Genomic DNA, 144,179 nt, shown 5'->3' on the forward strand with positions numbered 1-144,179 from the left:
ACTCTCAAGAGGCTGAAAGATAAGCAGATATTGTTGCGATATTTCATGCAGCCATTATGGGTCAGATGAGTGTCGCCCGCAGCGCTTCTGTCTAATGGAGAACGTCAAATCACTGCTATTGTGTTCTCTTCAGCACTCAAGCCTTTATATTGCTGTGTGTGTGTGTGTGTGTCTGTGAGTGTGTGTGTTTTTGTATATGGTTTATGTGGACACAAGAGTGTATGATGACATGGGTATTACAATGTAAACATGGTTATAAGGATGTCTCTTGTGACCTCATAAACCAAACGGCTTAAAAAACATACTATGGTGTAAAATGCAGAAAGTTGTGTGTGATGGGTAGGTTTAGGGGTGGGGTTAGTGTGTGTGTGTGTGAGGAGCAGAGTTAGTGTAAGGGGACAGAATATACAGTGCCTATAAACCTCATATACAAGTGTGTGTGTGTGTGTGTGTGTGCGTGTGTGTGTGTGTGTCCTGCCGGGAGGCTGCTATTAAGTGCAGTGAGTGCTGGTCTCCTCCCTTCATTCTCAATCACTCGCTCTTCTGTCTGTCTCTCCCTCAGAATCAGTTCCCCGTCTCTCCTCTGTGTGTGTGTGTGTGTGTGTGTGTGTGTGTCTCTCCACTCACATCGAGCAGATCAAACATCAGGAATATATAGATCTGTAATGTCACCATTTGCTTCATGGAGAAACATGAGAGGAATTATTCATCTGTCATCGGCCTTTAATGTAACGCCAGAATCCTGAAACACACTTTCCTCCGGCGGGAATCACCACGGCTAATTAAAACAGATTCTGTGATTATTTACCTTCTCAAAGCCTGAATCACTTTATTTCTTCTGTGAACCGAGACGTTTGGGGTCAGTTATTTAAATAAATGATTTATTTAATTCATTAAGGACGCATGAAATTGACTAAAAGTGACAGTAAAGACATTTATAATGTTACAAATATACTATTTAGATTGTTCTGAACTTCCTATTCATCAATGATCCTGAAAAACAAAATGTATCGCGGTTTCCACAAACATATGAACGGTTTTCAACATTGATAATAATCGTAAATTTTTCTTGAGCATCAGATCCTCATATTAGAGTGATTTCTGATGGATCATGTGACACTGAAGACTGGAGTAATGATGCTGGAAATTCAGCTTTCATCACTGCATATAAATTATATTTTATGATATATTCACATAGAAATTGGTTCTGTAAAATTATAATAATATTTCAGAATTTTTACAGTATTCCAGTGGAGGGGGGAATAAAGACACTTTAAACCTCTGCTCTTCGTTTCGGAGTCACACTTGTTATCTTCCCGGTCAAAAGTGACCGGACACCTAAAAATCCATCCCAGTATAACCAATGCAATTTATTTTTGTTCTATAATATTTATTCTTTGTAATTTAGTATTTTGAGACAATTTGATTGAGTTTATTAATATTTATGGTCTATTTTTGCCATGTTGAAAAATATATATTTTTATATATATATATAATAATTTTTTCAATATAAAAAATTATTGATGCAGTATTTTAGTTTAATATAGAGTCTAGGCCTTCGGAAAAAAATATTTTTTGAAGAAAATTAGCACCATCTGGTTACGGTATAGAGAAAAAGCGTTGAATCATGCTGTAACCACTAGATGGCATGTATAGCTCTCTATGGAGAGGCATGTGTATTCCCCAGATGTTTATGAACACATTTTTTTTTTTTTTTTGGTGGATTTGAATATATTGTTGAAACAATCTCAAAAACGATTTTTTATTAAAAAAAAATGTAAAAAATAAATAAATAAATAATAATAATAATAAAAAAATAGATAAAAATGTGTGAATTTTTGTGTTTTTGTCAATTTCCCATTCATTTCCTATGGGGGTCATTTTTGACCAAAGACCACAAGTGTGACTATTTTTTTTAGACCACTTAGCCTGCTCAGCAGATCATGACCTCAAATTTTTGTGTGTTCACGTACATAATGCCATAAAAGTCACCAAGTTTCATAACATTGCAATGAAGCTGTAATTTTTACAAATTCAAAACATACTTTTTGTAATCAAAATTTATTGGTGTGTATGTGTATAAAAGTGTGTTTGTATGTGTGTGTGTGTGTGTCGATGGGTGTGTCTGTTTTGCACTCTAGATGTTGTAGAGTGTCACCCCTTTCCTGCGGTGTAGTTTTTTTTTTAGAATTGTGGCCGATTTGTAGATTTTTTTTTTGTCAATTTCCCATTCATTTCCTATGGGTGGGTCATTTTTGACCGAAGACCACAAGTGTGACTATTTTTTTTACGACCACTTAGCCTGCTCGGATCATGACCTCAATTTTTTTTTGTATTCACATACCAAATGCCATAAAAGTCACCAAGTTTCATAACATTCCGATGAAGCCGTGATTTTTATAAATTGAAAACAGAAAATTTTTCGGTCAGAAATGACCGAAGAGCACCTGAGGGTTAACCAAACATATTAAGAGATGTTGATGTTTTACTGTAGTATTTGAAAAGTTCAGATGCAAAAGCCTCTAAATGCCATTTGAAATTTTCTTCTTTAATGATGATTTTTTATCAAACTTGTATATTTAAGTTCAGTGATTTCACTTAAATGGCAATGATAATTACCTATTAATTGTTATTTAAGTGAAATTACTGAACTTGAATATACAAGTTTGATAAAAAATCATCATTAAAGAAGAAAATTTCAAATGGCATTTAGAGGCTTTTGCATCTGAACTCTTCATTTCTACCCGTGATGAATGCTGAGAGACAGTGTGTGTGTTTTATTGAGGTGTGTGTGTTGTGACTGATATTTCAATAGTGGCATTAGAGTGGTGGGTGTGAAAACGAAAGTGGTTATTCCTGAAACACACACACACACAAGCGCTGACTGATTGTGCTCATGTAAATCCGTCGTGTTTCACTGGCAGGTCTCAGATGTGGCGTCTGGTAATTTCCTGGCGTTCGCTGTTTCTGTTTCCAAACGCCGACGAGAGTGTGTTTGAGCGCTTGGAAAGGCCTTTAGCTTGATTTATGACGCTTCAGGGAGAAGAGACCAGCAGTAGCTCATGGGGTTATTGATTAGCTGTGTGTGTGTGTGTGTGTGTGTGTGTAAGAGTGATTTTAAAATAGATTTTTCAGTGTGTACGACTAAAAACAACCCTATGTTATGAAGACAAAATGTCCCCACAAAGATGGCAATATCTGAAATCCAAGTCCTTGTTGGACCATTTTTAGTGAGTGAGAGTGTGTGTGTGTGTGTGTGTGGTTCAGAGCTGGGCTAATGGTCTCTCTCAGTGTCCCGATGGGCTGATGAGATATTACAATTAAAGAGATGAGAGGATCGTTGGTCTTATTTAATCCTGTATCTGATTCTTCTGTATCAACTGATCGGGACTGACTCTTAGGGCTGTAAAAATTAGGCCTTAACAATCAGCTTTAAAAAAGATGTGTGTGTATGTATGTGTGTATATATATATATATATATATATGTATACTATATGGGGCTATCCATAAATAAATTTAAATCCGGTGTGTGTGATCTGGTGTGTGTGCAGGCGGCATCGCAGGTGGCATTGAAATCTGCATCACGTTTCCGACAGAGTATGTGAAGACACAACTACAGTTAGATGAGAGAGCCAATCCACCCCGATACAGAGGCATCAGTGAGTACACACACACACATACACACACACACAGACGTAATGTTTTTTTTTTACCGTACAAACTGTATATTTTATCCCCTTACACTAGGGATGGGCAACGATTAATCGTGATTAATCGCATCCAAAATAAAAGTTTGTGTTTACATAATATATGTGTGTGTAGTGTGTATAATTAATTTGTATATATAAATACCCACATATGCATGTATTGTATATATTTAAGAAATATGTGCATGTATATATTGTATATATATTTATTCACAATTAATATTATATATAAATATAAATATTTGATATATTAATAACACATTTTTCTTAAATATATACATGCATGTGTGGGTATTTATATATATACAAATCAATTATACACACTACACACACATATATTATGTAAACACAAACTTTTATTTTGGATGCGATTAATCGCAATTAATCGTTGCCCATCCCTAACCCTAACCCTGCTCATCACACACACACACACAAACCCTAACCCTAACCCTGCCCATCACACACACACTAACCCTACCCCTAAACCGGCCCATCATAGGAAATATTCTGCATTTTTAACATAAAAAAAAAAAATTCTGTATGATTTATAAGTGTGTTACCCATGAGGACCTCGATTTAGGTCCCCACAGTGATCCCCACCGGGATCATGTACACACTCTCACACTCACACACACACACAGACATGTATGACGTGCTTATCCTCATTGGAGTTAATTAGTGAAACTCTCCGGGCCAGAACTGATTTCAACCTGATGCTGCGTTCAGGAAGCAAACAAACTTATCTTCTCTCTCTCTCTCTCTCTCTCTCTCTCTCTCTCTCTCTCTCTCTCTCTCTCTCTCTCTCTCTCTCTCACTCTCTCTCTCTCTCTCTCTGTCTGGCTGAAGCTCAGAGAGCATTTTAACGATCCTTCTGTTGATTTAGCAGAAACACTGACAGCTGTTCTTCTTTACACATCTCGAACTCTCAGAGATGATTGATCTGTGTCCAATAACAGTGTAGTTTTTTTTAAATGTGTAATTAAAATCAATAGCAATGATTAAAAATGCTGTCATTAAAGTGTGATGTTGTGTTTTCAGCGGACTGTGTGTCCCAGACGGTCCGCCATCATGGAGCGAAGGGTTTATATCGAGGCCTGAGCTCCTTACTGTACGGATCCATCCCAAAATCTGCAGTCAGGTACACACACACACACACACACACACACACACACACACACACTCACCGAAGCTGCTGCGTTTAATTCAGACTGCTGACATTTATTATGCGGATTGTTTTTGTTCTGGCGGGACCCGTCTCTCTCTCTCTTTCTCCCCTGAGTGTGTGTGTGTGTTTAACTGACGGAGGCGACGGTGTGTGTCCAGCGCTGTCTGTCAGACTGATGCTCTCGCAGCTCTTCTGGTCACTTCATCACACAAATAAAAGCATGTCACGTATATAAATATATATATATATATATATCTCAGCTCTGCGCATGTGAACTTCTGTCACTGTTTACTCTCCCGCTGTCACACACACACACACACACACACACACACACACACACACACACACACACACACACACACGACTTTACGGATCATGAACCCTTCACAATAACACTTCATAGTGGCCATAACCTGACATAACCTGACTTGTGCACTCCAAGCTTTTTAAGGATCATTAATACACTATTATATTCTATTACGGCTTTTTATTAACATTTTAAATTCATCTTTATTATTATTTATTTTAGTTTTTTTTTAAATTAATTTTAATATTAATTTATTTTAGTTATTTTATTGCCATTTTTAAAATTTTTTAAATTAATTTTTGTTTTAGCTCATTTATATATTGTTACAGTTTTTGCTCATATTTACATTTTTTTTATTTTCAGTTTTTTTTAATTTACAGTTGACTTTTTTAAAATATCTATATAGTTTTCATTTATAGTTAGCTTATTAATCCACTGTTATAATTTTCAAAAATATTTTCAATTAGTTTTTATTTTTGTATTTTTTCATTGGAATTTGGTTATGTGCTTTTCTATATATTTTTTTAAATATATATTTATTTGTTTTAGTTCATTAATAGGCTGCTATAGTTTGATTCATATCGTTTTCATTTTTCATTTTAGTTTTAATATGTGCAATTATTACTAATATTTTCTATTTTTATTTTAGTCATTTTAGATTGTCAACTTAAACTAAAAGCAATGAGAAATGTTGCCTTTGCATCTAACTGGAATTTTATTTTATTGTTAAATATTTTAATTCAGTTATTTAAATTGAACAGTTTTATTTAACTATAATAACGCTTATTCTGAGTCTCTGGAATCATATGATAGATTTGAACTGTAATTCAGTCGATCATCATTGGTCATAATACTTTATTGACATCAAACCTGCTGCAACTGAATTGAATATTGAATTGGATGAAATGAGCCTCATGGGAACAGATATTAAACAGACTGATGTCGTCTGATCACTATAAGCGTTCAGTGTTTGAAATAGGCATATTTATAAAGCCCATCTGCTTATTAAAAGTGCTTTGTATAAAAAAGATAATCATAACAGATGCATAAGAAATAAAAATAGATTTGAAATGTATTAAAAACAAGAGGTTTCTTATTCCCACTGAACCGTCTGTCATCCTCCATTGATCACACTCCAGTTATTCTGAGTGTACGAGTGAGACGGATCCGGCCCCGACCGGTTCTGGATCCGCAGGTTTGTTTCTTTAAGTGTGTGTCGCTGTCCCTCATCCAGCGCTGCATCACTCTGATTGATTCTCCGCGTCTCGTCCTCCTCTTTCTTCCCCCTCTCTTCATTAGCTGATTGGACTGGTTTTGTGTGTGTGACCTTGCGTTCGCTCCACTAATGGAGTGTGTGTCGCACACTGACTGCTGGATCCAGCCCAGAATGCATTCGTGACCTCAGTCTTATTTTAATGCAGCGGTGAACACACACCCAAACCACTGAAACCCGTCCATCTCACCAGCTCAACACACAATCTCCAAATCAACTAGTTAACCAATCGGCTTCAAGCAAGCCCTGAATATTTATCTAAGTGTGTGTGAGAGAGAGAGAGAGTGTGCCAGTGTTATCCAGACAGAAGAGTGTGGCGTTATAGAGTATCAGACAGTTTGTTTTTAGCTCTTCTGTTCATTAATTCAGTGCTATAAATATCTGCAGTCTTGAGCTAGGTAATAAACGTGTGTAAGACGTGGAGTGGGGGACAGAAGCGCTGCTAATACACACCGGGACACGCCGGGATGCTGTACTGCTGACTCCAGAGGAAGTGCACTTTAAATACGCCTCCGGTCCGAGGGTTGAGTTAGTTCACTAGCGTCGCTGTATCGAAAGGCCTTTTCTGTTGAGTTCTCCCAATGACAAGAGGTCTTCACTTTTCTGCTCAAGATTGGATTTATTTATTCTATTATTTTATTTTATATTTTTATTTTTCATAAATTTTCCAAACTACTTGGTCCGTGTTGGGTCATATGGATGCATTTTATTTTATTCCATTTTACTTTTATTTTGTCTTATTTTATATTTTATTCTATACCATTTTATTTTTATATTTTATTTAATTCCATTTTTTTTTTATTCCATTTTATTTTATATTTTATTTTATACCATTTTATTTATTTAATTCAATTTTATTTTTATTTTATATTTTATTTTATACCATGTTATTTTTATTTATTTAATTATATTTTATTTTATACCATTTTATTTTTATTTATTTAATTCCATTTTATATTTTATTTTATACCATTTTATTTTTATTTATTTAATTCCATTTTATATTTTATTTTACACCATTTTATTTTTATATTTTATTTATTTAATTCCATTTTATTTTTTATTTTATTCCATTTTATTTTATTTTTAACTATTTATTCTTTCAAAAAAAAATCTTGAATTATTTTAGTTATGTTTTGGCTTTAGCTTTAGTTATAGCTATAATAACACTGCTGTTCAGTGTGTGTGTGTGTTTGTGTGTGTGTGTGTGTGTGTGTGTGTGTGTGTGTGTGTTAACAGGCTTTCTGAGGTTCAGCATCTGATTAATTTCCTTGCCTCCAGCTCAGCTTTATTCTCTAATGATTGCTTGTATCACGTTTGAACCAGAGCTGTGTATGATGATGATGATGATGATGATTTCTCCGTCTTCACAGGTTCGGTGTGTTTGAAATCCTGAGTAACCAGATGAAGGATGAGTTTGGGAAGCTGGACAGCACTCGTAGTTTAGTGTGTGGTTTGGGTGCGGGAGTGATGGAGGCCGTCCTGATCGTCTGTCCCATGGAGACCATAAAGGTGAGGTCAAAGGTTATTTAGTTTAAAGCTGAATATTACATTCTGCTGCAGCTCCATCTCTCACATTTCCAGGTGAAATTCATCCACGATCAAGCCTCCGCTAATCCCAAATACCACGGGTTTTTCCACGGCGTGCGAGAGATCGTCAGAACTCAAGGTGAACAGCACAAGCTTTGTTTTGTCTATTTCCGAACTCGTAAGGCCTTCTCATTCTTCCTCGACTCGTTCTGTTGAAGTTCCCCATGACAAGAGTTTTAAAAAGAAGCCATTCATCCTCATCGGCCCCTTCACACTAGCAGTTTATTTGATAGATTGAAACCATTACAGTATAGAGGCTCATATAGGAATGATGGAGCTTTCATTTTACTTTACTTTACTTTCATGTATGTTCCATACCTTTTTTAAACCAGTTTATTTTATTTTATTATTTTATTTATTTATTTTATTATTATTATTATTATTATTATTATTATTATTATCCCAAACCACTTTTCCTATATAGGATCATGGGGACGCTGGAGCTTTAATTTAATTTAATTTAATTTAATTTAATTTAATTTAATTTAATTTAATTTAATTTAATTTAATTTTATTTAATTTAATTTTATTTATTTATTTATTTATTTATTTATTTATTTATTTATTTATTTTATTTTTCCAAACCACATGTACTATGTAAGGCTATTGGGATGCTGAAGCTTTAATTTAATTTAATTTAATTTAATTTAATTTAATTTAATTTAATTTAATTTAATTTAATTTAATTTAATTTAATTTAATTTAATTTAATTTAATTATTTAATTTTATTTTATTATTTATTATTTTATTTTTCCAAACCACATGTTCTATATAAGGTTATGGGGATGCTGATACTTTATTATTTAATCTAATTTTATTATTTATTATTTTATTTTTTCCAAACCACATGTTCTATATAAAGGCTGGAGCTTTTATTTTATTTTGTTTATTATTTTATTTTTTAAATGTATTTATTATTTTTTGTTTTGTTTTATTTTATTATTTATTTTATTTTATTTTGCCATACCACTTGTCCGCTTTTTATTATTATTCTTATAAGTAATTTTTTTTAAACAATCACATTTTTTCATCTCAGATCTGCCACTTACAGTGAAGTGATTTCATATAGATATTCACATATTTGCAAATAAGTGACAAACATCACCATACTAGCATAATACACATGATCGGGTGTTCATAGCGTGTGTTTCCCACAATGCTCTCCGTCTCTCAGGAATCAGAGGGACGTATCAAGGCCTCACAGCGACTGTCCTCAAACAAGGATCCAATCAGGCGATCCGATTCTTCGTCATGACCTCTCTCAGGAACTGGTACAAGGGTGAGTGCGTGAGTGTGTGTGTCCTGAGCAACACTGCCCTCTGCTGGCTGAAGTCTTCAGTGAAGTTTCCTCCTCGGGTTCGTCACCAGTTGTGTTGTGTGTTCTAGGTGATGACCCCAGTAAGCCCATCAACCCCTTCATCACGGGTGCGTTCGGTGCGCTGGCTGGAGCGGCGAGTGTGTTTGGAAACACTCCGCTGGACGTCATCAAGACCAGGATGCAGGTACATTCAACATGAGTAAAGTAAACCAGTCCCGTTACACTCAACGAACCTGCCTGTGTTATTATTATTATTATTATTATTATTATTATTATTATTACCTTATGCTCTTCTATTATGGACCCAATGCATTTCTAATCAGGGCATTTTATTTTCCTGATCCATGTGCAGTAAATTCATTAATTTCAATCATCGTCTGTTTCAAATTAATTTTTTCTTTGCATTTTTTAAAATAAAGTTTGTAAAGATAATGATGTACCCCGTATATTTCTCTTGGAGATAAATTATTGTTAGTTTTGGAGGTTTAAATTTAATGGTGTTTTTTTTTAGGGTTTGGAAGCTCATAAGTATAAAAATACTATGGACTGTGCCATGAAGATCATGCGGCATGAAGGACTAGCAGCGTAAGTGTGTGTGTGTGAGAGAGGTGTGGATATTTGATTTGCATGTCATGTGACCAGTAACCGACGTCAGACAACATGTGAAAGGTCTCCAGGCAGTAATGTGTGTGTGTGTGTGTGTGTGTGTGTGTGTGTGTGTGTGTGTGTGTGTGTGTGTGTGTGTGTACGCTGGCACAGGTTCTATAAAGGCACCGTCCCTCGCCTGGGCAGAGTGTGTCTGGACGTGGCCATCGTCTTCATCATCTACGAGGAGGTCGTGAAGCTCCTGAACAGAGTCTGGAAGACCGACTGAGGGATGAAGAGGATGAAGAGGAGGATCACTGTGAGGAACCTCGGCTGTTTCAGTTCTTTCCATTCGTTCTGCCTTGAAACATGTACATGATATTTAAAAAATAATATTTTTATTTCACACAGACGCGTCTGAAATACTCTCACACTGTAGACGCGTTAACTTGTGACAGTAAATGATCTAGAGAAAAGTGTAACAGTAAATGTATTTAATGTTAGTGTGAATGTTTTAACCACAGAAACCTTTACATATCAGGAGGGTATATTCATATTAATAAATATATTTAAATTTAAAGATAATTTTAACTACAGATCATTCCATAATACTGTATGATTTTTTTTAACTTGTCACACATTTAACAGATTTTGTTTATTAGTAGATGCTTTAACTCTTAGATTATAACAACTATAAAGAAAAAACCAACACACACACTATATCTCTCTCACTCACACACAATCACACACAACTCTCTCTCTCTCACACACACACACACACTTACGTTTACAGACAGTAAATGATCTAGAGAAAAGTGTAACAGTAAATGAATTTAATGTTAGTGTGAATGTTTTAACCACAGAAACCTTTACGTATCGGGAGGGTATATATACATATTAATAAATATATTTCAATTTAAAGTTAAATTTAACTACAGATCATTCCATAATACTGTATGATTTTTTTTTACAAAAATATGATTAATATTTTATTCTTCTGACATTTCTACTTAAAATATTTTTACATATGTAAAACCATTTTTTATTCATTGTTTTTAGAGTATTTTATATTTATTTCCATGTTGTTTTGCACATGTGCCTTTATTAACCATTAAACTCTAGTTTATTTTTTTCTGAAAAACAGACATTTTTAATAATTCTTTTGTCGGTTTTGAAGCATATGTGCGCTGATCTCAGACCTGCTGTATCTGTCCATGTGCAATATCAGATGTATTAGATATATAACTGGAAGAATATGGATTCAGTGAATGTACAGTGAATCGTGATTTACACACATGTACAGTAAATACAGAGCAGTTTCTCCACTGAGCGGATCTGAATATGCATTATTTCCACTGTGATGTTTATTCTGTGTAAACCCTTCAGTTTTTGCAGCATGAGTCTCCAGCTCTGTGAAATCGTGTCAAACATTGTTATTATTGATGATTAAGTGTTGCTGCTGGCCACTAGAGGGCAGAATCCCGCACGGAGAGATGCTAAATGTGGACGGATGTTGATCGTCTGTATGTTTGTGTGTTATTGGGCCCTTTAGAAATGTTCAGTGGGTTTGTTTGTGCCATGTAAGTTCTTGCCTTTGTTTCTTAGTAGATATGGAGCGAAGGCTTCTTAATACTGAATGCTAATGTGCTAATAAAACGATTTTATTTTCACAGTTAAATTAGTTGTCTGTGACATTATTGTATTTGATGGTCTTTTTCACTAATATGTGTAGAGATTCCACTGTCGACCGCTCACATCGGCTCGTCCGCCATCTTGGAACGGTCAGCGTGTCGTCATTCACGGTAACAATCATTTGAACCTGTTATAACATCGCGGATTGCGCAGCTTCTGTGTGTGTGAAACCAAACTACTGAGATTTAAATTCCCTTAACCTTATGTTGGTTTGTGTGTTAATATGTATTAACTCAATATAACAAGTTTTTACTATGGTACATTTGATGTTAGTTAAGTTTTTACTTTTACTATGGTAAATTTGTAATGTTAGCTGACGCCTTCGCCTTGTTGTATTGCGTTAGTTTAGCAAAACTGTCTGCTGGGGTCTATTGCAGATTCGTACATGAGTCTAACTATGGTTGCAGACTTGCAGGCTCTCGTGTTGCCTGACTGGCTTTGACCGTTCCAATATGGCGGACGGCTGAGTGGCAGCACTAAAAATGATGCATAGGAAAATTATGAAATTTGCACACTTTTGGTAGGCTAGTGGTTCTGACTCGTAATCTGACTGACTTTAGGGTCTCTACTTGTGTGTGATTTTCTTATTTTTTAAATAAACAACTTGATGTTACTGGAGAACTTTGTTCTTGATAAGAAAGTTTTGGATTATTTTCTTTCATGTGATATGTTGTATGTGATATATTTAAATATATTTAACTACACATTAGGTGAATTGGTTATAAATTTGTATGATCTGCTTAAGCATCAGTGACGGTTAAGTTTAGCTGTAGAGCTGCATGCTACTTTTTTCTAATATTTGTACATTTTTGTTGTCATTAATATTTAAGAATCCTTATATTTTATTCATATCATATTTTCTGCAAGTACACTTTTGAAAAAATAAGTGAACATAACATTTTTGAAAATAAGTGCATATTCAATGTGCTTTTGGCCCTGCAATATGAATCTTCTTTTTCACAAGGGTGTGTTTACAAAATAATATATTATTATAATTATTTTAATATGAATGTTTTTGAACTACAGTTTACATATTCTGTGGAACATGTGAGTGAATTGTTGCCTGCCTTGAACTGATCGCCATGACAATAGAGTGTTGTGTGGTTGCTATGCATGTTTTAAATTGTTCTCATGTTGGTATGCAGTTGCTAGGGTGTTGCTAAGCGAGTGTCTTCAATCTTCCGGTGACCTGTGCGTTTGACGGCCTCATACGTCATTAAGGCTTTCAGTGAATTGAGTCATTAAGTCATTAAGAAATCACAACAACACTTCTAGGCATAACGGCCAATTTTATAATGGTTTCTGTCCTGAAATAAAACATTCTTTATGATGTAGGCAGGGCTGCCAACTCACACACATAAAAGCTTGAAAATTAGTGTGTGTGTGTGTGTGTGTGTGTGTGTGTGTGTGTGTGTGTGTGTGTGTGTGTGTGTTAGTGTGTGTGCCACAGACAAGACGGAGCAAGAACTTTAATATGAAATAGTCTCAGCTGAAATTTATTACAAAATTCAAACAATAAGATGTTTTGATGTGGCGTGACAGATCGCTATAGTGGCACGTCAACCAATGTGTGTTTCTCTTATTACTTAATGAATAAACATCAGAAGGAATGTTGAAAGATAAAGTACAGCTTACGGAAATAATCCTCATGAAATCATAATGAATGTTTCAACCGCTAACAAAACAAAGATCTGATAAAGCCATTCAGTGGTGTTCGTAATCTAGAAAACTGAAGCATATTGCTAAATAAATGCACTATATAACATATGCTAATTAGATTTTAACTTTTATATATAATTAAACATATTATAACATTATTATAGAAACTCCATTTAACTGTATAAGAATGAGTTGATCATTTTACCCTTTAATAATAATAATAATAATAATAATAGCAGCTGAGGTTTTCCCTGAACTGAATGTTACGTTAGTTGAGAGAGATTAATTTCAGGCCAAAATATTAGCCAAAGGAATGGATATTGCAAAATTATGAATCCCATCAATAATTCTCACTCTATTAGACTCAGAAGTTGTGCTGGTGTGTGTCGGACAAACGTGACCTCTGGAGGACGAGCCTACGGATAACAATACACATGTCTCTGTGACAGAGTAAAGGATTGTTTCCCTAGTGTCTCTGTCTCACACACACACACACACACACACACACACACACTGTTGAGAGATTCCTCGTCTCTTTATGTCCTGCTACAATAGCTCTTTGTTAGATACATGGAAAGGAATCCCTTTCTCTCTCCCTCGTTTTCTCCCAAAGTCTCCAGATCTCAAAGATGAGCGACTGATGAGACGTTTGACCACACGTGATGTGACACACACACATTTATCTGCATTTTCTTCTTCTTCTTCTTCTTTTTTTTTATATTTATTTTAGCGTTTTTGCTTTCACACAACAAATAGAATGATAACGTTGATGAAAAAAGGTAATTATAATTAAAAACTTTTTAAAAATAAATTTTAAATGACAAAACAACAGAACATTTGAGGGACAAATGCATTCACAGGTAATTGTAAATGATGCTCGACTGGACAGAAAGGATATAATTCGTAAATGTTAATGACTTAAATGAATATGTAGCTTATTAAAATAAAATATGACTGTACAACACAAAAAGAGAGATAAAGTCTAATAAAACTTTAGGCAAAACATTAAATACATCATCAATTAATACACTGTAAAAAACATTTTCAAGATTTGTTATCACAACATATTTTCTTTTGTCAAATCAACTTAAATAATTTATTTAGTTCAGATAACATATAATTTTGAGTTTCTGATGGTTAAATTAATCTCCTTCATTGTATTAACTCACTTTTTCCAGTTCAATCAACTTAAAATTTTAAGGCAACCAGGTTACTTACTGTATAAATTACCTAGTCTGTCCCCATATTATATATTTATGCATTTGGCAGATAAGTTTATCCAAAGCGACACAGGTGCAACTCAAAAAAATTAGAATATGGTGAAAAAGTTAATTTATTTCAGTAATTCAACTTAAAATGTGAAACTAGTATATTATATAGACTCATTACATGCAAAGTGAGATATTTCAAGCCTTTATTTGTTATATTTGTGATGATTATATCTTATGAAAACCTTTTCACAATATTCTAATTTTGAATTTGGGGTTTAGCCATAAATAATCATCAAAATTATAACAAATAAAGGCTTGAAATATCTCACTTTGCATGTAATGAGTCTATATAATATATTAGTTTCACCTTTTAAGTTGAATTACTAAAATAAATGAACTTTTGCACCATATTCTTATTTTGCACACTTCAACGCACACTTTTACATTGTTATCAGGTCTTGCTTTCCCAGGGAATCGAACCCATGACCTTGGTGTTGCAAGCGCCAACGCTCCACTGTTAGGTTTTATCAAATATCTCAGATTTGTTGTTATTATTGTCTCCAGTGCAAGCATGTCTACAAGATCTCTACCACAGTTTTCTGATTAATATCATACAAAATAATAAAGCTTGTCTTTCATGTACATCTAACAGATGAGAGTGGACACATATCTGTCTTTTGTTGGTCACGGGAGAACTCCCACAGCAGATGTTTTACGGTGCCGTCCTGAAGACGAGTGAACACACCCACGAGCTCTGATGCGCGAGTAATGGCATTCAGGCCTGAGCCAGCGAGTGACCCGTCTCACCGCAGTGCGGCTCGCGTTCAGGAAATATTCAGAATAACTGAAGATATTAAAGGGATAGATCACTTTGAAATGAATTTTTGATATGTTTTATCTTACCTCAAGGACATCCAAGATGTAGGTGTCTTTGTTTCCACAGTATTTTCAATTTTGATATTTTTAGGTCAAACCGGTCTTCAAACCGTCAGTCATATAATGCAGGTCTATGGTCACCACCTCAAAGAGCATGCACAGAGAAGTCCAGATTAAACATGATTTAATGACTCGTAAATGTAAGTACACATTGATGGCCTAAGACACGAAACGAGCGGTTTGCGTGAGAAAACGAACATTATTTATATCCTATATTACGTCCAAGCGCGCTTTGTGGCTGTGGCTGTAAAAACGATATAAATACTGTTACTAAAAGCTAAAACATGCAAAAAAATAAATAAATAAATAATTCAAAGTGAACTGTCCCTTTAAGTCTGAAAAATGAAGAGAGTTTGTGCTTAAAATGAGAAAAAAATCTGCCAGTGGGGGTCAGAAAAATAACTTAATTCAAAGGGAACACATTGTTTTCAGCAGACGTTTTTTTGATTTCCCAGAAAGCAAGACTTATGAAATTTTCCATCTTAAGTAAATGTATAGGAAATGAAGACTAAAATGATTTTTCTTGTATGATTTTTCAGATATTTTTATTTTTTTTTGAAGTATTGTAATCTTACTCTTTGCTGTTCCAGTTACTCGTATCACACTATCTGAACTCAGATTAGCATCAAATGCCTTGGCAATACAAATGCACCGTTCCATCTGTTTTCTATTATGTGTTCTATCAGATATTTGTGTGTGTTTTTCATCTTCATCAGACAAACTGACTCCGTCACATGAATAATCTGCTGGTATCAGCTCATTCTCGCTCTCGGTGGGGGGTATTTCATAATCCACCATAATCATATAATTATCACGTCTATCACCCATAACCGAGATGAGGAAACAAACAGATGTTGTGTAATAATATCAGCTCAGAGCGCTGATCTCAGATCAGACCAGGCATTTGAAATGTCAGTAGCCTAACACTTTACAATAAGGTTCACTAGATATAACATGATGTTTTACTAACATTAACAACAATGAGCAATACATTTGTTACAGTATTTATTCATCTTTGTTAATGTTAGTTAATAAAAATGCAGCTGTTCATTGTTTGTTCATGTTCACAGTGTATTAACTAATGTTAACAAATACAAACGTTGAAATGAATAACTAAGAATAATAAATGCTGTATTGTTAATTCTTAGTTCAGATAGTTAACTAATGAACCTTATTGTAAAGTGTTACTGAAATTTCTGAGGCTCAGTTCAGCTCATGCAGACTTTAGTGATGAAATGAATTAGAAGTGTTAGTTTTGCAGGATCTCCAACTAGATGCAAATCAATCAGGATGGCATTTTACACACAACCCAAATACGCCCCAGATATTTAAGATATATGGGTGCAAAAAATACCCAGAAGTGAATTAATCTTTCTAATCCAACATTTGAGATTTTTTTGTGATCTATTCTAGCCCTCTTTATGGGTTTTTAGACCATGTTGATGTGTGTAATTGCGTGCGCGTCCTGCGGGGGGCGCTGCGCGAGACGCGCGTCAGTGACTCAGCGCGCGCACACCTTCAGCACAGATGAACTTCTGCTGACTGGACTCGCGACGCTCACTCCGTTTCTTCTGAAAGTGCGCAGGTTCTCGAGAAAGTTATTTTAAGCGGCATCTTTTGTGTCAGAGCGAAACCCGAATACGTTTTCTGAGGCGTCGTGATGATGATAATGATGGGAGCTCGTGTTTGTGCCGTGTTTGTGCTGGTAATGTGTGTGTCCGGAGTGTGTGAGGCGGGATGCGCGGACAGAGCGACACCGAGATGCTGTCCGGGACGGAATAACGAGTGTGTGGAGAAGAGTGCGAGGAGAACCGTGTGTTACTGCGACACGTACTGCAGGAGGAGCGGGGACTGCTGTGATGATTATCAAACCGTGTGCCACATCTCAGGTGAGTGAGTCTGTCTCACACACACACACACACACACACCGGCAACATGAGCCGTTAAACACCGTGAACATGCGCCGTTAACCAGCTTCACGTGACGTCACGCCGCGGCGATCGACGTGCGCGAATTATAACTTTAAGTTAGTTCGTTTATCTCAAGAAATATCTTGCAAAATTTCTCAATGAAACCCGAAACTGTTATTTTTGGATTAAAAACAATAAAAGCTGATTCAAATGTCTGCTTTATAATACATTTAATTAAATTTCCTATGTAGATTTTTAGTTTTCAAATTTCTTACACGAAATAAAACTTTTTTTTTTACACGAGATAAAACATTACTTGATTACAATTTCAATTTCATCTCCTCTTAACCCCAAAACACCCAGAACATCTACAGTTTGCACCACACACCTTGTACCTTAATCAATGTTTAAATGTCTTTGTGAATTTATGAATTTAGGTAATTAATGCCCTCTTTCTTTCTTTCTTTCTTTCTTTCTTTCTTTCTTTCTTTCTTTCTTTCTTTCTTTCTTTCTTTCTTGTTCTGATTTTGTTTTGTGCTATGGTGTTGGTAAAGTTTTTTTTTTTCTATTCTTCTTATATGCATGTTATTCTTTATATATATATATATATATAAATTCCAAACTCTTGACATATTTACATGGAACACCCCCTGAGATTTTATTTTATTTCAATAATGTCACATTCGCGTCTGTTAATCGTCACGTGACATGCTATTTATTTAGTTTATTAGGTGTTTTTGTTTACAAAAGTTTATTTGTTTCAATTTAATATTTATATGATTTAATTATTAGCTTTTCATCAAATTTAGGGAAACCCAGATGTAGAACACAAAACAACGCTGAAGCCAAAGAATATAAAAGAATCATAAAAAAACATGTCAGGTTTTTGATTCGGACAAATCTGAAAAGTCCGAAATCCGGACCAAACAAGGTAGGTGTGAAAGGTCCCTTTTAGAGAGAGACAAGGGATTGTGGTTGATGGAGTATTGACTGAAATCAGCGGCTCAGAAACAGCTGGTTTCTCAGAGTAAATGGTGTGACGTGACGAGTGAAGTATGTGTGTTGGTGAACCGTCATTATCTGTCTGTCTCTCATCTGCTCAACTGCAGCAACAGAACTCAGAAACCGCTTCACACACCGTGTGTGTATGTATATAAACAGTACATCCCATCAGCCCAGCATTCTGCTCTATATAAGGCAAAGCAATGTAAAGATGAGCGGCTTTTATCTCTCTGTTTTGACTTTGTAGGAGGTCTTGAGCTTCTCAGGAGTTCAGAGTTGCTCAATCGTCTGTGTTTATGCTGTAAAACTGAGTCACCGAGATTTTAAAACATCTGAAAGCGGAGCACAACGTCCAACAGGGCTTGACCCAAAACACTTATAAATGTCTGAATGTTATTGCGTTATATAACAACACATCAAAGCCCGTGTGAATTTATTGGAAAGAATGATGCTCAAACTATTGCAAAATCGCAAAATATTTCACAAAAAGAAGTTTGTTTTGAAATAAGTTTAACCCCTTAGTTAGAATACATGGATGTAATACGTGAATGCTTTGGAATAAAGACCTAAGGTTGGTCTCTTCTTAAAGATTATTGATTTAGTGAAATCACTTAAAAAAAAACATTTAAAAAAGTTAATTAAAGTTTAATTTTCCTAAAGCAAATGTACTGTACTGATCATTTTTGAATTTTATACAAAATATGTATTTTACAAAATATTTTTACTCTAAAATTGCTATAAATCAAAGCCACATGTCGGACCAAATTTGAAATTGATATCGCAAAAATTAAAGTTTCCTATGAGATTCCAAAAATAGCCAAAAATCTATTATTTTCATCATGTGTTCAAATTAATACATTTCTGTCATCATATCATTTCAACCACAAAACAGTTGCCAAACAAGAAACTTTGAGTCTCAGAATAATGTGGGTTTGTCAAAATTAGAAGCAATTTTTATAATAAAATAAAAAAATTTATATTTTCATATGAAATAATATGAAACATGACAACGTCCACTAGGGGGAGGAGCCAGCTAAACGGCTTTAACCCTCCGGTTGCGAAACTTGAAACGGTTCTGAAACTCGGTTTTGGTACTTGCGGTTTGAACACACACACACACACACACATTCATGGACATAATTTGAAAAGGCTATGACCGCTGTTTTTTGGTCAAAAATGAGCCCATTGGAAACGAATGGGAAGCAAATTAGTAATAAAAATACAAATTTAAATATTAATATATAAATAAATGTATATTAATATATAAATAAATAAATATTAATATATAAATACATTTATAAATACTAATATAACTTTTTTAAGTAGTATTTTTATGCATTTTTCATAATAATAACCTTAAACTTCTATAACTATACTGTCAGTGTGTTTTTTCTCTTCAGCAATAACCTAACCCTAACAGGTAGTAAATAGTTCATAACTATTCCATAAATATAATTTAGTACCATAAAATCCCCTTAAAACACAAATTATTACACCAGAGTCTTAAGTACCGTTTCCATGCTAATGCAATGTCCGATTTCAAAACGGATTTCACAATATGATTTTTGAGTTTTTAATCTTTCAATGATACCTAATTTATGATGATTAGATTACTAAAATATGGGCAACAGTTAAACTTATACTTCTGAAAATGTACACACACACTTCATCCCTTGTTTCGTTTCAGAGAGCTCAAATAAATTCACTCATTATTCTTCTGATTCTCGGTCCAAGCCGGATGTTATTGGCAGGTGTGCTGTTGTCTTTGTGATCGGTCATCCGCGTCATGGGTTGTTTTTATTATGAGTAATATTGGACTGGACGGCAGGGATTCGGTTGGTTTTGGTTTGTACATGTCTCCAAATAACAGCTTGATCTGATTCATTCAGACATACACTCCCTTACTCATGATTACTGCCATATGTGTGTGTGTTTCAGCAGCAGACTTGATATATATAGCTGAGGAAAACAAGATTTTCTAAAAGAAAAACAGCTCTCTGAACCCTTAAGCAGATTTATATGTTTGTTTGGGTGTGTACAGGCTGGGTGATCTTGCTAAACAATCAGCTTAGTATTTTTCAGATTTAATTTCCATATTTGATGTATCTCGATATTCATGCATTAGCTCAGAAATGGCTTAAATGGTGATATTTTATTTTCTATAAATAAGTTATATCGATCAATCATCCTCACAGCCGTTGATGCCAAGATGATTAAAAATCTTTAATGTAAGTATTAAAACCGTAAAGTGTAATTAAAAATAATCAAAGAATGTTTCTCGCACTGATTTCGGACCAATATAACAATAGAAAAACGAAAAATAATATCATGCATTACAAATTGTGTGTGTTTGAAAATACAGCAGTGTGTTTTTCATGAAGAAGGACGACATGGAGCGAACAAACACACAGTTTTGAGGCAGAAATAGGTCTGAAAAGCAGGAATGGAGGTATAAAGAAACCCATTTCTTCCCCTTTCTCTCTCTTGAGCCTGGAGCAGGTTTCATCTAATAAGCTGCTCTTGATGTTCCCAGTAATTGTTCCCAGTCTTGGCTGTTATCTGACTTCTGTTGTTCAAGGTATGGGTCATTTACCGCACAATGACTGTGTTCGGGAGGGTTTGGTTTTAAACCCCGTTCACACCGCCAGCGATTTTGTCGCTGGCTAAAAGGAAACCATATGCTGTTGGGAGAGTGTTTTTATATCTCCACAGCTTTACTAGATCAACGATCGATCGAATGAACAAATTAAACTCACTCATACTGTCACAAATTATAAAAACGTCATTCGAATTTGACAAATAATCCATTTTCTTGTCCCTAATGAATGAATGAAATGAATGAATGAAAACCTTTATTGCCCCAGGGGGGAATTTGTTTTACACTCATGGGAACCACAATAAACATAACGACAAAAAAAAAAAACATAGAAAAAACATAAAAAAATAAAAAGCTAAAAATAAAAAAACAAAAAATAACATGGATTTATCAATTCGACAACTTAGCAAATCAATATTCGATAATACACCTCTAAAAAAAAATTGTCAACGTAATGCAGGGGAAATTGTAAAATGAACTGCAGCAGTGCTAAACGTGCATCATAAAATTACAACACTCGAACTATAACGTTAAATGTATGAATTAAACTCACTGAGACTGTCGACAGTTTCTTTTCCGTGCATCATTTTTTATTATCCATTATCCTCTTTCTTTCTGTCTTGCCTGCCCTGCACTCGAGACGGTGACGTGAGCTCCACTGAAAGTCTTCTTTCCTATTGGTTGTCGCTCGCGAAAAATCGCTTCTCATTTGCATAAAGTTGAAAATTCTCAACTTTTGTCGCTTGACACGCCCACATTCTGTCGCCAACGGTCACTGTCGCTCATGTCGCCGGATGTCGCCAGCGTTCCATTGAAATGAATGGGATCTTGTCGCTTTGTCGCTGCGTGTCGCTGGCGGTGTGAACGGGGCTTTAGACAGGACCGGCTCACAATCACATTACAGTATAAATTGTCTAACGGTACTTTTAACTGCTAGAGAACTGCACCAAGTGTTAGCTAGCATTGATGTCAGACTTATCATGCATTTGCAATTAACAATATGAGCCTATATTTGAGTACATCAAAAGCAAGAAAACTATTAAATGAGTTGGATTTTTCCAAGAATGCATTAATAGTCTAAAACAATGTGTGCAACCTCCTTTTGCCAAGATAACAGCTCTGGATCCATAATAATCAGGTTGATGAACATAAAGCGAGAGATCTGTGTTGACATGAGTCTGTTTGATGTGTCTCAGGACAGAGTTTTTTGTCTCTGTGACAGATTCCTGAAGCTGGAGGAATGCAGAGGAATAACCGCTGTGGGTTTGGTGGCCCTCGTAAACACCCGAGTGCTGTGAGAGAATAGTCTGTATGCGTGTGACGTCACCGTCGACTGCGGTCACACTCACTGAGTGGCAGAAAGACTGAGCGGCGGCATTTAGTTTTCAGCGTGAATGCCGTGAAAAACACACTAAACGCATCTAAACGGGAAAGAGCTTTGAGATTGACTGCACAATTTGACATAAAAAATCAGAGCTGTATTTTTTATAGATGGCGAAAGCTACAGAAAAGAGAAGCAAACCTGGACTTCAGGCAGAGAAATGTGGTTAATAGTTATGATTTTGTGTCAAAACGCTGAGTTTATCCCCTATATATTGTATTGACAACTCATCAATTAAATATTTACTAGGGCTGGGTATTGAGACAAATTTCACAATTCGATTCGATTTCGATTCACAAGATTGCAATTCGATTCGATTCAATATCGATTATTTTGGATATCAGTTACAATAAATGGCCATTTTTCTCAAGGGAATCAATCTCTTAACTAATGCTGTAAACTATGGGAGTCTAGTTGTAGCCTATAGGCTTCATTAGCCTAATATGAAGGTAATAATGAACTGTTTTGTAGCTATACAAACACTTAAATTACACCTTTATTTATTTTTATAAGAAGATTATATGAAATATAAACATTTAAATAGTGGCTGTCATAAAAACTTGACAGATTTATTCAAATATGTGTTAAATGTTGAAGAACATTAAGATTATAATGCATATGTAATATGGTGTATATATTTAGCAAAATGCTCCTCTCTAGAGTTATTTTTTCTAGCTGACTAACTAGTTGATGTGGGTTTTCTGAGGTAAATATGACGATGACATTGATTACAAGCTGTTTAATTGACGTCTTTCCACGGTTGAAACACTGATTGAGTGAATAAATCTGACATGATACGGATTTGGATAAGTTGTACTCTATCTTTAACACACTTTCAGATGCTCATTCGCGCTGTGACTGGTATTATTAAGGCGGACGAGAGATCAGCGCTGCTGCTTCTCCAGAGCGATCTCACGCCACAGCGACAAAACGCTATTAATGTTTTTTAATTTGTAAAGAAAATGGACGTAATTTGAAAATTGAGACTTTGTTTCATATCAATAGTAACAAAGGACAAAGATTATTGCGATTTTTTGGATGCGCGCAGCCGCGATACAATGTCCCATTCATTCAAATGAAACAGGATGACTAATCGATTCTTGAGATTTAAGAATCGATACAGGTTCGTAAAAATGAGAATCGATTAATATCGAGAAATCGATATTTATTACCCAGCCCTAATATTTACCATCATTTATTCATAAACACTTAAGGGCTGGGCGATATATATGACATTGATATGAGTGATCACATGGATTTAGACCTATATTGTATTTATTTAAAGTGTTCACGGGCAAATTTGCTTTATATTTCGCTGGCGTTGAAATCATTCTCATAAATGTCAGGAAAAACGATTCCCGGCGGCATGTCAATATCCATGATCACTTAATCTCTGGTAAGTTGTAATGGACACTATAGTATATCGAGTCCAACGTTTAGTTTGAACTGATAATCCCTCATTTTACTCACGTTTTCGCAGTTTCCCCTGTTAAATCTAGTCACACATCAGCTCTCCTGCCACTCAGTCAATGCATGTCCTCTATTATAAGAACAATGAACAGGAACACGCTGGTGTACGTGTTGTGTGTTACCTCACTGAGTGATCTGTTTTTATATTTTATTTCATGGGTGTGTCATCAAACACACACGTTCCTCCTCTGGCTCCTCTCTGTCCTTCCACATGATCTCCTGACGAGTCTATCGTTAACGAAGACTGTGAATGCGTGTTGCTTTGACTCTTTACAGCCTGTGTGCAACCAATGAAATTGTGCAATGGCAGACTCCTACTGTGGTGTTTTCACTGGCAGCTTTGCTTAAACATTTTTATGTGGCAATCAAATATTTTGAGAGATTTCTGTAATATTTTCCTCCACATTTTGGGCAGGAATGAGGATTCATTTGTGATTCTTTTAGCTTGTTGATGAATAGGGTTGGGTATCGTTTGAATTTGAACGATTCTGATTCCGATTCCGATTCCTTGTTTCGATTCCGGTTCCTAACGATTCTCGATTCCGATTCTTTTAAGAGGCAAAAAAGTTTAGCTAACCTTGCTAACCAAAGGTCTTTCTGAAGGAAATAATCCTTTCTGAAGGAAATACTCCTTCTGTAAAAATACTCCTTTTGTCACAAATTTTGCATTTTGCCGAGATTTCTTTATTTTTAGAAAAGTGAAGCCATGATCGCCGACGTAAGCTACTCATGTTCGACTCGCGCGGTTATGCCAACACTTCCGGTAGACGCTTCTTCGTTGGTGTTGTTCAGCGGTTTCTTCTTCCGCTCGGCGGACTGTGAATATCAAAACTAGGAATCGAAATTTTAACTTTTGAACGATTCCGGGAAAAACGAAAAGTTAGTCTCGGTTCCAATCGATACTCGATTCTCGATACCCAACCCTATTGATGAATCTTTTTTTTTTAGACTGATTCCTTTCAAGAACCACAGTTATTTTCAATAGCTTTTAACCAGGTATAACTTATCTACTGTATTGTTTGTGTTGTCTTTCTATTTTGTTGTGTATTATACAACACGTTGGGTCAACCAGGTGCTTTATTAAGAAAAAGAATAATTTGTTCAGGAATCACTCATCATTTTGCATTGGGTTTGTTGTAAAACATAATTAGCTTTAGATCTAATTGATTGGTTGAGGATCAGGACACTCGTGACCTTTGGTGACCCCAGAGAGTGTTAGCGAGATTAAGCTTTTCTGTAGCTTGGCGCTTGCAACGCCAAGGTCATGGGTTCGATTCCCAGGGAAAGCAAGAACTGATTACAATGTAAATGTGTACATCAGTATTTCTATGTGGTTTACAGCTGCAGTCTGCATGTGCTCTACATTTGTGAGGTGTGTGTGTGTGTGTGAGCACCTGATTGCATGTGTTTTCGTGTGGTTGGCATGTTCTGGTGGATAACACGAGCATATGTTACATATACTGAGTTAATCCTAAAAACTTACTCTAAAGCTGCTTTTTGGGAACATCTAGTATCCAGTGTTGAATGCAATATTCAGTCTAATTATAGCACTCCATTAACGTCTTATTTAAAAAAAAAAATCATTTTCACTCAGAAATTGCTAGTACATTTCACAAATAAATGAAATGGCAAGTAACACATTGAATTAAACAGAACATTTCGAAGCTTTAAAGACTGACAGTAATTATCTGTTTTATTCACAACTTGGGGAAAAAAGTGTCTGAACAGGGAAAGCAAGAACTGATAACAATTTAAATGTGTACCTTGAAATGCAGTTTGGATAAAAGCGTCTGCCAAATGCATAAATGTAAATGTAAATTAAAATCTGTCGGGTCTTAGGAGCACCAGTGACGTTCGGCGCGAGGCGAGGCTTCTGGGAACAGGGTACGAGGCATATATGCAGAACTAATGCAGGGGAATGTGGGGAATTTGACAGGGCCTTTGAATGGAGGTGTGTGTTTGTGAGTGTGTTTGCGTTCATTGTGTTGAGATGTGTCACTCTGGTGCGGAACAACAGAAGAATGAGAACGAACCAACCGTGAGGTCAGAACGACATGAATGAACCACAGCAGTGATTCCCAACGAGGGATTCGCGTATGTTCACGGATCAGCATGACTTTTGCGTTGTCAAACCTGTAACGCTTACAGGTAGATTTACTTTCCTCTAAAAAAAGTTAAATGTTCCATCTAGATTAAGCAAGTGACTCATCATAATAATGGCTACTTTAAAAATATTAAACGACAATGCTAAATAATGACCATAGAACAGGTGGGGAGAACTAAACTACAGATCCATATAATTATACAGATAAAGTCCCCCTGTAGTCAATAATGATATCCCTTAAAACTCATCCTTGAACACCAAAATTACATATTTAAATGTTTTAAAATAGCTTGAATGTAACTCTACACCCTTGCCTCATTTAGTATATGCGGTTCTATGAATATGCAAATTAGCCTGACTACACTCACTCACACCAAAACATTCAAAATCTGTATGATTTTCTTTCTTTTGAGTAACATAAAAGAATAAATTTTAAAGAATATTTGTAACCAAAGAGCATTGAATTTCAATATATGGACAAAAATATAATAGAAGTCAATAGGAACTAGGGATGGGCAACGATTAATCGCTTCCAAAATAAAAGTTTGTGTTTACATAATATATGTGTGTGTAGTGTGTATAATTAATTTGTATATATATACAAATTAATTATACACACTACACACACATATATTATGTAAACACAAACTTTTATTTTGGATGCGATTAATCGCAATTAATCGTTGCCCATCCCTAATAGGAACCGAGCTTGTTTGGTTAAAAATATTCTTCCAAATTTCTTCTTTTATGTTCTGCAAAAGAAAGAAAATGATGACAGAATTTATGTCTTTTGTTTTATATAATATTAGTGTAATATTTTGTACATCCGTATTTCTATGTGGTTTACAGCTGCAGTCTGCATGTGCTCTACATTTGTGAGGTGTGTGTGTGCTGTATGTATAAGCGTGCAAGTGATGCCTGCATGTGTTTTCGTGTGGTTGACATGTTCTGGTGGATAACACAAGCATATGTTACATATACTGAGTTAATCCTAAAAACTTGCTCTAAAGCTGCTTTTTTTTGGGGAATATCTAGTATCCAGTGTTGAATGCATCCTATTTTAGCTGGATTAATGCTACACTGTAGGAAACCATTTTCACTCAGAAATTGCTAGTACATTTCACAAATAAATGAAACGGCAAGTAACACATTGAATTAAACAGAACATTTCGAAGCATTAAAGACTGACAGTATTTTCTTTGCAATAATCTGTTTTATTCACAACTTGAGAAAAACTAATTTTACAGTGCACCTTTTTTAGCTTTATTACGCAAAACACAATCTTTCTGAATAAACAACCAAAACCAACGCACTTATTTTGTGATATTTCTTTAGGGAGATTGAATTCGGTACCTCGGCTCATATACTAGCTTACTACTTTTACCATGTCTTTCCATGGCAGGACTAGTGCGAGTAGTTCTGAATTCAGCATCAGTTATCGAGAGACAACCTAGACACTTAACTTCTCCTAATTGGTGAAAATGTGCTTTAACAGCTTTAGTTTATTTGATATTAATAGTAGTAATAATGAGTGAACCTTAAACCTAAATGTTCATTCCTTCTCCTCAGTACAGGACCACGAGCACCGCAGCCACTTTAGGGGTGTGCCACAGAAATAATTGTCAAAGTTGTGAAGCGTCTATGTTCCTCTGAAGCCCACATGAGAGAGCAGCTGTGTCACTGAGATCTAGACTCGACGTCGCTGGCTTTCTTCTCTGTTTGTGTGTAGGATGAGGTCGTGTGTGATGTCACTGCACACAGCTGCTCACTGATGTACGGTTTCAAACTCAACGCGAGACGTATACATTAAATTTATGGTTGCAATACATTTTTTATGGATTTAAACGAAATTTTGTTCTGTTGACATCTTAACATTGTGTGTAATTTAAACTGACATTTCTATGTTAATTGAGTTGCTGTAGCTGTAATTAAATTGTCTTAAACGTTTTAAATTGGGCAGTGGTTTTCTAGTTACCATAATGCTTTGCTTAGGGCTGTTGTGATGATGTGATTTTGTAGCCCAACCTGGAAGTTATCATCATCACACTGGTTCCCTCGACAAAAACCCCATAGGATTAAAAAAAGTTGCTTGTCTTGAAAAAATCAGATTTTTATTTATATTTTTTTTTTTTGCACATTGTAAATAGCCTAAAAGTTTTTTGATTTTTTTTTAAATAATTTTATTTGTAGCAGTTTTTTATACAACACAAAACATATCCAAATCTCAAAAATGTTTACAGAAAGATTGTTATACATAAAATAAAACTAAACAAACAGCACCCACCCCCCCACCCCACCCACACCAGACAGAGAGAATTAAAAAAAATTACACTGTGAATCACTAAATCAAAATTGGAAAAAAATAAAAAATCATCATAATAAAATAAAATATAAATTGACAATGGAAAGATGAAATAAGAAAAAAGTCATCCATATTACATACATGTCCAAAGATATTTCAATTCTTAGAAAGATACTTAAGGAAGGGGCCCCAGATTTTTAACCAATTTTTTAGAGGCATCAGCTTTAGAAAAAAAGTTTTTAGATTTTTACTTGCATGTTACCCCGAGGACTTTTTTAAAAACCTTTTTTAACCAGATATTTAATATTTTTTTGAGTTTCCCCTGTACAATATACAAGCCTATTATTATCCATTAACGATTTATCGATCACAATCATTCCCTACACTGTAAAAAAATATTGTTGGTTTAACTTAAAAAATAAGTAACCTGGTTGCCTTAAAATTTTAAGTTGATTGAACTGGAAAAAGTGAGTTAATACAATGAAGGAGATTCATTTAATCATCAGGAACTCAAACTAATAAGTTATCTGAACTAAATAAATTATTGAAGTTGATTTTACAAAAGAAAAAATGTTGTGATAACAAATCCTGAAAAATTTTTTTTTACAGTGTAGTTGTTTTAATCGGGCAAGTAAAATTCTTTCTCTTGTCCCTTCAAAAAAATCCACTTGTCCCGGACAAGCGTTAATATCGAGCTCTCTCAATGTACAATGTTGGTCGTTTCATTAGCAGTTGCATCATTTTTTTGTTTGATCATCTGAGTATACTTTAATATTCCCTCGTTTCACTCCTGATAACTGAATGCATGTTAATGATATGGTCGATTTAAAGAAACATCTGCTCATTTCTCTCCTGTTCCTCTCAGCAGCTTTAGACTGTGAAGTCGGACAGTGGGGTCCCTGGTCTCCCTGTTCCTCCGTGTGTGGGACGGGAACTACAGAGCGAAGCCGACAGGTATCCACACCCCCACGCAACGGAGGCACGCCCTGTCCCGATCTCAGACAGCGCAGAGGGTGTCTCGCACACACTGAGGCCTGCAGTGCAGCTAAAGGTAATCAGACTAGGCCTGAAAACAGAAACACAGGCTCATCCGGGTCACTGAAGTCAGCAGCGCTTATACGCCTGCTAGGAACGTTTTTCTTCGTGGAAGTTTTGCGTTTTGGTGAGCTAATAAAATATTAAAACTCAATCGACAGTTATTTAATTATGCCATCCAGTATCGTGGACTCGCTCTCTCTTGTTTCATACAAACACAGTTGGATTATAAAATACAAACAGGTACGATTTTAAAACAGTTTAATCTGAAATCAATATCTCCGATCTCCATAATTATTTATGTGGTGAAATTTTGTGTAATGAGTGTTACGATTGTATGTCATATCTCTTAATTGTCCGTCTGGTTTGGTCTCGCTGCTGAAACTGCTCTCCGCGGAAGCTTTACGTTTAAAGAGCTGATAAAATATTTCAACTCAGATCAATATTTCGTGTCTAATTATTTACTTATGTTGCAAGTAGCCGTGTAATAAGCGGGATAATGTACATCCAGCTGGTTGCACGATATATCGGCCACCATATCGGTATTGGCAGATATATGTGTGTATATATATATATATATATATATATATGAAGAGTTCAGATGCAAAAGCCTCTAAGTGCCATTTGAAATTTTCTTCTAAAATGATCATTTTTATCAAACTTGTATATTTAAGTTCAGTGATTTCACTTAAATGGAAATGATAATTACCTATTAATTGTTATTTAAGTGAAATCACTGAACTTAAAGCAATAAGCTCATTAAAACTGCATGCCATAATACAATATACACATCAGTGTGTGTGTGTTTTGTGCTCTGGTGCTGTGCGTCGTCTCTGGAGGAGTTTAATTTGCTCTCTTTCATTATCTTGATCTCTTCCTGCTCTTTAGAGGTGGCCAAAATCCTGCCTGACACATTCAAGCGGAACTTTAAGGACCCTTGGAGACGGCCGCACATGCTCATGAAGGAGGAGAAGAAGAGGTGAGAGCGATGGAACTGCAAACACAGTGTTTTCAAAAAGAACATTAACAGATAATTCCTATAACCGAAGGAGTTTAAACATCAACAGTGTTGTCTAGACTTACAGTGACCCTCAGATCTAGATCAAGGTGAATCTGCTGCCGTTTGTTTGGATTATTAAAAGACGTCATACAGATAGGGTTGCTAACTGTCCCGAATTAGCCGGAACATCCCGTATTTTGGGCCTAATTTATTTGACCTCCTTTGTCCCGATTAAATAGACTGCTACACTGATCTAACCACTGACTGATACAACAGGAACACGACACTTGAGAATGATCATGACACTGGTCATCATCCAATCACTGCCCACATGCGCATCAGATCATACGAATACCAAACTCTAGTCTACATTGAGAATTAATTATTCTTTTGGGACAAATCATGGTTTTATTTGGGAACATAACTCGCGCACTGTCCGGCCGGGTTTTGACTTCGGCAAATCAATTTTGGTGAATTCAAACAATGTGATTATTGTTCATAACATCCAGCCATGCAAGAAAACATGAAATCTTCCTAAGGGAATAATGCTGATGAAACATTTCTGATTATTATTAATGTAAAAAAAAAGTCAGAATTCTTCAAAATAGATTTATCCAAAATAAACAAAAACTTTTGTAACATTATAAATGTCTTTACTGTCACTTTTGATTAGTTTAATGCGTCCTTGCTGAATAAAAGTAGGCTATTACTTTCTTTAATGTCTTTAAAATGTTGTGTATAATGTTACAAAAGCTTTCTATTTCAGAGAAATGTTACAATTTTGAACTATGGTTTTGTGCCTTTTTTTGTGTGACCTTAAAATTTGTTTTAGAATTAAATTGTACATAAATAGGTTAAGCAAAACAATTGTGTTTATGTCTGAAAACCTTTTAAACACATTCAAACCTGAAATGACATATACTGTTTGATACAGTACAAATATTTTTTGAGTGTCCCTTATTTTCTTGTAAAGAACCAGGATTGTCCCTCATTTTTCTTTTCTGAAGTTGGCAACCCTACATACAGACCTGATATGTATAGATATCTGTGTTTTGACTATCCAAGGATAGTCTGGATATAATTAATCATCCATATGTTCTATACATGGGTTGAAGTAATCCTTAAAGTCACATGAAATTAAAATTCAGCCATTTCATTTTCTATGTGCATGTTATAGAACTTATTCATTCATGTATACATTTTATAAAAAAAAGACTTTAAGACATTAATCAGAGTTTCACACCCACATCTCAACATCCAATCAACGACTGATGCTTAGAAGAAGACCTCATCCTATATTTTTATTCTATAATTCAATAGACTGAATTGTGCGTCACAATATGGGAGAAATGATCTGTCACTAACATGATGACTTTAAAGGGATAATTTACCCCAATATTAAAACCCTGTCATCATTTACTGGCCCAAAAGTGAATTAGCAGTAACATGACTCACGCCGTTCTTCCGCGGCCCTCGCTCGTCCCGCTCGCCACAGTAAACATGATTAATGGCGACTGTAGAACGCGAAAGCCGAATCCCGGACATTTTGGGCGATCTCGAAACTCATTTTCAAGCAGACTCATAACGGAGACTCACAGACTTGTTGTTTAACGACTGCGCTCTGTTACCGATAGGCGTCGCCTCCTAGGGCAGCGAAGCAAGTGCATTCTGGGAGTTGTTGTCTTTCATCTACATAAGCCAAAAATAAATTTTCTAGCTTTTCTCAGTCTAGAAAGCTCCAAATTCAAAAATAATTTCACATTTCTTCTACATAAATGACCCATTTTAAAAACACATTCATCTTTCCAGAGATTAAGTATCCCATTAATACTAAAAGCAACAAAAACGTTTTTCACAGGTTCTGTTTTCTGAGAACATCATCCCAAATCCACGATTTAATTTAAATGATTTTACGAGCCCATCCTTAAGTCACTTTATAACCCTTGTTACAACCTCAGTAACACCTGGCTGAGGCCAGGAAATCAGATCTGTGTGTGTGTGTGGGACATTAAGAGAATGAACGTGACGTGTGATCAGTGAGCAGATAGTGAGGAGAGCAGGAATTAAATAGCAGGTGCAGGTTCAAATGAACTGAGATTAAACGACTATCCGAGGTTCCTTCTAAGCAGAACACAGGAAATCCCAGAGCAAACAATCCTTTCATCAATCACAGGTGTATAGTTTCAGTGTGTGTGTGTGTGTGTGTGAGAGAGAGAAAACATCCAGACCATGGAGGAGGAAAGAACGCCACACAGGAAACTCATCAAACTAATTAAATCTAGCGTGGGAAGGCCGACCTTCACCCTTATACTGCCTACAACACACAAGTGTTTCAAAAGCGGAAATAAAACACAATCTTTAAAGTCCCCCTGTGGTGAAAATCAAGCTTGTCTTCTTGGTTTTTTTAATACGCTTTAAGACAAATCATGTGTAAATTCACGAGTCGAGTATTTCCTCCTTAAAACTGCAGTGAACCAAAGACGGTCACAAAAACACGCTTTGAAATCACTGGTGTTTCCACCAACCTTGTAACCAATCAGGGGTGTGTTTCCCGTACAACAATGTAACTCGCTGCTTCATTACCATAGTACGATGCATCGTTGGAGAAATCGACTAGCTAGTCACGACTGTTTCCCGAAACCATATTGTCGCAAAGTATCGTTCAACCACGTTGGTTTATGGCATCTCGCACGTGGTGGAGTAATAACTACTTTTAATAAAACTGTTTGAGATCCAATTAACACTAGATTTGTTAATATAAATTACAGACTATTTCTAATTGTTCTCAGTTATTTTGCTTTATTACCAGACTCAATATTTGGCTCGTTCTTACATAGTAGAGCACGTTCGCACATGCGCACTCTTCAAACACGGTACTTTAAATCTTTTGACAAACTAAAAGACGTAAATTACATTTGCATGTATTCTAAATACATTTTGATCAAGATAAGGATTTATTATGTGCAAATGTAATGTAATATAGAAACTATGCCTCTACCCACAGGTCGAGAGCTGTCGTTCAAACCACATCAGTGTTGGGTGTAACTAATTACTAAGTAATTAGTTACTGTAATTGTAAATGTAAAGTAAGGGATTACTCTTCATTTATCTGTAATTTAATTACAGTTACTTCTGATGTAATTGAGGTAAATACTGTGTATAGATCAATCCGATCTCACAGCGATTCGTATGCATTTTATGAGGTGTCTAAATATTACGACCGCACTCGAACAAATTCGTATGAATTATTGTAAAATATTTATGAAAAAAGTGTGAAATGTCATGAGATCAGACATAAAACAATAGTGGGTTTAACATCAAAATGTATTGTCTGATGTTAAAAAGTATGTTTTTATAATGTAACCTTCTCCACCTTGGTCAGTTTAAGGATAAATCATGCAATTTTATAGTATTTATTTGAAAGAATTAAAACAGATTCATGTCTATCCGTGTATTATTCAGCTGGTTGAGATTGATGTGGGATTTTGAAAGTAATTAGTAATTAAATACTTTTTAGAGAGAGTAATTAGTACAGTAATCTAATTACACTGTTGAAGAGGTAATTAGTAACTAGTAATTAATTACTTTTTTAGAGTAACTTACCCAACACTGAACCACACAACTTTGCGATGCTGCTTGCGAATGTTCGTTGGAACGATTGTTTTGGGAAACACCGACTCGTTGAAATATGCTGATAACGACGAAACTTGCGACCATAGTTGGCTAACGATGCTTTCGGGAAACGCACTCAAATCAACGTGTGATCGTCAACCAGTCGATCTCTGAGCTGAGCGAGTGAGTGGAGGCGGGGCTCATTTGCATATAGAACTGCGCATACTAAATGAGGCAAGGGTGTCGAGTTCCGTTCAGAATATTTTAAGGCATGAAGACATTTTATCAAAGAAAATGCATTTAAATATGTCATTTTGGTGATCAAAGATGAGTTTTAAGGGATAAAATTATTAAATAAAGAGTAACTGGTACTCGGTGTGTTTCAACCGCATGAAACAGGGTCTAAATGAAGTTCCCGGTAGAGCCAGACCGATATTATCGGCAGATATTAGGCATTTTCCATAATATCGGTATCGGCAGTTATAAATGGCCGATAAATGAATATTTAAAAAATAAAATAAAAACGGACGAAACATGCTTCAATCATCTCTCCTTGGCCTGTTATATTGAAAATGTATGTTTTATAACTTGCAGTATGATGTTATCTATTGCTAAATTATGGCTCATCACTAGCTAACCACAAAGCTAGCTAACGCCACTATCATCAGTGGGAGACCGCTAATGAGCTTGGAAACCACAATGAACTTTTTCTGCCTAAATAAAGTAATGATAACTGTATTTATAACTAGCATATCTCTAGTTACAGTCCCTGCATTGTAAAATGTAAGTTATACTTGCGAGGAGTGAACATTTAGACATGGAGAAAAAGTATCAAACGTATCTTGTGCAGAAAAGTTAGCTTTCTTTTACACGTGTGTGAATATCGGATTTTAAAACCCCAAAATATTTGTATCGTATCAGCCTTCAAAATCCTTTATCGGTCAGGCTCTAGTTCCGGGTAAATATTTCCTCCTCTGAAAGTCGCTGAACATTTGAGATGATGAGGTTCAGGCTTTATTAAGCTTAAATTCAGAGGATGAAATCCAGCGGGAACTGTAAAGTAGCGCACAATCCTACATCGCCGGATTAATTTGCCTTATCTTCGCGGTACTTTAGACCACGGTGGAAACGTAGACAGCAAAAAAAAAATGTTCCCAAGACAAATTGTTCCGGGTAATTTCGGTGGAAACACGTTTGTAGTTTGCAAAATTATTATAATTTTTTTGTCTAAATTTCTTCTGTCTGTTGCAGTTATTGTGTGCAGATGCGTGTGAAGCAAGTGAGCGCTGCGTGTAAAGTCAGACCGTGGAGTGCAGGTTTGGTCCGTGAGCGCGCCGTGTGCGTCGAGTGTCAGAGCGACGCCATGGCGGCCGATAACCGTTGCCGTGGAGACGGACTGCTGAACATCAGGTACTTCAACTTCTATTTATTTATATAGCACATTTAATAGCAACACTGTTGCCCAAAGTGCTTCACAATCATAACTAAAAACATACATATATAAAAACATTCACCAAGCCTAGCAAATTAAGGTATGAATACACACTCTTAAGTCTCGTTCACACCAAGACCTATAATTATATTGGCGTCCACACCAACGAACAATAACAGTGTTTTATTCTATGCGGTTTCAAAGTAACGAAAAACTATGACCTGCTGCTGCTTTACGTTAAACAGGGACTTTTGGGTATACGATATCCTGATTAGTCTGATTAGAGAGTTGTCATCTTTGTCATTCATACGCTCGAATTAATCAATATCAGTTTGTTGCATTTACATGTCCTTTACCAGATTTCTCTGTACCTCAGCGATTAACTTCTCCACAATGTCGTCTGCCATTTTAAAGAATTAGTTCACTTTAAAAAACACTTTTTTTGCTGAGAATTTACTCATCCCCATGTCATCCAAGATGTCCGCTAGATAAGACATCGTCTGGTGTCGTTTAAAGCCCTTTGAAGCTGCACTGAAACTCTCATTTGGACCTTGAACCGTTTGGACCCCATTGAAGTCCATTATATGGAGAAAAATCCTGGAATGTTTTCATCAAAAACCTTAATTTCTTTTCGACTGAAGAAAGAAAGACGTGGACATCTTGGATGTCTTTTTTTAAAGTGAACTACTCCTTTAAATATGCAAGAACCCTTTAAATTCGAGTGGATTCTGATTGGCTGTCAGTGTTTTATGGTTCGAAAAATCATTATGAAAGTGATCCCAATGATATCGTTCCTCATATTTTTATCGTTATATTTGTGGTGTGAACTCTATAATTCTTTAATAATAAAGCTATTCTTTAATATGGAGAACGATTTTTATATTTACGATTTTTCATAGTAATCATCCTTGTTGTGAACGGGCCTTTAGACAAGTTATTACTTCAATAAATCTTGACAAAAACATGTGTTTTCCACCAGAACCTTCTGGGCCGCTGCGTCAGCACCTGGTTGCTCCGGGTCGTGGGTTCGAGAGTCTTTCACTGAGGACTGCCGGTGTCCGTCGTACTCCGTGATTTTTGTCTGAACCGACACGGCCTTTAAAGCTCATTTCGAGGGACAAGGGAGTCATTTCATGCCTTTTGAAGCCAAATTCTCCATCAAAAGAACTGCAATGACGCCACAGCGTATCTGTGTATCAGTTCGTAACCAACACACAACCCTGCTTTCCCAAGCTCTTCTATCTACCTCCAGTTCTCCACATGCACCTGCACCCGTTTCTGATGCCTTATATCATAGTCCGGGCTCGACATTAAGGCTTGTCCGCTTGTTCGGGACAAGTAGAAGAGAAAATTATTTGTCCGACCGGACGAGTTAAATTTCAAACGAAATAAAATGCCATGTTACTTCACGTTATGTGCCACTCGTTACGTCTATTTTACAGATTTAATTTTACCGATTTGAAACGAACACTTTTTTTCGTGCTGCCTGTGAATGTCCTGAATGTGACTCACAGAAAGACGCGCATGCACAAACCGCGCGCCAGAAGTACTCTTTCGCGCTTGAACGAACATCAACAACACACACAATTAAGCCAAAATGTAATTTGTCGAGTATCTTCATAACATAAGAGCAGTCTTACGATGGACATAAAGAGTTGTGACTCGTGAGTAGGGTTGGGTATCGTTTGAATTTGAACGATTCTGATTCCGATTCCTTGTTTCGATTCCGGTTCCTAACGATTCTCGATTTCGATTCTTTTAAGAGGCAGGGTCAAAAAAGTTTAGCTAACCTTGCTAACCAACGGTCTTTCTGAAGGAAATACTCCTTCTGTCACAAATACTTGTCACAAATTTTGCATTTTGCCGCGATTTCGTTAATTTTTAGAAAAGTGAAGCCACACTTTGGACCGCTGACGAAAGCTACTCATGTTCGACTTGCCAACACTTCCGGTAGACGCTTCTTCGTTGGTGTTGTTCAGTGGTTTCTTCTTCCGCTTGGCGGACTGTGAATATCGAAACTAGGAATTGAAATTTTAACTTTTGAATGATTCCGGGAAAAACGAAAAGTTAGTCCCGGTTCCAATCGATACTCGATTCTCGATACCCAACCCTACTCGTGAGAGAATGAGGCGTGTGTGAGATCCGCGTCTCTGTCCACAGCGGCTGATCTTAAAGGGCCAGCTACCAATAAAGCGTTCAGTCAGTAAAGTTGATGAAAGAACAAAGGGACTAGAGAAAATTACTCACTGCTCTTGACTAAAGAACTTGTGTAGCTTTAATAAGGAGTAGTCTATATAATTTATAATTTATGCAGCGCAGACTGTTTGATAACTTTATTCAGTTTCTGTATGTAACCGGTGGCTCGCGACACCAGTTATAATAATACTTGTCTGCGTTGTGTAGATAAAGACACTGGACCACAGGCGGCGGTTTCACTGGGTTTACTCTCTGATACACAAAACACATAGGATAGTCTTGAGTGAGACACTCCTATATATCACTATAAAACAAATGTGACGTACATTTAGTCACCATGTGCTTTTATCTCCACATATATGGATCAAAGTCAAAAATATAACTCAATCAGGACAAAATCACCGAAATAACCATACAGATATGTAAAGTAACCCAATATGCATACATTGAAGTGAAAATATAAACATAAAACCAATTATTAAAGTGAAGATTAATTAAGATTAAGAAGAGCCAAAAATAACTCATCTCCTCAAGAGGAAGAGGTGGAGACAACAGGAAATTTACAGACTCGTGATGACATCACAACAATTAAAGGGAAAAACACCCTCATTCTAAGACAAGTATATATCAGATATATGTGAAAGTAAACCTTTTTTGTGTAAATTATAACAATACATACATTTTAACAGAACACATTCTGCCCCTGTTACATGTCCTACCTGTTAGACAGTTAATTTTTATCCAGACATCAATGGCTTATTGATCATTATAGGTGTTATCAATCATTTAGTTGTTATTGCTAATTTCAGAATTATCCCTAATCTGTGTGTGCATTTGGTTTAGAACCAAACAAGTTGACTCATGAAACTATTTTTTTATTATATATCGCAATCGCATATCACAACCGCAATATTGACCTCAATAATCGCAATATGACATTTTCCCCGAATTCTGCAGCCCTAGATAAAATTATAAATCTTTACCCGGACAAGTGACTTTTGTGCATGGACAAGTGAAACATAAATTTACGTGCCTAAAAAAGTTAATGTCAAGCCCTGACAGTTTTCACTCTGTACGGTTTCTCTACTCTTCAAAATTCTGATGTACTGTATTTATATATACGTTTGAATGTATCTTCCATTTGTCAGTGTGTGTGTGTGTGGAGTAATGGTTGCATGCACGTGTTGCTGAAAGACATGCTCATGTATGCGAATGTTTCTATTCGGTATTATTTCAGTTTCTCGATGTTTCTTCTTTGCTCTTTTTCATGAGTTCTGGAAAGTGTCCTTTCACACTCTAGGACTGAAGTCGGTAGCATTCAGCTTGTTTGCTAGGTCTGAACTCTGTATTTGAGACCGCACTTGATTCTTCCTGGATAGGGTTGTGTTTGCAAGCCAAAACGGCCTTAATTGTGGTTGTGAGCCACATCTGATGACGTACATTTTGGTATAAATCCATTTCTCTTTGCTGCTTGTCTTTCCATTAAAATCCAATTTATTTTATTAAAATGAATTTCCAATTTATTTATTATTACAGCATCTCTGATTTGAATATATAGTGACTCACACGCACACACATCAGGATCGCACCAAATAAATGCTTTCTAGATTGCAAGTTCATTGTATCTTTCGCCTTTAAGTAATATTTCAACAGTTGCGTTTTATTGATGCTCTTGTATGATTTTGTTATTGTTTTTACCATCACACATTAAACAGTCATATGTCTGAGCTCAGTTTTCTTTCATTGCTTGCTTTTTAGTTGTTGTTTTTCAGTGTCATGATTAACATATCGGTGCGATTCCTCGGTTCACTAACCCATCGCGAGGTATGTAGCGCGCACGTGCTCATTACAGATCAAAGCGCTCGTCTTGTGTTTACATTCACCCGCCTGCGCACATACTATGCTAACTACATACAGTTTATGGCATTTTTTGCATGCTTGCTCAGGGAAGCATACTTGAGATTCAGGTAATCATGTGTTTTGTCCCTAACACACTTTTGTAGGATGTGCTGAATGACAGTAGACATTCTTCACTGCTTTACAAACACAAGACAAACGTTTGGGCACACAATTAAATGTGTTATACTTATATAGCTTTTAAACTTCTGCTTAAATGCTTTCAATTCGTTTTTTGTTTTTTGTATATAATAGTGATAATAAACAAACTATGAATTCCTGAATGTCTTTACAAAATTGTGTATATACTAAATATATTATATTATAAATACTGCAATTAATATGTATGAATAACCACATACTACTTTGTAATCTAATTAATTTACGGTAGATTTTTACCAAAAATATGCCCATTTTATATACGTTTATATTTGAAAGTTTATTAAACAAAACTGTCTACTGTATGTATGGATGTCTTTACTAAATATATTTTTAAAAAGAGTGTGTGAGTGTGTGTGTGTATAGTACACAGTACACACTGGCCGGCCAAAAAAAAGTTGCTGTTTGGATTTAAATAAGCAAAGTTGATGATTGGATTATTATTCCAGTGATTATTATGTTTCTAGCATGTTATATGTTTGCCATTTAAATCCAGTGTGTGTGTGTGTGTGTGTATAATGCACACTAATTCAGACAGAGATTCAGGTCCAAATCTGGTCTATGTCATGAACCGATCCCTCTCCCCCAACTTCCTGTCTGTTCTCTACTGTCAATATACAATAATAATGGAAAAAGCCCATAAATGATAAAAAAGTGACATCATTGAAAAGACAACAGATGAGCTTAGTGATAATTTCCCACCAGCGAGGTCACTAAAGAGCTTTCTAAAGGGGTCTGTGAGGTTTAAAAGTAGATACGGTGTTTCTTTAGTGTGTACTTGGATGTCATGAATACCACGGAAACAAGTTACATGAAATACATCCTACACTGTAAAAAATATTGTTGGTTTAACTTAAATTAAGTAACCTGGTTGCCTTAAAATTTTAAGTTGATTGAACTGGAAAAAGTGAGTTAATACAATGAAGGAGATTGATTTAATCATCAGAAACTCAAAATAATACGTTATCTGAACTAAATAAATTATTTAAGTTGATTTGACAAAAGAAAAAATGTTGTGATAACAAATCTTGAAAATATTTTTTTTTACAGTGTAGAAGGTTTTTGTCTTTTCACTAAGTGCAAATAGCCCAGCTTGTTGGCAGAGGTTATTTACACTAACTCCGCCCACTGACGTCTGATTGGACCAGATAAAATTATGGAAGACGCAGAATTGTCGAGAGTAGCAATAATGCAGCGGTCAGACGCGTGGTAGAAAGTTTTGACGCAAATTGACACGAGTTCAAATCCGCTCGGTTTCAGATCTAAAAGGCATTTATTTTCAGTAAAAATTAAGAAAATATTCAAAAAGTGGAAATAAAGTTTCTAACGTGTGTTTAATAAAAAAGTGTTTATCGGTTAGGGGTAGATGTTGGGAGGGCTTTATTGTCCCGATAAGGTGGCATCCATTTAATAATTTTAATAAAATCATTTACACTATTATTATCGCATACTGTTTAATGTACAATAACACTAAATGTACAACATCTACTATTTACACAGAAAATACTGCTTTTTTTACATTGTGTAAATAGAATCTATCGCTATTTTCATTTAGTGCAAATAGCCGCTGCATTTTTAATAATTTCAAATCTAGGTATGATCAAGTTGTTTTTAAGCGTCCTTCAGGTCATTCGAGATTCAAACACAGTTATTTATTGATTAGTAAAGAACCACCATCATGCCTTTCTCGTCAAACTCTAGTGACAGTTAAAAATAATTTCTTTTACAAACATTAAAGGTGCAGTAAGCGATCTCTGAGGAAAGCTAAGGGGCGTGTTCACTCATGAGGGGGTGGGGCTTGTGCTGCATAGCCTGTTAGTTAATTTGGGGGCGGGGCTATCAATATAGGTGTGTGATTTGTTTTGGTGATTTTAATATATTGCATTTCTCAGAAATTGCTTACTGCACCTTTAATCTTAAATGTCTTGTATAGCTATTTATTAATTGTATAATTTATGTTTCACTTTGGTCTAACTATGAAGATATCTTCCAATACAAACAAATAAATCAGTGTGTACTTGAGAATAATCAAAACTTGAGGCTTTTGGTGGGATTTTGTTACATTACTATGGAGTGATATTAGATATCTATGGGTTTGGTAAGGTTTTATTCGATTATTGTGAAGGGTTTATTCTGTAAGTGAAATGAAAAGGCGCGGGGAAACTGGAAACATGCCATCTTTGGACCACTGCTTTATGGGTGCTGACAGCAGTGAATTCTGGGATTAGGTGTTGAAAAGAAAGGCATTCCAGCGCATCAACTAAATGCGTGAGCAACTCCAATACAAAAGTGAACATAACCAATGAAAATCTGATTAAACTGAGCAGAACTGTGTGTTATATGCAGAGGTATTTCAACATCAGAGTAGGAAAAGTACTGGGTGTAACTGCTGTAGTGCCAGTGACCGATAAACTTTTCCCTCGTGTGTGTGTGTGTGTGTGTGTGTGTGTATTTTCCTTTCAGGAACAGACTGCTAACATCCTTCCCACAGCCCCAAACCCTACGTTTACAAGTACTTTTGTGACATAATGAGTTAACTGATTACATAATAAACCACAGAAAGTCACTAACTTACCTCAGTGAGAACAGCCGCCAGTCAGTCAGTCTCCCGCGCAAAACAGATGCTCGCGCGAGCCGTTAATAACGGCCTTGTGTCGCGCGCGCAGATGTGCACGCGAGAAAGAATGATAATGAATGTGTGCGGCTCTGGAGAAACGTCACTCCTTGATCTATGAACTATTTTATCGAGCTCGTTTACGTGATATTTCCGTTTTTGAGCGATTACATTTTTTCTTCTTCTGGTGATAACGCAAATTCAGAACTTATTAATTAGTTCATGGTTTCAATAATAAAACATGTTTAAGGGATATAGTTCACTAAGAAACGAACATTTTGTCTGTTCCAAACATGTATGAGTTTCTTTCTTCTGTTAGATATTTTGAAGAATGTTAGTGCTAACATTTTTCAAAATTGAACTGCGGGGAACTGAATTTTCCTATCACGGGCATGGAATAATTTCTAAAAAGATCTAAAACTAGACAAATTGGTTAATTTAAAGGCTTGTGATCGTTTTTGTTGAGAGGATACTATGTTCAAATATATATTTTTATTTTATTTGTTGTATTTTAAAATGTTGTCTTACTGTAGCCTATGGTTGCTACCTTGGCCAGGTCTCTCTTGTAAAAGAGATTTAATATAGGTAAATAAAAACTAAACACAGTCAACATGACAAAATGTTTATTTTTGGGAACTATCGCTTTAAAGATGAACTGAACTGAAAAAAATCGACGATGAAAACGTGTTGTTTATGACAATTAAAAGTAAATTACACTAAACATTTTAATAAAAAATATTAATATAGCTTTTTATAAGCAACGCAAAATTGCGCTTGTTAGCGCTGGCAATTTCGATGACGTCACTGGCATGGTAGGACCCGCGGAGCTCCATAGGCAACAGCTGCAGGTCCTGTATACACTGACGAAAATGAGCACTTTTAACGGCATGGATTACGCATTTGAGCCCGTGAGGGACAGGCCAGTAGTGTCTGACGACCACCACATGGAGGACGATCAGTTTTAGGCTTCACTTACAGTACAGGATCGTTTGGGGGGAAGTCACTGTGGGCGCGAGCGCTGTGGAGTATGCATACTGCACAGGAGTCGATCTGTTGCAGAGAGGTCAACCTGGAACATTTATTGATCGGCGAAAAATGCATCACCATGCACCGTTCATTTCGGATGCTGTTCGGTGAGAGAAACGTGTTGGGGGAGGCTATGCTGTCTCTAATGGATGTCCGAGCTGAGACGCGAGCGCCCCATCAGTAGCAGGGTATTTTCCGAATAGGTGACAAGGCTGGGATAACTTGTTATACTTTTCTCAGACTGTTTAGATTAACAGCGTACTGGCAGTTCACTCTATGGTCGAGGGTGCATTTAGAAAGGAGAATCCCATCCTTTACCGTGAACTATACATCAGGAATCTTTTCCCCTCAGCCGAATATCAAGGATTCGTGTAACGTTAACGTGATGTGTTGAACTTGTAACTTGTGTAAATAAAACATTTAATGCAGACATTGTCAGACGTATCATGTACTCATTGACGAAAGTACATATCTCTAGATAGTGTGTCGCTAAAAATTCTGTTTCTTCAGCCATGTCAGCGCGCCTCAGACTGTTTACAAGCTACGGCTGTTCTGCTGGTGCGGGTAGGCAACGGAGTGGCTTACCATGCCAGTGACGTAGTCGAATGTTGAAATCCAACATGGCGGCGCCCGTGTAACAAAAACAACACTTTCAATGTACCATTTTATCCCTTTTAACAAATTATGCAATTTTAAAAATTGTACCAATGATAATTAATAAAATACATCTGTTATGTCACCTTTTTTCAAATTTCAGTTCAGTTCATCTTTAACGGCTTCTCAAGATGTGTGATGTCGCCATCTAGTGGACTGATCTCGCAAGTACCACTTAAATTAGCTTACGGTATCAGAGAGCATGCATGCATGGTACTTTGAAATATTATAATACTAAAATTAATGTTCTATGATATTTTACATAATACCCCAATAATCACAGAGTACATGTACAAAGCATGCGACATGGCACTTTTTGCAGTACTGCATGCTCTTTGCTGCCCTTTTTCATCCACTGCAGTGACAAATTAAGTGACTAACATATTAAAACATATTTTTTTTTATTTATGTTCACATATTTCATGTCACATTCAGCAGACAGAAGTTTTGTTTTATTAGGAGTGTAACATTTGAATTCCGGAAACAATAATAAAACTTCAGCAGATTCTACCAATAAAGCTACCCTAATATAGAGCTGGAAAAGAAAATAACACAAGTTTGTCAGGTTGCATTCAAAATAGTGATTAACATAAAGACTGAGTACTAATCTCTATAGACAATGGTGAAATGAGAGTCAGACCAATATCTTTCTGTCTTACTATTTGATCACCATTATACACAGTACTCTATTAGTGTGCTTGCATGGGATATGAGGATACATCATTTTCTTATCAGGGCGCAAAAACAAAGGGATTTCTAAGCTAGGTGTTCAGAGTTAAAGAGTGCAAGGTATGGTTAAAAAATTTGAAATGGTTGTGTGTGCATATCTGACATTCGTATCTTACAGGTCACATGTTTAACTCAAAGATCATCATCAGTTTATTCACATCATTCTTGAACAGTCGCACACAGAGGCATCCACGGCATACGTATAATCGGACTGTAAGTGACTAAATGAAGGCAGAATGTTGAACTTCTCCAACACACATATGCATAGACACATAAACATTGGAGAGAAGATAAAAAAAAATGTTTTTCATCTTGGCCATGGAATGACTTCACACTCAGAGTCTATTTGAGGTTTTTCAGTTGCCGGTTGGTGGAGCTGATCTTGCCGTCCATGTTGTCGACCTTGTTGAGCAGCGAGTCGAGAGAGACGTCCTGGTCGTCGATCTCCGCCTGCAGCCCCAGACCCAGTCCCTTCAGACGGCTCAGACCCGACGCCATCTCATCTGGAGACAAAACACCACACACGCATCAGATCCTGGCTGTGAGTGAGTCCACATCCTTTCACATCCCAAGTTTTTGAGATGGTCCTCACTGCAGAACATGAAATCCAAGGGGAGGAGTCGGATCCAGATCCAACTCCTCCCACCCTACAAATACCTAAACCTACCAATCTCCACCCCCTGATCCCTAAACCCACCCTAAACCTATCCAACTCCAACCCATGATCCTTAAACCTACCCAGCTCCACCCCCTGATCCCTAAACCCACCCCTAAACCTACCCAGCTTACCCAACTCCACCCCTCAGATCTGGATCCGACTCCGCCCCCTGGATCTCGTGTACTGCAATGAGGTGCTACTGAAGTTTTTGCATTTTTAGTTTGAATTTTGAGCATTTTTACGTTTTTCTATGTGTACTGAAACATTTTATTAATTCCTAAGAGGGTCAAATTGACCTGCGAGGCAAGCATTTGTTACTTTTTTCAACCACAAAACTAAAAAAAAACAACATTTTGTGTGTATTCATGGTTTGACGAAAGTCTTAGGGTCTTGGACCCCTCCGACGAAAAACTCAATTTGTAAAATAAATTCCGAATGAAGGTTAAACTCTTGTATTTCTCACCGAGGTTTGAGTCCAGCTGTTGATGTGCGGCGCGCAGCTGTCTGTTCTTAGGATACCCGTTCTGATCGGACGGCCCGTTATCCAGGGAAGCAGAAGCTCCGAAACCTGTACAAACAAACATTTGTGATTCGATGAACTGCTTTTCTCCGACACTGAGTCTTTATCTCTGAAAAAGCACTCAAAATCATTGTGATTCATTGATGATATCAGTAAAGAAGGCTTCAAAACTTTTAGAAATTTCAAAGTAGAAATGGTATCTACCTATCTCGGATCAGTTTGATCAATTTTAGCAACACATTCGTTTGATAACAATAACACGTTAACACTAGTGAACTACATTAGCTAACAATGAAACATACTTCTAAAGCGTTTATTAATCTTCGTTAGAACATTTACCGTACTAACACATTACTCAAATCAAAGGTTGTATTTGTTATTATTTAATGACACGGAGCTGACATGAACTAACAAAAGAGTTAGCTAATGTTATCAAAGATTAATAAATACTGTAACAAATGTATTGCTCATTGTTAGTTCATGCGTTAATATAAGTCTCTTATTGGCCTGATTAATCAAACTCTCCAACAAAACAAGCCCTATAATTTAATAAACCAACACATAGTATTTAAACCCTTCACTTGTAATGGTATTAGGCGATTTGTTAATTTAATAAAACATCTGCAAATGATCTGTAAACTGTTTGGGTTGAGTTTGTGCTGCAGTTTTGACCAGCGTCTGGCGCTTCAAAACTATTTATTGAAAGTTCAAATACTGGCTCTCAGAGTAACGTGGGTAAACTTTGTAAGTGCACAATGATGTGTGTTTACCAGATGTCTCCAGTTTCCTGAGGTTGGGATGGCTGGCTTGATATTTGTCTTCCTGCTGTTTGCTCTCCGCAAGTGCGTTCTGTAAGCTGATATCATCACACAAAACCGTTATGTTGTTAAATAATATTCAGACTTTGCATTTCCAGATACGACATCTTTCCCGACTAAGACTGTTGATGTGAATCAAATGAATCAAGTGAATCAAATTTTTATGTGTATTTTACGTCTATTCATTTCATGTTAAAATGAAAGGCAGCTTTTTGCTGTAATGTGTGAAGTTACTTAATTAGTAGGCACATTTATCTTTCATAAATGCATGAGTTGAAACAGATAGTGAAGGAAAAGGGAAAACGATGCACTACAAGAACAATTAAAGCACTTGTGAACTTGTAAAGCTGCTGGACTGTACCTGCGGTTGGCCTCGTAGGACACCGGTTGGTCCTTCTGTGCCGGTCGGGGAGGTTCAGGTTTGCCTTTGAAATAGTTGACCATTCCTCCCCACACACTCTTAATGGTGTTTATATGCCTCTGGCTGGTCTTCATGTCCTGTTCCATGTTGTCAATCATTCTCTCTGTCCTTTTCAAAGCTTCACCCTGACGAATCAGTTCCTGTGGAAAACAATCAAGTGATTTAAATCATGAAATAGCCAAAGCAAGAAACATAGTTAGCCATAGTTTTGAAGGCCAAAAAAGCTCATCCATCCATCATAAAAGTGAACTGACACATGACCAGTGACCTAAAGAGTGACCTGACCTGACGCATGATGACTGACCTCTGACCTAAAGTGTGACCTCTGATCCTAAAGAGTAATCTCTGACCTGAAGCATGACAAGTGACCTCTGACCTAAAGTGTGACCTCTGATCCTAAAGAGTAATCTCTGACCTGAAGCATGACAAGTGACCGCTGACCTAAATCATGACCTTTGACCCGAGGCATGATGAGTGATCTCTGAGCCGACGAATGACCTCTGACCTAAAGAGTGATCTCTGACCCGACACATGACGAGTGACCTCTGACCTAAAGAGTAACCTCTGACCTGACGCATGACGAGTGACCTCTGAGCCGACACATGACCTCTGACCTAAAGAGCGATCTCTGACCCGACACATGGCGACTGACCTCTGACCTAGAGTGACCTCTTTCCCGACACATGACGAGTGACCTCTGACCTAAAGAGTGACCTCTGACCCGACGCATGACGTAGGATAGGAGTAGCGTAAGCTCGGGTGAGAGTTGACGCCTCTCGCGGTTCAAATGAGTACAAACTCAAGTTCCTCCCACATTTCTCTTTAAAAAATCTCGTTTTAGACTTTTAATTGGTGACCGATGCGCATTGCGTCGCTTCAGAAGACCTTAATTAACCCCTGGAGTCGTATGGATCACTTTTATGATGGATGGATTTTAATATAACTCTGTGTTCGGCTGACAGAAGAATGTCATATACACCTAGGATGAGGGTGAGTAAAATATGGGATAATTAAAATGTTTTAGTAACCTATCCCTCTGGGGTTCAGCCTCGGGGGTTACTCTCACCTCTGCCGTCTCGGCTCCGACTTTCTCTGATTGGTAGATGAGTCCGAGCGAGCGCTGGCTGCTGTCCACGGCCGACTGCGCCGTACGCATCACTTCCTGCTGAAGCCGTTGCTGGCGTCTCTCTGCCGGACTCAGCGAACTCTCTTCCGGATCATCGTCGAAGTTAAAGCCTCTTCTCGGAGCCTCTTCTTCATCGTCATCATCAGCGAAAGGATTGTGGGTTTTGGGGTAGGCAGACATCCTGAGCTTTAGAGACAAATATGGATCAATAAAACACTTTAAAACAACCAAAGTCAAACAAAGTGATGTACAGAAAAATAAATAAAACACATACTTTATATAAAAAGCATATAAGCATACAAATAAAACAAATCAAGAGGAGAAAAAATAAACATACCATACATATATATATGGTAGGCATATGTAAAAAGGTAACTTTACAATAAGGTTCATTAGTTAACATTAGTTCATTAACTAACATGAACTAACCATGAGCAATATGTTTCTTACAGTTTTTATTCATCTTTGTTAATTTTAGTTTATAAAATTACAACTGTTTATTGTTCAAGAGTTCACAGTGCATTAACTAATGTTAACAAATGCAACCTTTGATTTAAATAACATATTAGTATGTTGAAATTAATATTAACTAAGATCAATAAATGCTGACGCATATATAAGTATATACAATATTAATTATTATAAGGTGAAATAATAAGTAAGGCAATGAAATGAAATGTTTTAAATAATAGAAGTTTTGAGTTTATATTAAAACTTCTTCAAGTGGCTGTGCAGTAAAGTGTTGTTATCCGATGACATTCACACTACTTCTACTACTATGGTAAAAACATTAACAAACAAACTACTATAACTGACATAACATAATCGGTAAACATAGATATACACACTATATAAAATGTAAACATATTTCATAAATATGTGTCATTTGACTGCAAAACTGAATATCGTGTAGATACTCGTCTGTTATCTATCTGAGCTACTATATGTTGCCTAAAACAACCTTTAAATAAACCCTACATCGTCTTCAATTACATTTCCTCTCTGTCCGTTAGAATAAAATCCAATATATTGAACATATTGTATCGATAAATTTACAGATTTGTACCTTTGATCGCTCGAGAGAGAGATTTGTTCTCCTGCTATCAGCTGAGCTGACGCTGCTGGCGAAACACTTCCGGTGACGTCAGATAGGCTCCTCCTCGTTTTTGTTTCCCCCTGTGTTTCACTTTTAGATGTTATTATTTATGACAGCGCCGTTTAGGTCTCGAAACCAATAGATAGGATTTGAAAACAGATATAGTTAGAGCCACAAAATACACTTTTAAATATTTGTCTTCTTCTTATAAATAATAATAATAAAAATAAACAATATACTATTCTACTACTACTACAAATGATTATTATTATTATTAACTTTAAATATTGTTAATAAATAATTTTAATGATACAAATAATAATAAACTATCATTATAAATAATAATATATGAATTCTTCTATTACTACTACTTAATAATAATAATTATTATTATTATGTTCGATAATATTAATAATACCATTAAACAAATGTATTATTATTATAAATAATAATATACATATTCAACAATATATTCTACTACTATGAATTATTATTATTAATTATAAATATAGTTAGTGAATAATAACAGCAACACCATGTTGTTATTATCAATATTGTTTACTCATATAAAATAATAATTGATTGATTCTACTTCCATTAACAATAATTATTAATAATTGATTATCCATATGATCGATTATTATTATTATTATTATTATTAATACTAATTAAAACAAAACAATATATTCTACTACTACTTATTATTATTATTCATAATAAATATTGTTAGTGAATAATAACAACAGCAACAATGCTAAATTATTATTATTATTATAATAAACATTGACTATTTAATATAAATAATAATATATTAATTCTACAACTACTAATCCTACCAATAAATGATTGATGTATTTAAATGTATTATTATTAGTAGTAATATTTTTTTCTTACATCAACATTATTTATTTATTATACAGAAATATTACAAAAAAAAATGCTACTACAAAAAGAGCAAGAAACTTAAAAATATATGTTTTAGCCAAGACACTTTTAGAAAACACGTTTATACATTAAAAAACAAAAACTCCATCACTTTTGTGTAAATATTCATCAGTTGTGTCATGAGCCAATAAGACAAACTTCACACTGATGATGCTTTAATGCAGACACGCCTCGCTCGCTCGCTCGCTCTCTCTCCCTCTCTCTCCTCTTCATTGGCTGTTATTTGTGCCTTCACACTTTCCGTATTGCGGTCGTGTTTTTCTTCTCCACCACGGACAGCTGAGGAAACCATCGCTCCTGTGTGTTTTGAACTTTTCTCGTGAATCATGGCCACCCGTGGCGGTGGCACGCGCGAGTTTTATTTCAACACGGTTCTGTCGCTCGCGCGCTCCCTGGCAGCCCACAGACCAGCGCCCGTCGAGAAGGTACAACACACACACACTCACACACTCACACACTGTTATTATCTGGCTGCGGCACATCGTTATAATATTGTGCTGCATTATCGTGATGCACGCGACAGGTGTCACAGGCTGCAGCGCGTGGCAAGTTTGTTGCGCAGCACTTTCATTATGTGCACGCGACCAGTCTGCGTTTAACCTGTTTTGATTCTTGTTATGGTGATCTGAAATATTATATGTCATTGCATGACATGAGTACAACATCCATAATGACGACGTCCTGTACTTTAAAGAATTACATATTCTATTCACATTTATTTGTATAGCGCTTTTCACAATAACTTACACATCGCTTCAAAGCAGCTTTACAGAAAATGCATGGATTCAGAGGTAACTAAGTTATGTATTTCAGAAATGTGCATGTACTAAATCACAGTTAGCTAAAAATATATTAATTTAAACAATAATGTAAGCAAAAACAATGAGCTCATTGACATAATGAATATACTTGTTTGCCCCCAAAACATCTTGAAACATGAAATATGTAGAAAAAAAGCATGATATTTTGTGTTAGTTGAGCTTGAGCTGAATAAATGCATCACATGTGTCCTAAACTGACATTTTTGCATGGAATGCTTGTTTACATTTGATAAAATATACTTGCAAAAGCAACATGTTCAGAGCTGTCACGTGTCCGAGGCTTTTAAGCGCATGCCAGGCTCTAAGTGGTGCCAGATAGTGCCAGCTGCGTCAATGCTTGTGTTTCTGATGCTATCATAGTGCTCAATGCAGCAGCTTGTGAAATGCCAGATTCATCTTTCATACATGATCATGTATCTGCTATTATAGTCGATTACCCCACACATGCATGTGTGATTCTCTGAAAGGAGACATATTATGCCCCTTTTTACAAGATGTAATCTAAATGGCTCGAGTCCTCAGAATGTAGGTGCGTTCCCATTACAGATTTGCGCAAAACTGTTATTATTTTTCTTATAAATGTCGACAAAAATGCTATTTTGAAATGACGGTGTTTCCATTAACCGAAACATCATTAATGAAAAGTCTGATTTTCATGTCATGTCCCCTTTAACAGGTTGTTCTTGTTCTGCAGATTGCTGATAGATCTGCTCATGTCTTTCTTAAAGGGAAGTTGAGCTTTTTTTATGTTGTAACTGATAAGAGTGTGTGTTTCTCCATCAGGTGCAGAAGTTATTATGCATGTGTCCGTGTGACAGTCGAGGCGTCTTCAGTCTGGATGTTCGGCGCAGGGATGCGGTCGTCGCACTGGCTGTGTTCCTAGTCGAGTCAGATTTACAGGTGAATGAGCTTGTTTTAATACCAGTTTAGCTCCAAGCAATGCTTCATATTGTTCAGTCTGTGTGTAAAAAGAGCATAAGCAATTACAGAAATCACACTTTAGCAAAACATGATCAGGTCTGAATAATTTTTGGTCCCAAATTTTGATGCATTTCACTGGTAGTCACTGTATGAAGAATTTTTAGGTATAATATGCCACAGTTTACTTTATTTTAGTACTAGTTAAAAAATATCAAAAATGATATCTTATACAATTCAAAATTGTTGCTAAATAGGACACAACTCCCTTTGGGAACATCCTCAAATAAATAAGTGTGTGTGTGTTAAGCTGGTTTATGCGAGAAACTCACTGCTAAAGCAGATCATGTGATCACAGCTGGTTTAGAGCTGGTTAAGCCACTTAAACACACACACTCGGTTCAGCTTGGACTCTTTTCTTCATCTCTCGCCATCCTGCTTCTAATGTAAATTTATTGCATAATTTTTTCTCCATAAACATACTATATGCATTTGTTTGTCTTTTTTGAAGCATATACTGTTAATAGATTTTGGATTTGATTTGCAAGTACATTCAGATGTACAAGTGAAACTCAACTCGAATACGGTGCAAAAGTTCATTTATTTCAGTAATTCAGCTTAAAAGGTGAAACTAATATATTATATAGACTCATTACATGCAAAGTGAGATGTTTCAAGCCTTTATTTGTTATAATTGTGATGATTATGGCTTACAGATATGAAAACATTTTCACAATATTCTAATTTTGAATTTGGGGTTTTCATATCTGTAAGACATAATCATCAAAATTATAACAAATACAGGCTTGAAATATCTCATCTCACATATATAATATAAGTTTCACCTTTTAAGTTGAATTACTGAAATAAATGAACTTTTGCACCATATTCTAATTTTTTGATTTTCTCCTGTACATTGCATCTTCCCAACATTTGGTTTGCATGTGATGTTTGTCTTTCTCAGCACAAAGATACCGTGGTAAGTTACCTGTTGAGTCTGCTCAAGGGGTTACCCAGAGTGCAATGGGTGGAGGAGAACGCTGGGAGGAAGTGTAAAGGTACCAGTTTGCTTATTCGTCTCTCATGCATCTTTATCAAGTACGTTACTGTATATGTAAGCATGCACACTATGTTTAAAAGTTTAAAGACGTTAATACTTTTATTCACCAAGGATGCATTAAATTGAATCTATTTCAGATAAATGCTGTTATTTTGAACTTTCTTTTCATCAAAGAATCCTGAAAAATAAAATGTATCACGATTTTCAACATTAATAATAATCATAAATGTCAGATCCTCATATTAGAGTGATTTCTGAAGAATCATGTGACACTGAAGACTGGAGTAATGATGCTGAAAATCACAGGAATAAATTACACTTTACTATATATTCACTTAGAAAACAGCTTTTTTAAACTGTAATAATATTTCACTGTTTTGCATTATTTTTGCTTTAACATTTAACATTAAAAATCTCAACAACCCCCAACTTTTTAGTAGTGCATGTGTTCTGCACTCTTGTATTGTAAGTTGAGTTTGCCATCAGAGCCTTGTAATTCTTACAGATTCGTTTCCATAAATAGACGCTTAAATCAAGCTTGTGTTTGTGTGTGGAAACAGAGACTCTCCCGATGGCGGAGAACTTCAGCTTCTGTCTGGTGACGCTGCTGTCGGATGTGGCTCAGAGAGACCCGGAGTCTCGCACACAGGTCTGATCTTCAGCGCGGCCTCACATTTACATCTAAACATTTAAAATAAGTCTCTGATGTCACCAGAGTGTGTGTGAAGGTTTAGCTCTAGATACCCCACAGAAATGTGTTTATAGCATGTTAAAATTTCACTTTATGTGGGTGAGCAAAAATGTGCCGTTTTTGTGTGTCCCTTAAAATCAAATGAGCTGAAGCTCCCGGCACAAGGGGCGGAGCGTCGTGAGTGAGTTTGTTCGCGAGTGAGTTTGTGAGTTTGTTCGCGAGTGAGTTTGTTCGCGAGTGACTTTGTTCGCGAGTGAGTTTGTTCGCGAGTGAGTTTGTTCGCGAGTGACTTTGTTCGCGAGTGAGTTTGTGAGTTTGTTCGCGAGTTTGTTCGTGAGTCAGTTTGTTCGTCAGTGAGTTTGTTCGCGAGTGAGTTTGTTCGCGAGTGAGTTTGTTCGGGAGTGAGTTTGTTCGCGAGTGAGTTTGTTCGCGAGTGACTTTGTTCGCGAGTGAGTTTGTGAGTTTGTTCGCGAGTTTGTTCGTGAGTCAGTTTGTTCGTCAGTGAGTTTGTTCGCGAGTGACTTTGTTCGCGAGTGACTTTGTTCGCGAGTGACTTTGTTCGCGAGTGAGTTTGTTCGCGAGTGACTTTGTTCGCGAGTGAGTTTGTGAGTTTGTTCGCGAGTTTGTTCGTGAGTCAGTTTGTTCGTCAGTGAGTTTGTTCGCGAGTGACTTTGTTCGCGAGTGAGTTTGTTCGCGAGTGAGTTTGTTCGCGAGTGACTTTGTTCGCGAGTGAGTTTGTTCGCGAGTGAGTTTGTTCGCGAGTGAGTTTGTGAGTTTGTTCGCGAGTTTGTTCGTGAGTCAGTTTGTTTGTGAGGGAGTTTGTTCGCGAGTGACTTTGTTCGCGAGTGAGTTTGTGAGTTTGTTCGCGAGTGACTTTGTTCGCGAGTGACTTTGTGAGTTTGTTCACGAGTTTGTTCGTGAGGGAGTTTGTTCATGAGTTTGTTCGTGAGGGAGTTTGTTCGTGAGGGAGTTTGTTCGTGATTGAGTTTGTTCGTGAGTGAGTTTGTTCGTGAGGGAGTTTGTTCACGAGTTTGTTCGTGAGTGAGTTTGTTCGCGAGTGAGTTTGTTCGCGAGTGAGTTTGTGAGTTTGTTCGCGAGTGAGTTTGTTCGCGAGTGAGTTTGTTCGCGAGTGAGTTTGTGAGTTTGTTCGCGAGTTTGTTCGTGAGTAAGTTTGTTTGTGAGTGAGTGACAAGATGTAGAGAGCAACAGGATATTTTTGATTGTTAGTTGACGAATTTATGCAGCTGATGTGGAGTTAACTATCTTCCAGTCATTTATTAGCATATTCTGTATTGATAATTTATAAATCGTGTGTCCTGTTAAATATAAATATGTTTTAGGGTTTGTGATGTCACTAACCCGTGAAGAAGCTCGTTGTAGTTCCTACGAGCCATTTGTTGTAGTCTTTAAAAAGCAATTTCTTTAAAAGAAAATATCTCCCTTTGAACTTTGAGCGTCGTAACTTTACAGATGTTGTTTATTTTCACAAACAGCAACATTACACACTAACTAAAGTTAAAAAATCTTTCCGTCCAGATTCTGGAAGCGGTAATGGAAGTAATGCAGTCTTTACTGGAGATCTGCCAGACGCCCGAGAACCAAGACAAAGGTGATGGAACAACTGCTTTTTTGCACATTTTTGTAAGATTTGTATTTACTGTAGATGTCTTGTACAGCACTCAGCCTTGTGGCTGTTTTGTAATTAAACTTGATCACTACACAAGAAAGATCCGCACGTGGTGTTTCTGCAGTGTACCTGTGCAGGTATGCGGCCCCGTGTCTTCTGGGCGTGACTCGAGCCTTCGGGCGGTACGGGAACGGTGACGAGCCTCTCCTGTCGCAGCTCTTCCCTCGAGGAACGCCTCCGCCGGCTCACCGTGTGTGTGTGGAGGTCGAGGGCGTTCGGAGGAGATCGTTCAATGACTTCCGCTCTATTCTGCCCAGCTCTCTGCTCACGGCCTGCCAGGGAGACACGCTGAGACGCAAGAGTGGCATCGCCAACCCCGACGCACAGGTCTCAGACAGCTCTCTCTGTGTGTGTGTGTGTGTGTGTGTGCATGCTGGTAGTGCAGCATATTGTCGGTTACTTGAGAACAAATGCGTGTAAAAGGATGCGTTATGCAATGATAAACGTTTCAAAGAGAATTTATGGTATGTAGTGTCACATGACCTTATTATATTGTGTTTAATTCAGCAGGTGGTGTCTGTTTATCTCAGAAAAAAGGGCTTTATTGAAATAAGCACAAAAAAATTTAAAGTAAATAATTATTGGAAAAATGTGAAAAAAAATATAGATATATGTGTGTGTGTGATTTATATTCATTTTTATTTATTTTTATAAATACAAATAAATATTTTTTGGAAAAAATATGCAAACATAATTTTAGAAAAGAAATTAAATAATTAATCATTGGAAAAATGCGAATATATGTATATTATATTTATTTCTTATATATTTTTATAAATACAGATTAATCATTTTTGGAAAAAATATGCAAACATAATTTTAGGAAAGAAATTAAATAAATAATGAATTATTAATGGACAAATATTAATTATTAATTAAAAATAAATAATTATTACCCCAGCTTTGTATCTATTAAATCTCAATGTGAACATTCTGTTTAAAAAAGATGCAGTAACACTATTTGTGATACTGGTATACTTTGCTAAAAAATGCATTTTGTTACTTTGGTCTGCATCGCAGGCTCCATCCTTCAAAATGTGGATATTACAAATCGCTGCATGGTTACCACTTGAAAAGCTCACTTACGATAAACATAAAAAATCTGACAGATTTTGGTCCATATGGTCCTCCCTTTGGGATTATATAAAGGAACTCCCTTAACTTCCAATCTAAAGGATGCTAAGTCAGTGTGACCTTGTTTATGTGTGGTAGTTATTTTAATTTTTTTTCAATTATTACTGTCTTTTATGTTGTGTACACCTTGTAATACAAATAGAACTTTGTTTTGATTCTGTAAATGTAAATTATTTTCTATTGTGGCAAACAATAAAAAAAATAAATAAATAAATAAAAATAAATAATTATTTAATTGACAAATATGCCAAAATTGTAAAAAAAAGAAAAATATGATGTAAACGAGTTAAAATTATTTTTTTTGCATATTTTCAAAGTGAATAATAATAATAAATTAATATTGAAATATGATTTTTAATAAAAAAAACAATTATAATTACTAAAATAAATTATTAAAAATAATATGCAAAAATTATGTTTTCAAAAAATATTTTAATCTGAATAAAATTAGAATTGTATATTTTACTGGAAAATATATATATATATTTTAAATGTCTTATATCTAAAAATGTTAATTCACTGTAGTACTTATGTGCATTCATCAAACTGGAAAAGGTCAAGTTGAGCACATTGCATTGTGGGATATAGTGCTCTGGTTTTATGCTGCACGTTTTGTGTATTCTGTGCATTCAGAGGATACAGTGTGATGGTGTGTGTTGGTAGTTTACATCAGTGTGTCCTCAGGTGAGCCCTGACCGAGGCGGCCCGTCGCCCTGCTCTCCAACAGCTCCAGGCCCGCAGTACTTTGAAGGTAATGTGAGGTTTGCGGTGTCACAACTCTAATCTCTGTGATCTCGAGGTTTAACGTCTGAACATTCCTCAGCAGATTCTGAGTTCAGAGCTCATGTTTCTTTCTGGATAAGCACTTATTTTAATTCTGAGTCACTGCTGGTTAATGGTCAGGTGTTAGTGTATTAAATAGCCCTTATTTAAATTCTCCTTTTGTTTTGACGTCTCCTACAATGGATTCACATGCATCCAAGGTCAAACAACACTTTAAATTTCTCATAATCACCATCACAGCATCAGCTCTTTTCTCATTGAAAGACCGGAGCCATTTTCACAGAGACGTTTGATTGAGCCTGTCCTTCATCACTGCGGCTCTGAGGACCACTTACATTTTCTTCACACTTGTAATCTGGTTGTGTGTTTCGTCAGGTTCTTATCTGGCCGATGGCGGTGTTGTGAATCCAGATTATTACTTCACGACCGTCAGTTCCAGCTTCTCCATCTCTCCTCTCTTCATCGGCGCCAGCGGACAAGAAATAAACGTCCCTATAGAGCTGCTCAGACGCCTCTTACAGATGGTACACACACTTAAAGTGATTTGCACTTTGGCAGATAATACAAGGGTGTGTTAATAAACTCCTTATGTGAATATTTCTCTCATGACATCTCCAGTAATAACCGGATATGGACTGATGCTGTTGTCTGATATAACGCCCATCCAGTGCAGACTCTAATGAAACATAATAATGGCACATGAACCTCACCTTGGCTACGGCAGTTCATTGGAACGAATGCGTCAATAGTGCCGCCATCTTGAAACAGGGGAGCCCCTCCACTTTAATGCATCAGACACAGGTCTAACGGAAATAAAATAACCATAAATCATCATGAATGCGATTTTTCTTGTTTTTTTAAGTTTGTTCCAACGGTCAGACATGTATTTATCATTGATTCCAGAAAGAAATTTTTATTTATTTATTAATTTTTTTAAACATTCTTCCTAGTTCAGATTTCATCCGTGAACATCATACGCTGCGCAAAAGTCCGCCACCATCAATGAATTCAAAGTAAAGGCAGAGATAGCAGCGTTACCTAGCTACTTCCTATGACAAGACCCCTGTTCCAAGATGGCGGCGGTTTTGACGCATGCTTAGAACCCCAAGGTGACGTCTAGTGTATACGTCTATGGAAGGAACACTATTACAGTAGAGAAGAATCTTTATTATCCATTGACAGAGCACAACCAGGCCTTTTAATCGATGCTGATAACGACACTGTTCATCGTTTCAGTCACATGACTGGCCCAGGCATCACATGACTCGAGATTTACACAGTCATTGGACTGAATTGATCTGAATAATGACACTTTCTTTTTAGCGCTGCACTCATTTTTATTAATTATATTTTTAAGTGATTCAGTGACTCACTCGTAAAGACTTCACTTGTTTCATTAATGGATGAATCAGCGTTTTTGAACTTATCGTGGACGAATGATTCAATGACAAATAAATTTAAGTCACTTGTCGCCCCCTACTGGTGTAACGCTGTAATTGATATGATCTAGTTTACTCCAGTGTTTATAGCCAAACTATAAACTCTGATAATCTGAGTGATTGTAAGACAGAAATAATGATACTGTGCGGTTGAAAAGATCGCGTGGGTGTTTGCAATCTCCTGTCGATTAAACCTGCGGATCTACAGCAGAATTTGCATCATTTTTTTAATCATTACTTTCCTGTTTTTCCACTGTGAATCAGTCTAATCTGTGTTGTGTATTCATCATGTGTTTCTGCAGGTAAAGCACTTCGTCTCAGATTCCTTCCTAAAGACGCTGGACTCGGTCGTGGCCGAAGTTACTGAGGTAAACTTCACATGTTTCATGTTTACATTTCAGAGTTTGTTCTGAAATCTCACATTTTTGTTATCTTAAACTAAAAGTATTTCAGACTTTTCATTAATTGATATGAAGCTGAAATGGATTAGAAGTAGGGCTGACAAACGATTAATCGCATTAAAAATAAAAGTTTGTGTTTACATGTGTGTGTACTGTGTATAATTATATATATATATATATATTTATACACACGCATGCATGTATATTTAGGAAAAAAATATTATTTATATATAAAATATTTATAATAAATTATATATAAATCTATATACAGTAAATACATTAAAATATTTCTTAAATATATACAAGCATGTGTGTAATTATATATATATATATATAATAAATATACACAGTGCACCCACATATATTATGTAAACACAGACTTTTATTTTGGATGCGATTAATCATTTAACAGCCCTAATTAGTACTAGTTAATTACTAAAAATGAAAAATAAATGTTGGATAAATTTGAAATATTTTAAGATTATATTTAAAACAAACAAAAGAATGATAAAATCGCAACAAAATTACCAATACTTAAATGCAATACTTAAATTACCAATACTAAAATGTATTTATTTATTATTTAGTTTATCTATTTTCTTATGTCTACTTGTTGTTTACCCCCCCTCCCCCCATTTATTTAATTTAGTTCATATAAATATATAAAAATGCATGTTTAATTAACTCTTTCTTTACACTTAATTTGCGAAGTTAATTCGGACATATTTAATACGATTATGCCTGAAACGGGTTTGAATTTATCATCATATGGTAATTTAAAAAATATCTTGTATAATATGACTTGCTTTTTTGTATTTGTTTTTACTGTATTTATATGATATTTGTATTTGTGTAATTGATTTTTTTTTTGCCATGAAAGTAGAATGAATGCTGACATGGCATTAATGTGAATCTGAATCTTTGCACTTCTCCACCTGATGCATTCAAGATCCTCTAGGAAATACATTATACAGTATTTTGTCTGCAAATATCGTCACAAAACTTTTTTTTCTCCGTGTATGAAGGCGAATCCAGCCGTCGATCTCTTTTACAAAGCCTTCAGCGACCCGCTGTACGTCAGCATGTTCAAGATGCTTCGGGACACGCTCTACTACATGAAAGGTTGCTTTCTCCATTCTTCAAGCTAAATGCTTCATTAATCGCTTCGTCAGTGTTCCTGTTTATTTGTAATACGTGAATATTTCATGTTGCCCACTCAGATGTGCAGGCGAGCTTCGTGAAAGAGGTTCATGAGTTCGTGCTGGAGCAGTTCAGCAGCAGCCAATCAGAGCTCCAGAGGGTTCTCCATGAGGAGCGGTTGCCAGGGGAACCCAGCCCTCTCAAGCTCCGTTGTCATGCCAACGCAGCCTGTGTGGACCTCATGGTGTGGGCCGTCAAAGATGAGCAAGGTCTGTCACAAGCACAGCACTGCAGCCCGGGGCATGTTGTCACATTGTCACATCAAATTTTTTTCATCATGCACTGTGAAATGTTATTGTTTTTTTTAGTTTTTTTTTATCTTTCATCAATCTTTTTATTTTGTTGTTACGTTTTCCCCCTTTTTTCATGTTGTGCATGTAAAATAATATTGGAGTATGTTTTGCTAGACAATATTTCAGTGTTTTCTTCTTCAAAATTTCATATTTTATTCAGTGTTTGGAAATTTAGTTTCAAACTATGTTAAACTATACACCATAATTTCAGGTTTTGTTCTGAAATCTCATTTTTGTTATCTTAAACTAAAAGTATTTCAAACTTTTCATTAATTGATATGAAGCTGAAATGGAACAAACTAATTACTAAAACTGAAAAATAAATGTCGGATAAATTTGAAGTATTTTAATATACTATTTAATATTTAAAACAAGCAAAAGAATAAAAAAATCTATTTATCTATTTTCTTATGTCTACTCGTTTATTTTTTCCCCCCTATAGACCATTTTTCAAGATGTAAACAACACTGGTCCAGAAACACTTCCTGTTTCAATTTGTAACTGTTTTCTTTATTTCACATGTAAAGAAAACATCTTAAAGATGTTTGTTTAACTTTTTGATTCGGTTTAAAACGTTCTGTTGGTTGTATTTTATCCCAGCTTTTATACAGTGTTAAAAAACTGAAACAGGAAGTGCTTCTGGAGGACCAGTTTTGTTTACATCTTGTGAAATGGTATATTTATGTATCCAATTTATTATTATATTTAGTTCATATAAATATAGGTGAAACTCAAAAAATATCGTGCAACAGTTCATGTATTTCAGTAATTCAAATTAAAAGGTTATAGCTATATACATATGCATGATTATACTTTTCAGAGGGCTGACATTTTTTTTTCTATTTTAAATCTTTTTTTTTATTGATTTCATGTAATATTCAAATTTTCTGAGATTTTGAATTTTGGGTTTTCATAAGCTGTAAGCCATAATCTTAAAAATGATAACTTTTGCACAATATTCTAATCTTCACCTGCATATGAAAATACAATTTCAGTCTTTGTAAATAATACTAAAAAACACTGACCAGAAGTTATCTAGTCTCTTTTCACCATCACCAAAATGTCATTATTGTAAATAATAGATGCCAGTTCTGAGTTGGAGTGTGTTTCTGTGTAAGTGCTGCAAATGTTGAATAAAGTGTTCGCTGTGATTGGTCCCCAGGAGCCGAGAATCTGTGCACTAAACTATCAGAGAAGCTTCAGTCCAAAACCTCCAGTAAAGTGATCATCGCTCACATGCCGCTGCTCATCTGCTGCTTACAGGTGAGAGAGAGCCCACACCAGGCTGTGTGTGTGCGCGAGTTCATGCACTGAGTGTGTGTGTGTGTGTGTCTCAGGGTCTAGGACGTCTTTGTGAACGCTTCCCTGTCATCGCTCACTCCGCCACCGTGTCTCTGAAGGACTTCCTGGTGGTTCCCTCGGCCGTGCTCATCAAACTCTACAAGTATCACAGTCAGTGCACTTCAGGTCAGAGACGTCACACCACAATATATCTGCTCATCTATTAACTCTTTTTGTTGATTAATATAATTATTATCATTTATATCAATTATTTATATATATTTATTTTTATTTATATTAAAATATTATTATTTATTTATATATATATATATCTATCTATTTATACATCAATTTTTTATGTATAGTTTGTATATTTATCTATTTAATTATCTAATTTATACATGTATTTATTTTTTTATCTAGTTTATCTATAAACTCATATTTTTGTGCCTGTTGTTTGTTTGTTTATTTAGTTGATCTATTTTCTCATCTATCTATTTTTTGTTGTTTTTATTTATTTGGCTATTTTATTTTTATATAATTTATTTGTATTTACTCTTATCTAATTTTAATTTGAATATTTATTTAGTTTTTATGTATCTATTTTGGATCGATTTATTTTATATTTACTTTGTCTATTTTCTTACGTTTATATTTATCTAATTTAATATATTCTCTATTTTTTATTTCATTTATAGATCTAGTTTCTTATCTATTTGTTTCTCTTGATTTTTTTTTCTATATGTATATATAAATATTTTCTTGAGTTTTTACTTCTCTCATATGGTTTATATAGCATTAATGCTATACCTCTGAACCTCTTTCCTTCAGGAGGAGGCGGGATCAAAATAAACGTGACCAATGAGCATTCTCAGCCCTCGCTCAACTTCCTGTCCAACAGGAAAGACCAGCCGTCCATGTACGAGCAGCTCAGAGACATCTCCATCGACAACATCTGCAGGTCAGGCTCACTTCGGCCCAGTAATCTTAGTCAAGGTTTCACTTTAGTTTGACAATTTTAGATCAATAAGATCCCCTTAAATGAATTTGTTCAGGAATGACGTTAATAATAATGTTATCTAAATTTAATCCCACCATAATTTGTTTGTTTTACTCTATTTTTCTCTATTTAAATACCAATAAATGTAAAGGACTTGTTGTGGAGTGAGGACCTAAATCAAAAAGTTTATAGTATTTTATAAAAGTTTATATAAATGCTCAAACAGCAACGTTACACACTGAAGAGCGATGAACATAACCCAACAGTTGCTCTTTAAATGCACGTTCCTCCTGTCGTGTGCAGATGTCTGAAGGCCGGCCTCACGATGGATCCTGTGATCGTGGAGGCGTTCTTGGCCAGCCTGTCCAACCGGCTCTACATCTCCCAGGAAAATGACAAGTGAGGAAAACAATCTATAACGGCTCCTGAATGTTTTCCCCAGATCAGAAAAAATCACGCTTCAACTGATGCCTTCGATGTGTTTTATATTTAATGTCTTCTTCTCAAGAATCAGGACATTTTACCATCACACCGTGAAAAAACTGAAAATAAACCAAAATTACAATCAAATTTGTGAAGAACTGATTTTTCCATGACGTTATTCAATTTAGCTTATTACTTCAAATCAATACACATCAACACGCATAAACGATAAACAAGATATGTACAAACATACCGTGTGCCTTCTAATCAGGATTCAGGAGACATATTCGGATCAAAACTCTTCTTAATTTTGTCGTGTGCGACACCTCATGTCTCTCAGTTTCTTCTTTCTTTCCGTGTTCACGCAAAATCAAATCACATGACCGGTACGTCTTATGTCACTCATTTTCTCCAGTAGGTGTCACTATTGCCAAATTATCATGCAAATAAAATACAATTCCCAAAAGAGTATTATACAACATTTATAAAACAAACAAAACAAAACTAGAAAATACACTATCTGCGACAGCTACACAATCTCTCTCTCTCTCTATCTCTATATTTATTTATTTTAATCTGTTGTTTATTTTTGATTGATTTATTTAATTTATATACTATATCTATTTTTATTTTATATTAAGATATAAACTGATTTTTGATCTAGGTTTTAGATTGTGTTGAAAAGCCTTCATCGTTTACTGTTCCGGGTCAAAAATGACTCGTAAACCTCTCCTTATGCTGTATTATCATAAAAATACTGGATTCAACCTTTTTATCAATTTACAGGAAATGTGAGAATTTGTCACACACACACGGACTGCATAAATTACAGTCGTTTGATGTCTAAAGATGTGTCTCGATTCGTTCGCTTGTTTAATTACTGTAATTCACTGTACTGGAAAGAAACTGTCGTACCGATGAATTAAACAACGGATAAAGATACAAATAATAATAATAATAATAGATTTTATTTATAACGCACTTTTCATTCCAAAGAATCCCAAAGTGCTACATAAAAGAACAACAATAATAGCTACAGAATACTAAAAACAATAAAACAATAAGACAATCAGCATATAAAAGCCTTTCTAAATACAAATCATACAAACTGATAAGATATCAACTGTTTATATTATATTAATGTATCTATTTATTTTATATCTGATGTATTTTATATATTACTTATTATATTATTTCTAGTATAGATCATGCAGTTTCTTATATATCTCTCTCGCTCTCTCTCTCCTTTGCTCCTCTCCCATGGTTCACATGCAGTGTCTGTATCCCTGTATAAATGCTATTCCCTGTGCTGACCTCTGAACTTTAAATGACTGACACGTGTGTGTGTGTCTCCTCAGGGAAGCCCATCTGATCCCGGACCACACCATCCGGGCGCTGGGTCACATCGCGGTGGCCATGAGAGACAGTCCTAAAGTGATGGAGCCGATCCTGCAGATCCTGCAGCAGAAGTTCTGCCAGCCGCCCTCGCCGCTAGACGTGCTCATCATAGACCAGCTGGGCTGCATGGTCATCACGGGGAATGTGAGCGTCTGTCTCACACACACACACACACACACACACATACGGACTGCATAATTACAGCCGTTTGATGTGTAAAGCTGCAACAGCAACGCTGCATTTATTTTCAGTGGCTTCAATCGTTTCTTGATTACTGTAATCCACTGAACTGGATAGAAACTGTCCAACCGATGAATTAAACAACAGATGAAGACGAGGAGTCGCGATGAAAACTGTTACAAACATGATGAGACTTTTTCACTCATTCACGGCCATTTAGAACTTGTACTATCCCAAACAAAAGTATTATTATTTCTACTTTTACTACAAATATTATTATGATTGTTTCAGATTGCCTAGAATATCTATTAATCACTATAATTTTTTTTCACTAAGGAAAGGAAGGGGGAAAATAGAATAAATAAATAATAATAATAATCAAAAAGGATGTTTTTTATATATATATATATATATATATAATGATGTTTTATATATATATATATATATATAAATAAATAATATATATATATATATATATTCATTAAAATTATTACGTACCTGTGTACACTATATTCGGCTTTTCTCCCCTCTAAGAATGTGTGTGTGTGTTGTCATTTGTCTAATTCTTTTTCTATATGTCTTGTTAATAAAAAAACAACAACAAAAGGATCAGAAATAAATGAGATTATCAAATCAATTCCTTTTAGATTGTGTTGTAAATCCCTCACGATTTACTGTTCCTCTTTAATTGCTTGTAAATCTTTCATTATGAGGTATTATCATCAAATATTGATTCAATGTTTTTATCAACTTGTTTTCTTTCCGTTGGCACAGGCTTTGTATTTCTTTTTGGAACTGATTGATCGTAGGCCATTGATCAAGATTATTTATCAGCTTACATCAATAAGAACTGCCAAACATGTGCTGAGATAACACAAATATATTAGGGCTGTCAAATAATTAATCACATCCAAAATAAAAGTTTGTGTTTACATAATATATGTGGGTACACTGTGTATAATTATTTATATATATATATATATATATATATATATATATATAAAACACATACATGTATATTTCAGAAAAAAATATTATTTATATATAAAATATTTATATTTTTATATAATATAAATTATATATAAATCTATAAACATGAAAATATTTCTTAAATATATACAAGCATGCGTGTGTATTTATATATATATATATATAAAATAATTATGCACAGTGCACCCACATATATTATGTAAACAAAACTTTTATTTTGAATGTGATTAATCATTTGACAGCCCTAATATATATATTTTCTGACTTCTCCTATGAAAGCTCATCCCAAAATATGTGGGAGGACATCATTTATGAATCATAACCCGGCCGTGTTACTTGCCACGGATGATTTTTAATTTCAAACCCTGATCTTGATCATAATAGAGTGTGTATAATGTGTGTTTCTCTAACCGGCGGTGTGTTTTGTGTTTTTACTACAGCAATACATCTATCAGGAGGTGTGGAACCTGTTCCAGCAGATCAGCGTCAAAGCCAGTAACGTGGTGTATTCTGCCACCAGAGACTACAGGGACCACGGATACAGGTGTGTGTGTGCGTGAAAGAGAGAGAGTGAGTGTGTGAGTGTTATTTTTGCAATTGTGTTTTTTTTTAAATATCTGTATCTTGTGAATGTATGTAAATATGAATCACTCTTCTGCTCTAGAAATGTGCTATAAAAAATTAAACTATTTTAATTATAGAATTATGTAAAATGACCCTCATGAATCGCCATAATTTACTCTTGTCAATCAATATTTATATTATAGATTCTCAATAATTAATCTGTGATATGTTCATTGTGGTGGGCTCGTGTTAATGAGCTAACAATAGAGATGATTTCGGAACCATCTTTTTTATTTATTTAATTTTAATATATTTTTAGTTCAGAGAAAGTTACTTTTTCTCCATGATGTGATTTTATTAATCTGTTTCCAGTGTGTGTCTGCGGGGGGTTTGATGTGAAGTGTGTGTGTGTGCAGGCACTGCTCTCTGGCGGTGATCAACGCTCTGGCCAATATCGCGGCTAACCTGCAGGGGGAGCCGCTGGAGGACGAGCTGCTGGTGAATCTGCTGGAGCTGTTCGTTCAGCTCGGCCTCGAGGGCAAGAGAGCCAGCGAGCGCGCCAGTGACAAGGGCCCGGCCCTCAAAGTCAGTGTTCAAATTACACAAATTGAAATTGCAAATTGAATGGAAACACGTCAATTTCGCAAAAACTCACGAAAAAGTTTTTTTCAGGCAATTCGGAAAAGGAATATTTTTCTAAACTGGGATGGAAACAGTTTTTACAGTCACCTGACTCAGACGGCGCAGTGTGTTTGTACAGAGTTCTCTATTAAATTCAGAAAAAAGACAAAATAATTACAGTTAACCAATGAAACAATGCTGTGTTGTGTCAAAGTGCCGGATGAGCAGAAAATGTAGCCTTATTAACTCTTTCCCCGCCAGCGCTTTTAAAAAAGTTGTGAGCATTTTATTAATGTCACCCAGAATATATTGTTGTATGAATATATACATTATATATAAGAACAGAGTCTCAGGTTTAAAAAAAACATTTTTTTTTTATTGTAGCTTCATGCATATTTGTTTTTTAATCGACCCTTGAATGTGGGTACGTTTGACTAAAATGCCTGTTTGCGCCTTCATGCGTTCTCTGATCGGACAGACCTGGTGTAGCTGGAACTGTTTCATCAAACCAGATGGTGATCCGGCCAGTGAAAACTCAATTAACCAGGTGTAAAAAGCAACATAAAGCTTAGAAAATCACGTTTTTGTCTGGATCCGTTTCAGAGCGATGATCAAAACACAGATGGAGTCGATCGAGAGCCGACACTTCATTCAGTACATCAGGCAGTTTTGATTTATATGCAGTTTAATGTTGATGATCTTGTTATTTTACATGATTTTAGTGTTTTGATCCGGAGAGTTTGTACTCTTTAAGACAATGTGTGTTAGCTACATCACAGTGAATGCAGATCAGCGGCGGGTAAAGAGTAGGGGTGCACCGATATGAAAATTTTGGCCGATACCGATAACCAATAATTCTTTATATTTGAAAGCCGATAACCGATATATCGGCCGATAAACTTAAATCCAAATTTGTATCTAATTTTGAAACCTCTCATAATTAAATCCATGTCCCAAGCGCACGATTATAATGATGTTGATTTGAGCTGCACATGTTGTACCGAACCGTATTTTCATTTTTTGAAGAGATTTCAATCATATTTCAAGATATTCAAAAACATGAACAGTGCTCAACAAGTGTCTCAGCTGAAGGGAATAATACATCATTTATCGGCTTTAATACATCGGCCATATTTTCTTACCAGGACGATAACGATAACGTTAAAAATGAACATATATCGGCCGAGACCGATATGCTGGCCGATATATCGTGCATCCCTAGTAAAGAGTTAAATGAGGATCCTCTGATGCTTCAGTGTGTGTCGATGCTGTTCATTTTAGTTTTCTTTATTTCTTCCCTAGGCATCCAGCAGTGCTGGTAATCTAGGTGTCCTCATCCCTGTAATCGCTGTGGTAAGACACACACACTCATACACTCACACACCAGTGGTGGAATGTAACGAAGTACAAATACTTTGTTACTTTACTTGAGTACATTTTTCACGTATCTTTACTTTACTTAAGTAGAATAAATAGTGCATACTTTTTACTTTTACTTCGTTACATTTTGCAGCAATTATTATACTTTCTACAACTTCTGTTACATTTTCGTTACATTTTCTGATCAGTTTTTCCCCTGCCAAAACGTAATCTGACCGTCCGTCCGTTGCACGTTTGTCTCGCCAGTGACGTTTGGTCGCCATAGCAACCTGGTCACACTAAATGCGTCTCGCACGCAGTGCGTTTATCGTGCAATTTATACGCGAAAATTAGTGTTTACGTGCATAGGAAACGCACCGTGTCTAATATATGTTTGGTTAGGATTATGGCAAGCCAAGAGGTTCAGAATTACACCATAAATTAATCGCGATTACTGCCAAACGTAGTTATTAACATATAGTAAGGATAAGCATGATGTGCATATTGCCTAATCGCAAGCTTGTTTCAGAAATGGTGACATTTTTTTTTTCTAAAAATGAAGTATTAGGTTGAATGAGTTAGAATTAAATGTTTTATTAATCATTAGAAAATAGACATTAAGAAAAATAAATTATGCAAGTACATTTAAAGTACATTTAAAATCAGGTACTTTTTACTTAAGTATGGTTGTCATTGTGTTACTTCTACTTTTACTAAAGTACATATTTATCTGGTTATTTGTACTTTTACTTCAGTAATGAGATTCAGCACTTCCTCCACCACTGTCACACACTGACTCGTACACTTACTCACTCACTCACTCAAATAATATAATTAACACTACAAATGATCATATTATTGTAATATTTAAATGCCAAAGAAAACGACCTTTAAATATTATAATTTTAATGTTTTGAGTTTTAAGATGAAAATATAAGTAGCAGCATATTATGGGCCTGTTTCACTTATTATATAATATGTAAATGAGAAATGTTTTCCTATTCACTAATAAATGATTTATGAGCACTCTGAGGACAGGCATGCGTTTGAAGATCAGAGAATAAATTTGCCGAAAGCATAAAAATAACTAATCAAAGATTTTGTCCACATAAAATTCGATTAGATCTCGCTCTGTTTGTGTTAAAAGCAAGATCTCTATCGGGTCTTCATGTCCAAAAATCGTAATTGGGTCTTGAGCGTTTGTGGTTGGACTTTAACTTTCCTGACAAATATTTACTCGGCTTGCAAAATGTTCTGCAGTGCTGTCGGTGTACTCCAGCGTTGTTTTGATGCTCCCTTTGAACAGATTACTTCAATAAACATTTTATTTTCAACATGTTCTGCTTCAAAAATACACAGATGAACTTAGTCTCAGTCAGAATTATTGGCACTCTTGATGAATATGAGCAAAAGCATGTGAAAATAAATTGCATTGCTACATAATTGAAAATGGGGGATTGATTTTCTCTAATACGCTTTGGCCACAATTTTATTTCATTCAATATTGTTTTTTGTAACTTCTTTTCGAGATCAGAGATCATTCCTCTTCAGTTTTCTATGGTTCAGGTTAGGGAACTGGGGCCGTCATTTTGTGCTCAGTGACCCATTTGTGTGTTGTTTTAATGTTCCTGATGGAAAATCCAAATACAGCCAATTGTAAGATTTCTAGCAGAGACTGTCAGGTTTTGATTTTTATATCTGTTGGTATTTGCTAGAATTCATAAGCTAGAAAACATGAATCTGAAAAAGAAGTCTAGGACTTCCAGCAAAAAAATAGGCCCACAACATTAAAGGGGTCATTTTTTTTCTTTGATTTTAGTCATTGTGATGGAGGATTGAGGGAATTTGGCCTTTTGTGTTTTCTCATATTTATACTCTTGTGGAACAGGAAGACATGGCTGGATAATTTAATGTTCCTATAGTAAACATTGTGTGCTCATTTTTTTTTTTTTTACATTTTAAAAATTAAAAATTAAATTTTTTTTTTTTAAATATAAATGGGAATATATTTAACCTTTGTGCATCAATTAAAAAAAGTTACACATAGGTAAAAAGAGGACAAAAATGTCCATGTCAAAAAACTGTCATAAAAATGTGACTCTTTAAAGCACAGACTTAAGTTTGGTATCATTTTAAAGAAGACCCTTTGCAGATTATTGCTGAAGTAAAAAAATAATAATAAGTAAATCCAAAAAAAAAGTTATATAGGTATAAGTTTATGAAAATTATTTATAAAAAATATTTTATATAAAATATATATTTTATAAATCAGGTTGAAATCAAAACTGCAAAAAAATCAAAGCCATAAAATCTAAATAGGTTGTGTTCCAAATTTGAGGATGATATCTCAAAAAATGAGCTTTCGGTAACAGTTTGTTTGGGCGTAGTAAGATATTTTCCCCACTGGGTGCCAGCAAAACCCCACTGGAGCTCACAGTGATTGGATTTGAATTTGCAGTTTTTCTCTCTCAGTATTACAAACACACACATGCGCACACACACATATTTTTTTATAACACACTCTGACATCCATACCAACACACCCACACAAATTTTGTTGCATAATTTATCCAGTTGGCTCTATAATATGCTGAAGCAGAAAACAGGAATAAAGCGATATTTGTTTTATAGGCCAAACTTAAAAAAAATTACACCATCTGATAAAAAATAGTAAAAAATAAAATTTTGAAGCCTTGCCATCAGAATGAAAGCCTCTTAAAAAAAGATTAGTTAACTGAACCGGGGATTAAAAATGGCAGTTTTAATGGGTTTCAATGGGGACATTTTTGTCCAAATGGTGCTGAGAGGGAGTATTTTTTGTACCTAATGCAAAAAATATTTTTTTTAAGAAAATGGCGGTGAAATAGTAAAATTCCAATAAAAATACACACCTGTGTCAAGTTTTTTGCAGTTAGCTTTAACACAGACAAAGATATCAAAAAAACAAAACTGAAAAGGACAAAAATGTCCATAAGGATGCACAAGGGTTAAGAATCATAATGGGTGCCTATCATTGTGGCCAATGTGCATTAGAGAAAAACATGTTTCATAATGGGATTTTTATTTAATTTTAAAAATTTTTTACTTCAATAAATGGTTAGATTTTTCCTAATTTTTTGAATGAAAGATCAAAAGGATAAACAATGCAGATTTATTTTCACAGTCGTCTCACTTCATATTTACAGTAATTCTGACCACGACTGCATTACTTTACAAAACTCAATTTACTTGATAAACAAACACAACCATCCATTCCATTCCTATCTGCTTTATATCTGGCTACTATTATTGTTTTGACTAACTTTTTAGTTTCATTGCTATAGGGTGATGCATCGGCTGCATTGTGTCTGATTAACTCTGTGAAGGGTCTACCACCCGTCCCATGAACACGACGCAGCCCGTGCGATGCTCGTAGATGAGGAAGAGGAAGGGCCGGTCCACCACAAACCGTGTCTGTGTTGATAAAGGCATGAATCCGACGTGTGTCAACGCTGCCGCCTCTGTACCTTCTTCATTCACTGTAATGCTGCCCTGATGCTTAAACTGAGAGAGAGAGAAGAGATTACAGGAATGAAAGGTCAAAGAGGATATATTTATAAGAGATTAGACTAAAGTGGAAAATGCCTGTTTCTTACATCATGTGATGCATATTTGATTATAAGATACAGGTGAAACTCAAAAAATGAGAAAATCGTGCAAAAGTTAATTCACTTAAAAGGTGAAGCTAATATATTATATAGACTCATTACATGCAAAGTGAGATATTTCAAGTTATGATTACGGCTTACAGATATGAAAACCTTTTCACACTATTCAATTTTTTTATTATGCATCTAAGTCATAATCATCAAAATAACAAATAAATGCTTGAAATATCTCACTTTGCAAGTAATGAGTCTATATAATATATTAGTTTCATGTTTTAAGTTGAATTACTAAAATAAATTGCACATTATTCAAATTTTTTGAGTTTCACTTGCATTCGTTTTGCACGTGTCATTCATTCAGTTACCCAGTTGATGATGACTTTCTCGGAGGTCATGGAGGAAAAGTCGCCCTTTTCAGTGAACAGGTCCGTCAGGCCCATTTCCTTCAAGTGCTCAATGAGGTCATAGTTCTGCTCCAGCTTAAACCGCGGGAAGACCACCTCACGAGTCCTGCCCGAGACCAGCACAGAAAGAGAAGTTTGAGTGTTAGAATACAACTGAAGAATGATTTAGCCAATTAGGACGTGTTCCTGGATTTTTTTTTTTTTCCAAATCATCATAATCAAACTCTGTCTGAACATAACATAACATACTACTAATAGTCTAAACATAATGTCTAGCTCTTTTTACATAGCAGCTATATATTTAATCGGTTATAAAGCAGCAGTGGTTTCATCATCCAGCTCAATTCAGTTCAAGTTTTGTTCTCATTCTGTAGTGTCAGTCAGTGATATTACTGAATATTATTGAAATCAAAGGAAAATAATTGGTTAAGAATGATTAAACCTAAACTTAACCCTTTTTCTGCCCCCCCCCCCCCCCTTTTTGATAATTGACATTAAAATGCACTATACAAACTTAAATGGTTGTAATTCAAGAATGCTTTGGAATATAGACTTAAGTTTGGTCTTGTTTTAAAGAAAACAATCAGCAGATTATTACTGAAGTGAAAGCACTTCAAAAAATTAAAGTATAAAAAAGTTATAATTTACCGTAAATCAAATATATTTTTTTATATGAAATAAATATTTTTACTATAAAATGAAAGCTTTATATCAAACCAAGTTGTGTTCCAAATTTAAAGTTGATATCACAAAAATTGAAGTTTTTGTTTAGGCGCTGTACCAAAAGAAGCCACCGGGTGCCATTGAATTCCATTGAATTTAATTGTATGCATTCTGCCATAACAAATTAATACATTTCTATCCAAATATCACTTCTGCCACTAAATATGGAACCTTGAGACTCAGACCTTTCTGAAAATATGTGTTTTGTAAAGATTAGAAAAGGTTTTGTTAATAAATTATGAAAGATGATGCCCAAAAGGGGAGGGGCCTAATAAAAAACTACCATTTCTATGATAACGCAACGTCCAATTTCAAAACGGTTTTCACAGGATGAATTCTGAGTTTGTAAGCTTTCAAATGATACCTAATTTATGATAACTACTAAAATATGTGATATAATGATAATAACAAAATGATATTTATATATATATATATAATATATTATACTTTTTAGAGGACTTCTTACCTTACTTTTTAAAATATATTTTTTCTTTTTTTATTGACAAATACTAATTATGTTTTATTATGAACTTTTAGCACTAAAAACCAAAGTTTCAATTATTAAAAGAGTGTGAGTCGACTTTTTGTGACAAAGGTCAGAAACTCCTGTAATGACGTCGTGTTTTTTTTTTTGAGGCGCACTCTTGTCATAAATTCGTATATTACTGTTCATTCATAATTTGTAAGAAAAAAATAGCACTAGAATATCTATTTAGGAGTCTTAGACCTTTCCAACGATATATAGTTTGTCATGACTAGATTACGATTTAATAGTAATATAGTGAAGTAAATTTAGGTTGCCCGGGCAAGTGACAGTTAAGGGGTTAACTTAAGTTTTATTCCAGGACCAACAATAGTTCGGATCCTACTTTTGAAGTGATTGAGTCGATGACATTAAAGTGTCAGTCTAGTGTTTATGGTGCTTTACCGATTGGTCATGTTGTTAAGCCACTTGTTGATCAGGGTTGGGGAGATCTCCTGCTCCAGGGACCTCATTCCCGAGAGTTTCTGAGGGACGGCGATGAGCATGCTGATGTTCCCGGTGTAGGGAAGCTGAAGTATGTCGCAGTTGAGCTCGTGGTCGGCCGCCGCCAGGTAACTCCCCTTGTTCTGCATCATGGGAACACGCACCTGCTTTTTCTCATTGACGCGGAATTGCCGGTAGTGTGTCAGTTCCTTCGGGAACTTCTGCTCCCACGTACCTGCGTTTGTTGGGGCAGTGAACACATGACATTGGTGTTTAATTGTGAGCTGCGTGTAATATTATTCCTTTTGACTTCTAATCTGTTTAAAGTAGGGGTGTTGTCTGTTTAAAGTAAGGCTGTTGTCCCGAATCCCGAAACCGGCCTTAATTGTCCCGAAAATTATACTAAAGCAAAATGTTGATGTAAATCATTAAAAACTGTCCGTGGAAGTTGAGTCGTACTTCAGCAAGCCCCCTCAAGTTGCAGCAGCCGCGAGGACGGTGAATGTGCAGGCAGTCTAAACTTTTGTTTGATACGCGCGAATGGAATCAAAGCTACCCTAACTCACAACCAATTCGTACGAATTCGTACGAGTGATTCAAAAGTGGCTAATTCGTACTAATTCATACGACCTCACTCGTACAAATTTGTACGATTTGTCTAAACCCACGTGACGGTTAATGTTTAGGGGCGGGGTCAGGGGTAGGTCATTTGTACGAATTCATACGAATTGGCTAATTCGAAAAATATGTACGATTTAGCTAAATCGTACTAATTCGTACGAGTGAGGTCGTACAAATTGTTACGAATTAGCCACCTCGTAAAATTCGTACGAATTCCCGTGAGATCGGGTTGAATCAAAGTCTTCACGCGTATAATTGGATGCGGTAGACGCGGATTTGACGCTTTTTTGATTTTTGAAGTACTTCGGACGGGCCTTAATGTCCAACATAATCTATACCACGAATGTCTTTCTCGTGCCATTTATACTAGGGCAGTCAATCTTCCTCTACAATACTATTCGAATTCCCATCCTTATTTTATTTAATATTCAAATAATATTTGAAGATTAAATGCAAAAATGTATTCTATTATTTATATTTACGACATTACACATGCTTATGGATCGCCAATGCCACTTTAGCATGTGGTTGTTGTTACACGTTCGGTCCACTAGGGGGACATCTAATACACATTTTATTCGTGCTGAATACGGTTGAAGTGCCTCCGATGGTTTCTCCGCGAAAAAACCACGAAAAAATTCTGAAACGTACATCTACCATTTTTAGGCTACCATTTTTGACAGTTGTTATGATGATTCACCGTGGATAACTTGTATTACGGTTCAAAAATGTAATTGTTCATCAGACGAAACAGGCATTTAATTTTCACATGCGTTTAAGCCAAGGCAGCGAAAAGGCAAGGTTGCATATAAAAGGAAATTTATAAAATATACATAAAGCAATATTCAAACTCAGTAACTGTAACTGATTTTTTTTAACATTCGAATTATTTTCTAATTTCGGAATTCGTTCCAACAGACCTAATTTATATGCTAAAAATGTTGTTCATAGGCTACGAACTGGAAAAACCCTTGGGTAGGTTTAGGGGGAGGGGGTGGGGGATGGACCCTTTTACGGTTTGTACACAATGATGACGTGCAACGTATGTGCGCGCATATTGGCAGCGGAAGTATGGCGAGAATCAGCAGCGTGTCAAGCTACGCGAGCGGATGTCCTCGCTCCAATCAACACGTTTAATCGCCTGCAGCCACAGGCGCCGCCGGTTCTCCTGAAACGGCCGTGATTCTGTCGGAAATATAAAACTTAAGCCCCTTGGTGGAATATTGATTAGTGCAACCGTAAACGCAACAACCAGACGAAGCTGGGAAACCGTTTTAATAAACTTTCGGAGTTGCTAACACGTTACAGACAGTGGGAAACACCACTTCCGTTGCCAAAACGCGCGCGCAACTATTTGATCACGTGGGCCGTAAAAGGGCCTATTACACGCCATAAAGTGCGTATCATATGCACGCGTAAACTGCGTATCATATCATTATGTCGATCGTGGAGTTTGTTCATGACGTAAACTCTGCGTTTACACTGATTTTAAAAAATGCCGAGCGCTTTTTAACCACTGGTGGTTCCTATTGTGCTGGGTTGAACCCTACTCTGAGGTAAAATACTTTCCTAGAATTAAATTCGTTCCCAGTTCCTGCAGTGCGAACACACCAAAAAGTGGGTACGCCTAGGGTTGGGCCGATGTCAGCCATCACGATGTTTAGATTGCATCGGCTACACATCTTGCCCCCCCCCCCACGTTTCCATGGTGACGCGTTATGCTTGGCACGTGATTCACCACCACCAAAATAGCGCTCTGTTGCACATTTAGCGCTTTTATTTCAAAATATTTGCTTAACTTGTTTACCATTTCATGATAAACTATCTTATATTCTGATTCTCAAATTTGTGTGTGTGAGTTTGTTTTGTCACAAAAAAAGAAAAGAAAAAATCTTAATCTGTAACGTGAGATGGGCGCCGTGTTTGGGCCGCAGATCAGACATTTGTCTGTTGGATGTATATTACAGTGCGGGAATTCATCAGTTTCTCCCGAAATACATGAAAGTAAGTGGCCCAGAGAAATAGAGTTGACTTTATAATCATTTAAACGGTGTCTCTCTGATATGAATGAAAACCGTCGTCAAATATTTGAATGGGTTGTTTATTTCCGCTTTCATAGACACCATTGTGTATTTTACAAACTAAAAATGTATTTTTTTGCTATTATATATTATATGTATACTGGTTTTTAAATGTCTGAAACCTAAAATAAATGTAATGTGGTTAGAAACACTAAAACAGTTGTGATATAGCGATTAGGGATGGGCAACGATTAATCGTGATTAATCATTAGCAAAATAAAAGTTTGTGTTTACATAATATATGTATATGTAGTGTGTATAATTAATTTGAATATATAAATACACAAACATGCATGTATATATTTAAGAAATATTTGCATGTATATACTTTATATATATTTATACATAATTAATATTATATATAAATATAAATATTTGACATATTAATAACACATTTTTCTTAAATAAATACATGCATGTGTGGGTATTTATATATACAAATTAATTATACACACACAAATATTATGTAAACACAAACTTTTATTTTGCTAACGATTAATCGCGATTAATCGTTGCCCATCGCTAATAGCGATGACGAGGGTTGCGCGCGTCCGTCTTTGGCCCAGCGCCAGCCATAGCGCAAGCACGCCGTTTGAATCTGGCCGTTATATATCACTGTACATTCGCTCCATAGACTCGCTCTGTGCTCAGCTGCTGTAGAGCGTGCCGAATTCGAAATTGCTGAAAAGATATAGAGGAAAATATGTAGTGGAAAATGAGAATATTACGAAAATTCCCCCCTCCCGATATCATCGTCCATCGCGATGTTTCACTGTAGACATCGTCTGATGTCTGTGAAAAGCCCCCACTGTTCACAAGATAGACACTGCTTGTTTGACTAGCCTAGTAGTCTTGCTGATTAAACTAGGGAAGATGCTGGTCAATGCAGTCTGGATAAAAGAAATGTTGCATTCAATGGTAGTTAGGGTTGGGTATCGTTTGAATTTGAACGATTCTGATTCTGATTCCGATTCCTTGTTTCGATTCCGGTTCCTAACGATTCTCGATTCCGATTCTTTTAAGAGGCAGGGTCAAAAAAGTTTAGCTAACCTTGCTAACCAACGGCCTTTCTGAAGGAAATACTCCTTTTGTCATTTTGCCGACATTTCGTTATTTTTAGAAAAGTGAAGCCACACTTTGGATCGCCGACGTAAGGTACTCATGTTCGACTCGCGCGGTTATGCCAACACTTCCGGTAGACGCTTCTTCGTTGGTGTTGTTCAGCGGTTTCTTCTTCCGCTCGGCGGACTGTGAATATCGAAACTAGGAATCGAAATTTTAACTTGAACGATTCCGGGAAAAACGAAAAGTTAGTCCCGATTCCAATCGATACTCGATTCTCGATACCCAACCCTAATGGTAGTACACAAAACATTTCATGTAGTGCATGATAATTTGCTTCAGGATTGATTCCCGACTATACAAATGAATGGGGTGAACCATTAGTCTAAAGAGTTTCAGATTTTAGGTCTTGAATTGGTTCACCTTTGAAGTAGAGGTAGTTCAGGAGCATCACTGCCATGTTGGGGTCGACGCTCTTCAGCGGTTCCTTGATCAGACCTTTGGTGATTTTCTGAATGCGTTGGTTGGCCTTCACAAGGAACGCCGGGTCGGCGAAATCCACAGACTGGGGTTCGGCGTAGTAGTACGTCTTCGCGTCGGCACGGAAAGCCTCCTGTACGTTTACGCTGCGTTTCACGTACAGGTCGTTGACGGAGCGTAAGGTGTAGCCGAAGTTTCGTCTGAAGAGCCTGTGTGTGAGTTTGCGGAAAAGCTTGTGCACGGTGGAGTTATCGTAATGTGCGCTGGCGTTGACGAATTCAGCGAATCCGAGAGTTTGGTAGAGTTGTTCCTGGGTGGTTGGTCCGGCTCCCAGAGACATCATTCCCATCGCGATGGAGATCCCGACGGGAGCGAGAAGAATGTTGTCCGTCTGGTTGAGTCGATTGCGCAGTTTCCGGTAAAGCCGAAACCCGAAGCGACCGTTGACGACGTTGATTCGCTGGAGGCGCGTTTGCCCGTGGAAGAGCCGCAACAGACGCGCTCTCCGTATTTTGGGGTCACTTGGCTCCAAGAAGAGGTCAAGGTCAGGAGCAGGCGTGGAGATCTCGTCGATGTGATCGCCTTCGCTGTAGTCATCCTCACCTTCCGCAAAGATCTTATCGAAGTCCAAGTAGTCTTCCTCTTCCAGTCCCTCCAGAGGGAGGTCGTTCGTGACCGTGTTTTCCCGATGGAAGTCCAACGGGATGGACTCAATGTCTGGAGAAAGTCCACGGGCATCCACCTTTTCCTTCTCAACTCCACCAAAGTGTGTACTGAGGTCTTTGACCCCAGCCAGAGCTGGGCTACTCAAGAGAGAGGCTGCAACTATAACTTGAAAGATCCACATCCTATGAAAAAATAAATAAAACAAGCACACATGGGGAATATTGAACGACTGACGGCTTCACTTGCAGATATTACACTCGGAAATCTAACACTCAATGCTCATACGCATGTTGCAAAATCCAGGGCCGTAACCCTTAGAGACACTATCAATGGTGATTTTCAATTGTTCTTAAAGGTGTAGTTCGCTTTTAAAAAAACGTTTCCTGATAATTTACTCACCCCCATGTCATCCAAGATGTCCACGTCTTATTTCTTCAGTCGAAAAGAAATGAAGGTTTTTTGATGAAAACATTCCAGGATTTTTCTCCATATAATGGACTTCAATGGGGTCCAAACGGTTCAAGGTCCAAATGAGAGTTTCAGTGCAGCTTCAAAAGGCTTTAAACGACACCAGACGATGAATAAGGGTCTTATCTAGCGAAACGAGTGGTCATTTCAAAAATAAATAAAAAAGTTTAAGTTTTATAAGCTCAAATGCTCGCCTTGCTCTGTTCTGTGATGCGCGTTTATGACATCAAAATGAACAAGTCATGACGCGAAGGGTCCTAGATAAGACCCTTATTCATCGTCTGGTGTCGTTTAAAGCCCTTTGAACAGTTTGCACTGAAACTCTCATTTGGACCTTGAACCGTTTGGTCCCCATTGAAGTCCATTATATGGAGAAAAAAATCCTGGAATGTTTTCATCAAAAACCTTAATTTCTTTTCGACTGAAGAAAGAAACACATGGACATCTTGGATGACATGGGGGTGAGTAAATTATCAGCAAAAGTTTTAAAAGTGAACTACTCCTTTAAAGCTTTTGCTTTTGGTTACTTTCTTAGCTTGATCTCTGTAATATCACACCAGTGTCTTATGAAATCGTAGTATTTTATGGTAATTTGAGCTGCTTACCTGCTCTTTCCCTCTGGAAGCTCTGTATGTGGACGTCCGTTTGTGGATTCGATCCCCAGCTGGACTTTGAAGTGGCTCTTCATTGATCAAACAGTTGCGAGTTCAAACATTCCTCACATCTGACTTGTTTAACCCTTGAAATGATCTCCGTCCATTAATTCTAGGTGCAAACTACTACAGATATGCTGTAAGTGGCCTCTTAGGATTTATATAACCCCAGTTAATCCTGATATTCCTGACAGCTGTATTAAATGTAATGAGGAAACGACGTTTCATTGTAAGAAAAGGTTTTTGATACAGTAGTTTGTCCTTGGAAGCGAAATTGTGCTTATTGCATTTACCCTGTAAATGTAGTTGTTTATAGATTTCGTTTAACATGGGATAATCTCCTAATGGATCAAATGTCATTTAATCTTGTTTTGGAAAAACTGACATGTAGAATAGAGAAAAGTAAATGTTTTTAATTGATATGAACTCACTTTTTATCATTTAATGTTAAATAATGTGGACTGTAAAAATATCCCTGATGTGATAAGTTACCGATACTGTATTGAACAATGTAGTTTTTACTAGATTTTTTAAATATTATTTATTTATTTGTATAATTATTTGTTTAAGTGTTTTTATTTTTAGCCCTCAAACCATATTCACTTTATAGCCCTTAGTCCTGTAATTGTGGGCACAGAGGACTCAGGTGTGATCCTAATTTTTATTTATTATAAATGTTATATCACTGTCTTCGATAAAGTTTTGTCTATCCATTTATGGTATTTTTTTGTATTTTGGGGGTAATTTTGAATTTATTTACTTCAAAAAGTACCATATTTTCTATGGAAATTATGCTTTTTTTTTGTTTATTTTTTTAACTACATTAAAATATCATTCCAATAAGTTCTCAGAGCTAAAACCTAAAGATGTAGTGACTTTGCGGTCACCTGGTGTCTTATTTTGGCTTATTTTCGAATGCTCTAAATTACAGTTTTTCCCATTCATTTCTATGGGTGCCCATTTTTGACCCAAATACAAGATTAAGGAGTTTTTTTTTTCACCCACTTAACATTGTAGAATTGAGTCAAAAAAAAAAATGTGTGTGTTCAGGAGGCAAACTTAGGAAAAGTAGCCAAGTCTAGTACCGCTCATATCAAGGGAAGTATTTTATTTATTTTTTTAAATTGTCTTTTTATTGATTTTAACATTTTATTAACATAAAAGAGAGAAATAATAACAATAATAATAACAATAATAAGAGAGAGAGAGAAAAAAAAAATATATATATATATAAATAATAAAAAATAAATAAAATAAAATAAAATAAATAATAATAACATACGGAAAATTAGATCAAATCAGTCCATGGTCACGGTTCATCCTTTGTGAATGTTATGTTAACAGGGAAGTATTTTTTTTAAATAAATTAAAACTATTTTGCCCACATTTGTCCAGAATACAGTTTTAGGTTAAAAAAACAAACAGTGACGCCACACAGTCCTTTTTGTATAATATAACCTTTCTAAAGAACTAGCATTTTGATAATGTTTTTGTATTGTGTATTTAATTTGCTTATTTGTAATTTCACGCAGCTGACCCGCCGATTGCCCGCCATTAAAGAGGCCAAACCTCGCCTGCAGAAGCTCTTCAGAGATTTCTGGCTCTATTCTGTGGTCATGGGTTTTGCCGTGGAAGGATCTGGTAAGGAAATAAAATCATTGCCATCACTGACCGCATTTAAACATGAATTCACCACATACACAATCTAAACGCGTTCCCTAGCTGGATTTCTCTCGCAGTATTTCTACAGAAGTGTGTGTTTGCCTGTGTTTTAGGTCTGTGGCCTGAGGAATGGTACGAGGGAGTGTGTGAAATCGCCACTAAATCGCCACTGCTCACGTTCCCGAGTGGAGAACCGCTACGTTCGGAGCTCCAGTACAACTCGGCACTGAAGAACGACACGGTTACTCCGGTAAACGCTCTCACTGTGTTTAAGTATTCAAATCACTAATAACTCTATCAGTAAGTGAAAAGTTAAAGGAGTAGTTCACTCGCCCCCATGTCATCCAAGATGTCCATGTCTGTCTTTCTTCAGTCGAAAAGAAATGAAGGTTTTTGATGAAAACATTCCAGGATTTTCTCCATATAATGGACTTCAATGGGGACCAAACGGTTCAAGGTCCAAATGAGAGTTTCAGTGCAGCTTCAAAGGGCTTTAAACGACACCAGACGATGAATAAGGGTCTTATCAAGCGAAACGAGCGGTCATTTAAATAATAAATAACAAAGTTTGCGTTTTATAAGCTCAAATGCTCGCCTTGCTCTGTTCTGTGATGCACTTTCGTGACTCTCCTGTTCGAACTCGTTCATCAAAATGAGTCATTTCGTTCATTTTGTTCGTTGAATGAACCAAATGACTAGTTTAGTAAAAGATTAGTAAATTTTGAAGAACGAGTTTGGCGAGGCGAGCATTTGTGCTTATAAAACTTAAACTTTTTTATTTTTTAAATGAGCGCTCGTTTCGCTTGATAAGACCCTTATTAATCGTCTGGTGTCGTTTAAAGCCCTTTGAAGCTGCACTGAAACTCTCATTTGGACCTTGAACCGTTTGGACCCCATTTAAGTCCATTATATGGAGAAAATCCTGGAGATTTCGATTCTGTTAGACATTGCATACTGGTTTACAGTAGTGATATACAGTATATACTAGTTTCCCATTCTGAAAAGCTCTTGTTTGTCTTATAAAATCCTCGTTTTGTGAAGGCGGAGTTGAGTGAACTGCGCAGCACCATCATTAATTTGCTGGATCCGTCTCCTGAAGCCGCCGCCCTCATCAATAAACTGGACTTCGCCATGTGCACGTACCTGCTGTCCGTCTACCGGCTGGAGTATATGAGGTCACTTTCAGTTTTCAGTCTTTCTGACTTCCTTCAGAACCACTCCTCTCATTATCCTCCTCATTTGCTCAAACAATGGGAGTAAATTCAGTTAAACAGTAAACAATCAGTGAAAGATTCGCTCTAAATAAAAGTTAAAATATTTAGGAAAACTAACTTCACGGCAAACACGCACTTTTTTTTTCTTTTTCTTTTTTTAAGACATGCAATTACCACCCTAACCAGTAGATGGCGGCACAGGAGCGCTGACTGGCTTTTTAGCCATTTCCACTCCCTAATACAGGTGAAACTCGAGAAATATGAATACCGTGTAAAAGTGCATTTATTTCAGTAATTCAACTTAAAAGGTGAAACTAATATATTATATAGACTCATTACATGCAAAGTGAGATATTGCAAGCCTTTATTTGTTATGATTTTGATGATTATGGCTTACAGATATGAAAACTTTTCACAATATTCTAATTTTGAATTTATCTGTAATCCGTAATCATTAAATATTATAACAAATAAAGGCTTGAAATATCTCACTTTGCATGTAACATTACATTACAACCTCATTTTCAAAACCTAAGTTTCATTACCGCAACAGATGATCGTTAAATCTTAATTTAATTAATATAAAATGTGTAGTTTGATTTTAAATGCATGTACAGTATCTACACATTATGTTCTTTCAGGTTTGTCATATCATTTTGAAAATGTGTCAGGTTTCATTAAAATATATTAAAAAAAAAAGGTTGTAAATTGTGGAAGGTGTTGCGGTAATGAGAGAAATTAAACAAAAATGTTAAATAATGCTAATTTAAAAATAAATATTATTTCAGATTTCTAAGTAACTGTGCATGACTGTTAATAATCCGTTTTTAAAAATGTGAAAAAAAATTTTTTTCTAACAGTGTTGATGTTTTCACACTGTTGCGGTAATGAGATTTTTTCAGACTTGTTTTGGAAATTATGCTCAAAAAGGTCTTAAATTGTAAATAAATGTTTTTAAATTAATATTCACAAATTCTCCAGACTTTGTTTCTAATGTCTGATTTGTTTTTTTTGTTAATTCGAGCATTTTTGAATTTTCATGTTTGAAATTTTTAAAACCAAGATTTTGTGAGAATCACCCAATGATTCTATGTAATACATTAGTTTCACCTTTTAAGTTGAATTACTGAAATAAATGAACTTTTGCACCATATTCTAATTTTTCAAGTTTCACCTGTATAAAAAAAAAAGTAGGAAGTCACAGTCTCATGAAAAACAAAAATTTTATGCAGTTATGCAGAGACAGACAGTAAAGACTGCTCCTTTAATAATCACTAAAGCTGTCGGTCGTTTTGATACTATAGAAGAAAAACACATTTAAAACGAGTTTTTTTTTAATTAAAGTACATTTTAATTCAAGTTATGTGATGTCAAATTTCTAGCAAACACACATGTAATATTATTAGTAACGGCCCTTATTGATGCAAAACAATAGTCATTTTATGATTAAATGTTCTTTATAATAAATAAACCAGAAGTGCCTCCTAGAATATAAAATTGTATATGTGTGTGTGTTTGATTTACCCATCTCTCTTTGTTCTGTCTCTCTCTCTTTCTCAGGATGTTGCACTCGAACGATGCCGACCGCTTCCAGGTGATGTTCAGATACTTTGAGGACAAGGCCATCCAGAAAGACAAATCGGGTCTGAAATTCAATATAATTTCATATGGTTGATTTAAAAAAATTAAAAATGTTTTACCACAAGAAGTAAGCATGTGTAAAAATCTAGTTGCAATTATTCAATGCTTGTTTTCCGCACTGTTTTTTATTAACGTAAATGAACGTGAAGAATCATATTTATTAATTTACATTTTTATGCACCGATATGATAAACAGTGACATTTACCTACATTATTTTTTACCAGAACATTTTAATATGAGAAATACGACACTTAAGAATTTTATATATATGAATATTCATATTAATATGAATATTAATTGTACATATTAGAACTTTTAATCATTATATAATCGAATCAACAGTTTTGACTCGATTCGTCCTAACTGTTGAATCTTTCTCATAAAGCAAATGATCTTGAACTAGTTTAATCACATGATATTTAGAAAACCAACTTTGTTTAGTGTTATGTAACCAGCGAAACCATTGCAAATATACTGTGAATATTCAATACATCGCTTTGCGTCTTTATCTCCGCCCAGGCATGATGCAGTGTGTGATCTGTGTCGGTGATAAAGTCTTCGATGTTTTCCTGCAGATGATGGCTGAGAAAGTGAGTCGAGTATTTGACGGATGTCTGAATGCAGTATTGATCGCTCATTGATAACGTCTGTGTTTTGCGTTTCAGCCCAAGACTAAAGCGCACGAGGAGGAGCTTGAGCGTCATGCTCAGTTCCTATTGGTCAACTTTAACCACACCCACAAGAGGATCCGCAGAGTTGCAGATAAATACCTCTCAGGACTCGCCGAAACGTAAGATTAATTTCTCTACCTAGACGGCATATTAAAGCATCACTTATGATGTAAACTCAACAATTTCTCCCAATATTTGTGTGTTCCTTGTAGTTAGTAATGCTTATTACTGTTAGAGTATAGAGTTCCTCACAGATCTGCAAGCACAGTGAGTTTAGGTCGCTTTTAACTTGATTTTGTAAAGACAAAATACGGCAAACGTCTTCCCAAACTTGTAATGAGAATCATTTATAAATCTGATGTCAACAAACGAGTTCTTGGGTCTCTCTGCAGTTTTACTCCAAAATAAAAGCTCTATAGATTCACGTTTGAAAGTCAAGAAATTTACACCGACATTAATATTAGTATTGTGATTTTAGTGTTGTTCTGTAAAATAAAATAATAATAATAATAATTATTATTATTATTAAATGTATAATTTTTCTTTAGTATTTAAATTAGATTGGTATCATTGCTACAGTAAAATATGTATTTTTCATTTATTATAATAATTTAATAATAATAGTTATTATCATTTATATAAATTAATATTAAAATAATAATTATGTATTATTAATAATAATTGAAATTAAGCTTATGATTAATAATAAATGTAATAGTACTATTCCTATTTGTTTCCCTCACACAAAAACAAACTAAAAGCTCAAATCTATCAAATCACTGTTTTTCCTCTATATTGATGTATTAATAATCATTATATAAAAAAATTATGGTGATTTATCATTATTATTATTATTAACTGTTTTTATTACAGTAGTATTACTGCTATAGTAAAATATTTATTTATTTAATTGTATTAATTTAAGAAAAATATTGTTCTTGTATTTTATTACATTAGTATTATAGCTATAGTAAAATATGTATTTATGAATTTAATTATATTAATTTAATCATAATATAAATAATAAATTATTTTTAGTAGTATTTCTGCTATATTAAAATATTTATTTACTTGTATTCATTTAATAACTTATTTTAATTGTTGTAATAATAATAACAATAATATTTTTTTATTACAGTAGTATTACTGCTATAGTAAAATATTTATGCATTTAATTATATTAATTTAATCATAACATAAAAAATAAATGATTATTAGTAGCATTTCTGCTATAGTAAAATATTTATTTAATTGTATTAATTTAATAATTGATTTTAATTGTAGTAGTAATAATAATAACAATATATATATTTTTATTATATTAGTATTACTGCTATAGTGAAACATCAATTTCTTGAACACAATGTGTTTGCCGTCTAGGTTTCCGCATCTGTTGTGGAGTGGGAGAGTTTTGAAGACCATGTTGGACATCCTGCAGACTCTCTCTCTGTCCCTGAGCGCCGTCAGTACAACACACACACACACACACACGTGACCGATATAACTCACATGTCATTCACTTATCCTGACCTCATGTTAAACAGGATATTCACAAAGATCAGCCGTACTACGACATTCCCGACACGCCGTACAGGATAACGGTCCCGGACACGCACGAGGCGCGAGAGGTGAGACGGGCGTCCGAGACGGGAACGTACTCATGATCAGGTCCAGTGTTTTGAAATGTTGTTTGTTGTCCAGAGCATCGTGAAGGACTTCGCCGCTCGCTGTGGAGAGATCTTGAAGGAGGCCATGAAGTGGGCCGCGTCCGTCACCAAGTCTCATCTCCAGGTGAGCTCACACACACACACACACACACACACTATACACTAGGGGTGTGATTTCGATTTCGATTCTGCTTATCGATTCCAATAAGGTAAAAAAAAATGATACCATTCACATTTAGTCTTATTGTACCTGAATATCATGAACAAAAATCAACCGGCTAAAGAACACTTACACAAGGAACGTTTTCCTGTGGTTTAAAAAGCCTAACTAATATACATTTCAAGCATTAAAGACAAGTAAACACTAAAAAAAAAAAATCAAAACTAAATAAAAATAAGATTTAAATAGTGTTTTAAGATTTTCGGGTACAGAAAATGTAATCATAATGTAAAATAACACTGCACTTTATAAATAAAATGTCCAAAATAAAAGTTTGTGTTTACATGATATATGTGTGTGTGTAGTGTGTATAATTAATTTGTATATATAAATACTCACACAAGAAATATTTGCATGTATATACATTATATATATTTACACATAATTAATATTATCTATAAATATAAATATTTGATATATTAATAACACATTTTTCTTAAATATACACATACATGTGTGGGCATTTATATATATACAAAATAATTATACACACTACACACACATATATTATGTTAACACAAACTTTTATTTTGGATGCGATTAATCATTGCCCATCCCTACCTGCATTTTACTGTTAAAAAACACAAGTGTTAATAATTTGGGAATACAGTCAGGAGAGACTTTCTTTTTAAAATTATTTTATTATCTATTCAAATTGAAGGATTTTACCAAAAAATATATTTATTTCATATGCTGGAATATGTATGAATTTAAGTGAACAGAGGGACTTTCTTTATTTCATTCAAATATGGTGCAATGTGCAGAAAATAGGTTTAAATGTTAAACAGTTTTCTGTTGCATTTAATTAAATTTTTGCTGTGTGAATAAAGTTAAAATATTGAAACAAGTTTAAAAAAAGAGAATGTTTCATTTGATTACATTTTAGATGATGGAATATGCAGAAAGAATAGAATTAGGCTGAAAGGTCTATTGCAGTAAAATAATGGTTTATCAGTAATAGGGATGGGCAACGATTAATCGCGATTAATGGCATCCAAAATAAAAGTTTATGTTTATATAATATATGTGTGTGTAGTGTGTATAATTAATTTGTATATATAAATACCCACAAATGCTTGTATATATTTAAGAAAAATGTGTTATTAATATATCAAATATTTATATATATAATATTAATTGTGAATAAATATATATAAAATATATACATGCACATATTTCTTAAATATATACAATACATGTGTGGGTATTTATATAATTAATTATATTAAAATTTATATTATATTTAAATAAATTAATTATACACACTACACACACATATATTATGTAAATACAAACTTTTATTTTGGATGCGATTAATCACGATTAATCGTTGCCCATCCCTAATCAGTAATCAATAACCAATCACTATTTCCAAGTAACTTGACCAACACTGGTGTGTGTGTGTGTGTGTGTGTGTCAGGAGTATCTGAACAAGCATCAGAACTGGCTGTCGGGTTTGTCTCAGCACACGGGTCTGGCGATGGCGACCGAGAGCATTCTCAGCTTCGCGGGATACAACCGTCAAAGCACCACGCTGGGGGTGAGAGAACACACGTCACACACACACACACACACACACACACACACACACACACACACACACTCTCGTCCCGAGGGTAACCGATGCTGTGTCTTACGGTAGATGGTTACTGAGATGGTAACTGAGGTGTTTGGGCAGATGAAGGTAAGACGGCGGCCGGTCCTCAGAATAAAAACTCAATCACCTTAGAAAGAAGATTTATGATTTATGATTTATGACTCATGCTCAAAATACATGTTGAAATCCCTAAATTCACAAACTGATTGACAGAACATCTGGAAATGTATATAATATTAACATGATCACATTTCACAGATTATTGATTTGTGTCGTCTGTTGTAGTTATATGGCTCTCTCTTCATAATGCACATTGTTTCAAAGCAGCTTTGAAGATCATATTCGCAGTAATAATGTATTAAATATTATGTAAATTGCATGTGTGCAATGACTAGCTGCATTTACTAGTGTTCAGTATAACACTGTATTATGCACTATATCCCACAATGCACTGCAAATTTGACCTTAATATGGACTATAATGCATTATAAACATTCTTAGAAACAGTGTGTGTTGTGAAGAGCGTTACACACGTTGTGCTTTTCACAGCGTGCTGCTTAAAACTAACCAGATATGAATTTAAATGTGAGATATAATAGTAATGATTCATGCAGTAAGACTTTATGAATATTCATTAGCACTGTTGTGTTCATGTCATGCCTGTTGTGTTGGTCTTTGTATGTCATTCTCCAGCATGTTTGCGTATCATTTGTCATTCTCTTTGTTTGTGCCGTTACCTCATTGCGTCTCTGCTAACTCATCTGTGTGTGCGCTGTGATTGGGTGGCCCTGGGTTTGGTGGGTGTGGCCTGCCGTGTGTCCCTCCCCCTCGTCCCAGGCAGCTTTTCCTCAGGTTGGTACTCTAGTTGAACTCTTGTTCCAGTTACAGACCCATATATGATTGATCACAGCAGTGGAGGTCAGTGTAGTCCCACTGATGCTCTATAGGGACGAGGAGGTCCTGGCCTTTACTTCTAGGACTAGTCAGGAATGTGCATTGGTAATGTTTGCGGCTGAAGAGACCGAATCGGTTCCTTCATCCTCAGGTTACCCAGCTGACGGAGCGGCCCACCTGTGTGAAGAAGGATTACTCCAACTTCATGGCGTCGCTCAACCTGCGGAACCGCTACACCGGAGAGGTGAGCGCAGTCCATAGGGTGTATTTATTTATTTATTTATTTATTTATTTATATTTGTGTGTAGAATTTTTAGTTGTCTGTTATGCTTCCAATGATTCTGTCAATGTAAACCCATTCCAACACAAATTTCCCCTTGGGGGACAATAAAGTGCATTTCATTTCATTTCTTCATTATTTCATTTCATTATTTCCTTTCTTCATTATTTAATTTCATTATTTCATTTTTTCATTATTTAATTTCTTTATTATTTCATTTTATTTCATTATTTCATTTCTTCATAATTTCATTTCATTTCTTCATTTCATTATTTCATTTCTTCATTATTTCATTTCATTATTTCATTTCATTTAATTTCTTCATTATTTCATTTCTTTATTATTTCATTATTTCATTTCTTCATTATTTCATTTCTTCATTTCATTATTTCATTTCGTTATTTCATTTAATTTCTTCATTATTTCAATTATTTATTATTTCATTTCATTTCTTCATTTCATTATTTCATTTCTTCCTTATTTCATTCATTACTTCATTTAATTTCTTCATTTAATTTCATTTCTTCATTTTCATTTCCTCATTATTTCATTTATTTATTATTTAATTTTATGATTTCATTTCAGTAGGGTGTTGGTGAGTGAATCTCATGCAAAATAATCCAAACATATCTTGTTATTTATTTATTAATTTTAATTTAATTCATTTAAATATTTATTTGCTTTGTGACATAAATAAGAATTAACGTAGTCTTATTATTTTCCATAAAGGAAGTCTATTTTTAGGACCAATTATTTTAGGACCAATATATTTGTTATATTTATTCATTTTAATTCATTTTTTATTACATTTTTAAATTTTTATTTAATTAAATTCCCATAAAAAGTATATTTTTAGGGCCAAAAGGAATATATATATATATATATATATATGCTTTTGCATTATGTGGAAAATGTGCTTTATTGTCACATAAATAATATCAAAATGCAAAAAATCGTTTAAACTGTTTTTAAATGGGCTTCATTTTCAATACTTCTTTCATTCTTGTTTTTGAGGTGAAATATGACCTGGACATGTTTATGTGTCCGTAATGCAAGAGCAGAGCATTTGATGGTGTGTGTGTGTGTGTTGAGGTGGCTGGGATGCTGCAGTTTGCCGAGGCGACACACAGCGAGTCGAACCCCAGCAAACTGATGATCTCTCAGATGAGCGACGCTCTGGACGCCAAAAACTCTGACGCCTTCATGCAGAACATGTTTAAGATGACCGCTCTGTTCATCAGCACTAAAGGTAGCGCACACACACACGCCGTCACACAGGCCGTATCGACTCCATGATGTTTTTCGTGACGCACACAAACGCCTCTGTCCCAGACTGCGATCTCCAGCTGCTGCATCACCTCTGCTCGTCTCCGCTGAAGATGTTCACGGAGCAGGGCATGGAGACGGCCATCGCCTGCTGGGAATGGCTTCTCGCCGCGCGCAGTGGAGCTGAAGTCCAGGTACCGTTAAACTAGCTGTGATTTACTCACCCTGGGTGTGTATGACAGTCTTCTTTCAGTTAAAAAATAAAAAACTCCTGGCTCTTCCCAGCTTTATAATGCCAGTGAATGTGTTTTTTTTTTTTGTGTGTGTGTACCGTGAAACTTCAAATAATAGCTTTTATTTTCCCAAATCGCTGGGAAGGGCCAGGACATGTTTTAATAAAACTCAGATTGTGTTGGCTTCAGGGTGAGTAAATCATTGGCTAATTTTCATATTGGGTGAACTATCCCTTTCACCCTTTCACACTGTGTTCATGACGTGTGTGTGTGTGTGTGCAGTTCATGCGTGAGATGGCGGACGCCTGGCAGATGACCATCAAGCTGAAGATGGGCTTGTTCTCGGAGACCGAGTCAGAGGCCGATCCTTTAGCGGCTTCAGAAGAGAGTCAACCCCTGCCTCGTCCACCCAACGTCACACCGCATTCACTCTGGATCGAGGTCTGGATTACTGCGTACTACTGCTCTTACGATATATGCAGAATATAGTATGCATAGTGGATGTAAATAAAACTGACTTGACTTTACATAGTGCTTTTCACATTGTTGTTAAAATCAATCAAATTTCTTGTGGTGTAAATCCAGCTTTTAATGTTGTTTATGTGTGTATGTGGTGTGTTTAATACGCTTTGACACACACCATGTGTAAGTTGATAAGTGGACAGCATTGCTGAGTATTTCCTCCTTAAAACTGCAGTGAAACAAAGACGGGCTCAAAAACACGCTTTGAAATCGTAGGGGGAAAAAAAAACGTTTAAATATGTAATTTTGGTGATCAAAGATAAGTTTTAAGGGATAAAGTTAGTGCTTTTTTTTAAGAAAAATTTAAAAGGCATCTATATTTTATTAACACCAAATTTATACACTGAGAAATTAATATTATAAATCAAAAATGTGTTTAATGTGGCATTATTATATTATTTTCTCGGCTCACTATTATAATGTACTGTAAAATGCGTTCTTTATTTAATTTTAATATTTTATTAATCATTTTTATTTATTTTAATCTTGCTTAATCCATTCAATAGATTTAATAAATATTTTAATAAACCATTTTTAACATAAGAAAAAATATAATATAACAAAAGACATTTTTTTTTAATCTAATTCTTTTTTATTAAATTTTAGGGCTGTGCAAAAATTAATTGCGATTAATCGCATCCAAAATAAAAGTCTGTGTTTACATGATATATTTGTGTGTGCTGTATATAATATAAATACACACACACATGCATGTATATATTTAAGAAAATGTGTTATTCGTATATAAAATATTTATATTTATATTTATATAATATATATTATGTATTTATAAATATATACAGAATTTAAGCGCAAATAATTCTTAAATATATACATGCATGCATAGGTATTTATATATACAAAATAATTATATACAGCACACACAAATATGTTATGTAAACACAGACTTTTATTTTGGATGCGATTAATTGCAATTAATTTTTGCACAGCCCTATTAAATTATTTTAATTTAATTTCATCATCTGTATTTATTAGAATAATAACAATTTTAATCACATATGTATTTATTTTGCTGATTTTTTTTACCATTTTTGGCTAGCTAAACATACAATGTATTGAGTATCACCATTTGAATATAATATTGTATAAAATCGTATATACTATTTGTATAAAACAGTAGGCATTAGTTACTGTTTTGTATGTAATAAACTATTTCATTTTAAACACAGCCATCAAAGTGATCACACATCATTGCATTTCCCATATGAGTGATTTTTGCAGTGTGTGTGTGTGTGTGTTTAGTTCCTAGTGCAGAGATTTGAAATCGCGAAGTACTGCAGTGTGGATCAGGTGGAGATCTTCACGGTTCTCCTGCAGAAAGCCCTGTCCATCAGTGTCGGTGGACCCAAGAGCTGCCTGAACCGACACGTAGCCGCGATAGGACCCCGGTTCAGGTGAAACACGTGTTTTACACCATAAACTACAGTAGTCAACGTCAAAAAAGTTCATCAAAGTTGTCGGGTATTGCTCAAAATTCATGTATTACTTTAATGAAAGGTTTTGATCCACTTCTAATGTATTATTTGTAACTAGTTCATGTGCACATATACATTATAAATGGTCAAATTAGCATCATATGTAGCTACGAACACACCGTGAGCGCATTTATCCCAGAACACTGCATTATTTTGGTTTTTATATGTCATAAAAGCCGACCAATCAGGTTAACATATCCCTTTAGGTATCTTGAGTTAAAAATGTTGTTAAGATGCCAATGTGAACGCTAGGCTTTATTTCATTATTTCATTATTTCATTTCAATAGGGTGTTGGTGAGTGAATCTCATGCAAAATAATCCAAAAATATCTTATTTTTTATAAAGAAAGTCGTTATTATTTATTTATTAATTTTAATTGAATTCATTTAAATATTTATTTGCTTTGTGACATAAATAAGAAATAACGTAGTCTTATTATTTTCTAAAAAGGATGTCTATTTTTAGGACCAATATATTTGTTTTATTTATTAATTTTAATTCATTTTTTGTTACATTTTTATAAATTAATTTAATTAAATTTCCATGATGAAAGTCTATTTTTAGGGCCAAAAAGAATAAATAAACATATATATATATATATGCTTTTGCATTATGTGGAAAATGTGCTTTATTGTCACATTTTTTTGACATAAATAATATCAAAATGCAAAAAATCTTTTAAACTGTATTTAAATGGGCTTCATTTTCATTCTTGTTCATGTATTCTTTCATTTAAAATTCATGTATTACTTCAATGAAAGGTTTTGATCCACTTTTGTAACTAGCTTATGTGCACATATACATTGTAAATGGTCAGATTAGCATCAAATCAGACCAGGAATAAAAGGTGTGTTGTATTTGTACACATATAAACACGTGTTGTTGTATATAATTGTGTAATTAGGCTCCTGACTCTTGGTCTCACTCTTCTGCATGCTGATGTTGTGACCAATGCCACCATCCGTAATGTCCTGAGAGAGAAGATCTACTCCACAGCCTTCGATTACTTCAGGTATTGTGAGCATCCACGCCGGCGGGGGAAATGTGTAGCGTCTCGACTCGTGCAGCAAACCGAACGTGTTTTGTGTGTGTGTTTCAGTGTAGCTCCACGATTCCCCACTCAGCCGGAGAAACGCCTGCGCGAAGACATCAGCATCATGATCAAGTTCTACGCGTGTTTGCTTTCGGATAAGAAGTACCTCACAGCCATTCAGCTCGTCCCACCAGGTTAACACACATCATCGAATTTTAACCTAAAAAAAGAAAAGGTAATGGACATGTTCTGTGTTCAGTACCCATAAACCCTGTGTTTGCGCAGACCCTCAGGACGTGTCTGTGAACAGTCTGTCTGTCATGGCCGTGACGGACTCGAGGAACAGTCTAGACGCGGCTGTGGGATCCAGACAACAGGCCAATCAGGGCTGGATCAACACATACCCACTGTCCAGCGGACTCTCCACACTCTCCAAGAAATCAGGTACACACTCACACACTCATACATTCCTTATTTATTTCTATTTATGATTTGGCCCCCATACAAATGGGGCACGGCGTGTGATTGTGACCGCATGTTGTTGTAGCACTTCCAGTCAAATGTTTGGCCACATCTGCTCACTCTTTAATCTGTCGTCCACATGTCAGAATAATAATATTGATGGAGTGACGTAAGAATCAAAACATGAGTAAAAATGCAACATGAAAAATATTACTTCACCATATGACGTACTCGTATGAAATATTTTTGTAGGTCTGTCAAAGAAGACGAACAGAGGAACGCAGTTGCACAAATACTTCATGAAGCGCAGAACGCTCCTGCTGGCCCTGCTGGTGAGATTACAGTGATATAATGAAGAATATGTGTCTCTTTACTCCAGATATCATGACTTGTGTATGTTTTTAATTAGTATATGATTGAAACAATGTTATTTGTGGTTGTTAGGCCAGTGAGGTGGAGCGTCTGACCACCTGGTACAATCCTCTGGGCAGCCAGGAGCTCCAGATATCAGCAGATCAGTCTGTGGAAACCAGCATCGCCAACTGGAGGTCCAAATACATCAGCCTGACTGAGAAACAGTGGAAGGACAATGTTAATCTAGCGTGGAGCATCGCGCCGTATCTCGCCCTACAGCTGCCGGCCAGGTGAGAGAGTGCATGCATGACGTTTGCATTTATATTTTATGCATTTGGTGATTTGATTTTTTTATATTTTATGCATTTTATATTGTATGCATTTGGTGATGCATTTTATATTTTATGCATTTGGTGTTTCGTAGATTTTATATTTTGTGCATTTTATATTTTATGCATTTTATGTTTCATGCATTTGATGATGCATTTTATATTTTATGCATTTTATGTTTCATGCATTTGGTGATGCATTTTATATTTTATGCATTTGGTGATGCATTTTAGATTTTATGCATGTGGTGATGCATTTTATGTTTCATGCATTTGGTGATGCATTTTATATTTCATGCATTTGGTGATGCATTTTAGATTTTATGCATGTGGTGATGCATTTTATATTTTGTGCATTTTATATTTTATGCATTTGGTGATGCATTTTAGATTTTATGCATGTGGTGATGCATTTTATGTTTCATGCATTTGGTGATGCATTTTATATTTCATGCATTTGGTGATGCATTTTAGATTTTATGCATGTGGTGATGCATTTTATATTTTGTGCATTTTATATTTTATGCATTTGGTGATGCATTTTAGATTTTATGCATGTGGTGATGCATTTTATGTTTCATGCATTTGGTGATGCATTTTATATTTCATGCATTTGGTGATGCATTGTAGATTTTATGCATGTGGTGATGCATTTTATATTTTGTGCATTTTATATTTTATGCATTTGGTGATGCATTTTAGATGTTATGCATGTGGTGATGCATTTTATGTTTCATGCATTTGGTGATGCATTTTATATTTCATGCATTTGGTGATGCATTTTAGATTTTATGCATGTGGTGATGCATTTTATATTTTGTGCATTTTATATTTTATGCATTTGGTGATGCATTTTAGATTTTATGCATGTGGTGATGCATTTTATATTTCATGCATTTGGTGTTGCATTTTATATTTTGTGCATTTTATATTTTATGCATTTGGTGATGCATTTTAGATTTTATGCATGTGGTGATGCATTTTATGTTTCATGCATTTAGTGATGCATTTCATATTTCATGCATTTGGTGATGCATTTTATATTTTATGCATCTGGTGATGCATTTTATATTTTGTGCATTTTATATTTTATGCATTTGGTGATGCATTTTAGATTGTATGCATGTGGTGATGCATTTTATGTTTCATGCATTTGGTGATGCATTTTATATTTGATGCATTTTATATTTTGTGCATTTTATATTTTATGCATTTGGTGATGCATTTTAGATGTTATGCATGTGGTGATGCATTTTATGTTTCATGCATTTGGTGATGCATTTTATATTTCATGCATTTGGTGATGCATTTTATATTTTATGCATGTGGTGATGCATTTTATATTTTGTGCATTTTATATTTTATGCATGTGGTGATGCATTTCATATTTCATGCATTTGGTGATGCATTTTATATTTTATGCATGTGGTGATGCATTTTATATTTTGTGCATTTTATATTTTATGCATTTGGTGATGCATTTTATATTTTATGCATGTGGTGATGCATTTTATATTTTGTGCATTTTATATTTTATGCATGTGGTGATGGATTTTATATTTTGTGCATTTTATATTTCATGCATTTGGTGACTTGCATTTCGTTCAAGATCTACATGCATCTGATCATGCATTACTGTAATCAAACTCGTGATTTTGGCAGAGCTTCAAGAATGAATGCATTACTCTAATAATATGAAATGGTACTGAAACTGATATTTTCCAGGTTCAAGAACACCGAAGCCATTTTCTCAGAAGTGACTCGCTTGGTTCGGTTGGATCCGGGAGCGGTCAGTGACGTTCCTGAGGCTGTGAAGGTGAACATCCAGAATCCAACAGAAACACATGAATGAGTAATAGACCTTAGTCGGGTAGACATCATTTAATTTAATTTAAATTGTGAGGTTCAGAACTACACTTTCTTCAATATGTTGTATTGTCAAGGGTCTCATTTACACAGCCTGCATTTCCTGGAGTTTTTGTCCTCTGGATATTTCTGAAATATGTATTAAGATACTATTTTAATTAAGATAATTATTCTTTATTCTTATTAAGATAAAATTTTAGGGCAGTTGCAGGTAGGGGTGTGCAATATTAACAAAAATTATATCTCAATATAAAATCATTTGAACCTAAAACAAATATCGATGTTTTGAAATTATTTAAAAGATGAAAAGATGCGTTACATTTTAAATTAAAACCGCCAGTAGGTGGCAGCAAGTCACTGTTAATGAGTGAGTCATTTGAGTTTCAACCTCTAATCCATGTAATGATATGTCATATAGATCAGTGGTTTCAACCCGATTTATTCAAAAGGCCAATTCACTCTTAATGAGTGAGTCATTGAATCATTTATACAACCTTTACAATCTTTCCTCGCTGTGTGTTGCTCACAGATGCAAAATAGTACTGTGGTTTAGTTTGGAACTGTTTTCATTGGCTAAATAGAGAAAAAAACAGGCAATATTGTCTGTTTTATTGTCTAAAAGTCACTTAATATTAACTTGTATAAAATCTAAATCACTTTTGTTATCATACTGATATTTGGAGAAAAAACAGCACTCTTCGTGTGAGATTAATTAACTATATTCAATTATAGAAATATAAAAGTCAGAGGTATTTTTGCCCCCTTATCTTACATATTGAGGGAATTCTATAATACAGTAAATGACGCAGTCTAAGTGTGCTAGTTGTGTTTATGTAAAGTGATGGACACACTTGATAATGTCAGATCACATATCGTTAAAACAACAATCATGATATTATTGCACACCCCTGGTTTCTGGAAACTAAACACTTTTCTCTCATGCATTCATATACATTTTAACCTAAAATCTTGCTTTTGATAATCAGTAAATAAAAGTTCATGGACGTGTTATTTGTTCACTACTCATAAGCTCTGTGCTCCCTTAAAAATACTGACAGTTTGATTTATCAGATCTTGTGTCTGCACTGGTAACTGAACAAGTGTGTGTGTGTGTGTGTGTGTTTCCCGCTGCAGTTCTTGGTGACGTGGCACACGATTGATGCCGATTCTCCTGAGTTGAGTCACATCTTGTGTTGGGCTCCGGCTGATCCTCCCACGGGCCTGTCGTATTTCTCCAGCATGTATCCGCCACATCCGCTGACCGCACAATACGCCGTCAAAGTCCTGCGCTCCTTTCCTCCTGTACGCCATCATCATCATCATCTATATTTCTCTATAGCTCTTTATCTTGCAGCATTTTGTGTCTTTATGAATGTATATTTTACTCTCGTTCAACAGGATGCTATTCTGTTTTACATCCCACAAATTGTTCAAGCTCTCCGTTATGACAAGGTAAAGTGTGAAGTGCCCCTATTATGCTAATTTAAAAGTGCCTAGTTTGATTTTTGGTGTCTCTTACAGCTAGTTCACATTAATCCAAGGTCAAACAACACTTTAATGTTCTCATAATCTCTAATGCAGCTCAGTGTCTGAAACGCTTCGATTAAGGATTCCGTCTCTCTAAGCTCCGCCTCTCTGAGAGCTGCTCTGCTCTGATTGGCCAGAAAGCAAACGCTCATTATCATATCTGACTCTCAGCTCTTGATACGAACAGTAACGATGGCGTGTGTGTTACCGTATCAGTCTCATCAGAGTGGATTTGCTTTGTCTTCTCCACATGAACAACACAAACCAAACTCTTCCAGTCTCAGATACACTACAGTGATTGAGGGCGGAGCTAAGAGACGCTGTTCAGCCAATCAAAACCAGAGGCTGGCTTTATGCAAATGAGTTCCAAACCTAACTGAGACTGAATTACTGACTCGTTTCAGTTCAGAATCACGTCTTTCTTTTAAACTTTGCTGAGCTTTTACATTCACGAACGGCTCTATTGCACATTTCATGAAAGGTCAAATCTGAAAACGCACAATAGAGGCATTTTAAACATTATTTGTCGTCATTACTAGTAATGCAAAGTTCGATTTTTAAAAGTATAAATCAAGTTGCATGCATCATTTTAATATTTTGCAAAAGTATAAATATTTTGCATATGGAGGCCATTTTCCATTCCCCATTTTCTCTCCCTGACATGTTGATTGGTGTGTGTGTGTAGATGGGGTACGTGAGAGAATACATCCTGTGGGCGGCACAGAAGTCTCAGCTTCTGGCACATCAGTTCATCTGGAACATGAAGACCAACATCTACACCGACGAGGAGGGACACCAGAAGGACCGTACGTCCTCTCCACCAATCAGCTCGTCTTCATCTATACAGCGCTTTAACAATACTCACCGTTTCAAAGCAGCTTTACAGTGATTACAGGAAAATAAAGTTACAGAGATAGTTTAGGCTTTACAGCAGATCTAGAATAGAGTTATTGTCCATTGCAAAGATCATTGGTTATTAAGGTTGTGATGTTTATTCTGTGTGTGTTTTCTCTAGCGGATATCGGGGAGCTTCTGGAGCATTTGGTCGAAGAGATCATCGGGTCTCTCTCGGGTCCAGCTAAAGATTTCTACCAGCGCGAGTTTGACTTCTTCAACAAGATCACCAATGTCTCAGCCATTATAAAGTAAGAGTAACCTGCCGTTAGCATCTGGTTGTGTGTTTTTCCCCAAAATGCTAGTTAAAGGAGTAGTTCAATTTTAAAAAACTTTTGCTGATTATTTACTCGCCCCCATGTCACCCAAGATGTCCACGTCTTTCTTTCTTCTGTCGAAAAGAAATTAAGGTTTTTGATGAAAACATTCCAGGATTTTCTCCATATAATGGACTTCAATGGGGTCCAAACGGTTCAAGGTTCAAATGAGAGTTTCAGTGCAGCTTCAAAGGGCTTTAAACGACACCAGACGATGAATAAGGGTCTTACCAAGCGAAACGATCGCTCATTTAAAAAAAAAACAAAAAACAAAGTTTAAGTTTTATAAGCACAAATGGACGTCTTGCTCTGTTCTTTGATGCGCGTTCGTGACTCTCCTTTTCGAACTCGTTTATCAAAATGAACGAACCTTTTTCCGATTCATTTGGTTCACTCAACGATTGAAATGAACGAATTGACTCGGGGAAAGATTCGTTCATTTTGATGAACGAGTTCGAATAGGAGAGTCACGAACGCGCATCACAGAACAGAGCAAGACGAGCATTTGAGCTTATAAAACTTAAACTTTTTTATTTAAAAAAAAAAAAAATTATTTATTTTTTAAACCGATCGTTTCGCTAGATAAGCTTATTCATCGTCTGGTGTCGTTTAAAGCCCTCTGAAGCTGCACTGAAACTCTCATTTGGACCTTGGACCGTTTGGACCCCATTGAAGTCCATTATATGGAGAAAATCCTGGAATGTTTTCATCAAAAACCTTAATTTCTTTTCCACTGAAGAAAGAAAGACATGGACATCAATTTTCTTCTCTGTGGGAATAGACAGCGAAGGTTTTGATGTCTAACATCACTGAACGCGGGCTGGCACCTCCTGTTTTAGTCTTGAGATGACACTGATTTTCCTGTGTGAAGCTGAGATCTTCTGTTTCCTGTTTCAGGCCCATTCCTAAAGGAGACGAGCGGAAGAGAGCGTGTCTGCGAGCGCTGTCGGATATCAAAGTCCAGCCAGGTTTCAGTCTCTCTTCCTTATCACATCACTCTTTGTTCTCGGCTGATATTACAAGCACTTTTAGTTACAAAACCGTTAATTTGATGTTTCTCAGGCTGTTATCTGCCCAGTAACCCTGAGGCCATAGTCCTAGACATTGACTACAAATCTGGAACGCCAATGCAAAGGTACAATCCCCACTGAAAGTGCCCATATTATGCTGTTTTTAAGTTCTTGGTTTTGTTTTGGTGTCTCCTACAACTGGTTCACATGCATCCAAGGTCAAAAACACTTTAATTTTCTCATAATCTCCACTGCAGCATCAGCTCTTCGATCAAGGATTGAATCTCTCTAAGCTCCGCCTCTCTGAGAGCTGCTCTGCTCTGATTGGCCAGAAAGCAAACGCTCTTTATCATATCTAAATCGCAGCTCTTGATACAAACAGTAACGATTCTCATATACACTACAGTGATTGAGGGCGGAGCTAAGATACACTGTTCAGCCAATCAAGACCAGAGGCGGGCATTATGCAAATTAGTTACAAACCTGAATCAGCGGGAAGTGAGATTGAATTACTGATGACTTTTAGGAGACAAAAACTCTATTTATCTACACTGAAACTTTGCAGAGCTTTCAGATTCAGAAACGGCTCTAATACACACCTCATGAAAGGTGTGTTTGATGGGGTTTAGATGCACAGTAACTCACGTGTCTGTGTGTTTTCCCTCTCAGCGCTGCTAAAGCGCCGTATCTGGCCAAGTTCAAGGTGAAACGCTGTGGAGTGAGTGAACTCGAGAAAGAGGGTATGCAAATCATTAATGCACAAACACAATCATTTCATTCCTGAAGCAAACAGCCATACTTCTGCATCACAGTTTACTAATATTACATCATTGTTAGCAATTATGCAGCCATCGAATGTGAACGATTTTGCCTTTTGTATTATAATAATATTAATAAATAATAATTTTAGGAATTTAAGATGAAAGTCTGAGGGATAATGGTGCTTTTCAATCACGCCGACACAAAGTATGACGACTCGCTCCTCTGTGTGTGTGTGTGTGTGTAGGTTTATTGTGTCGCTCGGACTCGCTGGATGAAGAAAGCGGAGAGGACGCGCAGAAGATCTGCTGGCAGGCGGCCATCTTTAAAGTAGGAGACGACTGCAGACAGGTATCAGTTTCACTCTGACATCTCATGTGCTTTGTTTTTGCCGTCCTTTATGTACTTACTGTATTACTTTACATTTTTGGCTATGAAATATGATCGGATGAGCCAACAAACTCATAGCCGTAGTAAAATAGCTGATATATACTGTCTGTATCCACAACTGTGACACACATCATCATCATACACTAATAGGAGAATTTACTGTAATAGTTTGTGAAATAATTTGTTGTAGTATGAATATTAACAAAGGTCTGTTTATTGAACATTTGCATCTTTTTAAAAAAAAGATTCTGTTGCATCCAATTCATATGTGATACCTGTTAAAACCCCTAACTTTTCTTTTTTTCTAATTTACATTGCTTTATTGGCATGAGTGTGTTACAGTGTTAGCACATATAAACAGAACAGAAACGTGTGCATAATATGAGTCAGTAGATTTAAACTGTAGATTTTTAGAAAATATTAACAAATTCATTGCATTTAAATATGCATTGTGCTTTAAATCACATTTATCAGGTGTAACATATTTAAGTAGATAAGTGTGGTTTAGTGGTTCAGATGTGTTTCTGATTTCCTCCTGCAGGACATGCTTGCTTTGCAGATCATCGGCCTGTTCAAGAACATCTTCCAGCTGGTGGGACTCGACCTGTTCGTGTTTCCGTACAGGGTGGTAGCGACGGCACCTGGGGTGAGTTTATTTTATTTATATATATATATATATATATATATATATTATTTATTTTTAAAAAAAAATATATTTATTTATTTATTTTATTTTATTTATTTAAATAATGTAATTTTAATCCAAATTAATTTTAATCTTTAGTATTCAAATAAATATTATTTTTAATTATTTTGTTTTGTTTTTATTTATTTAAATATTTATTTTTATAAATTTTTTGTTTATTTGTATTTATATAAATAATGTAATTTTAATTCAAATTAATTTTAATCTTTAGTATTCAAATTGATAAATTGTTATTTTTTAATTATTTTGCTTTGTTTTATTTTAATTTAATTAATTTTTTTTTGTTTTTTTTGTTTTATTTTATTTTTATGTATTTAAATATTTTATATATTTTTTATTTGCATATATATTTTTTTTGTTTATTTGTATTTATTTAAATAATGTCATTTTAATTCAAATTAATTTTAATCTTTAGTATTCAAATTAATAAATTATTAAAAAAATATATTTATTTATTTATTTATATTTAATATACAGTAGTGTATTAAATATAAATATTTATATATAAATATTAAATATATTAAATATAAATATTTATATTATACATACAGTAGTGAAGAACTGAACCGCTGTAGTCCTGGTCTAAACCGGTCCCACTGCAAACACACAGCCAGACACACTCCGTCATCCGTGGTGATTGTGTAACTGACCATCTTTATATGGCTAAACTTAAACAACTAATAAAATAAGACATCCGTACAGTGTGTGTTTATTGATTGTATCTCACTGAAGTGGCAGATGATCATTACCTGAAGGGGTAAACACACACACACACACATTTCACTCCCTGTATTGCATATTAATTCCCTTTATTATGGTGGTTTATGTTTGTTTGCTGCTCCTGATGTGATTTACAGGTTGTGAGAGTGAACCAGAGAGAAATGTCGCAGGGTGATGCTCTTGTCTGGAGTTGGCTAGTAGTGTGACACCAGCAGTGTTGTGTGTGTAGTGTAACAGTCCTGTGTGTGTCCCGCAGTGTGGCGTTATCGAGTGCATCCCAGACTGTAAGTCCAGAGATCAGCTGGGACGACAGACGGATTTCGGGATGTACGATTATTTCCGTAACCAGTACGGAGACGAATCCACTCTGGCCTTCCAGAAGGTGAGAAACGCCTCATATCTGTGTTTCTGTGTGTGTGTCTCAGTCAGGAGTCCGGCGTCCACTAGAGGGCGTCAGCAGACTTCCACATGATGATTTCAAATCAGACAAACACTGTAAAATCAACTAAAACGACTAAAAAGACAATTTAATTCAATTTAATTGTAATTTATTTTTTTATTTTAATTTCATTTCTCTTTTTTTGGAAATCCAGGATTTCTACAGTCTTGGAAAACCTGTAAAATATGGGGAAGCCATAATTTTAAAATGTTTCCTAGACCTGGAAAATTGTTGAAAATTAAAATAATTGTAGACAAATTACTATAGTAATATATTTTATCAGGTAATATAAAAATTAAGTAAAATAAGCTAAAACAACTATAAATCTATGTATTTCGAACTGTATTTTATTTTTATTTTACCTTTTATTAATTTTATTATTTAATTTAATTTTGGAAAAGTAGTTAGACCTGGAAAAATTATAGTATATGAATTGCTCTATAAAATGCCAAGCTCTAATATATCATATCAGGCACTATTGAAATGAAGTAAAAAAATCTTTATTTTTAATTCTTATCCAGTAAATAAACGTGTAAAACTCAAGATTGGTTTTAGAAGTGTAACAACCCTGAAAAATGGCTATTAACATTTTTGTTAATTTAATTTAAAATAAAGTAAGTTATATTTATTTATTTTAATTGTAACTTTTTTTAATTAGGAGTGCCTATAGATTAAAATCATTTTTTAAAGCAAAGCTTTGGGCTAGCCGGACTTCAAATATTGTCGTACATTTACATTTATGGATTTTACGCATTTGCTTTTATCCAAAGCAAAACCAGTTGTGAACGATGAAGGGGCCTTGGAGTCGAGAAACACACTCACACACACTCGCTGTCTCTGCAGGCGAGGTATAACTTCATCAGGAGTATGGCTGCGTACAGTCTTCTGCTGTTCCTGCTCCAGATCAAGGACAGACACAACGGGAACATCATGCTGGACCGACACGGACACCTCATCCACATCGGTGAGAGCTCAAACCATCACACCGCTCTGTTCTGGGTGTATCATGAGTGTTTATCGTGTGTGTGTGTGCTCCTCAGATTTCGGCTTCATGTTTGAGAGTTCTCCGGGTGGGAATCTGGGCTGGGAGCCGGACATCAAACTGACGGATGAGATGGTGATGATCATGGGCGGCAAGATGGAGGCCACGCCCTTTAAATGGTTCATGGAGATGTGTGTGCGCGGATACCTGGCCGTCAGGTGAGGTGTGTGTGTGTGTCTTTTAAAAAATGGATGGAGTTGATTTCCTGAATGCATTTCTCTGTCACACTGCAGGCCGTACATGGATGCTGTGGTTGCCTTGGTAACGCTGATGTTGGATACAGGGTTGCCCTGCTTCCGCGGTCAGGCCATCAAACTGCTCAAGTGAGTTTGAAGCAACTATGAAGGAGCAGAATTTTTATGTGCATGCAAATGTTGTCAGATTTATATTGAAAAATATACATCTATGGATAAATTAAGCAATGGAAGAAGCTTTTTTATGAGTGAAATCAGTACTTTACAAATAAACACAAATCAATGTATATGACGATATTTGTTGTCATGGGGAATTAATACATTTAATAAAATGTAAATTGCTGAAAATTATTAAAAATGCATCATAGCAAGAAAATCTCCAAAAACACTAAAATGACATATTTACAAGTATTTAAGTTTCTTAAGTTCTTTCTTACAAACTGAATCAACTGAACTGATCTGAATAACAACACCGTTGTCTTTTTACATCTGAAATTAAATTTGAGGAAGTTTGCAAGTTATTGTCATGTTTCGTGCTGTATGAATATGAAGCGGCTTGAGATCTGAAGTGAATGGTGTGTTTAGGCAGCGCTTTAACCCTGGAGTGAGTGAGAAGGAAGCGGCGGCTTTCATCATCAAAGTCATTCAGAACTGCTTCCTGAGCAGCAGGTCAGTGTGTGTGTGTGTGTGTGTGTGTGTGTGTGTGTTTTACTAGGATTTATCTCAACATATTTTATATGGACATTCAACATGATGCTCAAAGGGAACCTAGAATGTGTTTTGATTTATCCTCTCCTTTAGTTTAGTGTGTATTATGAGCTGTTTGTGCGGGTAAACACATTCTGTGTGAACCTCTCCAACAGAAAACACTCTCCTGAAACGCCTCGTTTGTCGTCTTGCTCTTGTTTCTGTGATTTTTCTTACTTCGTGCCCTGTCACTGTGATGCACACTTACATAAACCCAGTCTACTCATTATGGGGGAGTGATTTGCAATACAAAAACGACGCTGTTTTTTCACTGAGAAGGCAAAGAAAACATTGCATGGCCTTCCAATAGGCAAGGCAAGGCAAATTTACTGTATTTATATAGCACATTTCATACACAATGGTAATTCAAAGTGCTTTACATAGAATAAATTAAAATAATCAAAAGAAATCAGAATAATTGAAAAAAATACAGTTAATAATTAAAACAAACAATAGTGACGCCATAAAGAGGCAGGAACCATAACAGTGTAGAAAACAGGTGCCGCTGCAACGAACCGAATGAGGAACAATGTGTTTAACTTAAAATCACGTAAATGTATTCTAGCAAAACCCCACAATTATGAGCAAGTAAATGAGAATAATATGAGCACTTTAAAGAGGCCATTATTATTATTATTTCTTTTCTTAAAGTCTTGATGTTGTTTTCAGGCTCTACTAGAGCAGGTTTCATGCATTATTCTCCTCATTGCTGCGGCTCCTCTCTTCCCAGTCTGTCAGTAACGCTCTGTTCACTTCCTGTCTCTATGAAGCCCCTCCTTCTGAAAGCACACTGTGCTCTGATTGGTCGGCTGGAGCAGTGTGTTGTGATTGGTCGAGCGCTTCGAGTGTGTTTGTAAAATGTCCCGCCTCTTACCATAACCGCCAGTTTAACACACTACTAACTCACTCAACATGGCCCCGCCCCTTTATTCTGCGCATTAATTATTATAATGAGGAATATTGTGACGTGTTCGACTCAAGACTACAATGGAGGCGTTTCAGGAGTTCAGAAACACTGACACTGATATAGAGAAGAACTCCTGCTGGAGGGACACACAGCAACATTACACACTAAAGAGAGATGAACATGTAAACATGTATAAATAATATAGGAATTACATGAAATGTGTTTTCATTGTTTCAGGAGCAAAACGTATGACATGATCCAGTACTATCAGAACCAGATCCCGTACTGAAGGCCAGAGAAGAGTGTGTGTGTGTGTGTGTGATGAGTTTGCATGGATTGATACACGTATATCAGCACTTCTTCACTCGATGAACTCTCTGCTGCATGATGACTTGAATTACTTGATTTTATAATTTAAAGTAAATTGTGCCAATTTTGGTTTTATTTGATGTGATTTTGTTTACGGCCTTTAATATTTTCCAGACGAATCATGTGGTTATTAAACAGCAGATGTTTTTATGGAAGTGGATGGTCTGAACTCTGAACTAGAGACTAATGTAAAATTTTAGAGGTTTTTAGATTTGCACATTATATTGATTGATTATGTTTATAGTTGAAATGTTTGCCATCCTGTGAATCTTGATATCTTTGTGGCTCTGAATTTGTGCATTAATATTTCTGATTTCGATTTTAGCGATCACTGCGTGTATTGATCAGTCGATTGTGCAGTAAGTGGCTAATCTTTGTACGCTCGCATTAATTCTCTCTCCTCTCTTTATATTCTCATTCCTTTTGGATTATCTATTGTCTGTGATATTTAATAAATGTCTACAGTAATTGCTTGTACACATTTGTAAAGCTTCTTTACTGTGCATGTGATAATCCCAGATGTCAAATGAAGCGGAGCAAGTGTTTTTATTTATTTCAGTGTAAAAAAAGCTTCAAATGTACAGTCAAGATCTGTGTTTTCAAGGGGTTGTTCACTGACAGTGATTTGAAGTTACCAGAAGTCATTAATTTACTGTAGTATTATGATGTGAGATTACCGATGAAAACACCTCCAATAAAACAGCAACACAGTCAATGTTATGTCTTTTAGCTCTTCAGTCCATTCATTCACTGGGAGCTTTGATTTAGCAGAAATAAATCAGAAGAGTCAGAAAATTACATTTCTAATTACATACAGTATGTCAAGATAAAAAAGGACGTATTACTTATGCAGTAAATAAAAAAAAATAGAAAGGTAATTTAGAAATTAACATGAACTAAAAACTAATTCTTAAAAATATATTAATTCATTCATTATCCCTTTAAAGTGTACTACGTGTTACATGAACATGAACGCTGGAGGCCCATGATGCTGAACCCTGGTGCTGGTCAAAAACAGTCAAAAACACTGCAGAACCCCGGTGGTGGTCTGAAACACTGGAGACCCCACATAATAATGTATATAATGTGGCGGTGGTGGTCTAAAAGAGTCAAAAACGCTGCAGAACACCGGTGGTGGTCTAAAACACTTGAGGCCCATGGTGACGGGATTATTATTACTATATAATAATAATGTGTGTGTAAAAATGTTATGCTTTTATCCAAAGCAGTTTGCAACTTTCTTCTGTGGAACAAAAGACCCCATTCAGCAATCCCAGACAGCATTTCGTTAGAAACTACATTGGTTTAGACAAAATACAAGTTGAACACAAAAGATCTGTCCAGGACTGTCCTTGGGGTTAAAAGAATAGAGTCAGGTAGGTTCATGGAGAATGGTCAGCCGCTTTGGTAACACTTTACTTGAAGGGGTGTGCATAAGATTAACATGACACCTTCATAGTCATGGCATATGTTGTGAATATGAAGGAAGTTTTATGCATGTTTATGACAACTGTCATTAAATAAGTGTCATTCACTCAGTTATGACATTTTGAATGCAAATATGACATTGTTTGAGATGTCTTTGTTATGACACCTTGACATAAACCAATACATCATAACCTGTCAGTGTTTGTCATGACAACTTGACATTACTGAGAACACAACCTGCCATAAACATGACATAGCAGATTAATGATCAAACTTAACAAACCACCTAGCTTTATGGGTTAACATTACATTAAACTGTCAGGTGGTTGCTTTTGACATTGGCTGTCATGAAGCCATTATAACTTTTTAATGACAAATTCAATTAGTACCACTGTACTTGAGGTCACGAAAAATATTCATGACAGTTATAATGGCCTCATGACAGCCAATGTCAAAGCCAACCACATGACAGATTAACTTCATTTAATGTCATATTGTCATGAAAAAGACACTGACAAGTTATGAAGTATTGGTATACATCAAGGTGACTTAACAAAGACATCTCAAATATTTGTCATTCATTGCATTCAAAATGTCATAATTGAGCGAATGACACTTAATGACAGTTGTCATAAACATGCATAAACTTCATATTCAAGACATATGTCATGCCATGATTATGAAGGTGTCATGTCAGTCTTATGCACACCCCATAAAAGTAAAGTGTTACCAAATTATGACCGTATTTACATGTTTTTGTGAACTGTTTCTTTTGTCTTGATCACATTGCCACATAGTTATATACCGCAGAACCAACAAGTGTGCCAACAACTTTAATCTTGAATGCCTGAACAATCTTGTTTTCTGATACTATATTCAACAGGTGTGTGAAGATGAAAGATTCACTGGTTTTATTGGTTGCTGCTCCTGAGGCTACAAAGTACAAACTTCTGCCAAATCTGCCTCGATATATCAGATAAGTCGCTGTTTCATTTCTTTAACAGTATTTCATTGACTTTAATAATGTGTTTCTCAGCATGTATGAGTGAACATTGTTTGAGCATTAAACAGGAAGGATATCATCAAACTATCTAAATTAAATCAGTGATATTTATTTACTGTTATTCTTGTGTGTTTTCTAGCTGACATTGAGCATCTTCTGGAGCAGCAGTTCATCGGTTCTCTCTCGGGTCCAGCTAAAGTTTCTACCAGCACGAGTCTTCAAACTACAGGAGTAATGGTGGGTAACGTTAAGCTAATATGGAAACGTTATTTATCCTACCATGGTTGCGGCAGCATGCGAGTTATGCTGAACTATAAAAGTATAACTCATTTTCATTCTGAGTCTGACAATGTTTTTATCCAAGGCAAGTGTTATTAGCTTGGGGAAATACATCTAGTGAAATGAAATCTTAAGTCAATGTCCAACTCTGAATTGTAAGGAATTTATATCTTTGATTTCATGGTAACACTTTACAATAAGGTTGATTTGTTTATTATTTATGTATTTAGCTAACCATGAGCAACACATGTGTTACTGTATTTGTTAATAATAATACACATGGCAATTGTTTGTTCATGTTGTTTCACAGTCAGTGCATTAACTCATGTTTACCAACACAACTTTTGATTTTAATTATGTTTCACTGCATTAACTAAGATAAATAAATGTTGTAGAAGTGTAGTTCATTATTAGTTCATGTTAACAAATTTAACTAATGAATGTGTACATATCGAGAACTTTAATACAATTTTTAGCCTTCAGTAAATTAAAAAAGCTCAGCTTTGGGAGGAGAAAAGACGGGGTAAGATGAGGAGACCGAGAAAAAAAAAAAAAGAAAAAGAAAGGGTGATGGAGACGAGCAGAGAGCAGGCATTGACATTGACAGATAATCTACTGCCCCTAACATGGTTTTAAAGCTAGGTCTAAAGCTAGGAACAAAGTCGAACATTTTTGCGCTGAAGCCGCAATGGACTTTATTCCATTGCGCAGAGTTATGAAAGCCAGCAGTATATCAGCTGGAATTCTGCTATTGGAAATCAGATCATACCCCTTCAGCGACGATCTCCAACTCTTCCCCGAGACCTCAAGAAGAAACATTTTCACCGTGAAAGAAACCATCGCACCGGACAAAACAGACCCAGCGCGACTAGCTCATCTCACTCCGACACTCGGCGCACGGCACGCAAACAGATCCAGCGATCTCCCCGAGACAACACTGAGCTCAATATGCCATTACTTGCCACTACAACCACCACACTAACCACACCAGCTTTGATACAGCACTGGTTTACCTGTGTCAGTGGTTTGTTTTCAGCTGGATTGCAATCCATGTCTTCTCCAAAGCTATGGCTGTGTGTAAAACTGTGTTTGACAGCGATCACGATTGGTTCAGGTATACTACACTTGGATGAATTGTTCTCATCTGGGTTTACATGGATATGCCTGACTTCAGCTGTGCACCTGATTGGATCGGGTGGAAAGTCTTTGATTCTGGAGATCAGCGAATATCAGCGCTTGACCAAAGCACATCAACAAGTTGAAATCTGATAAAACATGAAATTAATTATCAATAACAAATGTAAAGATTTTTGTTTTTTGAATACAAATAAAAAATGTACACTTATTTTGCGTTTAGTGTTTTGATTTATTCAAATAACTGAAATAATAATAATAATAAAAAAATGACCAGTTAATAGCGGTCATTTGAATGTCTATCTGGAAACTGGCATCAGAAACTACAGCCGTTTGGAAAACAGAAGAGAGAAGATGCTTCATTTTGCGTCATCATGTTTCATCTATCATCTTTAAGAATGAGAATTATGAGGAATTTGATGAGGCTATTTTCCAGAAATTTCCCTTTCCTGAAAGTTCTTGGACCGTTGAGATTCACGTAAAAAGAAACATCATTTCACTAGAAATATTTAATTCATTCGCTTCCCTTTTGTCCAGTCCGGTGTGGTGAAGCGTATCGCCGGAGACCGAGTGTTTCATTGCGCGCGAGAGAGAGACCGAGTGTTTCATTGCGCGCGCGAGAGAGAGACCGAGTGTTTCATTGCGCGCGAGAGAGAGACCGAGTGTTTCATTGCGCGCGAGAGAGAGACCGAGTGTTTCATTGCGCGCGAGAGAGAGACCGAGTGTTTCATTGCGCGCGAGACCAAGTGTGTGCGGGCATTAGCCTAATTAATTGCTGCAGAATAATATTTTTAATTATACAAGAGGCATGGAAGTTCGATTTATGGACAACAATAATCAGTACAAACGTCTTGTTTTTAATTAGTGTTTAATGAATATAAATAATTCGAGCAGATAAACTTTCATAAGGAGGATAAAATAGGTTTGAATCTATGTAGTAAGATTTCATAACTAATCACTGTACCATAAACAGATTTTTTGTTTCTTGGGCGCCAAATAACAATGACTCAAAATCGGGATGTTGTCTGTGCAAGTCGTTTCCATGAGAGCATCAAATGGTTATGGCATCTGTGAGAAAGTCAAATCTGCAAAGACTGCCTTTGAAGAGAATGCAGCAAAATATCTAACTGGCCTGACTGGTATAGCTACGGGAAATGTTAAGGTGTTTTTGTTTTGTTTTTTTTGTTTTTCTTTTGTCAAAGAAGTTATAATCTTTAACAAAATGTTTGACATTATTAGACAAACATACACAAATACATGGACACAAAAGACACCAATGCACAAACACTACACCAGTTAATTTTAATTGGATTTTTAATTAAATATTCGTTAAACTTTCTATTTAATTACATTTTTTGTTGTTGCTATATCACACTGAAGACAACCGTGTCAATTTACTGTTAAATATAAAGTGATTTCAGCCAAACTGGAGAAAAGCAAAGCAAACTGCTCAAAAGAGACCGAGTGTGTCAGTGCGCAAAAGAAACTGAGTGTGTCAGTGCGCAAAAGAAACTGAGTGTCAGTGCGCAAAAGAAACTGAGTGTGTCAGTGCGCAAAAGAGACCGAGTGTGTCAGTGCACAAAAGAAACTGAGTGTCAGTGCGCAAAAGAAACTGAGTGTGTCAGTGCGCAAAAGAGACCGAGTGTGTCAGTGCGCAAAAGAAACTGAGTGTGTCAGTGCGCAAAAGAAACTGAGTGTCAGTGCGCAAAAGAAACTGAGTGTGTCAGTGCGCAAAAGAAACTGAGTGTGTCAGTGCGCAAAAGAGACCGAGTGTGTCAGTGCGCAAAAGAAACTGAGTGTGTCAGTGCGCAAAAGAGACCGAGTGTGTCAGTGCGCAAAAGAAACTGAGTGTGTCAGTGCGCAAAAGAAACTGAGTGTCAGTGCGCAAAAGAAACTGAGTGTCAGTGCGCAAAAGAAACTGAGTGTGTCAGTGCGCAAAAGAGACCGAGTGTGTCAGTGCGCAAAAGAAACTGAGTGTGTCAGTGCGCAAAAGAGACCGAGTGTGTCAGTGCGCAAAAGAAACTGAGTGTGTCAGTGCGCAAAAGAAACTGAGTGTGTCAGTGCGCAAAAGAAACTGAGTGTGTCAGTGCGCAAAAGAAACTGAGTGTGTCAGTGCGCAAAAGAAACCGAGTGTGTCAGTGCGCAAAAGAAACCGAGTGTGTCAGTGCGCAAAAGAGACCGAGTGTTTTCGACAGTCCGAGCATAAGTAATTGGTACACAAGTAAGAGGCATGGAAGTTTGATCAATGGACAACAACATAAATAAACAAACAACAACAATTAAATCATTGGCACTGAATTAGCAGGATGTAGCTTGCTTACTTTCTCTCTTTTAACATAATTTTAACACAAGCACACCACTAAATACGCGCAACACTAAATACGCGCAACACTAAATACGCGCAACACAATTCAGCTCTGAGCGGACTTATGAAAGCCTGCCGAAGTGGGCGGGGCCATCTCTCTATATAACCTGCAATTCTGCCAGTGGAAATCAGATCGCTCGCCTTCAGCGACGATCTCCTACGCTTCGCCGAGACTCTCCGAGACCTCAAGAAAGAAACCTTTTCACCGTGAAAGAAACCATCGCACCGGACAAAACAGATCCAGCGCGACTAGCTCGGAGACAACACTGAGCTTTATATGCTATTGGCACTACAACCACCACAATAACCACACCAGCTTTTACCCGTGTCAGTGGTTTGTTTTCAGCTGGATTTCAATCTTTGACACAGCCTGTGTCCGTTCCTTCTGAGCCTCTGTCCGTTCGAAAAAGGAAATTTAATCATCAAAAACAAATGTAAAGAATAAAAAAATAAAACAAAAAAATGTACACTTATTTTGTGTTTAGTGTTTTCATTTATTCAAATGACTGAATGTGACAGTTCTCTGGTGCGGTCCATTCGTCTGAATGTCTGTATAGAAAAACTGGCATCAGAAACTACAGCCGTTTGGACAAACTTCAGTATCAATGACGTTCAACCGAAGAGAGAAGATCCTTATTTTGCGTTGTCATGAGCGAGAATAATGAGGAATGTGATGGGACTGAAAGTTCCCTTGCCTGTCAGTTCTTGGGCCGCTGAGATTGAGCTTTTGGATGAACTTTGGGTTGTAAAACTCCTTCTAAGGCCGGCTGATTCAGTCCTGATGCTGTAACACAGAACACGTTTGGACAGTCAGTGTCTGATGTGGTTTGCCAAAGAGTTGATCAGTTCTCTCTCAGGTCCAGCGAAAGATTTCTACTTGCACGAGTTTGACTTCAACACCATCAGTCTCTCAGCATTATAAAGTGCTTGAAACACTGAAATCAGTGCACAAAGACCACCATAAGATCATGGGATTATGTATCCCATAATCAGTTCTAATCACTGTCCACAGAATAAGATTCAAACCATTATCCAAAACAACAAATATAAAGACTGTGACAAAACTCAGTATTTACAAGCACTATATAACTCATGATGACAAACAGTTGTCCTACTTAGAACCTGTAATACAGGTCTGTCCATGAATTCCCCTAAACACACCAGTACAAAAACAACCCCATTTAACCCAAGGCACATGTTTGTTGTGAAAACTTTTTGACTAAAATAATATAACATGTATTACATAAAATATGTTTACATATAGTTGACAAGAGAAAAAAAAGCTAAATATATCAAAAATGATCCAGTCCAAAAGTTTATTGATTCTTAATACTGTGTGTCGTTACCTGGATGATCCAAAAACACACCCAGGTCCAGTTTTCCAGCATCTTTTGCATATTTGAACCCTTTACAGCAGTGACTGTATGATTTTGAGATCCATCTTTTCACACTGAGGACTATTGAGGGACTTAAACACGACTATTAAAAAAGGTTCAAACATTTACAGATTTCCCAGTTTAAAACTTCCATTGTAAGGATAAAGATACGGAAACCAGTAGCCAATTACGATCTTTGATTTCTGATTGTATATTGTTTCTGAGTGCATTATGTTTTGCTTTACTGCTATTAACGTTTACACGTTTTGTTGTTTAAACATGTTCTGGTCTTTTATTTATTAAAAGATTCAAATGAATTGTGAATAGAAGCCCAACTTAAGTGTTCACAAGCAGTCAAGCACACAAGAGCTTTTTTGTTTTGTTTTGCATTTTAATCTCTGGCTAATTATAGGATATTAAGTGTTTTCTGAAGTCTATTTTTTTCCAAAAACAATGTTTACCTGTTCTTTGATGGAAAAACATTCATCATTGATAAAAAGAGCATAGAGATGTTTAGATGTGTTTCCTGTAAATGTACTCTCTTCGATGAAAAGGAATCTTTGAGTTGGAATTCTTGTGACGTCAAATCTTGTGAGATGACGTGTTTTTTCTTTTCTTTTTCTGACCAATAAAGATCTGCCACCTGCTGTGCTCCTGCCGAGTCACTATATAAAGAGCACTCATTCCAGGCTGACGCAGAGAAGGAAGAGGAATCCAGACTGGTCTACAGATAAATGTTTGCTCCATCGCTGACACGTGAACACACAGAGGGATCACTGAGTACGATACAGGTGAGTTTAGATATTGCCCGAAGGAGTGCTTTTGCCCAAATGGCACCGGAAGATCGAAATCCTCTCATTCAACAAGTGCATGTGGAGTGCATGTCTGATTCACCTGGATTCATTGTGGTCAATATGCCATTACTTGAAACTACACCTGAAACAACCACCACAGTAACCCCGCAAGCTTTGTCTTTTTCAAAGCTACAGCAGTGGTTTACTTTTGGTTTGGCTTTAGCTGTATACCAGGTTGTTTCAGGTGTATACCATATTCTTTTAGGTAACCTGAACCTGATTCAGATGTTGTCAGCATTTTTCAGCTGGCTACTGCTGATTTCAGCTGTGTGCCAAATTGTATCAGGTGTAAGATCTTTGCTTAGGGGATTCAAAAAATGTCAACATTGGATTGAAGCAGAAGATCAATTACATTATGACCACACTGTAAACCTGACATCTCTGTCTTATCCAAAGCTACGGCAGTGTGCACAACTTATTTTGACAGCTTGTGCCATTGGTTTAGGTGTATTTGACTTGGTCAAATTGTTCTCAAGTGGTTTTGGCTGGGTACTCCTGATTTCAGCTGTGTTCCACATTGGTTCAGGAGTGTTTGACTTGGTCCCAGAGTCCCAAAGATTGCTCATCCTCAGATAAGCGAAAAACATACTCTACTCCAAGGAAACCAAGTACACGATATTTGATCATACCAGTGCTATACTTACTGACCACAAATTACTCCAAGGAAACCAAGTACACGATATTTGATCATACCAGTGCTATACTTACTGACCACAAATTACTCAACTCCAAGGAAACCAAGTACACGATATTTGATCATACAAGTGCTATACTTACTGACCACACATTACTCTGTGGTGTACGATTAGGGAACGATGTACTGAGATCGCTTCATCCAATGACTATGTAAATAAAAAATTAAAAAGTTACTTTTGTGTGTGTTTTTTATGTACTCAAATGACTGAATGTGACACACTGGTGCGGTCCTGTTAACAGCGGTCGTCTGTATGTCTATATGCAAACTACAGCCATTTGGACAAACGTTCAACAGAAGAGAAAAGATCCTTCAGTTTTTCCATCATCTTTGTTCATCTATCATCTTCAAGAGTGAAGCCTATGAGGAATGTGATGGGACAGTTTTTGGGCCGTTGAGATTGAGCCGTAGGATGAACTTTGGGTTGTAAAACTCCTTCTAAGGCCGGCTGATTCAGTCCTGATGCTGTAACACAGAACACGTTTGGACAGCAGTGAACATCTGATGTGGTTTGCTTAATATGATCTGATCTGAACCAGAGACTGCACACATTGAGCCTGCTGGGGGTGGGCAGTAGATCTCATGAGAGGACCATGGAGGCCACGCCGGAGGGCTATGTAACGGTCCCCCGCTGGAGTGCCCTTGAGAGCCACCAGACAAACTACATTTCCCATAACTCACTGCACGGACTCACCACTGATTGCATTCACATGTGTCTCAATACCCTGTTAGTCTCAGCCTATTTCAACCTTGTTCACTTATTCAATCACTGCGAAGTTTTGTATGTTGTTGCACTGCATTTACGAGCGTTCTCCCTGGTTTTGTATGTGGTTTTTGAAATTTCTTATTCAGCAAACCCTGATCTGCTTGTTATTACGGGGAAGTAATGTTTCATTTCAACAACAGTATTGCATTAACTTTTGGCCCATAATGTGTTTCTCAGCATGTATGATTGAGGTGTGTGTTTTGTTTTTGTTTCAGTGACGCAGCACATTATAGACGGGAAACTTCCAGAAGCTTCTGTGAGTCATCGACAGACACGTCACAAAACATCTTGAAGAGACTTAAGCTGGAAGGAGATTGGCAGAGACCGTAACTAAACCCAAGAGATATTTGGTTTACTCTGAGGGATTTGTGTGTGTTTTCTAGCTGACATTGAGGAGCTTCTGGAGCATTTGATTGAAGAGTTGATCAGTTCTCTCTCAGGTCCAGCGAAAGATTTCTACTTGCACAAGTTTGACATCAACATCACCCGTATCTCAGCATTATAAAGTGCTTGAAACACTGAAATCAGTGCACAAAGACCACTTTAAGATCATGGGATTATGTATCTCATAATCAGTTCTAATCACTGTCCACAGAATAAGATTCAAACCATTATCCAAAACAACAAATATAAAGGTGAAACTCGAAAAATTAGAATATAGTGCAGAAGTTTTAGTTATTATTTATTTGTTTCATTTTATTTCTGTAATTCAACTTAGGTGAAACTAATATATTATATAGACTCATTACATGCAAAGTGAGATATTTTAAGGCTGTATTTGTTATAATTGTGATGATGTATGGTTTACAGATATGAAAACCCCAAATTCAAAATTAGAATATTGTGAAAAGGTTTTCATATCTGTATATATGTATTATAACAAATAAAGGCTTGAAATATCTCACTTTGCATGTAATGAGTGTAATTAATTCATTTCACCTATCAAAAATGAACTTTTGCACGATATTCAAATTTTTCGAGTTTCACCTGTAAAGACGGTGACAAAACTCAGTTCAGCAAGCACTACATGACTCATGATGATGTCCCACTGAGAACCTGTAATACAGGTCTGTCTATGAATTCCCCTAACACCCCAGTACAAAAACAACCCCATTCAACCCAAGTCACACAAACCAATGTTTAATATCAGTAAACAGACAATCCAGCCTGTTTTAACACAAGCACTTCATATGAAACACAAGTTTAATCTTGCTAGAGTTCTTTTGCTTTATGCTTACAAACATTCAATGGAAAAATACTGTAATGAGTCCTGAACTAGAGGCATGTGATCATGTTTTAACAAGATCTGTGTTAACGCCCTTATTTGTCAAACAGATAATAACAAATGTAGGCTAAAGGTGAAATATTTACTCATGAAAAGATTAATATTGTCATTTGACAAGAAATTGACATTTACATTTAATAATTTAGCAGAAGCTTATATATTGTACACACACACACACACACACACACACACACACACACACACACATATATATATATATATATATGTTATATATAAATATATTGTAATTTTTCTCATATAGAAAATGCATCTTGATATAAGAATTTTTATCTTAATTTTTAATTTTAATTTTTCATCTGCAGTCCCTGCTTTGAATGTATGAATTAGGTGTGTTGGTTCTGCTTCAGTGATGAGGGGCATTATACCTGCATGATTTCAACACCATATCTCAGCCACTATAAAGTACCAGAAACACTCAAATCAGTGCAGAAACCAGCTAAAACCATCTTAAACCAGCCAACCATGAATCATTCCAACCACATCAGCACAATAATCTGAGGCCTGGTTTCACAGACTGGGTTTAGATTAAACCAGGATCAGACCTTAGTTCAACTAGGACATTTAAGCTTCTATAAACGTGCCTTAGAAAATAACATTACTGGTGTGCCTCTTGAGACTAAACAATGGCACTGACATATTTTAAGATATAGCCTACCTGTTAATACAGCTCAAACATACATTTTAGTCTGCATAAATTAACGTTAAGCCTTATCTGTGAAACCAGGGGTGAGAGTCAGATTTAATCATTGTGATTTGTCATTTTTGTGTATATATCTTATACTTTATTCTTGAAACCCTTACAGTAAGTTAGTTGGGTTGGCATGTTTTGCTAAATGAGTTTTTCAAGTATTAGAAGCGAGATGGCTCCCTCGTGTGGCTGGACGAATCTACTACATTTAAAGATTGTTTGTCCTGCCGTGTTTTATATAATATCAGACTGGAGATCTGTTGGTCATCAGAGTTGTGATCTGGTTCTCATATCAGAGTATCTACAGAATAACATTCATCATTTACATTTGAAGATTACATTTGAAGAATATATATATATCTTTTTTTGTGGTCCGCAGTCAGACAGGTTTGGAATGACATGAGGGTGAGTATATGATGAAATATATTTAGTACTTGTGTAAAATCTGTTTAAAACAATGTCCACTCACATGAGATGAAGATGTTCACATTTGTGAAACTGTTTTATCTTCCAGACGGCTGATATCTCATGAGAGCCGACAAGTGCCTGCTTTACCTCGGTAATCTTCCTGTCATTGAACATTTTACAAAATGTAATATAAGTCACAGGTGTCCCCAGAATATATCTGAGGAATTTCAGCTCAAAATACCCTACATATCACTTATTATAGCTTGTCAGAAATTTCAGAAATTGGTGTAACATGCTCTTTTTGTGTGTCCCTTTAAATGCAATTTAGCTGCTTCACTCCGCCCCTTTTCCAGAAGTGGGCGGAGCCTTTACAGCTCGTGCATCGCGTGCTCTGGCAACAACAGAACTGGAGAATCTCACGCAGCCAAAATGTTAGAAAAGATCAGTAGCGGACCAGTGTGCAGCTTTACAAGTTGTCGGACAGTGATGGAGAGACTCGGGAAGAAGTTACAACTTTTACAATGCAACTGAACGTTTCTGAAAGGTTAGTGGATGCATTTATGTAATTGGTGTGGAGTTAAGTTGACTAGCATCATTGACTAGCATGCACCGTCACGTCAATCTAAAAATCCTTCAGAAACAACTTTTGTGACTTTTGAACTGACCCACGTTTGTGAAACAGTTCAGCGTAAATAATTAGTGCAAAAATGTAAATCTTAAACAACTTTTTTCAGCATATTCCTACATTAATTTCATGGGATTATTAAAAAAGGAGTGGGTGGATTTTCACCATTATAGGCTGGTTGTTTACACACTGTGGACACATCTGAGCTCAAACACCTGATAAAAGTGAATTTTGCATAATAGGCCCCCTTTAAATATGCATTTAACTAACTACACTCTAAAAAATGCTGGGTTGTTTTAACCAATATGGACAAACCCAAATGTTGGGTTAAAATGTAATTTAAACATTTAACCCAATGGCTGTGTTTGTCCATATTTGACCCAAAGATGGGTTAAAACAACCCAGCATTTTTTAGAGTGTATTTATAACCGAACACAAAGCTTTCGGCACGAATCTGGAGAGAGAGAGAGGACAGGGATTCATTGGTAGTGAGTGACAGAGGAGGAGGAGGAGGAGAGAAGAAGACACAGGCTTGTTTTCTCAGTAGATGCAGCATCTCTCTGGAGAAGAAGTCGCCTCGTTTTCCTCTCGCTGGATCATCCAGTATCTCCGTGAGCATATCTTCTCAAACGTGTGCACTTCATCTCACTGTTCTCAAACTTTCTCCTGGGTTTAGTTGGAAACGGCTGGAATGGGAAACGCCACGACGGATAACAGCACCTCGACACATCCCGACAGAAACTCCACGATGCCGGAGAACCCGCTGGAGGTTCAGGCGGTCACCATCTCTCTGTCTCTGCTGATCTGCGGGGTGGGAATCGCCGGGAACGCCATGGTGGTTTTAGTGGTGATCCGTAGCAAGCACATGATGACCGCAACCAACTGCTACCTGGTGAGTCTGGCGGTGGCCGATCTGACCGTGCTCCTGGCCGCCGGTTTGCCCAACATCTCCGAGGTCGTGGCTTCGTGGATCTACGGATACGCCGGCTGCGTTTGCATCACGTTCCTGCAGTATCTGGGCATCAACGTCTCGTCCTGCTCCATCACGGCCTTCACCGTCGAGCGCTACATCGCCATCTGCCACTCCATCAAAGCCCAGTTCATCTGCACCGTGTCCCGAGCCAAGAAGATCATCGCCTGCGTTTGGATCTTCACGTCTCTGTACTGCATCATGTGGTTTTTCCTGGTGGACACCAATGAGACGGTTTATGGGAACGGCGTCGTGGTCCGCTGCGGCTATCGGGTGTCCAGGAACCTCTATATGCCCATCTACTTTCTGGACTTCACCTTGTTTTATGTGGTTCCTCTCGTCGTGGCGTCGGTTCTGTACGGTCTGATCGCCAGGGTCTTGTTTCGAGATCCGCTGCCGTCGAATCTCTCCGAGCAAAGGCTCTCCGTCCATCAGAGCCGACGAAAGAGTTCAGTGAAGGTGTCCTGGAAAACGAACAGTGCAGCCACGTCCAGAAAACAGGTTTGATCCGTCTGTCTATCATGTCCATTTGAAAGAAAGAAAGAAAGAAAGGAAGGAAGGAAGGAAGGAAGGAAGGAAGGAATAAGGAAAGAAAGATAGAAAGAAGGAAAGAAAGAAATAAGGAAAGAAAGAAAAAAAGAAAGAAATAAGGAAAGAAGGAAAGAAATAAAGAAAAAAAGAAAGAAAGACTATCAAAGAATGATTGTTTTAATTAGTTATCACAATTTAAAATTTTGCGTCTTTTTTGTTGTGATGACTCAAAAATCCAAGTTGAAACTTGAAACTTTAATAAACACATAGTATTTTACAGTGTGTGTGTGTCAAATGTATGTCTATTATAGAATATAAAGAAAGAAAACAGTTTATATTTATTTTCATGTCTACGTAATTCATTTGATTTAAACTGACATAGTAAATTGAAAATATAAAGAAAAAATTATAATAAGTCTATGTACATATATGAAATGTATTGAGATAATAAACAGAAAATATTTTAAAAAAACGTATTATTATTTAAATATTTATTTTTACTATAGTATTACATTGCACAAAGACTTTAACATTTTTTCATTTGTCAAATCAACTTAAATAATTTATTCAGTTCAGATAACTTATTATTTTTAGTTTCTAATGATTAAATCAATCTCCTTCATTGTATTAAATCACTTTTTCCAGTTCAATCGGCAACCAGGTTACTTAATTTTTTTAAGTTAAACCAACGATATTTTTTTACACTGTTATTTTAATGATGATTTATTTTAATGCCTATGCCATTTATTTGACTTAAATTGACATAATAAACAGATAATATAAAGAAAACATACTCATTAATATTTAAATATTTATTTTCATGTCTATATCATTTATTTGATAGAAATAGACAATAAATGCCAATAAATAAAATAATACATTTCATCTGTAAGTCTAGAAAATATAGAGAAAACATTTATTTATGTATTTATTTCCATGTCTATGAACTTTATAGAAAATAGTCCTATACACAATGGAAAAATGCATGTATTATTTTGTATTTATTTATTTAATACAAATGTCTTAAACTGAAAACTGCCCAGTGACCTTGTGCTGACCTCTATTATTCTGACTCTCAGAAAAAAGGCACAAAAGCTGTCACTGTCTCAGAATCTTTTCAAAAGGTACATCTTTGTACCTAAAGAGTGCATATTAGTCCCTCAAAGGTACAGATTGGTACCAAAAGTGTGCATATTAGTATAAATATTACCGCTTTTGTACCCTACCTTTTTTTCTGAGAGTTTATGATGCAAATTAGCAATGTTGCAATAATCAGGCTTACATTTTGTATTTCATAGCTACTAATGTTCATCAACATGCTTTTCCCCAATTAAATGAATAAATAAATGTCTTCTCTCTCGTCCTGTCCGTCAGGTGACGCAGATGCTGGCGGTGGTGGTGGTTCTGTTCGCGGTGCTGTGGATGCCGTACCGGACTCTGGTGGTGGTGAACTCGCTCATGGACCCGCCGTATCTCAACACCTGGTTCCTCCTCTTCTGTCGCATGTGCATTTACACCAACAGCGCCGTCAACCCCATCATCTACAACGCCATGTCGCAGAAGTTTCGCGCTGCTTTCAAGAGGCTGTGCGACTGCAAGCGCAGCTCAGACCGACAGGGCCGAGCCGGAAGATGTGTTTACTACAGCGCCATGAAAGATCTGTCCAGGAACACACACACGCGTGATCTGAGCGCGGTGATGGCAGCAGCCTCGGATTCATCTGTCACAATAAGTGATGCAGTTCATCAGTTAAGATGATTTGCATGCTTCTGGAACCTAGTTGTGAGTTATGCATTCTGAATTGTGAGATATAGGCCTATAAACGTGCAATTCTTGGAAAAAAAGTCAGAATTATGAGATAAAAATATGCATGTTTTTATTATTAGGGTGATATCAGGTAAAATGGGCCACTCACAAACACACACATTTTTGTTTTTAAATGTCACATATGAAATATGTTTGTTTAATGCAGTTTAAATGGTGTGTGGCTGAAGAAGAAATTGTGTTTTAAAATTGATAATAAATTGCTATTTCCCTTTGCAGTTTGACTGGCCCATTTTACCAGTTATTGGCACAACTGATGTTTCAAGAATTGTAGAGCCTAAATAATTATATTTTATTAAATTATTTTAACACAAATCTATCAAAAACAGTCATTATTAATCATAAAAACACATGGAAATGGCATATATTGTATTATTGTGATATTGTCCCACGATTTACCAAATAGTGGCCCAATTTAGCTGATACCCCTATTAGATATTACTATATTAAATATAATGTTAAACTTATGCTTTAACATTACTAAACAAGTTTTGGCTTTTTAAAAATAAGTTGCATGAGATTCAGCTCGATTTTTAGTCAGTTTTATATCATTTTAGTTGAAATGACTTAATTTAAGGCCGCCACTGAAGTTTTTACGTTTAAGACTGTTTCCGTTTTACATCTGCATTGTGAATTATCATACATCACTGTGGTTGTAGTGATAGATCCAGTAAATATTGACAGCGTTATACTCATAAATGTGAGACATTATTTAATTATAGTGTGTTGGCATGTACTGTTATGTTAAAGTAAAAGTAGGAATACGATGTTTAAGGGAAGCATTTCAGGAGGAATTGTCATTGATTTTTAAAATAAGGGCTCATTGTATTCGGAAAATTAATTAACTAATTTGGAATACTAAAACTGAAAACTTCAGACAAAAAGACAAAACAAAACAAAAAAAACCTTAAAGACATTTAAATTATTAATATCACCTTTTAATGTTAATCTTTAAACACTACTACATAAATGCTCTTTTAGAGTTGAGAACTGAAAGTTACGCATGTTTGATAGTACTTAATTTTTTTTAAACATTTGAAACTTCTTGATCTCAAAGAAAAGATGTTTTAACAAAATGCAATCCTGAATTTTTGTATCTGAATGTATTGAGAGCATGAAAAAAAGACAAAAATATGGAGAAAATAAATTTAGCCTGGTGGTTCATACCCGTTTACTGCCTTTATCAGTTTTCATCTGTCGTTCTGCTTCATTCCTGACAGTCGGGTAAAAATAGCTGCTTCCCATGGGAATAAAAGCACACACACACACACACACTCATCAAATGCGGGTCACATTTCTCTGAACTGAATCTCCGTCAGTTTCTGTATTTCCACTTTGACTCGCCGTTTCCTCTGTTCTCTTTTTAGTTATTTTTGTTTGCTTGATTTTTAGCTATTTTAGTTTATGCTTTCATTTCTCTCTCTCGTGGTTTCAGGTTCTGTCGTGCTCTTGATGTCAGGGATGGTTATTCATAAATCACACACTGCACAATTCACCTTTCACTTCTTCCACTAAATGTTTAAAAGTTTATAAGCCGCAGTAAACACATCTCTTTTCTGCTCTCTTTCTGTCTTACTCTGAGTCTCATACTCACCAAAGTTATCCAAAAATACAGTAACTTTTTTAAGGACCATTTTCCATGTGAATATATAGTAAAGTGTAATTTATTCCTGTGATTTCCAGCATCATTACTCCAGTCTTCAGTGTCACATGATCCTCCAGAAATAACTCTAATATGAGGATCTGATGATCAAGAAACATAATGATTATTATCAATGTTGAAAGGTTTGCAGAAACTGAGACATATTATTGTTCAGGATTATATTGTGAATATAAAGAACACACTCTAAAAATGCTGGGTTGTTTTAACCTAACTTTGGGTCAGCAGCGTTAACTAGTTTCTTGTTATTTGATGCAAAGTTTCTTATGTATATGTGTTTCTTGTATATATATATATATATAGAGAGAGAGAGAGGGGGGGGGGGGAGGAGGCTGTTGCTGTTTACGATCAGGGACTATTTTTTTCTAGCGGAAGGAAGGCTTTTAGTGATCTTACTTCATGAAAGCATGAAAGTTGCACTAATACAATTTTTTTTTTACTTTAATAATTTTATTGTGTGGTAACCGTTTTAAAAAAGCAATAAGATACTCGAGGCAAGGGGTTACTCCCAGGTTACTCCGCTTCGAGCATGAAAAGCCCTTCAGCCGTTTTTTTAAATGAAAGTATAAGTAAAGCAGTGAGATGGCCTCCTCTAGTGGCTGGATGAAGTTACTGCGGCGTTTAAAACCTTGCCTGGTGTTTATCCTGCAGTGTGGAGTTAGCAGACAGTAAAGGAGTTACTGAGCGGATTTCAGAATGTAAGTCTGATGTGGTGTGAGTGGGTGTTCATTTTTTTGTCATGTTTCTGGGCACTTCCAAAGTGAAGACCTAGCTATTTATCTAAGAATTCATCGTTATTTTTAAGCCCTCAGGTTGAACAGTTATAAGTGGGCTGGAGAAGCCAGACAGTCTCACGGAGGCGATTGGTATCTCACAACTCGCACTTTCTAAATCTAACTCGTGTACTCGTTACTTAATAAACAAAATAAGATAATAAAAAAAATTAGCATCATACAGCATACAGGGTTTTCAACACTATCTCACGACGCGTCATTAATCCGGAAGTCGGCCATTTTGGAGGCACAGAACATAAACAATGCCATTGAACTCGCAAATTTGGCTGATTATTTCTGCTGAAAAATGGTCGAGTTTTGATCTGTACTAATCGTTCGCATCGGGAAAATACCTTTCGAGTTAAAGAGAAGAATGCAAAAAAAATTATGAAAGAAGGCGTTTGTGGTTGAGAGAGGCATATCATCAGCCACATGATGCGTAAATGAAGCGTTGACTATATGGCCAAACTGAATTTGGCCTATTTAAAAACATGTCCCTTTATTCTCCCAGCATCAAAATGGTCAAACAACCCCACCCAGTGGCCAGAGGTGACTTACCCGGACATTTACTTGTACCTCATCGAGTCACCAGGTAAGCCAGTGAATGATTTTATTTCGTTTTTTAAAGTAAAAAAACCTTGTATTTATAAATACTGTATATATTATGAATTTATAATGCAGATGGCAGGTAGCCTGGGCTAGTTGTCTGGGGTAAAATGCCCAAACAAACAAACAAACAAACAAACAAACAAACAAACAAACCACTTTTGATTTATTTTCACACAAAATCTGTTGTTCCATCAATGCTCAATACGAAACACACACACACACACACACACACACACACACACATACACACACACATATATATCCTGCATTCATACATTTAAAAATAACAGATGTTGAAACCAAAGTGCTGTACAACAAATAAAGAACAAACTTAAAACATCATCTAAATAAGATAATCTAAACATCTAAAAAAAAAAACAACAACAACAATTGGGCAAATACAAATCATACACCCTCAAATAGAATTAAAACATAAAGAATAAAAATAAGTTTTCAAAACTAATACTAATACTAATACTACAGTCTCTTACCTCTGTGGTCAAAGTGATGCTAGAGTGAGTTAGCATTAGCAACTGTTGATTTGAGCAGTACAGTATATGTCCTCTAGAGGTCGCTGTGTGTTAGATGAACTCATTCACAGCAGGATTGATGAACGTGCAGTCGCTGATTAGTGATTAGTTTTATGTTGATTATTCCTCAAAGGACTGTTTTATTGTCTGGACACGTTAAACTTTCAGAATGTGATTTTGAACGGATGGATATATATTACTTGGCTGTATAACAACATTTTCCTTATGTTTTCATCACACACTGTTCCTGTAACTCAGACCTGGTACAAACCTGGAGTCAGTTCATTAACTTTATCATCATAAATCTGCATTAATTAACACTGTGAATGATTTCTAGGGAGAGTGGCATTAAAATGACTAACTTAAAAACAATATTGCAATATAAGTCCTTTATTCAGATGGGATTTGGCATGTTCTTTTTAAACTTATAAATGTTGAATCGAGTAGATATTAAATAAAAGTTATGTGATGTCATCATATTGCACAGCGATGATGGTCTATAGTTAAGCACTGTCATTAAAGACATACAGTAACAGTATGACTTTATTTATGACTGCTTGGAAAAGGAGTGATAATGTGAAAAGTGGCATTCAAATAAATGACTCAACTTGATAAAATCATTATTAGAGGTTTAGTCTAGTTATTATTGGCTGATTAATGTTGTCTCAGTCTTTAATGTTGTCTCAAATTACAGTATTATTACATTAATATGATGTATATGGGTCTTTTGCTGAAAAAAAAAGACATCTTCCAATCATCATCATAATATATACATTGATATATATGCATTGATCATGAACTGATCAATGAATATGTTCTTGTATGTTCCTAAAATTTTTGGTCCTGGTTTTAAAAGGCCTGAAATTACAGTATTATATATATATATATATATATATATATATATATATATGTAATTTTATGTTTTATTATACATTTTTTTTTAAATATAAGCTTTAAACATTATGTATTTTAAGTATAAAATTTTGCTTTTTAATGTCATTTAAATTTCTTTATGATTTTACTATAGACCTAGATTTATTTCCTTTTTTAACATTTTTTTTAACTCTCTTATAAAACTATGAAATCTTGTTTCCTCTATGGAATAAAAAGTAGAAAAGGTAACTTTTAGTATCACATTTTTTTTTTTTTTTTTTTTTTTTTTGCAGTTGTGAGTTTATGTCACACTTCTTGGAAAAACTGTTAGAACTTCAAGATAAAAACATACAATTGTGAGAAATAATATAATATAAACTCAAAATTCTGACAATAAGCTGTGACTGAAACAAGCTCTTATAAAACAGATGTTTGGGGTTTTGTAGTTAGTCACGGTTCCTGTTTTTCATGTGATTCCCTTAACAGTCATGTGATCGTGTAACGTTTGTATTGGTTTGTGTTCAGGTGTGTGTGGTTAGTCATTAGTGTTGTGTGTGTGTGTATATAGCCCATATGTGACCCGTGTCCCCTTTTACCGCTGTCGGTGAGTTCAGTTCATGTTCAAGTCTATTGCTTACTGTGTTTAGTTCATGTCTGTTGTGTTTAGTTCATGTTTAGTTCATGTCTGTTGTGTTTAGTTCTTGTTGGGATCTAAATAAACTGCACATTCAGTTCAACTCGGCTTCAGTGGACTTTTGTGTCAATCTAATGGCAGACGTGTTGACCATTAAGGCCTGTCAACAACACACTTGCGTAACCCTCAAAAGCTCAAGACCATAAACAGACATCAGAAAATTCCCGAATTGCTATTTTCCATATTATTATGACACAAATAAAACAATTTCATGATTTTTTATTTTATTTTTTTAAATTCGGTTTTTGATTATTTAATGTTGGTATCCCCCAGGATACGTCACCCCTTTTACGGTTAAAAATATATTAATTCTTATAAAATGATCCAAAAATGATAAACGCTTTACAATAAGTTCTTATTTATCAAATACAGCAACTATTATTCTTAATGATAGTTGATAAAAATGCAATTATTTCTTGTTTAGGCCTATTCATGTTAGTATTTTTTTGCTAACTAAATGTGTTAATTGTTAAAATTAGCATTAAGATTGATGCATGCTGCGATGATTTTAAATATAGTTGACAATTGTGATGTTCACATAATAATATTTTTGCTGTTGTTTTAGTAATGTTCTGTAATTTATACAGGCTACATTGTTAAAGGGATTTTTTTGAAGTAGTAAAAAAACAAAACATGATTGGAGTAAAGCCTTACTCATGACCATGATAATGTTCCTCTTTATTCTGAAGTGCAATCGTCAGAACGGAAAACCAGATTTTCTCATGCTGAAATTTCCATGTTCAGGTAAATAGAGCTGCTCACACACACGCACGCGCGCGCGCACGAGCAACAGTCGCGCGGTGGAGGATGCGCACAACATGAGCAACAGCCAATACAGCTCATGCACAGAAGAACACGGTGCATTCTGACCCTCTTCTGCTCATTTCGTGTCGGGAATCTGATCTACAAACACTTTCTTTGCTCAGCCTCTCGCTTGAGGCCGGATAGATGTTTTTTGCGACCTTTTTTTTCTTCTGGATCAAACCTCCGGTTCATCGTCACGGTTCGGCGGAGACGCTTCACATCACAGGTGACTGATTCCTCTCCTCATTTCTGCCTCCATTCTGAGGTGAATCCTCAAATGAAAAAAAAAAAACGAAATCGAATGCATGTACGATGTTGTAGTCCGGAGGAGCCAATTTAAAAGGCTCAAAATGTGTGTCCAGTTTATTCCTAGAGATCAGTGAGCGCGCATTTTCCATTTTTATATCTAGTACGAACGAATCCTCGCTTTGACTGGACCTGAAGCGCTTTTAGTGGAGAAAATCGTCCCATCTGATCCGGTGTGATGCACTGATGAGTTTCTGATCGAATCGAATCAAGAGGAGACGCGGATCCCGAGCTCAAATGGAGAAGAACGAGAGCATTTGCTCGTAAATGAAGATGAATCGAGAGCAGAACCGGCTCCTCAACACGTTTACATGGACCTGAGGCTAGAACTGGGTTACAGTAGAGCAGATTTGAGGCCACACATATGCGCTGATTTCCCATAGATGCGGGTTCGGGTTGCGCGCACATCATCACGCGCGGCGACGCGAGGAACAGATGAAGGCTTTATTTGGGATTTATGATGAGTTTATCTTGCAGTTATTGATCACTGGTCGGGATCTTTCATTAGGGGTTATTAAAGGGAGGGATATCTCTCTATTTGTGTTTCAGTCTCTCATGTTCACATGCGTATGTCTGACATGATTTCCTACAGATGTGGCATCAGTAGATGAGATTCACAGCACTGCCCACTGAACTACAGCGTTTTAAAACATTATAACTGCTGCATAAAATAAAATGATCGTATAACTAATATCTAAATGCGTTTAAATAAATTAAAACTAATCCCTGCCATGCATGTATGCATTTCACTGCTTTATAATGCACCTGAGACAATTGTAAAACAAATTAGCCTACTTTTTTTTCATGTTTAAAATAAAACTGAATAATTTTGCATGAAAGCAATAACAAATTTTAATTTAGTTGGTGTAACTGCAATATATAAAAACGCCACAAATGACTTGTGAAGAAAGGTCATCAATGTTTCTGCTTGCAATGATCAAGTAATTATGATTTCGTTATTTTGACCGGCCGCAATGAAACAAAATCGATAATTGAAGAAAAAAAAAGATAATTGCGACTTTTATCTCGCTGTTCTGACTTTTTTTCCCCCTCCTGAGATGAAAAGGTCGCAATTACCTTTATTTTTTATTGTGTGGTGGAAACAAGCTTCGTAACTGATTACATGTAATCTGGATTATGTAACCCGATTCCAAAAATTAACTACACTGTAAAAAAAATATTTTCAAGATTTGTTATCACAACATATTTTCTTTTGTCAAATCAACTTTATAATAATTTATTTAGTTGAGATAACTTATTATTTTGAGTTTCTGATGGTTAAATTAATCTCTTTCATTGTATTAACTCACTTTTTCCAGTTCAATCAACTTAAAATTTTAAGGCAACCAGGTTACTTACTTTTTTAAGTTAAACCATCAATATTTTTTTACAGAGTACTTGTAATTAGATTATATTACATTTAAAAATGCTTGTCAATCAAGACTATTTCTATTGATTACATGATTACATGTTATTGTCAATTCATTGATTCTACTTTATTTTAAATTTTACTTTCTAAAAAAGGTCACTTTTTATATACGTTCAGCCAATGGAATATATTTTCTTTGTATTTTTATATCAATTTTTTTTAACAATGTGATGAACATGTTGGTCTGAAAAAGTAGTCTGATTGCAAACATAAACCTAAAATGAGTAAGAGATTGCATTTCTAACTATGTTTATCACGTGATTTGGAATCAACAGTCTAGAATTGGTAAGAAATCTTCCCCCAGTGTGACCTTCAGTTGATTTTCTCTCTCTTCTGTCTGTTTCCTCAGACTCAGACTCTGTCTGACAGCGGACCAGAAAACTGGACTGCAGGATTACAAGATCCTCTGAGCGTCAAAACGAGATCTAACGTCTCAGATCATCTGTTCTGGATTACTTACTTTGGAGAGCATGATTACTTCCAGAGCTGGAATACTAGAGACTAATCTAGTTTATGCGTGCAAACTCGATTACATGGGCGAATCCCTCATGTGAACGGAGCCTAACTGGTTTTCCCGCAGGACGTGCGTTGACTCCCACAGCAGCTCGTGTTGTTTATGTGGTCGTTCTTTCAGCAGAAACGAAGAATTGGGAATGTTCACGGTCTAAGAACATTCTTTTGGAGCACATATTGTCCGGAACGCCGCTCTTCCCATGGCTCGACCCGGCTCCGGGGTTCTGGCGTCGCTGGGAGGAGGAGGAGGATACTCGTCTCAGAGCATGGCACGGGTGGTGGTTTGGGAATGGATGAACGAACACGGCCGATGGAGGCCGTACAGCGCCACCGTTTGTCATCACATCGAAAACGTCCTGAAGGGAGACGCTCGCGGGACCGTCATACTGGGACAGGTGGATCCGCAGCTCGCGCCGTACGTCATTGACCTGCAGTCCATGCATCAGTTCAGACAAGACACAGGTGAGTCCCGGATACACACATCACGCTGCTGATGATGTTTAACCATGAACGGTGTGCTTTTGATGTGTGGGACGGAGTGTTTAAACAGTGTTTAGGCGAGTTCAGACATTCACATTCAATTTAAATCCACTTTACATGCACTGCAAAACATATTTTTCTTAAAATGTATCAAATTTATAGTGTTAGTTCACCCAAAAATTGAATTTTCCCATCATTTACTCAGCTTCAAGCCATCTTAGGTGTATATGACTCTGATTTCTTTCTTTCTTTCTTTCTTTCTTTCTTTCTTTCTTTCTTTCTTTCTTTCTTTCTTTCTTTCTTTCTTTCTTTCTTTCTTTCTTTCTTTCTTTCTTTCTTTCTTTCTTTCTTTCTTTCTTTCTTTCTTTCTTTCTTTCTTTCTTTCTTTCTTTATTTCTTTCTTTATTTATTTATTTATTTATATTAAAAGATAACCTGGCTCTTTTTGAAGCCCAAAACAGCGCATCCACGCATCATAAAAGTGATCCGAAGGACTCAAATCAGGCCTTCTGAAGCCATGCGTTTGTGTAAGAAAAATATCCATATTTATAATATATAAACTATAATCACTGGCTTCCGGTACAGCCGTACGCGAGTCTAGTTCTGGCGGAAGAGTGACCTCTGACCTTACACATAACGATTGACCTCTGACCCGATGCATAACAATTGACCTCTGACCTGACGGATGACGAGTGACCTCTGACCCCACGAGTGACCTCTGACCATCACATAACGATTGACCTCTGACCCGACACATAATGATGGACCTCTGACCCATCATATGACGAGTGACCTCTGACCTGATGCATGACGAGTGACCTCAGACCCGACGAGTAACCTCTGACCCAACACATGACGAGTGACCTCTGACCCGACGCATGACGGGTGACCTCTGACCTGACGCATGACGATTGACCTCTGACCCGACGCATGACGAGTGACCTCTGACCCGTAACATGACGAATGACCTCTGACCCGACACCTGACGTTGAATGTAGAATAGCGTAAACTCAGGTGAGAGTTCAAACAACAAATTCAAGCTCCTCCCACATTTCCCTTGAATAATTTTAGACTCTGGTGTTTGTTTTACTCGATCCTCTGTGAAATCCTCCATTTCATCAATACGTCATGCGTCGGGTCAGAGGTCACTCTTCCGCTGGGACTAGACTCGCGTACGGTTGTTAGTTACAGGAAGCCAGTGATTATAGTTTCTAAAGTTACATGGATATTTTTCTTCGCTTCCTTTATTAATCCCTGGATTGCTTTAATGATGGATGAAAAAACGAAGGTACCATTCACTCCCATTATAAAGCATGGAAGAGCCAGGATATTTGATAATATAACTCTTCACATAAGTAAATTATGGGATTATTTTCATTTTTGGGTGAACTATCCCTTTAAGTGAGTTTGTGCTTAAAACAAGAACAAAACATCATTCAGTGTTGTCAGAAAAAATAATCATGTATTCCCTTTGAATTAGATTTATTTTTCAGACCCCATTTGCAGGTATTTATTCTAGTTTAAATCATAAACTCACTTAATTTTGACCGTTTAAATTTTAAACAAGACTTAACCATTTAGCTCCTGAAGTAAATGTATCTTGATTTAAAAGGATACTCCACTTTTTTTGGAAATAGGCTCATTTTACAACTCCCCCAGAGTTAAACTTTTAAGTTTTACCGTTTTCAAATCCATTCAGCCGATTTTCTGATATGTAGAAGGATATCAGTAACCAGACAGTTTCTGGTCTCATTGACTTCCATAGTATATTTTTTTCCTACTATGGAAGTCAATGAGACCATTCTTCTAAATATCAGAAAATCGGCTGAATGGATTCGAAAACAGTAAAACTCAACTGTTTAACTCTGGGGAGTTTTAAAATGAGCCTATTTCCAAAAAAAAGTGGAGTATCCCTTTAAGAATGGTTAGATATTCAAAAATACTTTTTTACAGTGCACGTGACTTGAATGTGAATGTGTGGACTAAATGACTAGTTGTCTAACCACTTACTAAAGTTCCCACACATCAAAAGCACACCTTTCAAGGTTAAACGTTCAGAAAAGAGCGGCAGAGATTGTCTGAGAGGTTCTCGTGTGCTGCTGGTGGTGGAAAGAAAGCTTCAGGGTTTTTGACTTCTTGGAAAATCTGTGCGGTTCCAACCAAGAGCTGATATTCTCTGAAGACCATCTCTACACACACACACACACACGTCCCCAGGGCTCTCTGTTCGCATGATGCCATTGCCGCTGGCCACTGTTTTCCCTCATGAGTGAACATGACCTAAAGTAGAACAGTTCAGGGTTAAATTAGGACACACGGGATGCTCTGTGGAAAACAGAGCGGTGTGTTATTTTGGTGCATGTTTGTGTTCATTACGGCACATCTTTTAACGATGAAGTGTGTCATTTCCGTGGAAATAAAATCACCAGATACAGAACTAAATATTCCCACAGATAGTCCTGATCCTAAACTCGGTTGGGTCAATGTTTCTGTATCAATCTCTGAACATTTAATGTCTTTTCCATGTGACTTGGAGGCGGGTGTCTCTTTCTTCTTGGCTTCTTAACTAGTTTAGTTCAGCTCAGTTCTGGTACTAACCAATCATAACCAGCATGTGAATTCAAAACTGATTGGGTGCGGGAAGGTTTTTTAAGTGGAAGTTGTAAAAAGGGGCACGAAATCGGTCCAAATTGCGGAGTTCGATTCGTGGTGAAGGTTTCAAGCGCGTTCCGTCTTTTCCAAGCAAAGTGAATTTTAATTAAATGCAATACATTTAATCTTATGTATTAACTCGTTTCATCTGACTCCATAAAATGAAAAGGGTTTATCAATGATATCTGTGCATCATTAAATATGTTAATGCTTGACTATTACTTTTAACTTAATGAAAATAAAGTCAAAGTCTGTTAGAATAGCCAAATATAACAATTTATTATGTCAGGTAAATGTATAGAATTCCACAAGATAATCAGAGCAAACCATCAAATGTTTTAGAACAAAGAACTTTACCCAACATATTAGGCGACATGAGCTGAGCCTCGAAGAGACACAACATCATGGGCTGATCTGAATACAGAAAGGCAGCCTCGAACTCTTGTTGCATCTCCCTTTATAATCAGACCTCACCTGATATGTAAATCACCAGGATACAATGGAAAGTTACTGAATCCCCCTTCCATGTTTATCGGGGGCAGACCATTTGCTTGGTTGTAATTTGCATTCAGACAACAAGGCAGAAGGTGTTAACTCAAAGACCACACTCCTTTGTGTGACAGTGTTTCCTAAACTTCTTAAAAACCTTATTACCTTTTCTTTTATTACTTTGGGAATGAGACATTATTACCAGTCACCCTGAGACCATCAAAATGATTCTAAACAATCCTTAAAGATTATCAGATTCACATTAAAACCATATTCTTGTGTGAGCTTTCAGTATCATTGACTGAGAGAGTGAAAGAGAGAAGATGCAGATAAGATGTTCAGAGAATAGGGGGTAGGGTGTCAAATGTTAATTTGCAAGCAATGCCTTTTGTCTTTAGAGGCCACTGGTCAGATATTTTCTCTTTAACCAGTTTTTCCAGTCTTACAGATTCCCTCCTTGACCCCATGGGTCAGATTCAGACACTTAAGGGGTCACAGAGTAAGACGTTTGGTGTAATCCTTGGTGTAATTCAGCAATTGTCTCTTGGCAATTTTGGCCTTCTGTAGAAGCTCAGAGGGCTTTGTTCACCTGCAGAACACCTGTTCTCATCAGGCGTATGTAGCATGAGTTCAGCAGGTGGATGAGGCGTTCAGGCTTTCTTCTGGTGATGTGAGCAAAGTTCATAGAGTCAATCTGGACCTCTTGACTTTTTCAGTTGGCGTGTCGTTCCTTCATGAAGACACTCACGTTTTCCTGGCACCTTCCCCATAACGATAATCTGTCCCTTCTTGACCAATCCTGTCACCTCCAGCGGTGCGGTTGTCTGGGCAGACCTCAGTGGGTGAATGGGCTCTCTGTGAGACGTCTGAAAAGCATCTTAAATGTCCGCTTCACGATTAAAACACATATGAACTTGAACTCAAGAAGAAATGCATGGAAACGCATAATACAACAAGACAAAATCATGTCATGTTCAATGTAAAATATCATGTTCTTTTCAGCAAGTCTGCTCATATTTTTCTCAGGGTATTGAATGGTAAGGATGTCTCATATTAAATATCCAATTCTTAAATATATATATTTTTTGGTCTGAATTATAAAAAGGAAATGTAGCAAGAGGTCAGAGTATTCAAAATAATCAAATAGATTCTATGATAAAAAAGTCATGTAATAAAAAACAATCAATGTTCAATCATGTAATAAAAAACAATAAAACATAATAATAAAAAAATATAATAATCAGTGTTTGTTCAGGAATCTTCCAATGCAAAGCCACTTATGCAATTCTAGGAAGTGACTTGAAATATGCTTAAATGTATTCAAGGATGGAGATTGTTCATTCCTTTCAACAGGTTTGAGAGTGTGTGAGGGTGTGAGTGCATCTGTGTGTGTGAGTGTGTGTTTGTTTGTCTGAGTGTGAGTTTGAGTGTTTGTGTGAGAGAAAGAGGGAGAAAGAGTGTGCATGTGTTTGTGTGTTGTTGGCCAAGTCACAGTCAATGACAGGGTTGAATTGAGAATTCTGTAGTTGATTGAAGCGCTCATACTTCAGATCTATTTAGCTATGATGTTACTGTTATTAGTGGTATGTTGAGAAATCAGGGGCCCTCTGATTTTCCAACCACCCCAATAACAATCAGAAAGTTTAAACATTTTGTAATTTAATGGCAAGTCTGTCACTGTTTTTTGATGCATTGCATTGATTTGTGACTGTAGCCATTAATATGTGTTTCCAGTGTTTTTCCATGAGTTTGCAGGGTGTGGTGATGATTAGCGTGTGCTATGTCATGGGATCAGCTTCCCATCCAATGTGTGTGAAGCTATCCGGATTTGTGAGTGTGAAGATGCACAATAGATCTTTAGTGAAGTGGCACTATCGGACTCTATGTCATCTTCATCTTATGTGTAGTGTTCAGTCTGGATAGACTTGATCTATTCCACGTGATGATGCAGTGAGGGTGTTGTGATGGAGGAGTGTGTTCAGTCAGTGTTCATGTCTAGGAGATGGGTGGAATCTATTGTATAACAATTGTGTTGCAAATTTTAGTTCCAGTTCTAAACTGGGAGGCCATCTAATGTAGTGATGTGTTGTTGTGGGATGTAAAGGCCTCTTGAATCGTCTTTTCACCCATCTCCCGAATCTCAGGTTACGTTCTAACAATCGTGAAGGCCGGCCGTCCCGGCCTCCGTCCTCCGAGGAATTGTAGAAGTTAACCTGACAGAAACAAACGCAGAGAGAACCACAGTTAATTTTGATGTTTTCAACAGTTTCAAATTCAGACATGTGGACATATTCGTTTGCTTGCTCCATTATCATGTCCATTGTAATTTTAATTCCAGCTGTCACATGAAACCGAGTTTCATTGACCAGGCCTGAATTATTGCTGTTGTTGCTTCAGTGTGTGACACCTAAAACAACACTGCTCTTGCAGTCAGCCTTCACAGTCTGCTGTGTCCCCAGCATTAGAGATCCCAGTCTTCGGGTTTTAAACTTCAAGTTGCTTTCATTACAGCCAGATCTGTGGGCATGAATTATTTCATGGTGTCATTCACACATTTGGTTAGTGGTGGTCTCTCGTTATCTCTGATGTTTAGTTCACACCCTCCTTGTAAATTTTCTTCCTTGGTCAGTTGGCAAGTACCTGTGCCACACCACACTTCAGTGAGTGTTTTCCGCCCTTTTGGCACTGGGTATTGGTCAACGAAATCGAATTGTAAGGATTAAATTCACACTTCTCCAATTGATGCCTGCTTGGTGATTAAAATATAATGTATAAAAATTTAAGAATATGAATGAAATTATTATTTCTGGTCTCTGGAATTTTTTTTACAGATTTGTTAAATTTAGATGTTAAACTATTAAGCTATTTGCTATTGAGCTGCTAGCAAATGATGCTAATAGCTGAAGGCCTTGAGTGACCAAAGTTGTTAGCTCAGTGAGGGGTTTAGATGCATTTGGGCTTTGGTTCCTGGCAGGGCACTGGTTTGTGTCATCAGAGTGTGGTCGTCTGCATTTTTTGAAATAGGGAGGAGGTCTGCCTCTGCCCAACGACCAGCACTTTTCCTCTGTATGACCTGTTTTGTGACAGGAATTACAGAATCTGCTCAGTTTTCCACCGTGTGGCTTTCTGAATTCTCCTGCAAATGAGGGATTTTCATGACATTCTATCACAGCAACCTCACCATGTATTTGTTTTCGTGACTCAATTCTTGTTGCCCAGCTAACAATACCTTCGAATGTATTTGTTGCTGGAGAAGCACCATACATGAGCGATTGCTGTACTCGCGGCCCTGCATTTGTAAGTAGTAATTCAAGGAAAGTTACATTGTTGTGGTTAACGCCCTCAATTCCAGAATATTCCTCAAACAGTTCAAACATTTTTTCTGCATATGTCTCAAATGATTCTTCAGTACTCTGTTTCCGATTGAGAATCAGTTCCCATCCAACAGGACTACAACCACGTAGATCGCGCAGACATTGTTTTAATCTATTTAAGATTTCACTCTCAGGCTCGTTTTGATGCATTGACTGCACAATGGTGCCTGTCATCAAAGCCGGTGGTATCTTATAGTTCAGGACATCTGGAATTGAGCTGATAACAATTTGCCAAATATCTTTTGGTTCAAGCTGAAATGCATGTTTTAGGCTAACAATGTGTCTCCACCATGGTTCGAATGGCCCTTTCAAAGGGAATGGTCCGATCTCTGCTTTAAACGAGCTACATTCAGTTACCGTTAGAGGACGCCGAATGGTTGACTCTGTGCCGTTTGGGTGGCGTATCACCTTAAAGGCTGAAACAGACACTTCGTTCAAAACTTTATCACCTGCTTCATCTGTCTGAAAAGGCACAGGGTTATTAGAGCAGGATGACTCGTTTAAGAAGCGCACATTTTTCGTCCCATTGCTGTTGAGCGTTTTGGGAGACATTGACTTTTCATCGGTTAGTTTAGCCTTAAGATCTGCAATGGTGTATTTGTGATTTTTACACTTTTCAGTCAGGGCTAACTGCTCAGCGAGCAATCTATCCAGCTGTGTTTGAAGATCTTTAATCTTTGCCTCAGACAATTTTGCCTCTGCATTTTTAGAATGCACTTCTTCACATTTAACATCCATAAGTGAGGATAGAAATGTTGTTGACTTATCTAGCCGTTTATATCTTAAGAAGTTTAAAGCCTCAATTATGTCATCTTGTTTTGATTTCTTCTGTTTACTACCCACTGTTTCCCACCAAGTGAGAATTTCATTGTCAATAGCATCCATGTTAAGACCTTTTTTAGTGAGTTTATGCAGTGTAGGCTCGACCTTTTCGGCCCATAGCGTAAACAGGACAGAATCTTTATACATTTTCCAATTTATATTTGGAGAAATTTCTTCCCCTGAAGCTTTGAATATAAAAAAGGTTTTGTTTTAGGATTAATGAGATGCGCGTTCACAGTTTCTGATTCTCATCTATGTTCCTATGCGTGGTTTTTCCGCAGCTATGGGAGTTTTCCACCAAGGATACAAAAATTCAGACTATATGAAGCAAAGTAATTTTAACGTTTGATAATTCTTTTCATTCATTAGTTATATTTTCCCCGTTTTTAGATTAGGAAACTATATCACTCTGCGGTCCTTCTCCAAAGTCCGCATGCCACACCCTCGCCAGGTCCGGTCATCAAATCAGAGGTAATTTGACTAAATATCTAGGATTTGCCGTTCCAAACGTACACAATCAAAGACATATATTTAAGTCCCCTTAAACACCTCCTCGTTTAAGTACACGTAAAATGATACCGGATGTTAGCCATCGCTAAACTGACGCAAAAACTGTGGAAATATACGAATCCAATCTCTACTCGGGAAAATAATCATATCAAAATGAGTTCAAACGTGGTAATTTTTCGTTTTCCAAATATGAAAAGTATTTCTGTCTCAAATTCTTCTCCTTCTTTTCAAGAATTAATGAGCATTGTGAATCACATTATAACCACATTCAGCATAGACACACACGTTTAATTCAGTTCACACAGGATACATGGCCTTGAATACAACATCAACAGCCTTTACCTAAGTGTTCCAAAACACTTACAGTAAAGCAATCCCGTGTTTAAAGAATAAACTTACATTTAGCCTATGTGCACATATAGTAGCACAAACAACTATACAGTGTGTTCTATGAGTGCGTTACATTGTGTGAAGCACAACTCCAAATTTGAAAATACAAACTATTGCATTATTGCTTTTTAATCCCATCTGTGTTACAGTGGAAGCTTTCAAATGCAAAATAAAGTTTGTCAAGATTAGTTTATGTTTATTCTAGAATATCATTCAATGTGGCCTAGGGCCCGGTGGGCTGGTCACACAAAGGGTTAAGTGTTTGAATGCAGCATGTCTTTAGCATTAGCATTAGCCTTATTTCAGAAGCCCCATGGCTTTAGCGTTAGCAACATTGTTTAAGCAGCATGGCCTTAGAATTTATAGTCTCGTTTTGGAAGCAGCATGGGCAATACTAGCATTTATCTTAGCCTCGTTTTTTCTAAACAGCATGGAAAACTAGCATTTAACCCTGCTACTTGGCGTCTTAGCCTGTAAATCATATCATTGTGTTTTTCAAAGTTTGTTTTATCATAAACAATGCATCGATCTGCCTTATTTATAAAATCACGTGTTTTCCGATCGTTTACAAACTTAGATTTTATTTCCGTTGTTTGTCGATTCTCTTCACGTTGCTGGTTTGTTTCAACAAAGCCACTATAATAATGAAGACAAACATGCAAGTTTTGTTTTATAGCTCCTCGAGTAACGTTAAGTCTACCCGAAAATCATTTGAAAGATGTTATTTAAAATTTAGGTTTCTTTTCTTTTTGCTTGATCAAACAAGGATATCTTTAAAAACAAGGGTTTTACACTTTTATCTGCGCGCTGCGGCCGTTATCATGTCCTCACGTTTTAGTTTCGGACTAAACAAAGGGCTTTCCGACCCGCAATCACGGCAAACAACATTTTCTCAACACTTTTCAAAAGGGTAGAAAAATGTGACTTACCACAGTGGCAGAAGAAAGGAAGATGTTCAAACCTCTTGTTGATTTTAAGATTCCCGTAATTTGTTGGAAAGGACGTTGTTCGCGAAATCCATCTGTTGCGATCACGGAGGCGTGTCACCACTGTAAAAAGGGCCACGAATCGGTGGAAGTAGTAGTAGTTCATCTGTGAAAGTACAAGGAAAAACGCGTATTCTGGATATTTAGGCCTTCCTGCTAATCCGTAAAACCAGAATAAACTTAAAATGAGAAATCAATGTCTCTCATTGTATGACCTCTGACTTTGTGGTTTCTCTGCTTCACCAACTTCCAGATGCTGCCTGACTCGCTCTCTCGCTCTCTCTCTGTGTGTGTGTGTGGGATGGGTGGGTTTACTTAGTTATACTTAGATGTGTATAGAAGTGAGCTAAAACTGACTAAATCTGTCTTTGGCAATTTTTAACATTCTAAACATGCATAAAGTTTTCTGTTATTGTGTTAAAGCTGGTAGTCAATTTAATGGGCATTATCTAAAAACATTAACCCTTATGCTGCATTAGGGACATTTTTGGTCTTTTGCAGTTTAATTTCTTTGACTATTTTGGCTGTTTTAATGCAAATGGTATGAAATTTGGCAAAATTGTGACTTTTTGGATACATGTAAAAAATGTGATCCCATTTTGCAAAATATGTATAACACACACTGTGTAGATCAAATAGTAACACTCAGCACCATAAAGACCAAAAATGGCCCATTGAAACCCATTAAAACGTTGTTTAAATCTAAAAAGGTTGTCAGTAATACATGAAACATGATTTTTGCACAAACATCCTTTCATTTTGAAGCAAAAGCATTATATTTGCATTATATAGTGTATTCCACCAGATGACGTCACTACATATTTATTCCCTATGGGTGGAAATGCATCTTATTTTAGGCAATAGGCAATGTTTAATAGGTGGCCATTTTTGGTCTCTAACGCGCTAAGTGGGATTTTTTGCAAAGTGGGACTGTGATAATCCAAATCTAAAGTTTTCTCTTTGCATTTAGTTTATTGAAAATAATTGAATTTTTGTGTTTTTTCCTCTTATACAAATCGATGGTTTCGCAAACAAAACTGGTAATTAAAGGGTTAAAATCCTGAAATTGAATACATTTTTGGTAGTTATGATGAGGACTGATGCTGGTTAAAAGATTTAACTTGGTAAAAGTGGAAAATAATAATAATATATAATATTTTAGGCAATGTTTAATATGTGGCCATTTTTGGTCCTTAATGCACTCAACGGTGTTAAAAATCTAATGCAGCACAAGGGTTAAATCTAAGGTACTTTGTCATTTAAAAGTGTGTTTGTGTGGGTTTGCTTGTCTATGGTTATTATTGGGAACAAAATCTTTCCCAGAAGTGAGGTAAATCCAATAAAACCTTCAATTTGGGCGAGTCTTCATTTGAAAAATGTTTAATAAATTAAGCAAATTATGTTTTTTAGTCGTAAAGAAGGAGTTTTCTTAGTGTGTTCTGACTGGTTACCAGGATGTTGCTATGCAGTAGCTGGGGTTTTCTTATTGGATGCCAGGGTGTTGCTATGCAGTTGCCATGGTGCTTTGGATGGTTGCTAAGGCATTGCTTTGTGGTTTATATCGTGTATTAAGCATGTTTTATTCAGTTGCCACAGGCTTTTATAAATGTTTTTTAGCATGTTGCAATGCAATATCAAGTGTGTTCTGACTGTTTAACTGGGTGTTGCTATGCAGTTGCCATGGTGCTTTGGATGGTTGCTAAGGCATTGCTATGTGGTTTATATCATGTTTAAAGCATGTTTTATTCAGTTGCCACAGGCTTTTATAAATGATTTTTAGCATGTTGCAATGCAATATCAAGTGTGTTCTGACTGTTTAACTGGGTGTTGCTATGCAGTTGCCATGGTGCTTTGGATGGTTGCTAAGGCATTGCTATGTGGTTTATATCGTGTATTAAGCATGTTTTTATTCAGTTGCCAGGCTTTTATAAATGATTTTTAGCATGTTGCAATGCAATATCAAGTGTGTTCTGACTGTTTAACTGGGTGTTGCTATGCAGTTGCCATAGTGCTTTGGATGGTTGCTAAGGCATTGCTATGTGGTTTATATCGTGTTTTAAGCATGTTTTTATTAAGTTACCAGGCTTTCTAAATGGTTTTTAGCATGTTGCAAATTAAGCAAATCAAGTGTGTTCTTCTGACTGGTCAACAGGCTGTTGCTATGCAGTTGCCATAGTGCTTTGGATGGTTGCTAAGGCATTGCTATGTGGTTTATATCATGTTTAAAGCATGTTTTATTCAGTTGCCACAGGCTTTTATAAATGATTTTTAGCATGTTGCAATGCAATATCAAGTGTGTTCTGACTGGTTAACAGGGTGTTGCTATGCAGTTGCCATAGTGCTTTGGATGGTTGCTAAGGCATTACTATGTGGTTTATATCGTGTTTTAAGCATGTTTTTATTCAGTTGCCAGGCTTTCTAAATGTTTTTTTAGCACGTTTCA

General features: G+C 36.0%; 7 protein-coding genes across 14 annotated transcripts in view; 5 read left to right on the top strand and 2 right to left on the bottom strand.

Moving 5' to 3' along the window:
* Nucleotides 1-11,624, top strand: part of LOC120489789 (tricarboxylate transport protein B, mitochondrial) — a 16,182-nt gene extending 4,558 nt beyond the window's left edge. The window contains exons 2-9 of one of the 2 annotated variants that reach the window (XM_039686896.2): nt 3,552-3,659; nt 4,746-4,845; nt 7,826-7,964; nt 8,037-8,121; nt 9,218-9,322; nt 9,430-9,545; nt 9,873-9,946; nt 10,121-11,624. In XM_039686896.2, coding sequence (XP_039542830.2) covers nt 3,552-3,659; nt 4,746-4,845; nt 7,826-7,964; nt 8,037-8,121; nt 9,218-9,322; nt 9,430-9,545; nt 9,873-9,946; nt 10,121-10,235 — 842 coding nt within the window. In that variant the 3' untranslated portion in view covers nt 10,236-11,624. The remainder of the gene's footprint in view (nt 1-3,551; nt 3,660-4,745; nt 4,846-7,825; nt 7,965-8,036; nt 8,122-9,217; nt 9,323-9,429; nt 9,546-9,872; nt 9,947-10,120) is intronic. The other variant, XM_089119900.1, reaches the window with a different exon arrangement.
* A 5,337-nt stretch (nt 11,625-16,961) lies between these two features.
* Nucleotides 16,962-36,516, top strand: LOC120489790 (somatomedin-B and thrombospondin type-1 domain-containing protein). 2 transcript variants are annotated; one of them, XM_039686898.2, is made up of 5 exons: nt 16,962-17,333; nt 29,075-29,260; nt 30,133-30,223; nt 35,108-35,266; nt 36,268-36,516. In XM_039686898.2, exons 1-5 carry the CDS (start codon nt 17,105-17,107, stop codon nt 36,371-36,373), a joined length of 771 nt encoding a protein of 256 aa, XP_039542832.2. In that variant the 5' UTR covers nt 16,962-17,104; the 3' UTR covers nt 36,374-36,516. The 2 variants fall into 2 exon arrangements, with proteins under 2 accessions (XP_039542832.2, XP_039542833.2); XM_039686899.2 differs by having other exon boundaries at nt 29,078-29,260.
* A 7,701-nt stretch (nt 36,517-44,217) lies between these two features.
* Nucleotides 44,218-49,283, bottom strand: snap29 (synaptosome associated protein 29). Its single transcript, XM_039687694.2, has 6 exons — nt 49,172-49,283; nt 48,046-48,291; nt 46,920-47,119; nt 46,511-46,596; nt 45,684-45,788; nt 44,218-45,065 (listed from the first exon to the last, which is right to left on the bottom strand). The coding sequence occupies exons 2-6, from the start codon at nt 48,283-48,285 to the stop codon at nt 44,905-44,907; spliced, it is 792 nt and encodes a 263-aa protein (XP_039543628.2). The 5' UTR covers nt 48,286-48,291; nt 49,172-49,283; the 3' UTR covers nt 44,218-44,904.
* A 1,069-nt stretch (nt 49,284-50,352) lies between these two features.
* Nucleotides 50,353-108,068, top strand: pi4kab (phosphatidylinositol 4-kinase, catalytic, alpha b). Of its 3 annotated transcripts, XM_089119904.1 has the most exons (57): nt 50,353-50,571; nt 51,751-51,867; nt 52,850-52,943; nt 53,506-53,594; nt 55,173-55,245; nt 55,388-55,650; nt 57,142-57,208; nt 57,616-57,764; nt 58,982-59,047; nt 60,106-60,202; nt 60,301-60,489; nt 61,736-61,836; nt 61,911-62,040; nt 62,686-62,815; nt 63,158-63,253; nt 64,636-64,819; nt 66,286-66,389; nt 66,826-66,994; nt 68,333-68,383; nt 81,694-81,802; nt 81,937-82,073; nt 82,865-82,998; nt 84,598-84,680; nt 85,199-85,269; nt 85,345-85,469; nt 86,731-86,812; nt 86,895-86,978; nt 87,052-87,141; nt 88,658-88,777; nt 88,880-88,921; nt 89,672-89,686; nt 89,880-89,972; nt 91,101-91,257; nt 91,341-91,468; nt 91,790-91,948; nt 93,293-93,444; nt 94,431-94,538; nt 94,626-94,753; nt 94,845-95,003; nt 95,274-95,353; nt 95,466-95,665; nt 97,430-97,520; nt 98,705-98,872; nt 98,969-99,022; nt 99,783-99,903; nt 100,113-100,242; nt 101,206-101,276; nt 101,371-101,443; nt 101,988-102,058; nt 102,325-102,428; nt 103,009-103,113; nt 104,150-104,275; nt 105,176-105,296; nt 105,373-105,532; nt 105,608-105,697; nt 106,154-106,237; nt 107,460-108,068. In XM_089119904.1, the coding sequence occupies exons 1-57, from the start codon at nt 50,473-50,475 to the stop codon at nt 107,509-107,511; spliced, it is 6,345 nt and encodes a 2,114-aa protein (XP_088976030.1). In that variant the 5' UTR covers nt 50,353-50,472; the 3' UTR covers nt 107,512-108,068. The 3 variants fall into 3 exon arrangements, with proteins under 3 accessions (XP_088976030.1, XP_088976031.1, XP_088976032.1); XM_089119905.1 differs by lacking the exon at nt 88,880-88,921; XM_089119906.1 differs by lacking the exons at nt 88,880-88,921; nt 89,672-89,686.
* serpind1 (serpin peptidase inhibitor, clade D (heparin cofactor), member 1) lies at nt 69,697-80,231 on the bottom strand. The gene is made up of 5 exons (XM_039686807.2): nt 80,114-80,231; nt 78,318-79,222; nt 74,092-74,365; nt 72,402-72,546; nt 69,697-71,932 (listed from the first exon to the last, which is right to left on the bottom strand). The coding sequence occupies exons 1-5, from the start codon at nt 80,194-80,196 to the stop codon at nt 71,741-71,743; spliced, it is 1,599 nt and encodes a 532-aa protein (XP_039542741.2). The 5' UTR covers nt 80,197-80,231; the 3' UTR covers nt 69,697-71,740.
* Nucleotides 108,069-120,228: 12,160 nt separating the features above from the next.
* LOC120484228 (thyrotropin-releasing hormone receptor) lies at nt 120,229-125,008 on the top strand. 2 transcript variants are annotated; one of them, XM_089119907.1, is made up of 3 exons: nt 120,229-120,436; nt 121,194-121,988; nt 123,393-125,008. In XM_089119907.1, the coding sequence occupies exons 2-3, from the start codon at nt 121,209-121,211 to the stop codon at nt 123,774-123,776; spliced, it is 1,164 nt and encodes a 387-aa protein (XP_088976033.1). In that variant the 5' UTR covers nt 120,229-120,436; nt 121,194-121,208; the 3' UTR covers nt 123,777-125,008. The 2 variants fall into 2 exon arrangements, with proteins under 2 accessions (XP_088976033.1, XP_088976034.1); XM_089119908.1 differs by lacking the exon at nt 120,229-120,436 and having other exon boundaries at nt 121,186-121,988.
* A 1,781-nt stretch (nt 125,009-126,789) lies between these two features.
* dtx1 (deltex E3 ubiquitin ligase 1) overlaps nt 126,790-144,179 on the top strand; it is a 51,705-nt gene continuing 34,315 nt past the window's right edge. Inside the window, exons 1-2 of one of the 3 annotated variants that reach the window (XM_089119915.1) lie at nt 126,790-126,867; nt 131,870-132,495. In XM_089119915.1, the coding sequence (XP_088976041.1) occupies nt 132,234-132,495 (262 nt within the window). In that variant the 5' untranslated portion in view covers nt 126,790-126,867; nt 131,870-132,233. Of the gene's footprint in view, nt 126,868-128,824; nt 128,892-129,760; nt 130,012-131,869; nt 132,496-144,179 lie in introns of those variants that run through there. The other 2 variants (XM_089119916.1, XM_089119914.1) reach the window with 2 other exon arrangements.

The sequence above is a fragment of the Pimephales promelas genome, chromosome 14, assembly GCF_988280905.1.
Source record: "Pimephales promelas chromosome 14, fPimPro1.hap1.1, whole genome shotgun sequence".
NCBI classification, from domain to species: Eukaryota; Metazoa; Chordata; class Actinopteri; order Cypriniformes; family Leuciscidae; genus Pimephales; species Pimephales promelas.

Excerpts from the sequence above, each read along its gene's own strand:
- LOC120489790 (XM_039686898.2), top strand. The coding sequence starts at position 17,105 with ATGATGATAATGATGGGAGCTCGTGTTTGTGCCGTGTTTGTGCTGGTA. Across the intron at positions 17,334-29,074 it reads AACCGTGTGCCACATCTCAG|CAGCTTTAGACTGTGAAGTC; the intron begins GTGAGTGAGTCT and ends TGTTCCTCTCAG. Across the intron at positions 35,267-36,267 it reads GACGGACTGCTGAACATCAG|AACCTTCTGGGCCGCTGCGT; the intron begins GTACTTCAACTT and ends GTTTTCCACCAG.
- snap29 (XM_039687694.2), bottom strand. The coding sequence starts at position 48,285 with ATGTCTGCCTACCCCAAAACCCACAATCCTTTCGCTGATGATGACGAT. Across the intron at positions 46,597-46,919 it reads TCCTACGAGGCCAACCGCAG|CTTACAGAACGCACTTGCGG; the intron begins GTACAGTCCAGC and ends TGATGATATCAG. Across the intron at positions 45,066-45,683 it reads ACAGCTGGACTCAAACCTCG|ATGAGATGGCGTCGGGTCTG; the intron begins GTGAGAAATACA and ends TTTTGTCTCCAG.
- pi4kab (XM_089119904.1), top strand. The coding sequence starts at position 50,473 with ATGGCCACCCGTGGCGGTGGCACGCGCGAGTTTTATTTCAACACGGTT. Across the intron at positions 82,074-82,864 it reads AGAACGACACGGTTACTCCG|GCGGAGTTGAGTGAACTGCG; the intron begins GTAAACGCTCTC and ends CGTTTTGTGAAG. Across the intron at positions 84,681-85,198 it reads CATCCAGAAAGACAAATCGG|GCATGATGCAGTGTGTGATC; the intron begins GTCTGAAATTCA and ends ATCTCCGCCCAG.
- serpind1 (XM_039686807.2), bottom strand. The coding sequence starts at position 80,196 with ATGAAGAGCCACTTCAAAGTCCAGCTGGGGATCGAATCCACAAACGGA. Across the intron at positions 74,366-78,317 it reads GAACTACCTCTACTTCAAAG|GTACGTGGGAGCAGAAGTTC; the intron begins GTGAACCAATTC and ends CAACAAACGCAG. Across the intron at positions 71,933-72,401 it reads AGAAAGTCATCATCAACTGG|TTTAAGCATCAGGGCAGCAT; the intron begins GTAACTGAATGA and ends TCTCTCTCTCAG.
- LOC120484228 (XM_089119907.1), top strand. The coding sequence starts at position 121,209 with ATGGGAAACGCCACGACGGATAACAGCACCTCGACACATCCCGACAGA. Across the intron at positions 121,989-123,392 it reads CAGCCACGTCCAGAAAACAG|GTGACGCAGATGCTGGCGGT; the intron begins GTTTGATCCGTC and ends CCTGTCCGTCAG.